Here is a 144,179-nt window from a genome sequence, read left to right on the forward strand (position 1 = left end):
TCTGCTTCATATCCCTCCCTACAAAAGTTTATTGCAAAACCTCTGAGTTATTTTAGTTTCAGATGTTGTGCTTCTTAGAGGATTTCATTGTTAGATCTCACATTCAAAAGGTATTTTTCCTTCAAGCTACTTCATACATTGTGTATTTTTAGAGATAGATATGGCCACTAGTGAATTTTTCCTGCAACCACCCTGAACAATATTTTGTAATGCAACCTATAAAAAGTAGCCAGTCACATACAGCAGTACAAAGCTACACTGTTTAGTGCAATTACATCTGGTCCGATAGCAGCAACTCTGATTCTCACCATGTATCACAATTACAGAAGTGGAAAAGTGACGGAGATACCTCATGTGCACATGACTAACAGGCTTTAGGATATGTGAAGAGAGACAGAGGGAATTTCATGCATGTTCTGTAATCTACAAAGAAGAAAAATCAAGTTCCAAGTTCAAAATTTATAAGTACTTTGCCAACTAAAAGACAAATAGTGGTCATTAAAATAAGCAACTATAAGGTTCTCTTCTGTATGTCAATAACCTATGTTTAAAATGAACGTCATAGAGAATAGATTCTTACACTCAATTGTGACTGAAGTAACTGAAGTATTCACACCAAAGCACTTACTTGAAATTACATTTTAGGTAAGTGAGATTAAAGTCTCAGTCTAGGCTCATACAATTGGGTTTGCATTTTCGTTTGTTTTGCATTCAGGAAAGTTGGGAAAGACAGGAAAGTTGGCTTTCAGTCAATCTAACCTTCAAGAGTCCTTCACTATCACTACAAAAAATGCCTTCTCTGTGGTTGACATGTAATAGTATGTAAGAGTTTGCAGATACAACTGTTGTTTTACTAGCATAAGTTTGATTTTGACCGGAGATAAAGCAGGGAAGCATAACTAAAGAATACTGGCAGCTAAATAGACAGCCTGCTACAGAAATTGATGATGTGCTTCAATTCTTACTTCTTTCATTAAGTAAAAATACACTTTCCTCCAAGAAATCAAGCTGCCAACACTGAGATTCTAAACACAACTTGGTTTTGGGCAATGGGCAGTTACTTCCAGAAATTTAGAGGCATTTGCACGTTAAAAATAACAGCTCTGCTCTTAGCTCTGCCAGTGCAAAGTTACAGGCTTTAAGCATGTATGCCTGGGAACAGCAGCACTTAGCTGGAGTTTAGAATCTGTTCTGTTCTAGTGCTTTTTGCAGCCACTGAGGATTTGAATTGCCCTGTGACCACCCCTATCTACTAAACATCTAAGGAGGCAAAAAGGCAGATAGGATGACTCCTGTTTGCCTTGATGTGCTGGTGAATAAATAAAACATAAACAATAATATTTGTGTCTCTTGGAGATATTGTAAGGTACTTTTAAATAGGGGGGAGAAATGTATATGACTGGAATTATTATTTGCTTCCAAAATAATAATAAAAAAAAAAAAAAAAAAAAAAACATGAGTCATACTAGATAATGCTCTGAAAACAACAATCAAGCTCTCCATTATTGTCAAAATTATTAGTATTAAATAAATAAATAAATAAATAAATAAATAAATAAAATAGGAAATGAAATCTCATTACCTTTCCAAAGAGTGTGTAAAGCATCCGACAGTGGATATTTTAGTTTGTAAGACACTGATCAGGAGCTGTCATTGGTGTCGCTTCTGATACGGCTGTTCATCTGAAGAGGTTTTTATTCACTCTCGTTCCAAGAGACCTTTTACTGTTCTGGCATCAGCCCTGACTTGGTTCTCCTTTCAATGCCATAACTTGTTCAGCAAGTGCTACTTCTTATTCATAGCTCTGCTCAGTAATGGGGTTGGACAAACTAAACTTCAAAGTCCTTGTCTGGGTCTTCAAGATTCTGGCATTTAAATGGCTAAATGCTGGATTTTTTTTGTCATTGTCTATAATTTTTCACTGAGTTGGTGTGGTAGTTTTATCCGTATGGGCAGCTGAGCTCCACCACAACCACTCTCTCACTCCTCAAAGGAGAAAAGGGAGAAAATATGACAGAGCAGGTTCAAGGGTTGAGAGAATGACAGGAAATCACTCACCCATTACTGGCACAGGCAAAACAGACTCAGCATAGGGAGACTAATGTAATTTATTGCTTATCACTGGCAGACTAGAACAATAAGAAAATAAAAGCAACCTAAAAACACCTTCCTCCCACCCTTCTTCTTCCATCTCCTCCCCCCAGGTGGTGCAGGGGAACGGGGAATGGGGGCTTCAGTCCCAACGCTTGGTCTCACGGTCACTCTCTGCCCCTGCTCCCCGTGGGGTCTGTCCCAGGGGATGCCGTCCTTCCTGAATGGAGCCTGGGGGGCCTGCCCACAAGCAGCAGCTCTTCAAGAACTGCTCCCACATGGCCCTATACCACGGGGTTCATTTCCCAGGAGCAAACTGCTCCAGCACGGGTCCCCCACGGGTGGGTGGCAGCTCCCCCCAGGCCCCTAGGGGGAGTCTGGGGGGGGACCCCCACACTCCTGCGTGGGCTCCTCTCCACGAGCTGCAGGTCCGGCCCAGGGCCTGCTTCTGCGGGGGCTCTCCATGGGCCTCAGCCTCCTCCAGGCTACATCCACCTGCTCCACCGGGGGCTCCTCCACGGGCTGCAGCATGGAGATCTGCTCCATGTGGGACCCATGGGCTGCAGGGGGACAGCCTGCTCCAGCAGGGGCCTCTCCACAGGCGAACTGCTGCTGTATGCCTGGAGCACTTCCTGACCTCCTTCTGCACTGACGTGGGGTGCTGCAGGGCTGATTCTCACTCCTCTCTTCCAGCTGTTTTTGCACAGCAGGTGGTGTGTTGTTTTTGGTTTTTTTTTTTTTTTCCCCTTTCTTCAATTTGCTCTGCCAGGGGTACAACCAGTGTCACTTCCTGACTCAGCTCTGGCCAGCAGCAGGCCCCTTTGGATTTGGCTGGAGCTGGCTCTGACCTGCCGTGGGGCAGCTGCTGGGCTCTGCTCACAGAGGCCACCCCTGCAGCCCCTTCAGCCCGCTGCTATGCAGCCCTTGTCAAATTGTCAAATAAACTTTTTTTTTTTTTTTCCTAGTATCTCATTCGTTGATAGAAATTACTTTTGTTTGTCTTGTGAAACTTAGTGCACATATACTTATTCATGATTTCACATCACATTTTGTAAAATTATAGAAATGGGCAGCCTTAGATCCATATTGATAAGCAAGGTAATTATGAGGCACAGTTTTGTCAAGTCCAGATTTTTTCAAATATTGCACTACTTACTCATTCAGACTGTGGAAGAGGATGTTTTGCATGTTGCCTAGGGCATCCTACAGACTGACTGTGTGATGTAACCCATCTGTGAGCCAGCAGCTCCAAGTTCTCTAGCTTTGCCTAATTATTCAGTTTATATCATTGTGAACAGACTATTTCTGTGGAGGTGAGAGAGAAAAACAGCTTTCAGGCTAGGGTTTCTGTTGGTTTCATAGGGAGTTGTGTGACTAAACACTAAATGAAATTCTGAGGTGCAGTGCTCGTTTCCCAACAAACTCCTTTTGAAATTTCAGCTTTGGAATTCAAAGCTTCTGTGCTGATTTTAAAAGCTCATTTGCATTTCTGAAAGAGAAAATTATGAACTTTTTTACTTCCAAATTAATACTTTGCATTTTCTGGCCACTCATCGTGATTTTCTCTATACAGGCTTATACTCTCATTGGAATATTGGTATTTGACAGAAGCTCCACATTTCTAACCAGACCGCTGCCTGGAAAGTTTTTGTTTTGTGTGGGGAAGTTGACTGTGCCTACAATGCTGAGAAAACAACAACAACAACAACAAAGTGCCAGATGAAAAATGAATCTGATGGTTTACTCTGAGCTTTGGGCTAAGAAGCTCATTTGTAACCATACACAACTGAGGTACCTGAAAGCCAGCTCAGATGAGGTGTACACAGATTACAGGATTAGAGACTTTCTTCTTTGACACATCAGGGGCAAAACATTGACAACAGAGGCATCTATGCATACTCTAAATTGTAATCCAAGAACTTTCTCAAATGATGCTGTCTTGTTATAGTCTATTGTTCAGTAATGAAAACAAAGAACAGACAAACTTAGAACTGGAAACCTATGTCTGTTACATGCTTTTACTATAATTTGTCATCTGTTTTAAGAAACAACATTTCTACATCATCATCATTAAAATGACTTTTCAAAAATCTTAAATAATTAGAGTAATATGAATTGTAGAACTGGGTGGATGGGAAGTTCTCTGTGCTCTGCCTTTTGCCTTAGAATCATGATATTGTCCTGTCTGCAAGAGTGACAAAGGAGAGGTCATTGTGAATCTACCCAGGTACTGGAAAATGTGTCCTTTGCTTTCTTAGTTTGCATTTGGCTGTAGTATGCCCTCTTGCTGGTGGTAGACCTAAATTTGTAGAAAAAAGCTTTTCTGGCATGCTTTAATAAGCCATATAAAAAGTATTTTCCATGTTCTTGCATTCCCCTGGATTGAATGCATTTCTCAGATTATTATCACACATTTATTTAACTATTGAGGAGAGTGAGTATAAGGGGGAATGGCGGTATTGATTTTATTCTAAGAGGGAGAAGAAATGGATGCTTTTCTTTATGGAATGAAAGTGTACCGTTTCATAGAGAAAAACAACAACAAAAAAAGATTAGATTTATTTTTGTTACTTATTTATCTTCTGAAATTTTGAAACTTCTGAGGAAAATGTCAGTTTATCAAATTCAATTATGCAACCTTTATACTTACTAATACACTCTTCTACTTCACATTTGCTTTCTATATTTAAAAAAGAGCCTTTTCTGCAGTAACTAGCGTTGACAGAGATAATTGAGAAAGCAGTTTGCTTTCTTCCTACCTGCACAATTTATTTATTTATTTACTTTACTTTCTAAACTAGATCCTCACTCCAAGATGGAACACCTCAATCACAGGAATATTAAACTGGTAACAAGGATTTCCTGCATGATCAAGTGCTTAGGAGTGTTTTAAGTCTAGTCTATACTGTTCATTACAATCCCTACACCAGGTTGGTTTTAATAGTTCATTTTAGTATGTTTTAATGGCCATAATAAACAATAAGAAGAAGTCTTACAAGATCCTGTTTTAGTTTTTAAGGACTTTACATAGTTATTTTACTCTGTGATTTTCATAGGTTTTTTAGTCAAATTATCTCACAGCAGGATTTTCCTATAATAGCCTCTGTTCTTCATTTAAAATTGTGTATTAACTTTGTACACCTTGAAGTATAGAATCTATGAAGTGGATGGCATTGTGTGAAGCACAATGGCATGATTAATTATGACACTGGGTGGCATGCACTGGAAAGGTTTGGAAAGGTTTGAGGATTTGCATATTTTATGTTTTGTGTTTCAAATGTGATTGCACTTTGTGAAAGGACTCAATCTAGGATGTCTGCATGTTGCTGATTCTCCAAAATGAACATTTTTCCAGTATAATGTCAGTCACCAGAAAAGGTTTTAATTTGCCTTCCTTTGTTTAGCTTTGTTTCCAGAAAAGAGTTTTTAATTAATTCATATTGTTATACATATATGTAGTATAGGAGTTGGCACATGGAGTTTTACTTCTGGCTTCAGAAAGGACCGTTGCTGTCAACAGAGATGTAATATCATATGTGGTGTAAATTTTGTCTATGTAAATTGTTTAAAATAGCTTCTTGAACAAAGATTGCTGCAGATGTTCCCATTTTTGACTTCAAGAAAAAAAAAACCTTCATATTGTACTCTTCATATACTGCTACTTGTTCTAAGTATATTTGGAGTAGCATACTTGAGCATGTTACTTCATAAGTATGTCCTACTGAAGTGAGTCAAAATTTTGCCATTGACTTGAAATGTGGAGAGGACATCATTCACTCTGGCTTGTGGTGTTGGTTTTTGTTTGTTTGTTTCTTTTGTTTTTCTTTGTTTTTATTTGTTTGTTTGTTTGCTTAACATGAGCTTCCCTGATAGGAGAAAATCCTTCAAATAATCATTTGTATATATATATTAGTGATCATCTTCATGCCACCAGAAAATGTCATGAGCATTGAAAAATATCATTTTTCTTACTTCACCTATTCCTCCCTCTGAAAAAGGTAGGAAATGTGGGCCTTTACAAAAGATCATAGAATCACAAAACTGTTTGGGTTAGAAGGTACCTTAAAGACAGTGTAGTTCCAACCCCCCTGCCATGGGCAGGGACACCTCCCACTAGATCAGGCTGCTCAAAGCCACCTGGCCTTGAATACCTCCAGGGATGGGGCATCCACATCTTCTCTGGGCAACGTGTGCCAGTGCCTCACCACCCTCTGAGTGAGGAATCCCTTCCTTAATTTCTTCCTTCACAGAATCGTAGAATGGTTTGAGTTGGAAGAAACCCTTAAGGATCATCTAAGTTCAAGCCCCCATTGAGAATGTTGTAACTCGGATGAGAAGGTTATAAAAAGACTATACCATGACAAGCTAAGGACAGAATGTCTGGAACCACAAAAGGATATCTTTGTGTAACTTCTAGTTGTTTTGGTTCCCTCAGCATCTGTAATTCTGTACTAGATGCTGTAGGTGGAGAGTCAGGGAAGTCAACTTGCTGAGCAAGGAACCTTTGCTTAACCAAAAAGAAATGTTGATAAGGAGGGCCTAAGGTAACACCTCCCTTCTCAGCAGGTTAAGTTTACAGCTCTAGGGTGCCAGGAACCTGTGTAATATATCAGAATTTACAGCTGGATGCATTTTATGTTCTATTGGGTTTACACTCAGTTAAGACATTTTTATTTGAATCCTTTCAGGTTGGACCTACAGTGAAAATATGTGGGTGTATGTTTAGTTTGATGCTCCCAGAGAAGTGTAGCCATAAAACAGCCATCAGACTGCTCAACTCCATGAAGACAGAATCAGTTCTAGATCCAGCACAAAAAGTACAAATTTAATCACACAGAAAACAAAACTAAGCACTGCTATAAGTATGCACATGTAAAGGATTAATGGTGACTGGAGATTTACAGGCTTGGTTGTTGATGCCTTCTGCTTTAGTTCTCTCAGCATCTCTGTCTTTTTGTAGATCTGTGTCTCAGAAGTAATAATAATTGAATGAATGTTTACATGTCAGATTTTCAAAGTGTGAGTTAGTTCTTTTTCCAGTGGCACATGTTCAGAAATACTTTCTGAAGTCAGAAGGCTGTCCTTAATGTATTCCCCTGCAACAAAATAGCAGGTAAGATATGTTAAGACATCATTAGGTCTTTCACACTCATTTAAGTGTTTATCGTAAAAGAAATGTTGCTAAACAATCTTCATAAGAATATGCTGGATTCTTGCAACTTTTTATGAAGCAGATAGTTAATAATTTGGTAATTAGTTCTGTAATTGCTAGGCAATGAATACTTAAAATATTAAGTGCAAGCTATTTAGCCATGTTTCAGGTATGCCAAAAGCTTACTAAACCACAACAATCACATTCTATACTGTAAAATTAACATTGTGAGCACACATCTCACGAACACCCATGTAGAGCAGCCTGTGGAAGAAATCAACATGAAATGCAGCTGAAAGGACAGGAAGTAAATCAGGGCTTATAATGCCTCCTTACAGGGTGCACTGCTACTGCGATCTGCTCTGCAGGAAGCTGCAGAGGGAGGGAGGAGTGTCTGGCAGAGTGTTTACATGGGTGGTACAAGCAGAAACTGCATCAACAAAGCCCTGTGGCTGGGAGGTACAGAGCAGAATTGCAGGCTGTGACCAAGTTCAACCTGATGGTGTGTATGTAGTTATCTTCTTTCTCTCTCTTGTTGCTGCAGCATTGAAGCATAATAGGAGTTCATAAATATATTGGGATTGTGCTTACCTTATACTCTTTGAAGTTAGTATTTTGGCAAAATCACACCCATGAACGTGCTGCTTTTGATCCACTTTTGATCTCTCAGCTTCCTGGGAGGGTGTCTAGTGATGAGGTCTGAAATTTGCTATGTTTTCTTACAAGCCCTTACAGTCAAATGAGGGGATTCATATTTGTAGCAGCATTTGTCAGGGTATTTCACAAGCAAAGAACTTAAACTTCTGACTTTACAGAATGGTACTTACTTTTAATTTCAGGCTTCAAATAATGTGTTCTGAAGAACAATACAGAAAAAAAATAATTAATTTTTTATTGAGTATCTGGAAATGCTCTTTTACAATGAACAGAGATTATGAAAGTCATCAACTCGGGCACCAATATGTATCTTTTCTCATCACAAAGGCCTACCCTCCTGTCATCTGATAATTCTTCCAAAGGCAGAGACAAATGCAAACCCAAAACTCTATTCAATGCTCTCCTCAGGCAATCAGATTAGAATATTATTTGTATGAAACATCCTTTATATGATTTGACAATAGGAACATCATCAATGATGTGCCAAAACATCATCAATGAAAATCCTTTTAAGGAAAGTTTAGCATAGGGTTTGTATTTTTTTTCTCCTTCATTAGCTCCTTTCATAAACATAACAATTGAGAAAGGCAAATGCAAGATTTCCTAAGAAATCCTTTTTTGGACATTTAAAAAAAAATGTGAAGATCAAATCATATCATATTATAATTATAATATCTGGACAGACAAAAACTGCCTGATTATCTTCTGCTCCCAAATAACACTTTTTAAATTGTATTGGAGACAATTTTTGTCCTGGAGGTAGAGAGAACAATTGATGTTCTCTCTAATGATCTGTTTTGTGTAATCTGTCCTGTTTTCAACAAGACTCAAATAACTGCTACTTTTGACTCCATTTGTACTGGGTCTGGCTGGAATGTTAACTTTCCCTGCAGCAGCCCATACAGTGCTGTACTCTGCACTTGTAGCTGGAACAGCAGTGTTATCACACCAGTGTTGTGTCTACTGCTGAGCAGTGCTGGCACAGCATCAGGCCTCTCTCTAACCCTCCTAGGGGGTGGGCAAAAAGTGAGAAGAGAAACATCACTAGGGCAGCTGACCTAAACCAACCAAAGGGATATTCCATACCATGTGATGTCACACTCAGCAATAAAAGGTGGAAACAGGAAGAAGAGGGGAGGGGTGGGCTCTCATTGTGAAAACGTCGGTCCTCCTCTCGAACACCATCTACGTGCGTTGAGGTGCTGCTTCAAGGATCAAATGACCACAAATGGTCAATCATTGCTCATTTGTGGGAAGTAGAGAGTAATTTCTTTCCTCTGCACTTCCACATAGCCTTCATTTGTTTTATTTGTTTGTTTTCCTCCCTTTTTTTTATTTTCCCTTTCCCCCTCCCTTTTTCCCTTTCCCTTTTATTTCCACTTAGTTAAATTGTTTAGTTCATAATAATCTTTCTTTAATTATTATTATTATTTCACTTTAATTAAATTGTCCTTATCTCAACCCGTGAATTGTTCTTTGCTTTACTTCTCCCCCTCCTCATCTAAGGCGGGGGAATGAAAGAGTGGTTGTGGTGTTCAGCTGCCCAGCACAGTAAAACCACCACACCATTGCAAATTGAATTTTTATTACTAATTAATCATTAGTTTTATTAATTTATCTAGGAGAAAAGAAGATGTATATAACAGCTTCACTCTAAAAGAAGGAAGCAAAGTAATCTAGAACTTCTGTAACAATCTAGAACCTTGCTTAAAATAATGTTCTAGACTTGATTCAGAAACATCACTTTCCCGTGCCTTTTCACCATTTAAATATTTTTTTTTTGCTTCGAATAAGTCTTTTAAAAGGACAAAATGTAACACAGCAATTCATTCATTTAAACCACTCTCTTGATTTCTTAGAAATAGAAAAGGGTTCTGATTCTCATTTTCCTGCATCTGCAGTTACTGAGTTCTCATCTTAAACTCAGTTCAAAGAGTGGTTGCCATTTATGCAGATAAGAATATCCAGAATTACAGTACTAAATGTTAAAGAAGAGCTTTGAGAAGGATGTAAATCATCATGCTTTAGGGCTTTAAACTGCATGAAACCTTGTCCTTGAAAGCAAATTGTCATAGCTGCCTAACACGGAGTTACTTCTAACACAAATGCCCTTAGCTGCAGGCTGACTGAGAGGTCATCAGCCTAACAGGTAGTAAGTGTACTTTTTATCATTTTAAACTCAACTCTTTGTGGACTTTCTCTCAATTATTCATGAGCTTGAGATCCTAAATATTTGCAGATAGGATGTTAGCAGTGTTTCTGTTGTGAGCTTCTATAATTCTGGTTACTGAAACTGGATCCAAGACTGGAACTTAACTTTAAAAACATGCATACCTAATCATAAACAATGACAAACATTTTCCTTTGTCAGTGAATCGTGTTATTGTCACATACGCGTATATGTATGCTGTGATATACTTAGCTCCTAATAATGGTTGCTGAAATAGTTATTCAGCTTTTCTAGAAATCAGCAGAGCTTAAAATCAGCATCATCATTCTCATGTTCTTCACTGAACATGTGGGCAATCACATCGCAATATTCAGGCATTATTGTGGTCATTCATATTCAGGTTTTTCCATGTTTGGAGTGCACTGTATTGTGTTGCCAGAATCAAGGACAGATTTTTGGAGGTGAAAACAAAAGATAAAGAGCTAAGGGGATGTTGTACTGCACCTCTGTAATTGTTTGATATTTTATTACTGGTAGTATTATGTGGCTTCCACTAGTCACGTAACATGTTTTTATTTCTGAACCATTGAGCCTCAGTTACACTTCCAGTATTTCTCAACATAGTTAAAAGAAAGATCCGGGAGTTAGTCTATGGCAAGGGATCCCATTGTCCCTGTGGATCATTTTCCAAGATCAAGACCAATCTTTACAGTCAGGAAATACAAACTTTCTCTATATGTTGCAGTTTTATGAAGTGATAAACAAACAACAGTGACCTGAGCGTTTGGAGCATCCTACATGAAATGTGTCAAGATCCTCTTACAGCTTTGGTGTTACCTGATATTTCAAGGTCCCAGTTTCTGTCCTGGTTGCTCTGAGAAAGGGAGAGGCCATTCAGGGTCATTTCCATTTCATGAAATTACTGTTCTGATCAGGGTCTACACACCTTTTGACCAGTCTCATCCAAGGCCAACTAACAGCAGCATCTAATACAGTCAGGCTCCAGTTCACAAGCGTTAAATCACTGCATGAGTCAGCCTGTAATTTAGGATAAATATTACCCTCCCATGTGTTTCATTATATAGTGTTTCATGTAACATGCCTCCCACTTTGAAGTCAATAGTTTGGTGCCCTGTTTACCATTAAATTTTAGGAGAAGCCCTTCTCTCAGCCTTTCTTTCATGGAAGGATCATATCAATGGTTTTGGTTATTTGTTTTGTTTTCTTTAAAGAAAAATAAACCTTTCACATCTGGAGGAAAGTGGAACCATTTTGAAGAGCTAAATGATACTGTAAAATCTTGCTCAGTTTGTAAACTTTATCTCAATTCAAAAGAGATAGGAAACAATAGCTCAAAAAGGCATAGAAATATGTATTATAGGCAGTGTTTTCATTTTTTATTAATCCTAGCCCTTCCATTTCATTTTTAATAAATGATATCTAAAATTATACTATATTTAATTATATTCTTAAACTTCAAGCTAATGAAAATCTAACTCATATGATTGTATCAAATTAGCCCTGAGGACTGAGATGCTATTTGGCAATTTGCACAGCACTGCCTATATTAAGTGCTGATTGATTTAATATATATGAATATGCATTATGAACTGAATAAAATAACTGAAAATGTATAATATATGAGCAATTTATCCTTATAGATCATATATAATAAAGTATATGCATGCATGCATATATGGAAAGGTATGTGCACTTTAAATTATTTGAGCTAGTCTGGAATTCTATCTTTTATCATTTCTGCCATCTTTTTGTTCCAGTTGTGATAGTTTCATCTTTCTGTAGTATGTCTGTGAGATTTTTGTCACAGAACATCTTGATGCTACCAGGATGACCACATTCTGCAAAGATATGTATGTGCATGACTTGGCTCACTCAAATAAAATCCGTATCAATGAAATATATGCTGTATTATGTGCACAAATACTACCCAATGTTGTTGATGAATATTATTATTGTAATTATTACATGAAGTCAGACTATATGACCATGGAAATCCCTTTTAAATTTATAAGCAATAACGTGCTAATAACTAAGTTGGTGTTATTTTGTCTTCTGATTTTGTTTGTCACAGGCTTTTCTAGTTTATTTAATCTGTTTGTTGCCCTGAATTTTATCACTTAGCTAACACAATTTTAACAAGAGTAATAGGGTAAGAAAATGGTGAGTTTAGAATATGGTTGAAGTATTTCAGAGTTATTTAAATAGCAAGCGTTAGCCAGAGTTTAGTAAGGAGTGTCCAAGGAGGTCAAAGACTGAGGAAGACCTGAAGAATTAAAGTCTACTGAGCATAACTTGAGTCTTCAGGCAGGTATCAGGGCCGATTCTGCAACACTTGGTTTGTGTGCCACAAGAGCAGAGTAAGGTTGTGAAGAATAATCAGCAGGGATCTGTCAGGCATAAATCACATCAAGCAAATCTAGCTTCTTCCTTTGGTTGTGAGGTTAGCAGAACAGGGAAGTGGGAAGAAGTATTTATGATTTACAAAACTGATTGAAACGTCATAGATTTGAATAACCTCTCCTCTTCTCAGTCCAGTTCTATGCAGCAGTTTCATTAACAGGTTGGATGGCATGATGAGGAACATGTATATTATTCTGCACTAACAAGCTGAGAGGCCTCTTGGAGGACAGGAACAGACTATAAAAATTTCTCAGGAAGAATGGAGAAATTGCATAAAATCAAGAAAATGAAATGAAATACATGACTACTGTTAGGAAGGAGAGCCAGCTGCGTACGAAATAAAGAATCACAGGACAAGCAGAAGTCAAGATTGAATGGTTAAAAATATGATGGTGTAGAGAGCATAGCCAACGTGTTAGCAGGATTGTTTCTATGTGGCTTAGATGAGGTATATTATTTATTTCTGTAGATTTGGAAAGAAAATGCAGTATTTTCTTTGGAAAGAAAATACTCTGTAATTCACAGTAATACTAAGAACTAGAAACCTTGGTTAGAGTACAATGTCCATGTTTGAGCATTACTCTTGAGGGAAAGCTGTTTCCTTAGTCTAGGGAAAAAAAAAAAAAAAAAAAAAAAAAAAAAAGAACAGTAGGGAAATGTGGCTGCAATAGTTGTCTCACAGTATGTTTAAAAAAAAAAAAAAGGGTGGGAGGAATAGCTTCTTTTCTACTTCAAAGGTGACAATAACATTTTTTGTGCCCATTGGAGTTATGGCAAGGAATAATGAAGAAAAAAAAAAGTTAAAATATCTGACTATAATCATAATGAAGTATTGCACAAGGCTGTGATGTCCTTCAGTTGAAATTATATTAGACAAACATCTTGGGGGTGGTCAAAATATAATTATTCCTGTCTCAGGGAATAGGTAAGGCTTCTTGACAGCCCTTCCTGCCCTGTATTTCTGTGATTCTATCACAAGTGTTTAAAAGTCTAACATGATTATATTACTGCATATCTGAACCTTGCAATATGTTGACTAAAAATAGCTCTATATCCTTCTGCATTAGAATTTGTAAGCACAGCTTTCCTAGCCTGCAGCAATGTAGACCAAAGCATTCTTCACAAGCAACAATATTCAATGACTCTGTATAGCACACAAAGATGCATTAAAACAAATATAGTGTATCATTGTCTGTCCAGAGAAGACAACTAAAGAAAAAGGAAATGCCCAAGGCAAGATATCCCTTCTTCAATCCCACTCTGTCCAAAAAAAGACCAAAGAGGAGAAACTGCCTCTTGCACATAAATATATTTGAAACTTTTCTAAATGGAATCTTTATGCAGAGACCCGAAATGAAAGCAGAGACATGAAAAGGCTTTTCCAAGAGCAATCTCCTGAAAGTCACAGCACAAGAAGTCACTGAATCTGAGTTTTGGCCCCTACTGTTTTCTTGAGGTCTTAAAATTCATGACTTCTTTGTAGTGAAAAGTGGGAGGAGAGATTTTTGCACCGGACTCCCTTTTCATCAGCCCGAACTGTAATCTGTGATTGTAATGCTTCAATTAGATTTCAAAATATGATATGAGCTGTCCACTGGCTTACAGCCTGAGATAAATCAATATCTTCATTTAATAGCATAGCTTAGTTAGGAGAGAACCTCATATTATAGAGGACATAAAATCAATCTGGGGAGAATCTTATATAGACACAAACTCTCTGTGTAGAACAGAAACACTTCTAACGCTGCTTTTTTTTTCTTAGTGTTTGTCTCAAAAGTGCTGAAACCGGACAATAGCCATTAAGTAAATTTTACAAAGCATTTTAGGCACCCAGCAAAACACAAACCAAGACCACCGTCTAAAACAGGATGACAATATTCTATGAAGTCCTTATTCACATGGAAGTGAAATTCAACTCCTAACCAACATGAACCCTGCTTTAAGTTTAAAACCATTCAGAAAAACAGTTAAGTGGAGCCAAAGGATACTCATAATATTCTGCTACCACCTACACCTTTATTCGAGAGGGTGTCCAGAATGAGTTGCTCATTAAAATGTACAGGAGTGCCCATGTGTTAAACAAGCCAGATATTCTTGTACATCATCAATCACTCAGTGTATGTGATATTTGCCTCCACTTTAATTACTGACAAACATTTGAGTGTAAACAGAAGTTTCTACTCTTATTTTGTAATGTTTCTTAACATCACAGTGGCATTAGTTTTAAAATAACACAGATTTACTCACAAGCTTCTCCTGCTTTCTCTGAATTATGACAGCTGCTGTTCTGACTCTGTAGTTAATGTAGCTTTAAGAAACATTCCCTTAGATTTTTTTTTCCCTTTAAGTAATAACTCATGATAGCCAAATGGCATTGCCATTCCCTTTAGAAATTTATGTTCCTACTGAAAGAAGAGAATCAGCTATCCCAGTATTCAGGATAATTTCATTCCTTTAGGAAATTTTGGTTGCCCACTAAGATTGGATATTTGGAATGAACCTATTGGAGAACTTTTATCAGTTATTGTGGTGTAATTGCCTGAAGTAACTAGGAAAATAAAACTTAAAGAAAATGTACAGCATTGAAGAGGCTTTCAGAGTAGGGCATAGCTGCATTACCTGAGTGTTCCCTGGGCTTCCAACCTTAGATGCTATCGCGCTGGGGAAACCTGGTATGCTAGCTCTAAGGAACAGTACGGAGCATAGAGTGGAGTGGAGACACCACGGCTAGGATCTGTAACCAGGTGGGGACTCTATTGTTCTTGTGCACACCGAGACCGATAAGCTGCACTTTTTGCTACCCTGAGCCTAGGACCTGTCATGTTTTTACAAATGCTGTACCCTAGTGTACTTTTTGCTCATTATAATATCATTATAATACCGAAACACACCTCCATCCCAATAGCTACCCACCTCCAAGGTGTGACCACCCCTCACCGAGCATGCGCTCTGAATTTCTTGGAGCCTATTACTTTAAACGGAGATGGGAGAACTTTTCACCAATAATAACTTAAGATATGCTTGACTAGAGTCACTCAAGCTCCACATAAAAGATAGAAAATAATATAAATGGGCCTAAGAGAGAGGGGATGTCAGGGAAGATACCACTGTCAGGGGAGATACCATCCCGAGGGAATACAACATCCTGAGGACCTCCTGACTCCTGGGACCAGTCGACAGGCTGAGCCTTTCTTCTCCTCCCCCCATTGGAACGCCTTGGGTGAAATTTGAACACTCGGTTATAAATCTTTCTAGAGTCTTTGATCCTTTTAACGCATTAATTTCTAGGCTGCGCACCTGTAACACCTGTGTATTTCATGCATGCTAGCTTGCTTTTGCAGACAGTCACTATCACTGGCAATCCAAAGAACCTGTGTACCTGTTGCTGTAATAAACCACACTTGATTGCATTGTTACAGCTCTCATTAAGTGCGACTAGGGTAAGGGCTATTGGTGAATCTGTGACTGTGATAGTTCAGTGTTCTGAATCCAACCAGACCCCTAACGGTTAACGTGTTATTGGTGAATATCTGCCTGAACCCCAGACGGTTAATGCGTTATTGGTGAATCCAACTGGACCCCAGATGCTTAATGCGTTATTGGTTCAGTACCCTGAATCCGACTGGGCCCATAACGGTTAATCAGCTACACCCCTTAACGCGACAGTTATTCGAAGTGTTGAAGAGAAAACACAATTAAACAATTGAGTCCTTAATTAAACCAAACATATATACAATTTATATAGTATAAAAAGTTAAATATGCTATAGCAGGTAGTTGGAGTATTTGAAATTCAGTAGTGCTGCCATAAATTAAGACTAGTACAGTGAACTGAGAACCAGGACACTAATCTAAAGAAGCAAGAGCTCTAGTTTTGGATGTTTTTTTTGTTTCTTTTTTTTTTATTTTGCTTTGGGTTTTGTTTGTTTTCATTGTTTTTTTTTTTTTTTTTTTTTTTTTTTTTTTTGTGTGTGTGTATGTGTGTGTGTGTGTGAGGTTTTTTTTGTTTGTTTTTTTGGGGGGGGTCCATAAAAAAAGGCAAGCAGTATTATTATGCACCACATGAAGTTTGGCTAATCAAAGATGAAGTATGGTGTAGTATTTAAAATTCAAGTAGCATTTAACAAGCATAAGAAAGCACGCAATCCTTTAGCATTTCCTGTGTTCCATGCTCAATGTAGAAAATGTCAATTGCCACTTGGAGTGGAATAAGTTTGAAACATCCAAACATTCACATTTATTTTAGCTGTAGATAAGTTAGTGGTGAAGGATGGTGTTCTGGAATACAAACAAGACTGAATCTTCTGGACAAAGTGTCCACGAATGTCTCCAAATTCCTTCTTTTTATTTGTAAGATACTCTTTCACATGCAGTTTAGATGGCTGATGTCACTGAGCAGCCGCTCTGGTCATCTTCAAATGAATGGGGTTGCTGGGAGAGGTGCCCGAGGACTGAGAAAAGCAAATGTCACTCTCCCTGCAGGATGGAGAACCCAACAAATTGCAGGCTGGCCAGCCTCACCTCAGTCCCTGGGAAGGTGATGGAACAGCTGAGCCATACTTTGTTTAACACATCATCTATTTCACCTCAAGTATGAGTAAGGGCTCTGAGAACTTCTGGCAGATCAAATGTCATTTGGTGCAAAAGGCAGTGTCTTTAGTTTCTGTGAGAAACATCAGTTTGTGCAGATCTCTTCCTTTATTGTAGCATACCTTCAAAATATCGATAAGATTATCGATAATGACTCTTGTTATTTCTGACTATCTAGAATAGCATGCTAACCTTTCTCTTAAGCACAGTGTGACATACTGTGGATGGGAAACAGAGATGTCCTTTCTCTTGCTCTTTCCATTTTTAGAGGCAAAATGAAATGCTCTTTCTGTGGTATATCTCTAGAGTCAACGATATGCACCAGACTGCCTTTCTTCCCCCTGCCCTTCCCTCCAAAGCCTGTAAAGAATTAGCCGCCTGCATGTTGTAGCGAACACAGCATGGAAAGCTGCCCACCTCCCCAGCTTTGCCTGCTATAGGTGAGCAGCCGCAGTGAAGGCACCTGTTGGAGCTGCCAGAGCTACCTGTGCTAAATTCCTCCCAGACCACACACCTATGTGGGAAACACAGCCCTCTCCATGTTGACATTTGCCAATCTCATTAGCTAATTAAATTAGAGGTATCACAATTACACCTCTATGTGTTACAGTTCTACCCTTGGGCATCTCAGTAGAACAATTTTCAGTAATTGCTCAGGCACTTAGAAGCCTCATCTATGTTGACTTGCCATGAACCTTCAGTACCTAAGGGTCTCGGTTGCTGTTGAATCACGAGTTTAGTCAGATTTTATAGTAGGGAGGAGGAGACTGGGAATGGAGTGTGTGTCAGCTGTTTAATCCAGTCCTCTTGCTACAAACAACTGTGATGACATTCTGAATTATCCATTATGGTAAACAATAGATTTGTGGAAATCCAGAAGAACTTAGAAGCATCCAGAACCAGGAGAGAACTAGATTGCACCAGTGAACAACTGCAGTTCCTAAATAGACAGGCTCAAAGGTTTGAAACATTTCTTTCCCCTAAGGCAGTAATTTTTAAAGGAGGAAAATCAAACTCTGAGAGCGGAAGAAAAACAAGGACTCGACATGATGCCAGTGACAGAGGAAAGTCACAAATAAAAGGAGCGATAACAGAATCACAGAATCATGTAGGTTGGAAGAGACCTCCAAGACCACCGAGTCCAACCTCTGACCTAACGCTAACAAGTCCTCCACTAAACCATATCCCTAAGCTCTGCATCTAAACATCTTTTAAAAACCTCCAGGGGTGGTGACTCAACCACTTCCCTGGGCAGCCCATTCCAATGCCTAACAATCCCTTCAGTAAAGAAGTTCTTCCTAATATCCAACCTAAACTTCCCCTGTTGCAACTTTAGCCCATTCCCCCTCGTCCTGTCACCAGGCATGTGGGAGAACAGACCAACCCCCACGTCACTACAGCCTCCTTTAAGGTAAGGTACCTGCAGAGTGCGATAAGGTCACCCCTGAGCCTTCTCTTCTACAGGCTGAACAATCCCAGCTCCCTCAACCGCTCCTCATAACCCCTCACCAGCTTCGTTGCCCTTCTCTGGACTCTCTCGAGCACCTCAATGTCCTTCTTGTAGTGAGGGGCCCAAAAATGAACACAGTACTTGAGGTGCGGCCTCACCAGAGCCGAGTACAGGGGGACAATCACTTCCCTAGACCTGCTGGCCACACTGCTTCTGATACAAGCCAGGATGCTGTTGGCCTTCTTGGCCACCTGAGCACACTGCTGGCTCATATTCAGCCAACTATCAACCAATACTCCCAGGTCCTTCTCTGCCAGGCAGCTTTCCAACCACTCATCTCCCAGCCTGTAACTCTGCTTGGGGTTGTTGTGCCCCAGGTGCAGAACCCAGCACTTGGCCTTGTTAAACTTCATGCAGTTGGCCTCAGCCCATCGGTGCAGCCTATCCAGATCCTCCTGCAAAGCCTTCCTACCCTTGAGCAGATCGACACACGCACCTAACTTGGTGTTGTCTGCAAACTTACTGAGGGTGCACTTGATCCCCTCATCCAGATCATCAATAAAGATATTAAAGAGAACTGGCCCCAGTACTGAGCCCTAGGGGACTCCACTAGTGACCAACCTCCAACTGGATTTGACACCATTCATGACTCTTTGGGCCCAGCTATCCAGCCAGTTTTTAACCCAATTAAGCATGCACCAGTCCAAGCCAAGAGCAGACAGTTCCTTGAGGAGAATGTTGTGGGAAATGGTGTCAAAAGCCTTACTGAAGTCAAGGTAGACCACATCCACAGCCTTTCCTTCATCCACCCAGCGTGTCACTTTGTCATATAAGGAGGCAAAAGGAAGCAGAGAAAATGATGATGAAGGCTACCAGGTTGTTACAGTTGCTGTTGCTGCATTACCTCCACTTGCCAAATTCACTACATGTGCATGTGGCACTGGGGCACCATTAGGCCTGCATTTATATTCTCAGTGCATGCACACCAATATGTGCATGTGTGTTTTCGGGACTCGAAGCAGGATGGCGGAAATGGGAATGGTAGCAAGGAAAGAGGGAAAGAGAGAATGAGAGATTAGCTGGTGCCTGAGTAAATGCTGCACTGTCCGTAGCGGGATCCAGTTCCCTTGTTTACAAGGAGGAAATGGCTTGATCTTCTCAGAAACACTCCCCGGCAGATTTGCTTGTTGATAAGACATTATAGGCTTTTACTACCAGATACGAGATCTTCCTTGAGAGGCTGCTGATCAGGGTAACAAAAATACTGTTGTTCAGAGCTAGCTGTCAAAATGATAGAATTACATGGGAAAAAATAATAAGAATTACTGGGTTTACTTTAACAAATTCTAAATCCCTCAATCAAGACGCAAGCAAATTAAAAAAAAAAAAAGTCACTGTGAATAAAACCATGTGACATGGAATCACAAGTAATTAAAAAATGTGCATCAGTGAAGGGTAAAATAGAAACCTGTCTTAGATTAAGAGACAGAAGGAAAATTGAGTGAGGAACAGTTCCCTTATCTCTATACAATGTTTAGATTTAAGACTTTCACTCAGAATCTCCAATAATTCTGATTTTTGTGGCAATTGGTGAAATTAATGGTGAATTACACGGTGTGAAGACCCCACTGTAGCAGTAGCATCCCAGCTCCTTGGTCACAGATCTTACGCTGGCAGTTACAAGCATTTAAACTTGTTTGTTCTTTCACTGCAAATACCTTATCATCCACACCCCGTGTTATTGTATAGCCTTTCCCATTCCCGTACCTCAGCTTTAGTGATGTTTTAGTACCTGTTTTAGTGATGGTTACCTTGGGATTTTTTAAACTGTAGCCAGTTTGAAGTTCTAATATATACCAGGCAGACACAGAATACCATCTGGTCATGCCAAAATGACTTGAAAGGAAGCACAGAAATACACATTCAAGTTGGCCATCTGTCCTCATGTCTGTAACATTGTAGAGGGAGGTATTGGCACGTCTAAGCCAGTAGCTGAGGTTTTGTTATTTTTCTCAAAGGGCAGAGAAGTACTGTCTGGCATAGACCTGTGGTCATAGAAGTCCTTGGAGTTTTTGAGGCCTGATTGCATGACGTAAAAGGGGAAGAACCCCAACTAATGCTGGAGTCATTGCCTTCTCACTTAGGTCGAGGAAGTAACACAACATTTACAGCATTAATAGTTCAAAGAAATGAAGATGCTGGAAGGGAAAGATAAAGTCCAATAATACTGCCTCTTTTTTTTTTTTTTTTTTTAAGGATGGTGACTTTCTGTGAACCCACTGGAAATAATAAAATTAAAAGAATTCATAGTTAGCTGCTCACTTTGGATCTTTGGTGCTCACACAGCACACTAAGCACTAAAAAGAAGTGATTAGGAGTTTGACAGATTAACCCCTCCATTTCTTCTAAAAAATTCTTTCTTGTCTTGCGGATGGGACTATATGAATTGCCCAGAGACAAATGGATGAATTCTTCACTAAAAAGATAATGTTAGTAATTATATCATTAAGGCTGATACACTGTTGCTAAACCTTAAGTCCTTTGTTATTTGGAAGTACAGTTCTGTTGATTGATTACTCTAAGTTAAGGGTGAAAAGGCTGGTTTTATAAACTCCTTAAAAAAAAAAAAAAAAAAAAAAAAAAGTTAGTCCATAGGAAGGGAAAAGAAATTTTGTCATTCTGTTGTGATTTTTTAAGGCAAATGCATGAATATACCATATGATATATTAAATAAGCATGCTTAAGTCTTGTCTGCTATCGGAACTCCAGCCAGAGCTCCTCAGATGATTTCAAGATTTCCAGCAGTCAGCATGTAGGTCGGTAAGTAGTCTGATCACACATCCCACAACAAGATCGGTTTAGTTCATGTGGAAGTTTGTTCTAATCAGAGATGTTAAGACAGCAACCAAGTTTTGTTCATGAACAGTTTCTGGAAGTTAATGCTTCAGAACTAATGACCTTTCCTCTGAGATCGAACTCCTTGCATCCTGCTATGCTTGCATAGCTACAGACATGTCTCTCACTGCTCTGGGACTTGTGTATGCAACCTTTCTATGCAAGATTGCCTTACACTTAGTATTTCTCAATCATGTGGTACATAGTTTGGCCAGACTTAGTGCTTCCATTCCCATAAAGGTCTGGATATGTCCACACACTCAGGAGAAGGAATGATACAGGAAATAAAGCTGTACCTAACACACCTTTTTTATTGTTTCTCTGCTTCTACTTTAATCCACAAATACCCATCATGCAAATTCTCCTCTACGGTAAGGGAGCCAGAGGTGGTGTACTGAAAAAATGATTAACACTATATTCTCTATATTTCCTAGCTTTTTTATTTGGTTGCATACCAAATAAAAGTATACTACACTACTAGTAAAAGTGCTAACCTCGTGGTCTATTACTTACAAAGCACAGTGTGCAGGTGGCTCTGATCACTAGGCTAGAGGATTAGGCTCCCTCTTACATGTGTCTGATGGATCCACAGTTGTCCAGAGGCCCTATAGCCACAAGACCAGTGACCCCAAATCCACTGACAGTGAAGGGTCAGCCAAGAACTTTCCACCCCCACCCTGCTGAGAGTGGCACAGAAAGCCAATATGCTGTCTCCTGCATAATGCTCTAGCCAGGAGATGCAGAAGGTGAACCCATTTCATTCCTTGTCTTTCTGGATATTTTATTTTAGCCAATGGAAGTGCCTTAAACTCCTGCCCTGAACTCTAAATTATGGTGCTCTCTTGTTTAGCAGGGAGAAAATGTGGTGCACACTTTTGTGATGGAAGCTGTGGGAATAGGAAAGGGGATGCCACATTTGAATGAGAGCTTTTTTGTTTTTTGTATTTTATCCAAAGATCCAGAAGGTAGAAAATACATGATAAGATAGAGGATTCTGAACACTGTACTTTTAGCAATCAGGCCCCTGTCCTTTTTGCCTTTAGGAAAGCAAACCTTGGGAAATATGAAGTGCAGATCACAGCAGTTGTTCTCAGTGTGCTGCTTGGTATGCAGCAAACCCAGTAAGCAAGACCCTAAGCAGCAGTCTTTGGAATCTATTACATTTGCTCCACAAAGTCACTCTAAACCTATTTAATCCCTTTCATCACTGCTTTTGACATCCGCATATAATGCACTGAGAAGACAACTGGAGAAGGAGATTTATAAGGCAACTCTCTCAATTGATTCTTGGAAGGCCGCTTTTTGCATGTTAGGAAGGTCAATGTTTCATTTTATTTTATTTTTTATTTCACCATCTTCCATTTTCGCCTGTGCTGGATACACACTACTACTGAGCTGGCAATACTGCTTGTTTTTATTAGCTAACCAAAAATGAAGTGATGATTATCAGTGCAACCTTCCCAGGGATTACCTTGCCCAGAAACGTAGTCCCTCTTCTCCAAGTGGAACACGGAAATGCTGGCAGCAGAAAAATGGTGAGGGACTGTGCTTTTGTCTTTATTCAAAGGCTTTTTGAAGCAGGCATTTAATAGCAGATTGGTCTTTTTTTTCAAAGTTCTTTTGAGGGCACAAAGGGCACAGAAATTGTGGCAGAAGTCCTGAATGCAGCAGAAGGAGCAGCTTGTTTCACACACTAGCGCTGGCATTAGGAAATAGGTATTGGCAGGGTGACTGAGTGAGAGACTCTGAACTGGAAAGTAAATCTTTCTTTTCCCATGTTTTATGTTCTTTTTCTTAAAAGGCCAGTGCTAAGGGAAGGGAGACAGAGAACATTGCAAACTTGCTCTGGAATTTTTAAAAGCATTCAGTATTGATCTAGCACACTGAAGTTACTAAAGACCCCACCTGAAGTCCAAGAGGAAAGAGTTAACCCAGTGTTCTGTGCTTTAGAAGGTCCCACCACAAGAGAATGCACTCTCATCAAATAAGCAAGATTGTAAAGCCATCAAAATCCCAGTGTTAGTGGTGATTTGACCCCCGATTAAGATATGAGCTGAATTTGCAAGATCATTAGCACATCAGACTACAAGCACAGGGTCAAGCAGCATCAGAGGTGTGTCCCTTCCTGACGTTATACTGACACTGCTGGGACATGTCACTGTGCCATGCCACAGTCCCACTGCTTTGCTCGCTAGACAGAGTGAAGCTGGTAGTGATGCTGGTAAAGAATGGTGTGCTTTCCCCTCAAGACGTCACAATTCAGGGGTCAAAAGTACAGCAAACTAATAGCCTAAAAATGTAACTAGACAGATAAACAAAATTAACCTAAACCACAAAGGACCTTGAAAAAAGGGTTTCTGGAGAGAAATACAATTGTACTGGGCACCTATTAGCAAGTAAATAGTGCTTGTGTAATAGTTTATGTAATAGTTCGAGCCACTTAGGCTCATTTCCCTGTTTTAATTGTGTTTTGTTGTGAAAAACAGTATTTTATCAGGTTAATAATAATTAAAAATGGTGAACTTGTTGTAAAACTATTGTAATTCAAAGATAAGTGATATTTGGGCTTCTTCAGCTGCTGTCACATGCTAACCTGGAGAGTAAGGAGTTCAGTGGGTAGACTGCTAAATTAGCCAGTAATTCCCAGTTGCCTTTTCTTTTACTCACCTCCTGACTTTTAATATAAATGCTTCATATTTCAAAAATGGAAGGATCTGGAAAAGGCCAATAATATCTCTGTCTTGGGCTTTGTGGCCATATAATTAAATACATTTCTGAAATATGGCATAATGTGTAAAAACTTTAAAAACTTGCCTAATTAGTGTTCTATGGAATTCTTTCTCAAAAGAGAGCTATTAGTATTTTGGAGGTTTCTGACTACAACAAATGAAATGCCATCTACCAAAAGAATCATGGGAATACTGTTGTCTTCAGTGCATCCCTTCTGGTTATTGTGAAGAAAACAGAGTGAATATGTGAATATTCAAAGAAAACAATGAAATGAGAACTGGTGTTGTCATTGTTGTATTGTTTATATGGTGGTCCCAGTGGTGGGCTCTGTATAGGCCTGGGAACCCACTGCATTAAGTAACAGAGAGACTTGGTGTTTCCAGGTGGAGTTGAGTTCACAACAGAGAGAAGTTACGTGACCTCGTCAAGGCAATCAGTCATGATATTTGCATTTCTTCCTTTCAGCTATATTCATCTTTTTTTTTTTATTATTTTTTCTTTGTATCATAGATAAGAATGGAGAGAGGGAGAGAAATGCAGAGGAGAATGAAAGCTGAGAATTGTGAAAAATGAAGGATGTGAAAGAGAGTTACTGTTGCAGCAAAGCAGAGGCTCTAAGTAGGGAAGGCAGGGAGCAGTGTAAGTGCTGTGCCCTGAATGGTGTTTGAAGAAAAGAGTTTGAAGGAGATGAAGTGATTGTGTCAGCTCTGCTAGCAAGCCCAGGGGGCAATACCCACTGGGATGGTCCAGAAGATCTGTTACAGCTCTGAGATCCAAGAAGCAAAGAGTAAGAGAGAAGATGGAATTTTAAGCAGCTGAGAAAATCAAAAAAGAAGAAAATACAGTAAAGGTCTGGTAGATGCTTTGTTAGTTCTGGTGCTGTTTTGTACTTTTTTACCCCAGTTTTCATTTAGGAAGGACCCTGTTCTGTTTGTCCTGGCTCATCAGGTGTAGAAGGGAGGTGATGGGAATTGTGCTTTCAGAGGAACATTCCCTCCAGGGGAATGAAATCTGAAAGCACATGTGATTCCCAACTGATCTCTGTTAGTTTTGTTTATGCGGTTATTACAGATAGTAAACTAACACAATTGTGTCTTTTGTTGACCAGCTTCTCTTCTTTGGAACACCCTCAGTGTAACATTTTTACCACAGAAGCTTCTTTTAATTAAAATTTTTAAAAGCACTTCCTTCTTTGAATCCCACTAATGAAAGAGAATCAAAGATGTTAGCAATGCAGGGAATGATAACAAATTATAAAGATAAATACAGAAATGTATAGCTTCCATTTCCCAAAGTCCTCTAAAATGAACGAATGAATGACATTAAGCTTAAAAAAACCCACACCACTCCATCCTACAAAGTTTTCTGCGTGGATAACGGAGTGAGTGCTTCCTTTGAACAGCCACAGTGGTGCTGCATACTGGAGAGCCATGCTTTCTCCACTTGTAATCACTGTAGTATTAGGATGTTGTATAGTAAATGGACTTGTGTACCTCACACTGAACGCTAAAATAATTATTGAATTGTCACTCATTCAGTGATAGGAATCTCTTAGGTACTGTGCCCACCACTGAAAATGCTGAGACTCAGAATCGTCTTTTCCTGCTCAGACTCCTGAGTGGTTCTTCAATCTTCTTTAACTGGAAGACAGTGCAACACAGTGAGGTATGCATGGTGGAGCTCAAGAAGTGTTTTTTGTTGTTGTTTGGTTGGGTTTTGTATGTGTTTTGATGGTCTTCCATGAAGAGAACTTGATTTATTCACTAGCATTTGCATTTGTGGTTAATAGCTGAAAAATCTACTTTAGAGTTTTGGTTTGTAATCAGACCAAATGGATATTCATATATATACTTATATAAAAGATACTTAAGTTCAGAGAAATACTGGCTCATATACACTCATACGGTTGAAGGAGTTCAATCTTAGGCAAAAAGAAAAGAAAAAGAAAAAAAAAGCAGAATAGCTTCTATTTGGTTTCAACGGTGTCATGATTTTCCCTCAACAACAACAATATAATAAAATAAACCAACATAGATAAAGATATAAACACAAACATTGCAAGGCATCTAAGCCAAAATAATTTGAGCTATGTTTTATACATGAATATATAAATGCAACCAGTTCACCTAGTTTAATCATTCCCTTTTTGCTTCCAGGAAAAATAAATTTGTAGTGTACAGTAAGTCAAGGATCTGGTAGGGAACATAATGTGCAGTTCATAAAGCTGAACAAACATACAGGGAGCACAGCTACAGCTGTAAAATGCAATGCTAGATCCAACTTTTCCTTGAAGATGACATTTTAACAAATTATAAGCTATTTCAGAGGATGTGCTGTTAAATTAAGTATATATTTCCATGTGATTCCACCTGTACAAAAAATAAATAAATAAAATGGACTGTGCTTAAGAAGTTGTCACACTTTATTATTATCAGGCTACTTTTCTAGTCTGCTCAGCTGACATGATGACACCACTCAGTCACATACATAAAAATAAGCAGCACTTTAAAACAAAGCACTAAGGAGTTAAGGCTGCAAAGTCAAACCCTCAAAGGTTATGCACAGAATCACAATTTTGAACCTAATTTGGAACTTATCCATCCCTCATTTCTATCTCTTTATATCAATATATACATGTTATTTTCTTTATGGTCCTTCTTTTAGGCAGACTGCAGGATAGGCAATGATCACTTTTTGAGTGGCAATTCAGTAATTTTTTTAGTGTTCAGTGTCAGGTACACAGGTCTATTTACTATACAACATCCTAATACTACACTGATTACAGATTTATTACTATTCTGATGGGCTACTCATGGAGCTGCTCATTATCATAGCATCTGAGTGTTTCACAAATGTTAACGGGTTTATCTTCACAACTCCTTATGAGCAGTGGTATTATAGACTCCTCTGAAAATTGCCTTGCTGGTCTTTAATTATTTTCACTGAATATTTGCAAATGGCAGCTTCAGACACTATAATTCATTCAGACCTGGGCAAATATGTGTTGAGTATCAGTAAGCACCACCCTAATTCATGACCATAATCTTTGACAGTAATCTGTCAGTAATCAATGATATGCAGTCCATGTTTCAAAAGTATGATGGATGGAAAGCTCATCAACTAAGCAATTATAAGTTTGTTTGTTTGCTTTTAGTTGTTAAACTTAGGTATTTTCTCTGGCTTTGATCTTGGAAAAAGCTACGCCATTTTTAAAAAAACTCTAAAATAGTTTTTCCCGTGACCTGTAGCCCAATCTGTTTAAATCCTGCAAAATGTTAAACAATTGATAATGGGATTTCAGAAAGCGTGCCAGAGAAAACCAACCATAAATGATACAGCTTATAAACATCATGCAGCTCAATAGCTTCAATTTGTTATACCCTAGTTGTTAAAATAAATCATGATATATTAATATGATGCAGAGTGTATTGAAGCACTGTTAATACATTATAAATTAATTATATATTACTTCTAATAAATATTTTTAAGCCAATTGCCCAGCATTAAATTAGAGATTTTAATTAGTTTGAGTTTCTCTAGACTGTTGGCAGGAGCCTGTTCTTTTTCCACCAGCCTTCCCATCGCTCTCATTGGAAGTGCTGACATCTGGTCTCCAAAGGTTACTTCATTTCTGTCTGCACTGCAAGTAGGTCATCTCATCACCGCTGTACAGTAAGGGAAGCATAGAAAAGACAAGAATTGAAAGCAGCAAAGAAACTGAAAAAAGTCTGTTTAGATTCATAGAACTGACATAGTCTGTTAATGGGAAATCCAAAAGTGTTTAGAAGTACCAGTTATAACCCAGTCCTAGAGAGCTACACGCACCACAGAAAGAGTGAAATCTGTGCAAGAGCAATGTAGGAAATTATGTATGAAGGATGAGGTTTCCATGCTGATGAATCCTTTCCTTTCTCATATATGAAGTAGATCAGGGATTTTAAAAGATACAAATCATTGGTATTCTATGTGGATGAACAGCAAGCACAAAACTTAAAGGTTTTTAAAGGATTCCATGATAATGGGTTTTAACCATCTTATGTATATGTTTTTATGTGCAGTCAGTGATGTTAAATGTAATTCCCTTTAGATGTTACCCTGGAGGTGCTGAAACGGCTGTGAAAATCCTAGACACCAGTTAGCAAAACTAATGTGTATAGAAGATAACAGATCGTGGCTTTATATGATGGCAGTCAGCTAGTTGCAGCTTTTTGCATTGTAAAGCTCTCTGCATATCCCTCCCTTCTGAGCATGTTCTATTTTCTTTCTGTTTACATGAGTTTTGCTTTTATGGGCTAATACAATATTCTTATTTTCAGTAGCTGTCCTGAACTACCAAACTAATAATTGTGTCTCCTCTAAATGCATGTTGTTTTTTTTTTTTTTGTGAATGCTGAAGACCACTATGGGCAGAGATTAAATGCAGTTTTTGATAAGCTTGCAATAGTTTTATGGGGTCTTAGTTGGGGATGCAGAGGTGAGAAGTTTTATGAATATGTTGGAGCAAAAATGATTGCATTTCTCATCAGTGCTTGAAAGGGTTTGAGGTATGTCAGGAAATGAAGTCTGAGGGTAGTTCACTTGAAAGCTATAAGAAGGAATAATTTTTAAGAGCTGTAGGGATTCCTCTGCCAGAGCTCCAGCTGAAGGGAAGGACAACAGGCATGAAGCTTTCCCTGTTGCTGCATTACCAGGTATTTGTAATGCAATTACGGAAGTAATGGTAACTAGCTCACACAGAGCTCCAGGTCACTGTTAGTTTAACAGGGTAGTAGAAGTGTCATAGATAGGGACCAGAAATTATATTTATTTGTAGTGACTGAGAAGAAAATCCATACTTGTAAAGTTTCCTGGAGTACAGGAAAGTACACTGACCTTAATGTCAGTGCCATCTGATGTGCAGGTGCTGTTGCTAATTTGGCATTCTGTTTATTGAGTTTTCATCAAGCCGTGACACTAAGAAAGTTCTCTTAATCTCTGCTGTTCCTGGGCTTTATTGTGAGGTTTGTGCAAAATATTTCCATTGCAGTATTTTAAATTATTCTTCTTTATTTTTTTCTCCTGATTTTATTACCAACCACAGTCAAACAAAAAGAGGCTTTTTCTCAGGTTTTTTAAAAAAAACAAACAAAAACAACACAACAGCAGTTGAAATTGATATAAATCTTCTCTAGCTCCTTTTCTTGATTCGATATTTTGTTTTTCTGAACATTATGGCATTCAGGTGTAAGAATCTGCCAGTTTTAATCACTAAACAAGGCCAGTTCTCATTCATTGTTGTAATTCAGATATTTCTTATTGACACTTAAATAACACTTGTGTCACAGCAAGATTTTAAAATGACAAATTAATTTAAAAATGTAGTTATTAAAAAAGATCCTTAGGTTACTAAGTTGTGATCTTGACAACTTTCTATAAGCCAATGAGGCATACCCGTATCAAAATGCCCTCTGTGAGACTGTGATGTCTCAGCTTTGCCAGTCTTGTTTCTGCTTGTGGCACCCTGATGCTTTCTACATAGAATGCTTTCTATTTTGAGGAATATCTAGTGAATAGCAGAGCTCCAAATCCCAGTGAACAGGTGCCCACCCTGCCAGCATTGCTTTTGGCAGCTGAATATTTGAGAAATAGATGGATAATGAGGCTATGAGGGAGAAAACCGAGCACAAGGAGGGGACTTAGAGGAACAGCTTATCTAAGGAAATTGACAGGACTGATTATGGATCTACTGAGATATTTTCAAATCTTGAATTAATAGATGTCATTCCCATTTTATTCCCCAGAATGAATTCTCTGAATATGCCAGAAATTCCAGCTGTCTCCAGCTAGCTGCCAACATGTCCAGCCTGACCCCTGACTGCTCTAATAACCCAGTGACAATTCACAATACAATATCTGCAGCCCACTGACATTGTGGAAGCAAAGCAAGATTCCTTGTGCTGACTATCAAATTAAGGGATATCACACAAAATATGTAGCAGTTGTTTCAGAAGGGAAGTTAAAGAAAGTGTTTTAAATGGGAGGACAGAGACATACACATGCTGATGGGAAGAAATACAAAATAAATCAGAATTTCTGTCCAGTCTTCAGATATTTTTCCAAAAATCCACTGTGCTATGATGTAAACTATTGAGTCTGTTTGGATCGAGCATGTTTGTTCTAGCCAGGTTCTGCTCTTTACTTGAGAAAAGAAACACACTGATTATTTGGGACTGTTTCTTTGTCTACATACACGTATATACTCCACTTCTATTATGAGTCACTTCTCTCTCTCTTCCTTCCCATTAATATGCCTTCTTTCAGAGCTGGTTATAATCTCTTCCTGTATAGTTTCCACAGTGCTTTGAAGGCCCTTATTCTGGCTGGTGCCGTTCAGAGCTAATGCAGTTGCTAGTAAATTATAATTACCAAGTAGCTGAATTACTTCAGTTTGCTGTTGTTTTCAGGTCTAAATACAAAACTTGTATAGACTTACAACTAGAATAAGCCAAACAGATTTTCAGATTCTTCTGTGAAGTAGATTTTCTATTACTAATGGCAGTTGCTGTCTTAATAATAGCAATACTGCAACATCAGCTTTTGTGCCTGGCCATTTCAGAAAACACTTTTCTTATCTTTTTAGGTATATGGCAGTTTTCACCCCCTACATCTTCAAAATATTTGCAGACATGAGTTACGAAACTTCACAATGCCCACAGAGGTAAGCAAGTTTTTCTGTTTTAACGGTTATTTCTCCCATGATTGAAGCAGCTGATGTCCGTAATTGTATTGTGTTTCATCTTAGCTCTTCTGCTTTTTTCTCAGTGTATCATTTACTTCCCACTCAGTGTGCAATTGGCAACGTGTTTTTTTTTTTTTTTTTTTTTTTTTTTTCCAGAGCTTGTACCGCATTAGGTCTGTGATGTATAAAAATACAGACAGCCCTGGTAATCTTTAGTTTATAATTTCTGTAAGTGAGTTAACAGTTTCAACATTTGATTTCATTTGAGATTTGCAAAACTTTGCTGACAGAAAATAGATAATAATTATTCAAACCAGTTTAGTGCAGAAATCCTGCTAAATGGGTCCCTAGTGAATATATCTCAAATGGCATATTTTCAGATTTTTAATATTTTCTCATTGTCACTTAGCCCATCCTAACATCTGAAAACTTTCCTCTCTGGTCTGTACTGAGAACTTCCTGCTTTAAAAATGCTATTTAAAAATTAGTGATTTATGTAAACTCCAGCCTTATTTTTATGCAAAATGAGTCCATACCAGTTCAAATAAGTAAATGATTTAAAAAAAGTGACATTTAAGTTTTTGCATTTTTCAGACTTGGGCTTCAAAGTTGTTTCTCAGTTTTAGCACAAAAGCAATTTGGAAATTTACAATGTTGTGTATTCCTATTTCAGTCTTGTGCTGAGAAAGGAAATAGAAAGTGGAGCAGAGAATTAAGAAGGAGATCTTTTTAAAATATTCAGTACTTATCACTAGAAGTCTTTCCATGAATAAGCATGGTTTATATGCATTATTTTATCTCACAGTATTTAATGGAAGTATCCTTTATCTCTGTCTTAATGAATCACTTTGATTAAGCAAGGCTAACTGTGTTGAACCTAAAATGCTTGTCTAGAGCCTGAAGATGTTGTTCCTAGTTCACCTAATACAGTACTCTGCAACATAAAATCCTCTCAATTTCCCACAAAAGTTCCCATTCTAGAGTCTTGTAGCCTAATACTTCTCTCTCATTAATTGGGCATAATTTACCTTTGCCACCATTACTAGTTTTGACATACATGTATATTCATGCAATCTTTTCATCTGTTCCATCGTTTTTCCAAAATACTAAAAATCTTTGGAAACATTTTCAGTTGATAATCTGGTTAGCTTTCCACACTTTACACAGCAGTTGCTTTTACTGGCAAAGAAAGAAATAGCACTTTCCTAAAAACATGAAAAAATAATGCAGTAAGAATTGTGCAGTTTGTTTACTGGCTTTTGAATTGATTGAATTTTTCTACTCCATTCTAAATGCTATCTTGCTAACTCAACATCTCACTGATAATTGCTTTATCACTTTTTCATCATTACAAATCAGCAAACATTGTTAGGATGTCTGTTCAGCATTGGTTCTGCTGATGACCACAATCAGCTCATAATCCGATAAAGCGCTCACTGTAATTTACAGGTGGAAGGAAAGCATTACTTTGAGATGCCCACCTGAATATTAGCAGCAGCATAGATGTGAAGTACCATGGTTTGCAATCAAACCAAAATTCTTTTTGAATCCTTGTCTTTCCTAAAGCCCTTCCTGGTTCTTTTTTTTTTCTTTTCTCTTCTTTCTTTTTCTTTTTCTTTCTTTCTTTCTTTCTTTCTTTCTTTCTTTCTTTCTTTCTTTCTTTCTTTCTTTCTTTCTTTCTGCCTGTCTGTCTTTCTGCCTGTCTGTCTGTCTTTTTTTCCCCCTCTAAACTGCCCATATTTAGCAGGATTCTTCAATGCTTTGTTTGGTCTGTGTGATACTGTCCAAAATCAATCATGTAAAATTAAGTCTATTGTTTTAAACAATATACATCAAGGACCACTTAGTGCTAGAAATGGTCTGAGAAAATAAAAAGTCAGTTTCTGGAACAAATATTTCAGTTTTCTGAAGAACAATAGTTCAGTTTTACTGCTCCAGACTATAGCTGCACAGATTTTTGAGGCAATGAATGCACCAGTTCCTCCCAGCTTGGCAATTATACGTTTGCAACTTTGGTAGCTACGGTCTTTGCTGTCAAGAGTTCAGGCTGTGTCCCAAAGATACAAGAGACAGGTCATCTCAGGAACCTGGCACTTCAGAGGACTATGCTGCAGCAGAATAGGAAGTATAAAACCTGTAATCTTGCTGTGCAACAAAATGCTGGTTTTAGGCTTGTCCTCAAGAAGATGAGTCTTCAAGACATTATATAACTCTGCACCTCCCTAACAGTCTGCAGCTTCTTTACAGACTCACCAAGATTGTAAGAGGCTCTATTAGTTTTTGTTTCACCTGTGAGGGAAGAGCACTGCCATCTATTAAACAGAGCCTTAGAAATCAAGAAGTAGTTACCAACCTCTATTACTAAAGAGCAAAAGAGCACTTTTAAAAAGCAAATATTGCAATCAGTTCTGTGTTTAAACCATTTCACATGTACGATCTCCTTGGCCTGGTTTAAAAAAAATCAGAACAGGGAGGGACAGTGCGAAGGAACCACTCTATACACCTTTTTGTTTTTTTCCCCTACTCTTAAACTGTTGAATTTATATGTACATTTTCTCATCTTCCATAATATATTTGTTGCACTAGGGTTATATAAACATCTCTCTATTTATGTGTGGATTGTGCATATTTATCATATCATTAAAATTATTATGACTTTACAGACCTATCAATACACCAGGTGCCAAAGCAAACCTAATCTTTCATAAAACCTATCAAAGTATACCAAACACCCAGTATTAAAAGATCTTTGTGTTCAACATCACATACATCCAACAAATTAATGTCACATACATAACACAAAGTTTTATCACCTTGTACCCAGGTCCAAGAAAACCTCTTATTTTTTTCTATTTATATGGCAAATAATTTTATTTCTGTTACAACAGTCTGGCACAGTCTTTCACGAGCCAAAGTTGTTCCTACTTATGACGCCATGATTACCAAAGATATCCCAACAGTCAGGAATAACAGATTTCAAGAGCAATACTGATCATATTATAGTTGTAGCTTTTAAATCTGTTTCTCTAAAGATTTCAACATGTATTTGTAACCGATAAGCACACTAATAATGCTTTTTGAGCTTTTACTTCTTTTTAGGGGGGTGTTGAGAGAGAAGTGCAAATCCATTTTTAAAACGCTGTGAAAATCAGAAATGGACTTCTAGAAACAGTAGAGAATAAAAGTGAAGAAAATCAATATTTTTATCATGGAGTTTATGACCTGGAAAGGTCATTCAAAACAGAACCTGTCATAACTATAGGACTAGCAAGTGCCTAATTTAAATATAACTTATTTTTCAGTCCTCTTTGTATAAGTAGGTTTACTAAGTGTATATTATTTACTAAGTTGTGGCCATTTTTGATAGCTTTATCATTGTTCCTTTTTCTTTGACTATTTGACTATAGAGTATGACTATATAGGCTATTTGACTGTAGAGTATGTTCTGTTTTGAATGTTTAAGCAGTGACTAGAACACTGTCTAAATGACAAAGAGGAGTGGTTAGTTCTGAAAATTGGAGTTAGTTCTTTCTGGCTTTATTTTTAACTAGTGCCAGTAACTTGTTTTGTCACAATATCTATTCAGGCATTTAATGGAAATAACCATCAGAAATCTATCAGGTTTATTTCACTTCCTTGCTTTTCTTGCACTTCTTTCTTCTAACATTCTAACCTGCTCCCTTGTCCAGTTTGGTAATGCACCAAACTACCTTCCTGACACTCAGCTGCATTTCTCGACCAACAACCACTGCACAAGCAATGAACAGCTCACAGACTCTCTAGGCACGTGTAAGGAGTCTGAATGCAACCTGGATAGATCAGGTGTATGCAACGGGAACATTCCAATATCATGCTAGAATTGCTATCTATGTAAAGCACGTACAGTTCAAGCACTGTCTCAGGGTTACCATAATTCATATTTCCCTAAGCTTGTGTGTATATATATTACCAAGAGAAATTTGGATTGAGTGTATATGTACAGAATCACAGAATCACAGAATCACAGAATTTTCTAGGTTGGAAGAGACCTCAAGGTCATCGAGTCCAACCTCCAACCTAACGCTAACAGCCCTCCACTAAACCATATCCCTAAGCTCTACATCTAAACGTCTTTTGAAGACTTCCAAGGATGGTGACTCCACCACTTCCCTGGGCAGCCTGTTCCAGTGCCTCACAACCCTTTCAGTGAAGAAGTTCTTCCTAACATCTAGCCTAAAACTCCCCTGGCTCAACTTAAACCCATTCCCCCTCGTCCTGTCACCAGGCACGTGGGAGAACAGGCCAACCCCCACCTCGCTACAGCCTCCCTTGAGGTACCTAAAAAGAGCGATAAGGTCGCCCCTGAGCCTCCTCTTCTCCAGGCTGAACAAGCCCAGCTCCCTCAGCTGCTCCTCGTAGGACTTGTTCTCCAGGCCCCTCACCAGCTTCGTCGCCCTTCTCTGCACCCGCTCAAGCACCTCGATGTCCTTCTTGTAGCGAGGGGCCCAAAACTGAACACAGTACTCGAGGTGCGGCCTCACCAGAGCTGAGTACAGGGGGACGATCACCTCCCTAGCCCTGCTGGTCACGCTGTTCCTAATACAAGCCAGGATGCCGTTGGCCTTCTTGGCCACCTGAGCACACTGCTGGCTCATATTCAGCCGACTGTCCACCATCACTCCCAGGTCCTTCTCTGCCTGGCAGCTTTCCAACCATTCCTCTCCCAGCCTGTAGCTCTGCTTGGGGTTATTGCGCCCCAGGTGCAGGACCCGGCACTTGGCCTTGTTAAACTTCATGCAGTTGACCTCAGCCCATCGGTCCAGCCTATCCAGATCCTCCTGCAGAGCTTTCCTACCCTCGAGCAGATCGACACACGCACCTAACTTGGTGTCATCTGCAAACTTGCTGAGGGTGCACTCGATGCCCTCGTCCAGATCATCGATGAAGATATTAAAGAGGACCGGCCCCAGCACCGAGCCCTGGGGGACGCCACTAGTGACTGGCCTCCAACTGGACTTGGCTCCATTCACCACGACTCTTTGGGCCCGGCTATCCAGCCAGTTTCTAACCCAATGAAGCGTGCGCCAGTCCAAGCCAAGAGCAGCCAGTTTCTTGAGGAGAATGCTGTGGGAGACGGTGTCAAAAGCCTTGCTGAAGTCAAGGTAGACCACATCCACAGCCTTTCCCTCATCCACCCAGCGCGTCACTCTGTCATAGAAGGAGATCAGGTTCGTCAGGCATGACCTGCCTTTCATAAAGCCATGCTGACTGGGCCTGATCGCCTGCTTCCCCTTCAAGTGCTGCATGATGACTCTCAGGAGGATCTGCTCCATGAGCTTTCCTGGCACTGAGGTCAAACTGACAGGCCTGTAGTTTCCTGGGTCTGCCCTCCGGCCCTTCTTGTAGATGGGCGTCACGTTTGCTAGCCGCCAGTCGATTGGGACCTCCCCCGATAGCCAGGACTGTTGATAAATGATGGACAGTGGCTTGGCCAGCTCCTCTGCCAGTTCCCTCAGTACCCTTGGGTGGATCCCATCTGGCCCCATCGACTCGTGCACATCTAATTCAGTCGCCATCTCTGAGTTTGTCAGAGAGGCTCTCCTATTTGGTCTTTCTCTCTTTATGAAACTGGAACATAACCTAATATCTTTGGGCCACGTTCTGGCATCTTTTAAAGGTATTTCAGGATAAAGCCTTACTTCACCATAATGAACCATGGATTTTTAATTTCATGATGCATTTTGGATGAGTTAAAAAAGCACAAATATTTTGCCTTTTGAATTAGTTGTTGGCACTAATGTTCTAATTTTTGGCCTGCTCTTGTTAGTTCTCTTAGTTTAGTATGATTACTAATTTTAATATTACTATTTTGTTAATATTAACAGTAATAATATGAACAAAATTGCAACATCATTATTACTGCTTACTGTTGATAAATCCAAACCAGTTATGAATTGTACTGGTGTAAGGAGGATCAAAATTACATCCTGTGTCTTTCTGCTTTTATAATTCAACCCCAAATTACAGCCCTACATTTTTATGTGACTGTTTTGATTTACTGAAGAGAATAAACTTAGATCATTATGTTTGATCTAAGATATTACTTAAAATTAAACAGATTTTTGTCCACTTCCCTCCCATGGATTTTCAGTGATATGCACCAGTGAAATTCTTTCACAGCCAGACCAACAATAAATAAAGCTGGATAGAACATACTCGTAACTGTAGAATACAGTAAGAGAAAGAGTAAGGTGACCTAGGAACTCTTTGTCATCTCTCACTTTTATGATTCCTTGGGGGGAAAAAAAAACCCTTTTGAGCTAAGTGTATTAGTTCTGGCAAAATTACTATACAAGATTCCCATGGGACACTTGCATAACTGACCATTAAGAAAAAACTGGCACAGTCAGGAGAATACAGTAGATACATTTTCTGTTTTCATTATCTTTGTCCCAAGTGTAGGACAGAGTTATATAATAGCTGGTGGAATCTGTCCCGCATTGTAGTGCACTGATCAGTGACTGAAGATTTTTCCAAGAAAAAAAGACTGCATTGAAATTAACTCATTCTGCAGACAGTTTCAAAACTCTGCATAAACAGAAAGCAGCTGAAGGCCCATCTACAGTAATGTTAAACTTGTAAATGTTTCATAATACATGAAAGTGTCAATTAGCCGCTTCATGACTTGTTATAAAAGCATTAGATGAAAGGTATAAAAGCTAGTTTAGGCTCTGGCATTTATTCATGTTGCAGTGATTCTTTACCATGCTACTGCATTAGAAGTTAGGAGGTTTCACCTCCAAAAATGTATGCTTAGGTTGAATTATTGGTAAGATTATTGGTACTGATACATGTCACAACTAGTACAGTTATTCTCAGGGGAAAAAAAAAATAATTAAGATTCAGTACTAGAAGCCAATAAGAAGATTATGTTTATTGCCAGTGCAAACTCCTCCTGTAATTGATGATGAGATTCTGTCTTGGTGGTGTCAGTCTGTAGGAAGATTGAACAAAGTCCTGACCAAACTTATGTCACTGGAATTGAAAACATCTAGAGTTTTACTAATTGGGTATGACCTGACACTGACCTGACTGCTCACTGAAGTCAGTGGAAAGACTTTGATTAATTATAGTAAGTGCTGGAGCAGGAGGTCCTTGGCATGTTTTTTTGAAGCCCTAGGTATTCTGATCCCTCCTTCTCCCTCAGGATCCTCACAGGAATTGTTCAGCCCTGTGGATAATTGAGTTCCTTTCCAGAAAGGCCTTTCGGTGGCAGCGATTTTGATAGGTCACTTAAGAAATAATTTAAAATCTACTTGAAAAGTATGGAATGATATGTTCAAATGTATGCCACCAGGCAATGCAGTTAAAGGGACTGAAATACAGGTTGCTGGTGTACCTCCCCTGTCTGCCAGACCATTCTGTGTATCACCTTTGATTATTTTTTCTATACCTTGTTAACAGTTGACCTATATTATTATACAGAGAAGCTCGTGAAATAAATAAAAGTTCCGCCAACTCTGCTCTGTATATTCCCCAAAATGAGCTCTGAAATAATCCTTCAAGCAAGGCAAAATCAAAAAAACTTATATTGAAATATTTCATTATTTCATTTTCTATCATGATGTCATATAATACTGTATCCCAAATTGTTAGATTTCAGTTGCAGATATCAGTACACTCACAACCAAGTCATTCCCATAACAGACTGCAACTAAAATAGTTTCTCTTGATTTTCCTCTGTTCTGATGGATAAGTGCAATAGGAATAAAAATACAATGTGAGACCATAGGCCCAGAGCTTTTCTGAAACTATTTTAAAAGTATTCTATTTAGATTACAGAAGACTCCTTAACAAGAAGGTTTACTGTTTGCTTAAAAAATAAAATAGGCTACAATGAGAAACATCTATAAGCAATGATAAATATTCATTAAGCTGGAAGTTGGTGTAGCCAAACTGTATTGATTTTTGGTGCTGTGGATTGCATGCTATATCCATCTGTTTAACTGTGACACTCAGAGCAGTGTTAAAAGCCCTATGATTTTTCTCTGCTTAGGCACAGAGAAGCTCTGACATCAGGCATTTCCAAAACAGAAAATTCATGTCAGAAGGTCGGTAAGACAACATTCATGTAAAACTGGCATTTGCAGACCACTGTGGTCTTTCTTCCATCCTGATTAGCATTCAAAGAGCCTGATTATTACTCTGTGTAACAGCAGATTCTACACAACACAAGGAGCTGATGTAGCAAATGATATGTGCAGCTCAGCTGTGTTTCCCTGTGTTCACAGGAAAATGCATACAAGCCTTCATTTGTCCCCCTCTAGCTGCAGTAGGTTCAGGTTCACACTTGGAAGAACACTACACCACCGTATCCTTCTTGTATGCTGCTGCATGACACGCCACACTTAGCTGCAGCGTCTGTGCTGCAGTCAGCGACTTGACAGAGGGTATGCTCGTGGCTGATGCAATAGCCAAAAGCTTTTTGGAAGCATCTGTTAAGAAAATACTGGAGACAGAAAGTTTTGTCTTTCAGGGAGCTCTTTGTGGTCAAACTTGGTTTTCAAATTACTTGTCTACTGCTTCCAATTCAGTTGTAGCTCTGCACTACATCCTCTGAGACCTCCAGCCAAGTTCACATAAAGGGCATTTGGGCACTGTTTAAAACTTAACTCAGAACCAATGAGAGGCATTACTTTTCAGTAAATATTTTTAACTCAACATCAAAATGTTCCTATTGTCAAAGGTACTTTTTTCTTCTTTAGGAGAATTAATCTATTTATATGCTTAGAATTATTTTCTTAATGCTTTGTAAAATCTTATATTAAATACAGTCCTAGATTTGTAGGCATAACTATCCTTTTGGAAGCATTGATATTTGAAATGTTTAAGTGGAGTAGAAAAATAAAAAGCATAAATATAGATTTGTTTTTAAATGTTAAAATGTTTTGTTTCCAAAATATGTGCTGGGATCTCCGAAGTTGATACAAGCTTTTGGCTTTGACTCTGAAAACTGAAGTGTTTATAAAATTCCATGATTTGCAATTAACACTCTTGGATGTTAGTGATAAACTTTTGGTGCCTTTAACATCAATACCTACAGTTCGTATTTAAGAACATTCTAATTCAGAACATATTTATTCATGCTGATACAAGATTTATTTGTAGCATTAGTTTTTGTGTCATTAATGTATCATTAGACTATATTGCAAAAAATGTATTTCCCTATACAATATTTAGCCAAATGTGACATGAAAGTTAAATCATACTTGTATGTCAGCAAAGCCAGTATAATTTAATGTGCGAATAGCTGTGCTAATAAGTGCTTATATGGTACAGTGATTGATGTACATATTATGAATGAACATATATACCATGCTTTGTTTGTCAAGAAGTATAGCTTTTTTATTATTATTATTTTACATTATACTGACAGGCTGATAATAAAGTTTGATGTTTGATTTGTGTTATTACAATATAACTTGCGTGAGAAAGGACATGAATTTTTCTAGAATTTAACCGAGAAATATGATGATTAAATGCAGCAGGTGATTATTATGATAAGTAGTAAAGCCAACACTGAAGGCTACATCCAGTAGCAGCTTGGCACAGGAACAAACTTGAAAATATTGCTGAGGTTTCCAAGTACAATTTAGTTTGACCTTTAATTAAGCACTGATCTCCATAAGGTAACTAAATTACCGTATCCCTAGGGTGGTCACTTAAGATAAGGTGGCATTGTTTGAGTAAGATATTTGCTCTATGGGGGTTTTAGAGAATTATGCGAAGAATAACTCTTACTTCCTTTCTTCCTTTTCATCAGCTGCCAAGCCATAACTTTCTTGAAGTAATTACACTTCTTTTCTGTGATACCCAGCCGTGCATGTGTATTTTACTTGTCTGCAAAAGCCTTGTTGTGCTTTTGCTGAATTGAACTCAATTAAAGCTAATAGTAAATGGTTATGTGGAACGTCTCAGGAAGCTGAGAGATAGCACAACCCTTACATGTCCCACGTGTCCATTTGTCATTCTCTTACTTGTACTCCCCTCTTCTCCTTTATGTCTCTTCACCCTTTTTTTAATGTCACTAATTCCTAAAATTACTCAGAGAGTGAACCCTTTTTTTTTGCATTTGTCAGCTCCACTTACTGTTTTTGTCCAGTATACAAGGAAGTTTCTCCTGAGTTCCCTTAGTGAATAGCCATGTTGTATATCCTGTCCATAACACCTTGTTTCAGGACAAGCCATCTTAGCCAGATAACTACTTAGGATGTGTACGAAGAGATTTAAGTGAACTGATGACTAACTTGTTTTCTTGAATGCATTTTGTTTGCTGGATTTTCGGGTTTTCCTTACATTAACAATTTAAGCAGCGACAGGAAACATTCTTAAGGACTGGGTCTCATTCACTTCTGCTGTTAAATTTACCAAAAAAAATCTCAGCCTGGTTTTGACCTGTGCTGACTAACACCCTCCCAAGTAATTTCCAGGTATGGTTTGGGCATGCATCAGTAATTTTTACTTGTTTGGACCTCTTTGGTATGATGGACTATTTAGCCAAACGAAAACAAGCACTTCCATGCTAATTGGCCTCCATGGCTGAAATCTGTCCTGGGAATGTGTAACTACTACATACCATAGTTTCTGTTGCGCTCAGCAAGTCCAGCAGCAGAAAGTATGGAAACCAGATCACTTTTCAGTAAGTGGGATGGTATGGCCAGTCTAAGAGAGAAACCGGGGCAAGTAATAAGAGCATCAGGGAAATGCATCAAGGAAAATGATGTCAGGATTCCATCTGTAGGAACAACGACAGACAAAAGGTGTATTTGCCTATACTGTCAGCAGATGTTAATGAGAAAATACCCATGAAGGCTTTACACTGTTTTTTCAATGCTGAGTGCAAGCTAGTAAACGGGAAGGATTTAGGCTTAAAAGTTAGGATTTAAACCTAGGCTGGAGTTTTCTCATGCTGCCATGTGTTTCTGGTTTGGGCTGGGGGTTTCTTTTCATCTCAGCAAGCAAAAGGACCAGGCTTGTCTCTACTTGCACTGCACTGTGTGTATTGTTAAGTATGTCTGTGAACAAAATTTGCAGAAATGCCAAAGGGAGAGGTGGAAAAGCATTGATGTAGTGTTACAGTGATGGGACTCATCAATCTGAGGCAGGAACCTTTAGGAAAGATGAGTCTCTGGTAGACATCAGCTGTTTAACTGAGACTTTGACCCTGCTATTTCCACAAATGAAAACTTTGCAGGCACTCTCCTGACCATAAGGATGTTGGTGAAGGGCTCAGAAAGAGTGGAAGGAGCGGGGTGGCAAGTGCTGTTGATTGTTGGTTGGCCTCAAGTGCTTAACAGGAGCAGGCCGTCAAGGGAAGCTACGTGGCTTCCCTTGCAAGCCTCCTGCAAGGCTGCTGTACAATGTCATGGGCAGAAAATGAGAAGCAGGGAGTCACTTACTGAATTAGCAAATCTATGTTTTAATTTTATGTTTTAATTTTCCTTCCTCTCTTGGAGAAAACTGAGTTCCAGTCAATGAACACCAAGCTCCTTCCATAAAATAAAAACAGAGGGAGAGGTTTCTCCTGAAATTGCGCTATTTGTAGTGCAACATCTGCTTTCAGTTAAATGCAAAATTTAGCTTGGAAACATCCTGCTTGAGATGAACACCGAACTCATTCATGTAATAAATTGATGCCAAAAACCATCTAAAAAGACCTCAATCAATAATTGGCTTGACAAGATTTCTCCTCCAGAATATTCAAGATCTATTAGGGACCATTGCTTCTTTTCAGGGCATCAACTGTTGAGTCCTCTGGAGCTCAGACACTACCCAGTGGTGTTGGCAGACCAGACATGCCTTTGATTCAATGACCGAGGAGGTGTGTGTGCCTGATTGACAGCTGCATGCTGATTAGGCTCGTGTTGGCCATCTCTGGGCACCAAAGGTAATCAGCATGCAGTGGGCTGCACAGCGCTCACAGCCTTGTGCAGCCTAACTTCCCTAGTCTGAATGTGGAAATGGTTGTGCTAACAAAGAATTAAAACAAATGCATCACGGAAGGGCTTAAAACAGCTATGTGAACACAGGCTTTTAGAAGACTAAAGTAATACTTTGGATGTTATTCTGACTGAGAAATAATGAGCTTTTTAAGTGCAGACGAATTAAATTTTGCATTTAGAGTCCAGATTTTCACAATATTTATCTAATATTTATCTTTTTCTTTGAATTTGCAAATGGTGTAATTTATCTTGTGAAAGGGCTTTCCCAATATTCCAACAGGCATAAGTTTTGTTCTATCTTTTTCCATAGGGGCAAACTTTACCTACAGAATGTGTCAGAAAGATGCCTGCTCTGTGCAGGGTTACCTGTTTACACTCAAGCTGTCAGTCACAACTAAGTCCCTGCCCTGCCTCCCCCCAGCGCTTGGCATTTTGTTCTTATTTCCATTAGGATTCAAAGTATTGCCTACTTTGGATTTTTCTTGTCTGTAGGGCTTTCAGGAAGCAAGAATAAAATGGGTCTTCATGAACTGTATTTTTATCTGGATAAAATGAACTGGCATTAGTGTTCTCTAAGATTTTTTTCTTTTTTTTTTTTCAGACATGTTTATACAAATTGTATGACCAGTGCAATGTAATCTGTAAGGCTAGTTGAGATGGTAATTACTTTTGGAGGGTTATACCACCCCACCCCACCCAAAAAAAAAATTGACTCCCAAGGTACCAAGCTCAAAAAGCCTGCAGAAACACTTCCTAGCCAGTGTTCATCAACAATGATACCAGTGTAGGTACTGCTTTACGCAGTTATGCTTCATTACTTTGTTTTTGTCTGAATTAGTTCATGATATTAACACATGCAGTTGAGAGATTCAAAATTTAGCAATTTTGAAATAGGGGAGTTTTTTCAAACAATGATGGAGATGAATAAGAGCCCTGACTGGAATTCTGTGGAGAAAATACACTGAAATACATGGGATCTGGGGTTTGTTGATAAAATACATCTGAATACTGAAAGAAATTTTTTTTTTTTTTTTTTAGTTTTCTAAAGACAGGAGAGTAGTAAGAGAAGAAAAAAACTTTACTGATTCTCCTCAAAACTGTGGAAGAAGGAAAGTAAACATTCAATTAAGGGGATTCACTACATTTATGTCACGCAGTCTCCTTTACTAAATATTATCCCTTATATTTTGTGCAATTAGCCAACTCAGTTTCCTCAAATAAATGCAACGTTAAGAACAACATGCTCATTATAGATTTCCTGGTAAAGGAAGGATTTTTTTTTTTTTCAGCAGCAGCAGTATATTTTTGTATTGCTGATAGCATTTAATGTTTTTAAAGGCAGTTGTGATTTTAGCTGGTATGTTGTGTTCAGTGAAGGACCATTGGAAAATATTTATGAAGTGGAGCCATGCTGCTCTGCGGGAAATGAGGATCTGTCCATTAGATAACAACCCAGAGGATGGTTTGTGCTGGCCAGAAAGTAGCCACTAGTGTTGTGAGTACAGTGTTGTTGCAGTCATGCAGTTGAGAGTGTTTACTATTTTCTCTCTCTCTCGTTGTGCAGTGTAACATTCCAGATCATTAAAAGTAGCAGGGATAAAAAGTGTTTATTTTGTTTTATGTCAACATTGGCTTATATAGCAAATCAACTGCTGATTTGACAAATTCTTTTGAGCTTGATTGTGTAGCACATTCATTTTTCATGGAACAGTCCCTTGCGGAAATGGCTTCTGATGACACATTGACAAGCTACAGAAAATAAACGTTTTGGTGCCATTTTCTCAGCAGGATTACTCACACTAGCAGAACACTTGCACACATAGTTCATCCAGACACATTTTCTTTTGTAAAACTGAATGTTGGGTTGTATTTATAGAACTGCTCTTAAGCTAGAAAATTACAATCATCTACTTTTCAAATGTGTGTGGGTAGCAGGCTGCAGAATCCAAATAGGAGCTTCATTTCAGTAGAGAGAAAATCAATGACATGTTGAGATTTACAGCAAGCCTTTCCCCTGGGATTCAAATTCTGATAAACAAGCACCCTGAGCTTATGAATTTATCATGCCTCACTTCAAATTATTTTGAAAGACGATTTCAAATTTTACAATTTAGTTCCTAAAGGAAAATAGCAACTCCAGACATTCTCAGAGATATGAGCAAAGGCTAAAAGCACTGCCTACAATGGTTGGATTGCTAGCAGAGAAAGAGCATGGAGGAAATAATAATAATACAGTCAGTCATTTCACTCTGTTTCTTGGAACAGACTGAAAAAAAAAAAAAAGAAAAAAAAAAAAAGGTGATGCTGACAGCCTAGGTGAAGAACTTTTCTATGAAAAAAAAAAGGCCAAACTTTTCAACAGACTGTGTTTGATGGGGTTTTCATCATTATAACAATGAGTCACTTCAAACCATTGCCAAGCCACCTAAGCAGAAATAAATCAACAAAGGTCTGCCTGCTGATTTCTATAGCCTAGGTATGGTCTCAAGGAACTGCTTGGCAGCTTCAGCAGAGATGGGCCTATTTCTGCTTGTTCTGATCCATTTGTAAGAACAGTATCAGAGGAAAAGTTGTTACAGTTATCAGTACAGAATGCAAAGAATTTTGCATGCACTTTTCCCTGCACTTAATATCCTTTTTGGTTCTTTTGTGCTTTGGAAGTATAAAAGCTGAAACAAAGGATTTTAACAGAATTCTGAACCAAAGACTTTGTTTCCTATCAGCTTTCTCTAATGCAATGGATCTATTGCATTCTTGATCCTCACTTGTAGGCAAAAATATGATGGTAATGTTAGCAAAAGTATTCACAAAGAGCACTTCTTGTGAGAAAGGTTTTCTTTTGCATCACATTTGGCTGGTTTGTTGCTTTATTTTTAAATGTGTCTGCATTGTCAACTGCAATTTTTAAGGTAAAATAATTTCCAAACTGTCAGGTTCCTTCTATCTACTCTGTTTAACTAACATGTTAGTACAATGAATCCCAGCACACCTCAAAAATACCTTTGAAGTTTGTAACTTCAGAGCCTACAAGTCACCGTTTTGCTGGTTGTGTAAAAGGCAGACCAGCTCTATGGGGAAGGAGTGGATGGTGCATTTTCCCAGTAACCTACCCAGTGTATTCAGAAGTGAGATGACACACTGTCTAGAATTTTTGCCTTACAAAAATGTTAATTAAAAAATTGTATTAGGCCTGCATTTTTTTCAAATCATATGACCATCAGATGGAAAACATGGTTCTTCATTATGGATCACATAGTTGTTCTGTTTTATCTGGTGTACAGCTTATTAAAGTTGACAAGATCCTACTAAAATTGTTTTAGAAATGCCATCTGAACATAGTTGTTCAAAAATATTAAGATTAAGTGTCATAAGTTAATCTTCTAAATCATAATAATGAGTTTCTTAGAACCCAGGGCAATCTATCAGGTGTAGGCAGGCTGTGGAGAAGAAACTCCTCCTGGTTTATACAATGGGTATGTCTATGCAACATGAAATTACATTAACCTTTCAGGCTTATGCATTGCGTTGCAAATAGAGGTCTAATTAGCTTTCCGCTGGCATCCCTAGGTTTGTTTCAAAATTATTGATTTCCAAACTTTTACCTCTCTTGCCTATCATTGTTTGGGATTTTCATTCTTTTAGCTTGCATTTATTCAAGTCTGAATCTTACTTTCCTGGAGGAACTGTTGTCAGTTTTTTTGTTACTCCAGGAATGTTTATTTATTTATATATATATATTTTAATCCAAACCGGCATTTCAATTGCATTGAAATTTAATATTATGAACAGATTTGTTGGAATGTTTTTTTGTTTGGTTGTTGGTTTTTTTTGTTTGTTTTTGTTTTTAGCTACCTACTCAAAAAATTAAGCAGGACTAGATATGCTGGTGGTTCCAAATACTCTGTCCCATCTTGTTCTCCACCTGATATTCAGCCATGGTCTTTGCTTATGGCCTTTAACCTGTTTTTAATCCAAAAGTATACTAACTTTTTTTTCCCAATTAAAATTGTTACTTTGAAAATTTAAAAGTGTTCCCTGCAACATCCAGTTCTGATTTCATATCAAAGCCAACCATGAAATCTCAAAGTGGTATAAATGCTAAAGCAAAAAATTTTGATTACACAGCCTCTTTTGAAAGCTTTTTACAACATTAAGATGAGATTCAACTGTCCAAATGTAGGCATGTATTGTATCTATATCTGAGCTTGTAATCTACATTCCCTTTATAGTAAATGAAGAGAAATAAGTGGTTTTAGCATGTATTCAATAGGATACAAAAGAGAAATCTTAATTTCTAAAGCAGAATTGTTCTTAATTATGCTTCTCACGTCTTCCCCTCCAGACCCTTCACCACCTTAGTCCTTTGGATGCTCTCTAATAATTTTCTGTCCTTTTTATACTGTGGTGCCCCAAACTGCACACAGTACTCAACCAGAACCCCCATCTCCCTTTCTGTGGGGCTGCTCTCCTGCCTTTCATCCCTCAGTCTGTACCTTTAGCCAGGGTTGCCTCTTCCCATGTGCAGAATCCGGCACTTGCTCTTCTTAAACTTCACACAGTTGGTTATTGCTCTAATTTGTCATGATCTCTCTGCAAGGCATCTCTGCCCCCAAGATCAGAGTCAATGGCTCCTCCTAATTTAGTGTCATCTGCAAACTTACTTAGTATGAATTTGAGTCCTGCATCCAGATCATTTATAAAAAAACACTGAAGAGAACTGACACCAAAATGGAGCCCTGGGGAATCCCACTAGCGACTGGCCACCAGCAGCCCAGTGTACCCCATTTGAGCCCAACCGATCAGCCATTTATTCACCCATCGTATCGTGCGTTAGTCCAGCTGTATGCTGGACATTTTGTCCACAAAAATGGAGTGAGAGACCATATCAAAAGCTTTGCTGAAATCCAAAAAGTATCCCATCTACTCCAAAAAGATCCCATCTACATATCTGCCTTGTTGCCTTGACTTACATTTGTAAAGGTCTGTCAGTTAGAGGAATCTCATATAATGCTTAGTGATACTGGAACAGAGCCATAGTTTCTCTGTGTGTATGAAAGATGAAGATTTACTGGAAACAATCGGGAGTACTGCAAATGCATTTTCACATAATTTTAATTTGCCAAACAACAGGTATTTTTCAATGGCCACAGCTTCTGGACTTCATGTTAATTATTCAGTATTGTTCAGCTTCTCATTAAAACTTGTACATTGTTCCTCTAGGGGAAGAAAAAAAAAAAGTAACATCATTTTTAGAAGTGCTCTCCTCAACTGAATGCATTTTGCTCTGTTTCTTACACCAAACAGAATAAAGAACTGATCAGTGTTTGTTTGTTTGTTTCCCCAACATTATAGTCTCAGTAATTCAGCAAGCCTTTTTTTGCAGAGACATATTGCCTTCCACAGTTAGCTTCTTCAAATATTGAGGAATCTCTAAAAGCATATCAGGGCACTCTGTTCACACCAGGGCAGGGTAACAAATCCAGGTGCCAACACTGGGGATAAGTACCCTTATAGCTCTGCCTAGGAACTGCGTATATCTGGTTTCTTTTGGAACTTTCCTATTTTTAACACTTCTCTCCCTATGTGATTATCTTAAAAAAACAAACAAACAAACAAACAAAAAAAAACAGTAATTGTGTTTTGGTCACATGTTCTGACTGGGTTATGTGCTGAGTTGATATCTCATGCTATTGGAAAAGGCTTGGTTTCAGCCTAATGCAGATAAAAATAGAGCCAAAATGGTGTGTGTGTGTAGATACTTTTCCCTGTAGAATGCAATGCTTGTTTTTCAGCTATATTTATTACATAATCTAAAGAGAATTGATTTTCTCTGCTTTATAACATATTCAAAAATAAAGGTTGCTAGTTTGATACAGAGAATATTAGGTTCATTATATTTGGTATAACATGGAATAGAAAACTGGAATAAAGAGTTTGTCATTAACGTTGAACCCTTATTTCTTTGGCCCACTGTCATAGTGCAAGAGCATCAGTATATAAGGAGAATTTTTTTGGTGGTATTGAACCTTTTCTACATCTCTTTATTACCCTTGTTGCAGCCTTCAGAGAACAGCAGGGAACAGTCTCAAATGGCTTCTGCTGTGCTGCCTGTACTCCTCCAGATGACAGACCGCTGCTATCTGCTTTAATAGCATCAGGTTTGGTCAGAACTTGTGGGAGCCATGATCAGCGCTCTGAGAGGCCCCTTACCTGTGTTGCAACGTGTACATTCAGCAATTTAGAATTTGTCCTGGAGGATTACTGTATCTGAACATCTCCTATGCATACCTAACTGTGAATAGAAAAGAGAATTATACCTTTCCATTTATTAGAAAGTCTGTCGTTGTATTTCATGTGCAATAATAGAGAAGAAAAGCAACAACAAAACAATAAAACCAAGCCACAAGGAAATGAACACTTAGTTATTTTAAGTTCTCTTTCATTGATTTGCAAACAGATGGTAGACAAAAAGGATTAAAGAAACCTATAGCAGATAAACAGGGCTATAGGAGATAACTTTAAAAACCAATTATGATAAACAGACAAAAGAATCTGGAAAAGAACCTGGTGTTTTTACTTTTCACTTGTCCAAAACTGGTGGGGTTCTTCAGGCAATGAGTAGGAAAATGAACCTAGCGATGTCAGAATGTGCTCTATGTGCTCTTGCCCAGTACACGTTGGAGCTGTTGTTAGCTGTAATAATCTCTTGTCCCATTACATCCAGTTATTCGTTCCAAGGCAGGAGAGTAGGTCAGAGCTGTAGGGAGCTATGCAAGCAGCTTGTCCACATAGGAGGTCCTGAACAGCAGGAGACATAAATCAGCTGAGGCTGCCACACAGGACAGCAGAATACAAAAGGCAGCAAAGGCAAACTGCTATTATATCCATGTAAAATTATAAAAAGCCTTGCACTGAGCCTTTGTATTTGTAACTTGTCTGAGAAATATAAAATGTATTTCTTGGTCTGTGTTCTCATTTTCACTATGTTATTTTATCAGGTGCTCCTTCTGTTCATCCTTGATGAGCAATTTTGGAACATACTCCCTCAAAACCAGTAACATTTGAACTCTTTTTATTATCTCATTGCTAATATTTGCTGGAGTCATTACACTGTCCTTAAGTCTGGTGATTCCATTAGTATCTTTTATTTATTAGTATCTTTTATTTGCAGAAAACCCTGTGCTCAAAGAGCAAGAAGCATTCTTTGTCCCCTTTTTCTCATTTGTGATGGACATAAATGTCCTTGTCTTTAGCTTGCAAGGTGAAGGGGAACATACAATTAATGAATACCAGCCCCTGCTTAAACTGATTCAAACAAGAGAACAAAACTCTGCTTGCCTCAAAGCATAGATTGACCACATCTCTGAGCCCATCTATGCCTCACTTTTGCCAAGGGGCAGCATTATATGCTTTTTGTTGTCCCCAGACCCAGCAATTACTGTCCACTTGCTCTGGGGACTCCCTTTATGTGGGCTTTGCCACTTAACACATCCCTTTGTGAGCCTCTTTAACTCACTAACCTGGAAGGGATCTGACAAACACCAAATAAGGTGCAAGGAGAAGTAGTTGGGCTGTAAGGAAGAGGATAGGATCATATATCATGGGACCAAGGAGCAAAAGAAAGGGAGGCAAAATGGCAGAGGAAGAAGTGGAGTGGAAGTACGTTTTTGGCTGAAGCTTCCCTGTAGTGTCAAATTTCCCCGCTCTTTCCTGTTTGGCGGGGGGGGGGGGGGGTGGGGGGGTGGGGGGGGTGGAAGTGGGGAGAGGAGTGTATATAACACAGGGTTATTGTCTCAGTGAATCTGTTACGCCAAGTCAGTTTAGGGTTCAGTGGAATAAAATGACTTAAGAGCAAATATATACATATATTTAAAATAAATAACCCTTATAGAATTGCTGACCTGAACAATTTGAAGCCAGACTTTCAGTATTTAAGTACTGGTTACGTTTACTACAGTGTCTGCCATGTCCCTTTATTGCTCACACAGGTGAGGTAACAAACTTCAGTTGAAAGGAAAATATCATGCCTGTGCACAAACGGCATCCTGTGCATCCTGTTCTTTTTATACAAGCCTGTCAGAATAATTTGATTACTGAGCCATTTGATTGCATGGAGCTGTTAACAAAGGATGGTTTTGAGCAAAGGAACTTGACTTTTTTGAGAAATAAGAGAGGCACCATTTCCTGTCATAGTGTATATGCCCTTGATTTTTTTTATGCTCTTAGTCAGAAGTATGAATTTATGAAGATAAATCCTCAGCCAGTGTAAATGCACATGACTCCAGTGAGCTCAGATAAAGCTGACTTGGGATATTTTATCCTTGGGTAGAGCTGTGTGGTGTGCCTGAGCCAATTGCATTGTTCCCTACTACTGAAAGGAGTATTTCTGCTCCTGGCCCACAGGCCTTGTGCTGGCTGTGGTGCTTGTTGCACTCTGCTGAATCACTTGAGCTGGCTAACCCAGAAAAAAAAATATCTCAGCTGTAGAGTGGAACTGTAGCCTGGGCTGGAAGTGTATCCTTCATAAGTTCATGGTGTTAGTGTGAAATAGTTCACACAACTGAGGAAGGAAAAAAAATATTAATTAGGGAAAAAAAAAAAAAAAAGCACCAGTGTTGCTCACAATCTAAAACCAATCCATTGCACAGTCAGAGATGTGGAACCATTACAGAAGTGAATGTCAGATTATTATAGTCTGTTTTAGTTCTATAACATTAAGTCAAAAGCCCTTAAAAGATGTAGTTACTTTTATATTTTATTATAAATTTGGGAATGTATTTTCCCAAAAGATTTCTGTTCATGATGAGTTCTGGAGAATAAATAATCTAATTTAATGTGTAAGTATTCTTGAACAGTCAGTTCCTTTAATATCAAGGGTCTGTATGCTTTTAGAATGAAGACTTCTGATAAGAAGATCTAAACTGAAAAGAGTTCACTCAATATCTTTGTCTTATTTAGTAAGGATTAAAGATTTTTCCATTTACACAAGGTAGAACTGCATAATGAGAGCTGATATAGCCAACAGAAAGGAATCTCATTCCTGCTATGTTGTGCTATAGAATAAAGTTTGAAATTCATGGAGATACTATTAGTTTGATTCAATCCTATTTCCTTCTCTAATTAAAGAGACATATTAGGTGTGGAAACTGAGAACTGGCATCTGTTGAGTAATTTTTAATTACTGTTTATAATCATTACTTGAATCAATTATTGTTGCTATGTTAATCAGGCCAAATTAAAAAAAAAAAAAAAAAAAGTAATAACGATGGAAATTAAGAGAATTTGAGCCCATGTAAAACTTAGAAGTCCCTAAAATTTTTGGATATCCCAATATCTTGCTGTGAATGTGATTTAAAAAGTCTTTCACTACATATAGGCAAACCCTACAGAAAGGTGATTTTTTTCTCTAACTTCCCAATTTGTTCTGAACAAAAAGAACACAAATTAGAAGTTTCCTTCAAGGAAATCATTTAATAAGTAATTCCCTCTTGTGCAAGATATTTTATAAGACTTGTAGGGCTTTCGGCTTAACAGCTAAGCTGTACAGAAAGTTTTCTATAGTCAGTTTATAGTTTTAACCACGTGACTTGTTATGTAAAATAACATTACTTGATGGAAAAAAAAATATTTCTTAATAACTAGAGAATGTGTAATAAATGTTATTCTCTCTCTTTTTAAGAACTGAGAACACAAAGTGAAAGATCAGCTGCTGTGGACAGCAGAGTTAGAATGCATGGCACTTCAAGGATGGACATTCAGGTTAGTTTTACAATATTTGCTTAATCTGTTTCATTAAAACAGTTCTGTAATTCTCTGATACCCCTAGCACAAATCTAGGAACTACAGTTGATGATACAGAATAATAAATGTAATTATTATGGATAAATGCTACAACATTGAGAGCATAAATCATCCATTGTGCAGGGCTTTTTCACCTACTGATAATCAGACTTCAAAAAAATCAATATGTACATTCTGGAGAAAAAATTTAGGTTTTGCAACAAAGTATAGCAGGCCATATTTCTTCCTATAAAGAAAGTATCAGAAGGGGCAGTGCAGTGTCTTTCAATTCATTAATATTCTCTCTCTGGCTGTTGTAACCACTATGTTAGTGTCAGTCATTCTGTGGAATAAAGGCTTTGATATTACTTTTATTTACCTCTCAGAGTGGAAATTGAATCGCTATCTACAAAAACATCCTGTCCTAAACGGTGTGGGTATGGAAACGTGTGCACTCATGTGATTTGAAGCTGCACATAGTCAGTTTTTAAGTGCATTAATTTACATTTAATTGTGGAAGTGTGAAGTAGGTATCATCTTTTCCTGCCAAACCCTCAGTTAATCCTGGTATGGTACTCTTTCTGTGATAAAAATGATATTACTGTTCAGACCATCTCAAAATGTATTCATTGTAGACTCTACAGCAGATAATTCGAGAAAAGAAGTTCACATAGTTCAGTAGTCTCTGCCATACCTGTGAAAAGTTTAATTCATGAACACTTCAATGACTACTAAGGCTCAGAGGGGTAGTGGATGAGTTTTTACATTGTTAATTATGCAAGTTAGTATCAAACAAACTTTCTTTGGACTCCACTTGCTCATAAAAGACCCAAGTTATCCAATTTAACTGCTAAAAAGCCACTATAAACAGTGGAAGCTTTCAGCATCAGTCTCGTGGCCTATTAGCAAAATGAACAGAATGAAGATGAAAAAGTATTTACTGTCTTGCAGTCAGATTCATGCTGCCACTAACCAGCTTTTTTCCTGGAGAGTAAATATTACAACATTTCTAGAAATGCAAGTAGAACCATGTGTTCATACATTTATAACTCGAATTACTAAGGTAAGTTAGTTCTGCCATGCCGAGGATTTTCAGGCTTTGGCCTCAGAGTCAGAGTTACTTTGGTTAATCTTGCAGTTCGTTGTCCCTGGTGCTAATGGTCTATGGTTCAAGAAACTGTTCTGCCATGAAGAGTGACCTCGTTGTCTCTAGGCTATGCACTGGGTTCTGTACCTCCACAGGAAAAAAAATGGGTGGGGGTAAAGCACTGAAATAAGCTGAAAAAGTTTGAGAATTGCTGCAATAAGCACTTCCAACGTTTTCCATCTCTCCACCATCTTTGGAGGCTATTACTTACACATAAAACAGCATCATTCCTCCCTTGCTGCTATTTCATGCCTTTGAGAAGTGTGTTTTGTGCTTGGAGCTCTTAACACAACAGAGTGTGGCAATGAGCACCAGGTGGAGATTCTGCAAGAAAAATTATGTTGAGTTGGCACCTGCAATTTTTTTTCTGTGTAAATTCAGTGAAATAACCACTTTAAGTGGAGAAATCAATCATTAATGAGCTACATTAAACATTAAAAATGTCAGGTAAGTACTGGACATATACATTTTAACTCTCTTGCTTATCTGTTTTATTGTTTCAGTAATGTGTATGATTTTATATATGAGGAGTTTAATGGTGTAGGCAGTCTTGATTTCATGACAGTATAAGAAGCTGTTTTTATTGCATTTAATGACTTTATAAATTAGCTGATTAAATTGTTAAGTAGCCTATATAAAGTAGCCTATTCTAATCTGAAATTTAATTGAATGTGTATCATTTGTCCTTCATATCTTTCATATAAGAACTTAATGCTATTTGGTACCTTTTTTTTTTTTTTTTTTTCAAGCAAAATGAGTGTAATTAAGTAGTTCTCAATTAGCTGAATAATGTTTTCAGTTTCGTTTTGCTTTAATTCCTCACAGAATTGTCTTTGTTGTCTGTTAATGAAGTTGCTCCCAAAATGTTATCATCAGATTGGAAAGCCCATTTTAATTGTGCATGCTTTTAATGTAGACATAGAAAAGGAAAATATCCACTGAGTCAATATAACATTATGTATAAAAACTGGCATCTCTGCTAAATACAGAAGGTATTATGAGTTAACAATGGTGTCCACTGTGGATAGCATCAGATATGATTTTTAACTGATGTTAGAAAATGGAAGAGTCACAAGTGAAAATAGCTTGAAGCCAAACGTGTTCTTGAAACCAAGTTCTATTTTGTTCAAATCACTTTCTTCTATGAAAATTCCGAAGAAATTTTCTGTAAGCATATGCAGAAGATGGCTGTACCAAAGGACATGCAAAGCCTGTCTAATCTGAATGGTTATTGTCACAGTGGAGTTGGTTGGCCTATAAGAAAATCCATATTTTGTGTTTTGTAGTACTGTTGTGACACCTTTATCTTTGAAATTTACATTACTGTATTTGCTGAACCAAAACAACAGTTCATTTCCCCTACTTCTGTTGTAATCACATCAGCAATTTCTGCATTCTTAGGCCTTTGTCTTCCATTTAGGTGTAAGTTTACAGGCTGTGGCTTAGGCAGACACAGATCTTCAGATCCAAAAAGCTGCCCCATGGTGAGTCCTGTTATTTAAGATAGTTGGTATTTTCTGCCCCAATTCTGGTATCCTCACTGCAAACTCTATTCAAACTTGTTTATTTCTTGCCTTTAATTCTCACTTCAGCAGTTGGCATTACTTTCAATTAAATTCGCCTGGCTCAGCATCCTGGCCAATGTTCAAATGTGTGCTTTTATTTGGGTGGGTAATGTGCCTATCCATCATAGAAATCTTGGTTAGGTGACCCATTGGATGATTGTCCACCATGAGGGTTTCCATTTAATGAGCTTGTCACAGTATGATGAGGGAGGACCAAGGTGTAGCTTGAGCCCCACAGTATTCTAAAAATGTTGATGCCTCTCAGGCAGGTGCACATCTCAGACTCTCAGCAGCATGGCTTGCCCACTTCCAGACCAAACTAAGTGGGATGTCAGAGGAGGGTGCAGGTAAAGGCCTGGAAGTCCAGCAGCTTTGTTATAAAAACTGTCCTTAGGGGGAAATTGTCTGGTTTGAAACAGATATAAGATTACTGCTTTGGAACTGTACTTTATAGTACTTTATAGTCTCGGAGAACTTCACAGCACCATCTGCATTTGGACAAATAAAAATAGCTGTGAGCTCTGATTTGAACTGATTTTTCAAGTGGCTAGTGGCCAGCTTATACTTTTAATGCTCTTACATATGCTAATGCTTGTATGCTGGAAAAGTATCTACAGAAGATACCCTAAGATGACAGAAATCCTTAAGGAACATTTCGGTTTTAAGTTTCTTATTGGCAACAGGATTTAAATGTTATTTACATAAGGAATGTATTTCTTAAAAGAAGAGATTAAAAATGTATGTAGGTAAAAAGTACTAGCATGAAATCTTGTGTATGAAATAAATAAAAATATATCCATCTCTTCTTGAATTACATAAAACATTACTAATAATTTTAATTAACTACTTAGTTAACCACTTCTTGTTGGAAGGTGCTCTTGGAATACAAACTGTTACAGCTTTTTGTTTTGAATATTTCATACAATCAAGGCTAATTACTTTAAAAGGTATATTTCATTACAAGAAACAACCCTGCAATTTGTCAGTATAGATTCTTTTCTCTGCAAATAGTTAATGGAAGAGCTCCTACTTCAGCAAAGTGCATCAGTGCTGAAAGATTCATTGTAAGTGTCTAACTTAGCAATACAGTTGCAGTTCTCCTGAAAGAGAGTTAAAGAAATTTAAAATAATGCTTCTCCAAAGTTCTGATGAAAGAATGAACAGACCTCCCACAGAGAGTTGGCAAGTTTCTCAATATCCTTGTAAATGAGAGAGCTCCTTCATTAAAAAACACATAAGCTTGCCAAGTAGATGAGTTGAGGCATTACTTTGCCAACAATTTTTTGTTTTATGTAAGTTAAGCAAGAAATAGATGAATATTAACTCTTTATTTTCTGAATTTATTTCTCTCATTTCTTCGCTTTTTAAGGCCATAACTTGCAAAGCGTAGTTCACTAAATGGAGATGTGTGAAAACATTGGCTGGAAATGGTGCTCACTGGAGTACATGTCATATGTTTGTGCAGAGGAGGGCTTTAGTCCTGCTAAATGTAACAGGAAATGTGCAGGTTTAGGCCAAAAATAGCACTCTACATGTTAATGTTTATGACATTTTAATTTCTGTTGTATATTTTTAGTCACTGCTTGGCCAGTACTACAGTTCGTCTACATAACATCCCTCTTCCTCCAAAGCAGATATAAACCTATATTAATGGATCAATTTCCATGGTTATTCTAAAGCCAGTGAAATTGTTGAATGTAATTGCCTTTAAATTCTGAACATAAGAATGATTTTACATGAAAAGGACATTGCAATGTGTTTATGTATAATTAACAAAATAGAAAAACTAGGGACATAGGAGTACATTTAATTTAAGGGATGAAGACAGAGAAATGCAAAATGAGATATGAGATTCTTACTAACAAACATACTAATCTCAGTAACTTTGGGGTAACTTTTGAAGATAAGAGAATTTTTTACATGGTTTTAAGTGAAGGTATACATCTGTGACACAATTTCAGGAAATACTTTGACATAAAACATTTTTGAGTTAAATTTTCAAATGGTGATATTAACCTTAGAATGAGCTTCAAGGAGCTTTGTAGCTTCTAATGTACCTCTCACACTTTCATGAAACTGAGAGGAGCTAGCTCATGGAGAAGAGTGATTACAGTAAGGGTCAGAAATGAGTTTCTCTTTTCTCACAGGGGATTATTATTAAAAAGTTGTTGAAATCTTAATTATGCCTGGATTTCTAAGTAACAGTGGTAGCCAAAAGTCTGAGTAAAGGCATAAAGAATAAATAGGTAATCAAAGATAAATTCTTTGCCTTGAGCTAGATTTTCTGAAAGAATCCCATGCTTTACTGTGTGAACTTTAGCTTTTCCTTCTCCTCTTCAAAAATTTCATTTATCATTAAAGCTGCCTAATGGGCTAGCATGAAAGAGTTGCTTGTCCAGGCCAACAAGTTTTCCATATTTAAATCTTTTTATCTTTGTGTTCTGTCTTATCAGTGCTTGTTATGTGTGATTTTATACAGATTACAGTAATTGTAGAAAAATACTCAACCAGTTCTCCTACAAACTGGAGGTATAAGGTCTCAAAAACATCTACTTCTGATATATTTCTCAGCAGGATCTATTTCAGCATTATGAATTATCTCAAGAAACCAAAGCTTTTTGCATACCAGTCCAGACAATAATATTTGATGAATGTTCCGATAAAAGAACAGTTGAGAGCTAAATCTGGTAAAGCAAAATCTGCAGCTGTGAAAAACAAAAGTTGTGGCACATTAAGCAGGATGATATCTCAGAGCTTTCAGTTAGAAAAATAACTTGATCTGTGACAAATACAGAACAAAGTAAAGAATCAGACTAAGCCTAAGAACACAAAAGCGGTTGGGATGCCAAAGGGTGCACAGGGTGATAATTCATTTTTGGATTGCTTGATTTAAAAGATAATTCATTTTCTTATCAGAAACTTTTCTTTATGTAATGAAAAATCTCACCATTTTCAAAGCAGAAGAAATAGGAAATAGAAGCAGGTGTTGTTTAGTCTGGCATATAACAGATATGGAAGAGATATTTTGACTGATGGGAAAGCAAAGCAAGCATTTATCCAAGAAGAGATTTAGTTCCTTATCTAGAATTCAGACCTCCAGTCACATGTGAAGAGTTCATTTTGATCTCTTCATTAAAAAGAAAAAAGAAAGAGATACAGTGGAAGAATAAAATAAGTAATAAAGAGGAAAAATTGGGGTCTTTCGTGTGCGTTTAAGCTCAGATGGAGATGAACCAACCCAGACTTAGATCTCAATTCTTGTCCTGTAAAAAGGCAAAAAGCTGCTGGAAGGAACTCCAAACACTGTTTATTAAACTAGTTTGTTTTTGTTTTTGTTTTCTATTTATTTTTTCAGCAGAAAGGTATTATTGATGATAGCTACTAAAACACCAAAGGCAATACTGGTACTAGCCACATTTTCTTTGAAAACCAAAGGTGGGATTTTTGTTTGTTTGATTGATTTTTCAGACTCTAGTAGAACTCTATCAGAAGGAATTTTTCTGCAAAATTTATCCTTTGTGTTTTTCTTCAGTCAGATGTCAGTGGTGTTTTCATTTGTTCTTTATCCATGTAATAGGTTATTTAGTGGTTAAGTATTTCCTTGCTACGCTTTTCCCATATAGAAATTCAGTATATCACACAGTAGCAGAGGTTTGATTGCAACTATTTTCTTAATTTTTGAAACAACAAAAAGGAGATTTTTGAAAGAACAAATGAACTTTTCATCTAGTGGTAATATTAGTTGTTGTATCAATAAAACATTTCCTTTTACCCCAGTCCTCCAAAAAAAAGAATCGATTAGAATTTGACTTTTAGTCACTTGGAAGTCACTTTGTCTTCAAAAAACCAACTTTCTCATCACCTAAATTCTAATCCCTATTTCTTCTTTTGCATTTGGAAACTGAATATTTTAAAGTCAAGAGTAAGGAATAGCAAGTATTATTTATATCCAGTAGTTTCTATGCTGCCAAGATATCCAGTTGGTGTAGCTGGATTTTGTCTTTAGAACATCCTGAAATACAAGTCCTTTGCCTCATACATGTTCAGTACAGAAGAGTTCTGGCTCCTGAAGCCTGTTTCTAGTCGTGCTCCCATCATGAGTACTGGTAAAATCTCACAGAAGCTCATGTGCCATTCCCTCCATCTCCTGCTGGCAAGATGTGGTCACTAGAGTGCATTTCATTATGCATAAAACGTTTAGTAAATGATATAATCAGTTAGAAAATATGTGCATGTTGGCATTGTTACACAGTGATTATATGTGTGTGTGCATGTAAATACACAGATATATGTGCCAAAAAGGCCAACGGCATCCTGGTCAGCATCAGCAGTAGCATGGCCACCAGGGCTGGGAAGTGATTGTCACCTTATAAGCAGCGCTGGTGAGACTGCACCTTGAATATTGTGTTCAGTTTTGGGCACCTCACTACTAGGATATTGAGATGCTTGAGATGCAGAGATGAGCAATGGAGCTGGTGAAGGGACTGGAAAACAGGAGTTATGAGGAGCAACTGGAGGAACTGGGGCTTTTCAGCCTGGAGAAGAGGAGGCTGAAGGGAGACCCCATCACCCTCTAAATCTGCCTGAAAGGAGGATGCAGCAAGGAAGGTGTCCATCTCTTCTCATCTCATCTCATCTCATCTCATCTCATCTCATCTCATCTCATCTCATCTCATCTCATCTCATCTCATCTCATCTCATCTCATCTCATCATCTCTTCATGTGAGGAAATGATCTCAAGTTGCCCCAGGTGAGATTTAGATGGGACATTAAGAAGAATTTCTTCTTGCTGAGGGTGGTATCTATCATATGTGCTATCTAAATATTAAGTACAGGAAGTCCAGTCTGTATTACCTCTATGAAAGTGCATCCTTCTAGTGAATTCTCCCAAAGCTTCCTAATTTATTTGCCTCATCTGTCTCAGGTTATATTAATGCCATGCTAGTACTTAAAATCTAGCTTGTCAGTTCAGAATCCAAATGTATGTCTTTAATGCTAACTCAAGTCCATGTAACATTCCCAAGCTAGCTATAAATCAGCTGGCTCAGCCAATGATAGAAATGCTGCCACTGCAGTGGAGGACTCACTGTGGTCTGAAAATTCTTCCAGCATCTTAGGGAAATAGCACAGCAGATAACCCATGGATTTTGGTTATGTGGTGCTCTAATTAAAAGTTAATTCAGTATGACCTCAGCATATGCTCCCTAATATTCAGATATAAGAGGAGAAATAGGAATGTGAAAATAACATTTTCTTTGTATCTCATCAAATTGCAAATAACCATTATCTTAGGGATTATGTGGCAGACAAGCATTATGATGGAAGTAAAACAGAAAATGATAGTAAACTCTACCTTGTGTACCATACTATTTTGTCAGATATTTAAAGAGAAGAAATAAATTGTGCCAAAATATCAGAGTTCAATATATGCTTTTTAATGGCCTCAATACAATGTTAGAAATGCATTCACATATCATCTGATTTGATCTATGTGGGCAATGTTTATTCATTAGTAGTGGTCTGTATGCAAAACATAGTAGAGATATTTTTGCTTAAGGAATACATTGCCCCATAAATGCCTATGTAAGCATCTCATCCACTGCTTCCTAGTGGATAGTATTGTATCTGGACTAAGTCTAATTTCATGTCATCTTCTCCTCAAAAGAAAACTGACAGTCACTTTGCTTCCTAGTCCATTTGGAAAGCTGGAGAGCTTTTCACAGCTCTCCAGCTGGGAGACTTTTTGGCAATGTAGCAGACCATCATAGGTACAGGAAGACTAGCAAAATGACAAGAAGGCTAACAAAACCAGGAAGAAACCCATTTCGGGGTCCAGGATTTTTTTCTGTTTCTGTGCCAAATAAATCACTCACTTTCGGAGACAAATCCAGTTTCTTTGTATCTGATACATTTACATTAATGTGGGCCTTCTCCAAAGCAAAATATTGAAAAATTTTCATTATGGAATATATGTTAATTTATGAATTGCCCAAGAAATCTTATTTTAATATGGATGTTTAGAATTTGGAAAACTTAGATTGTTCTTTAGTGAACATATTTTTCTGTAACAGAGATCATTTTAAATATGTTTTCCATTTCAACATGGGTAAAAAAATAATCAGTCTTCATATCACAGCAAAGTTAAAGATAATATTCAGGCAGGCTTTGATGAGAAACATCAAAAAGGAAAATATTTCCATTATGCTTTTAAATATGTGCAAAACCTTTAAGAGAAATGCATTGTTTATTTTAGTTATGCTAGTTGGAAGAGAAATATATACAAATTTGCATGGAATTATCAAGAAATTCCATGTAGGTTAGTGTTACATGATCATTAGAAGAAGGACTCCTAGCTTTACCGAAAATGTTTGAGATGATTATTAGCTCTCAGGAATGAGATCTTGGAATTATAGTAACTGGTTCTGTGAACATACCCACTCAATTCATAAAAATCATCAAAAAATTGAATGTTGGGAGTTACAGAGGAAGACAAAAAAAAAGAGAAAGCAAAGTAGAGGACATAACTACATAAATCCAGGCTGTACCTGCATCTTGAACTTCACATGCAGTTCTAGGCTCTTTATTTCAAAGAAATAAATTAAGGTTGGAAAATACTCAGAGATCGATTGCAGATATGATCAAACATATGGAACAGCTTTTAATCCACATGAATAAGTACCTCATGCTCTTCAGCCTGGAAAAGAGACTGAGGGAAGACCGTGAGTAGCACAGAGAGGGTGAAAAGGAAATGAGCACCCATCATTTCTTCCCATACAAGAACTTAAAGAACAGACCACAAATGAAACCATTAGTAAGGTGGTTCCTTACAGGCCAATTAATGAAGGTTTGTTTTCAAAACACAACAAATTTATGAAAGACAAGTGTATGCAAATCTGTCAAGCACAAATGCAAATAAAGTCCAGGATGTAATTTGCTTGTCTGGAAACAATCCAAAGAAGTATCCCTTCATGCCAGCCACTTAATGCTCTTCCCCAAGCATTCATTGTTACTACTGCTGAAGACGTTAGGTCTAGTTAGTATCACTATTCTTTCTCTTTTTCAGTGAAAAGCACTGTAGAACATGTTAAGGAGAAGACTAACAGGAAATACACTTTTCTAGATACAGAATTTATAAACCTGGTTATCACTTTTTTAGTTACCCTTGTTTAAATGAAAAAAAAAAAAAAAAAGGCAAAAATGAGTCCACAGCTGGTTGTCATATCCTCTGCATCTTAACTATTTTACATCAAATTTCACAGAATGTGAAGACATTTCAGTGGTGTAAGAGTTCTGATGGCCAGAGAGGTGGGGTTTCCTTCTCATGTCTATTAAGATGTGTGACCCGTTTCTTAACCCACCCTTGTAGACTTCCCCTGGTAAACCAGATTTAATTCACCCACTTGCCATTTGTAGGCACTTTGCAGTTCATGTCAGTCTGTTATCCATCCCTGCTACTATATTTTGACATATATCTCTTAAGGTTTTGATGTATGTTTTGGTCTGGCTGCGTATTTGTTAAAAGGTGACCTTTTGATTTGATTGTTTGGCTGACTTCAGTGTTAATAAGCTGAAGGATGAGATGTCTAATGAGTCCTGTGTATAGAAATAATGATAGATGACTTATTTGGAATTCTACAGACACAGCATGGCCAGGCATGCTGAGGAGTCCCTGGAAATGAACCCATCTTGTAGTGTGAAGCTTTATTGATTACACAGAGATAAGGCACGTTTTAATCATTTTTACACCACTGTACTGCCTAAGGTACTAAAATCCATTAAACAAGGCTTATAAACTTTGTTTTATACTGGATCCTAAATTGTTTCTTGATGTACAGTCAACAACAACTCTGTAAGATCAATCACAGTTAGCAAGACATATTAAAATCAACTTGTTTAATTTTAATTGCTCATATTCCTGACCCTCTGTGAGGCAGCTGTTCATAAAGCTAAATTGCTTTTCTCCCATACAGTTTTATTTCACTTCATGGTAGATCTTTTTTCTTTTACAATAACCAGCATTTTTCTTTTCTCTCTCCCTCCTTCTGGCCCACACTTCTCATTTATCTTTAGATAATTTTCTCTCTTTTTGTCTTTCATCCTCATTAACAGAAGCTGCAGCCTTGCCAATGAGTCAGCTTTTATAAAGTAGGTGGATCTTTTGAATTACTAGTTGATGCAAAGTTACAAGCCTTGAGCTCTTTTCAGGAGTCTCCATTAACCTATGCTACATGAATGATTATGCTGATGGACTCCCAATCAGGTCATAAGAAATGTTGTCTGTATTAATGGCTGTATTGTGAAGAGGTACCTTCATTTTAAACTTATATTTTCTGTTTATCTTCATGCATTTTAATGTCCAGTGCTCTGTTTTTTTCCTAGGGGGAGGTCAGTAAAACTATTTAGTAATTTCCTTCCCGCTTTTGCATCCTTTCTTCTGTAATCTTGTGTTTTGAGGATGAAAGATCCCAGTTCAGTTTGTGCCAATTTATTTCTTTCCTACAGAGTCTGGAGTTAATAGTAGGCTAGTGGATTTAATATCAGGAAAGAGTAACAAACGCTTGTGTGAGTCTGAATCTCACACAAAATATATATTACTGTTATCTTAATCTTATTTCAGTAGAATGAGTTTATAAATACCTACTTACTGCCCAGCATGGACACAAGGAGATACTGCTCTATTCTGAAGAGCATTGTGTGTTTTCAAATTTCCAGTTGGTTTGGAGGTATTTCTACATCCTCCCAGAAACATCTAAAGACCAAAGCATGTTGTAGAGACAGATGTGTGGGAACACAAACCAGAGGTAGAAATGAAACAATAAAGTTTGTTTAAAATACACAAATATGAAGGAAACAGTATGTGTCCAGTGCAGTGAGGCTATTTATGATAAATACTTTTAGTCTGATAATATGCAACGAAGAATAAAAGGACTGTTTTTCATTTTATTGAGTTACGTCATCACCCCGAGTTGAAACAAAACAGATGGATGCAAAAGACAGGTGAGCATAAACAGAATATTGAGTCTTTGAGGAAAATGGCAGTGGTTCTAGCACATGAGCTCCATAAGTACTGAATTTGTTAAAAGCGTCACAGCAATGGCGTATTAAGGCAGTAAGTGGAGGAGATGAGGATGATTTGGACACATCATCTGTGTCTATCTTGATGTAAAGGAAGTAAGTGGCATGGAAGATGCTTGTCTTTGAAAATTTAACGCTATGAAATAGTAGAAGAAGTATTTCTTAGGAAAAAAAAAAACAACCAACTAGGCAGTATTTAAAAGCATGTAATATTAGCAAGCACAGTTACAGGATTACAAAACACCAAGGGACTCTATATTTTACAGATTTTACTAAAACTGTTGTCTTAGCAATAGCATTACACCCTTCAGATTTTAGGGCAGTCTGTGAATTTTATCATAATTTCATTTCTGTTAAATAAAGAAGTTTTTTTGTTTGTTTGTTTGTTTGTTTGTTTTTCATATAGATGGTTCCCATAATTTCACAATTTTAGTTCAGATGTGACTTGCCTGTTTCTACTTTATTTCTCATTTTTCTTGTACATTCCTTATTCTGTACTTCCTTTGCTGCAGATTTTAAAATGCAAACTGACATCCTGCAGTAGGTACAGGGGGCAGAGAGACAGCATACACTGCTGTCTTGCTGTGGAATTGGAAAGCTTAACAAAGCAGGGAGCTCTGCAGAATACACTTTGCATTTGTTTTCTTGGCTAAATACCATGATTTGCACTGATTTTGTTTTGGGGGAGGGGGGGGGGGAGGGAAGGGGGAGGTTTCTAAGCCAGTAAGACACTCTGGAAATAGGAAAAATGTTCTATAAATACAGCTCACTTGCAGATCTCTATAGAGAGATTCCAGAGACCACAGTTCACTGAGCTTCAGATATTTATATACAGCCCATCCTTTGCAACTGGCTTGGCTTCTCTATAAAGTTCCTCTATCAAGAGTTGTATGAAAGGAAACACAGCTCAAAGTCCTGTCCTGCAGCCTCACGTCTCTGAAAGATTGGTATAACCACATTTCTTAGGTATTTTTATGACATTTTTTTAGGGATACATGTCACTTAGAAATGCGGAGTGTTTAGTTTATCTTCTCTTCAATTGGTATGTCTGCTGAACATTTTCTTCAGCTCATGCATGCCTTCAAATAACATTTGCAAAATTCATCAAGAAGTTACAGGAGAATATACTGTTTGCAGAGATTGTTCTGTGAGGGTCCGTCAGGTTTAGGATGCAATCCTACATTGATCTTAAATATCTTGAATTTGTTAGGATGTTTTTGGAATAAACAGCTATCTTAGCACAACTTTGTTCTTAATTATCCAGAAGGCAAAATTTTAAACCAGAGGTCTGCTGAGGTGAACTTATCCTCTAAACAAAGCACAAGTTATCTTGTTTTAGAAAGGTCTGACAAGTTACCAGTTTTATTCAAGTAGATCTCTCCACAGAATTGCCAGATAGTAAAACAAACAGATGATTTATCTGTTTTCCTGTCAGTAGTCCCAATTCAGGAAAAGATGTTTTGCTGCAAGGAGGAGGCAAGATTTGCTTCTATGTGCATATAATCCGGGAGAATCGTTATTATGAATAATGGGCCATCAGAACTGGAAGAGCCCCATGGCTCATATATATCAACCAGCTACCATGGTGATGGACATAGTGTAAAAATCTCACTAAAATAGAACTCTAGGATATTCTCCATAGTTTTTATTATCAGTCCCAGGCAAGCGCTCCCAGAAATGAAAATCCTCTAGGCAATGTTAAGTGTAACTCAACCTTGACTTGCAGGAATTCGTCTTCAGACTGGAAAAGTTGTTTGTCTCCATGTCCAATTAATTCTTGGCTTTCATTTGAAACTGCCAGCAAATTTGCCAGCCCAGTTTTGATGGGTTTTATTTGTGTGATATAAATCCTTGTTGGCTGAGTATTAGTCTCATATATATTGGAAGGCATTTTTTTTTATTCACCAGCAACTTGTATCAAAATGCACACAAGACCTGAAAAGGAAAGAATCTGTCTCACCTTATGAAGCACAGAGCTAATCACTCTCTCTGAATAGCTTTCATCCTATCATGCCCTGTACAAGCAGCAGATAAACCAATGAAACACTGATTATTCATGGAAAACAAAATATATATATTATCTTCTTCCTGCTGAAAAATCCTGCTATCAAATAAGTTTCCTGAATTCTTCTGACTTGCTTTATATGAGGAAAAGAAATCATTTTCTATACTTGCAAGATCTCTCAGTTTGTTCTCTGTCTGAGAAACAGACTTGTAATGTCTTTGTAATGCTTTGTAATGCTTTGTAAAGCTTGTAATGTCTTTTATTAAACACTTAAGAAACACTGCAAAATGTTTGAGAGTTATTGCAAGTTCCCTTTGCAAATTCTGCTTGGATCCATTCCAAAATTTGGAAATGACCTGTGGGGTTTTTGCTACTTTTAATGTTATACTCCAATACAGATGTCCCACTTATAATCTTCTCTTACCACAGAGGCTGACAGCAACACTGTCATTTCCCCTGGACAGTGTGTGGGCATCAATCCTAGCTAAAATGTTTTGCCCTTGTCTGAAACTCATGCTCAGTTCCCAACTGCCCAATGACATTGTCAAGCATATAATAATGAGGATTCTAGTGAGCTGGAACCTCCTATTTCAGTTGGGGCTTTGTTGATCATCTACAGTTGCCTCAGGGATTTGCTTTGACAAAGTGTCTGAGAAAGGTTATATATGTCCAGCAAGAAGGTTATATATGTCCAGTGACTCAAGCTGTTGCCTTTTCTTAAGAGATATTAATTTTAAAAGATGGATGTATTTTGTGACCTACACTACTTAAAACCACTGTTATGTTCTGGCAGTGTGCTTACTCTGACAGCCAATCTTCAAGCTAAAGCACAGAGCAGTGTGCATTCTGACTTGGTATATAACTTGCTGCGATGTGTCGGTGTCAACTAGGAGAAACACGACTGTTTATGCTGTGGAGTAAATCAGGAGCAAAGCCATGAAAGTCTGTTGAAATCAATACTAATCTGAATTTATGTTCTTCATGTTTAAGGATGTATATGTGTAAAAAATTTGTTTGATGCTTTGTTTACTGGCAAAATAGTCTCCATTAACAGCTTGTCTACCTACCTGATTGCTTCTAAATCATGTTTTATCAAAAAAACTGTAGAATAGAAAGTCTACATCAGAACAGTGTGAACTGCAGAAAAAAATAATGCTGCCTTCATGCACTTTCTTGAACTTAATTTATTATTTCTGTATTCTGTTGTCATTTAATGTGCCTAAGTGAAAGTGAATGTGGAAGAAACAGAAATATAGTTTAGTATATAGTGAAGCTGAAATGTATGTGCATGATGCTAGATCCCATAGGCTTCTGAAGAGTGAAGGTGTGCAAGCACAGCTAGATGACTTTTCTTGCAAATATACATGTACAAGTATCTGAACTGTAACATAATATAATGTGTTATTTTCCCACAGTGCATAAGATGCCTTATAATTATAAACTCATTTGTAGTTTAAGTCTGAACTAAAATCAGCAGTTGTAGCATGAAAGTGAAGAAAAATTTCAATTAAACCTTTTTAAATCTTTTACTGGCAGGAAAAAGAAAAAAAAAATAAGATAAACAACTTAAATATTAAAATTCAGGTTTGGTTTTAGTTCTAAACTGGTAACTTAAAATGTTACCAGAAGATATGGAGTCTTCCAGGCAGATAGAAGAGCTGAATTTCTGAGAGAAAAGGATCTGGGAGCTAGTGTTCACAAAGAACGAAGGCAGGCAGTTATCAAGAAGGCAGTGGTCGTATTGGGGTTTATACAGTAGACAGTACCCCTCACAAAACACATCCACTAATCCCTTTGCTGTACTCAGCATGCAGAGGAGTACCTGTGCAAAGGCACTGAACTGCAAGAAAGACCTGTGCAAACTGAAAGGAATCCACAGGAGACCAAAAGAATGTTTAGAGATCATCAAAGACTTCTGAGGAAGGATTTTTGGAGCTGCTTAACATAGAAAAGAGAAGTTAAAGGAGTGATACATAAAAACTAGCTTCAGCGTGGCAAAGAACTCATTGTCCGTGTCCATGGGTAGGAAAAAGAAACAATAAACTTAAAATGCAGCAAGATACACCATAAATATCAGGAAAACATTCCTAATGGTAAAGTTAATTAAGCACTGGAACAAGGATGAGTTCAAACAAAAACAGAATAGGCAATTGTATAAGCAGCAGCAAAATCACAAAAACAGCAGACCTATTCCTTCAAGCAATTTCTTTTTGGTGGCCAGACCAGTTAAACTCTGCCAGAATAAGAAGCCTGTAACTGAGGAATGCATGGCCTCTCTTTGTGACTTTCACTTCTCTACCCCTTGATTCACAGCTAGGAGGCTGTCTAGGCAGTGGGACAGTGGTGTGGAAGTCTGGAGCTTTTCTCCAGCTTCCTGCTCCTGGCTTGCAGCTCCTTGCTCTTTTTCAGTGGAATCAGTCATGCTGCAATGGCCTCTGAACTGCCATCACAGAACTGAGTAAACCAATTTGGAGAGGATTTTTTGTCACATCCTCAAAAGTCTCAGCAAAAATAAAGCTAAAATTAGAGGGTGATGCGTGAGCAAGTTCTAATAAGAGCTGATAAACTCAGGGGTTTTCTGAGCCTCCATCACTAAGAATGAATTTGACAGTCGTTTTTGAGCTGTCGCTGATCATGTTCTGGGGCAGAGATGTGGCTTACATGGCCTCTTAACGTCCCTTCTGTTACTTCTTTTCTCATCTGTTTCTGTAGTGAGAACTCTTTTAGAAAGAGACTGATGACAAATACAACTTCTGTTGGGGACTTCTTGTTGGTGAAATGGCACTATAAAAACATATGGAGACAGAAGGTGATTAGCTAATTTAGAATATTATTTTTAGGATATTCAGTACCCCTCTCAATATGTTCTTGTAAAGAGTTAACAGAGGTAAAACTTTATAATCTTCTTATAAATTCTGCTAGAATTTTTCTATGTTAAATATATGTGGAGTACATAAGGAATGCCATTACAGTTCTGAGGAGGTGAGACTGTCACTACATCCTTAGGTTACCCTTCAAATGAATTTTCCCATCACTTCATTGATCTCTCATAGGCTTCCTGAAAGACAGGACAGTCTTCCCCCAAGGTAGGTTTTCATGGCCAAATTATGTGTTAGCATAATTGTAGTGAAATTGATAGAACCACACTGGAGAATTTGTGGTTACAGCGATTGCAGGAGTATATCAGATAGCTGGCTGTTTACTGACATGTTCCCAAGTAGTTGAGATTAGGCTAAGATTTGTTTTACACAGTGAGCTGTATGGGTAGTGAAGAACTGAAACAGAAAATTACTGAAATTAATTGATTTTCAAAATACAGTTCTTTCCCAATTAAAATTATTCTGAGGCATTCAAATGCTATAATTTAAAGCTGTAATAGCAATCCAACAAGTCCTCACTTGCAGTGTTTTTTTAGGTATAATACCAATTTTGAGTCAAGCAAGCTGTAAAACAAATATGCCTTTTTATTATAAATTATGTAAGCTTCACACTTATATATATAGATATAACTTATTTATATATGTGTGAAGTTAAATAATTATATAAAATATAATTATTTATATAATTGATATAATTGATATATAGTATATATAATATAATAATAATTATATATATATTTATTACACTTGATTTTAGTTTGGATTTCAAGTGTGTTCCAAACAGGAAACAGGAAGCCATTTTTCATATCAGTGAAACAATAGATAAAAATTCCCACTCTGGTGTAATCAACTGAAACTTTGCTATGGGCTGTGATGAAACCTAATGTACCTAGGACTGAGATTTCACTAGAGAACAATAGAAGGACAGTCAAAATGTACTACTTTCATAAGCTTACTCTGGGCTACTAATCTGATCACTTTAGTTCCAGAGTGTTTTGTACAGTCCACAGAGATGTGAGAAACCAGTATTTCAAATGAAGAATTTTAATGTTTGTAACATGAGGATTATATCTTAAAACAAAGCCATTACACAGCAGCAATATCAATAACACGAATGTGCTGGTAAAGTGAGGGGGAAATTTAACCCAGGCTCTTTTACCCTCTGTAGCCCTTTTGCTTTTGTTCACATAGGATCATTCCACTCCTTTTTTAAGACTCACATTTACTCACTCATTAGTCTGATCAGTAGCCTTGCTGTTTTGCAACCTTGCCTCTGATTTGGTGCTAAAATTTATATAGGTTTATTTTTGTGAAATGGAATTTGTAAAAGGGCTGTGATCGTTTGTAATGAGAATTTAAGAGAGAAAATACATGTATGACACACTCAAGAAATTGCTTACATAAAGCAACATACAGTAACAGTTACTGTCAGTTGAAGGAAATGTAAATATCTTTTTTGGTATTTATTTTACTTCCTATTCAGGTTTGTCCAATTTACTTTATCATTATAAACAATATTTGCCTATGACAGAAGAATTCTTGTCCAAGAAGTCTTGTACCCTGGCTTTTGCCTGTGGGCTCTATTAATAGAGTAACTTCAGTATCATTATGTCTACTCAGTGCTTTGACTTTGCCAGAAAATATTGATCTGTAGCATGATCTGTCCAAGGGCAACAGCATCATTAATTGCTAAGTGATCTGCAAAACAATTAGAGATCTCCTGGCTGTTGTACAAATAGATGAATGGAGCTGTCTACCTAATCAGATACGGTTGTATCTATCTATGGACCCAATTGTGTTGTTCAGAAATGTCTTCAACATCTGTCACTTTCCCACTTCTCACAGTAACATATGCCGTGGTCTGCTCAGCGGGGCTCCTGCTCAGAAGCCTTGGGGGGACATGGGAGGAGCATGCAGTTTCATAAGAAGATTTTTATCCTGTATTTACATTCTTGGATTTGCTTTTTAAGAGACAAGCAGGATTAATCTAAAGTTTATAAGCACACAAGAAGCTGTAATTTACATTTGCATTAACAGCATGAAGGCAGAACAAATATATTAAAAATTAACTCAGAGCCTGGATGCAGTGAATTTAGTGCTTAAGGAAATGAATGGAATTGATGATTTTCTAGGCTGTGTTCTTCAGCACCCAAAGCAGTGAGAGTCTGTCCTTAAATTGGGTCTCTGAGGACTAAATGATAACAGGAAGACCGTGTATTTATCAGTGTCATATTTCTGTGTGAAGGAAACCAATTAGGAAGGAAATACCTAATTAGTAGTCAGTGTCCTTAAAGTTAGATAGCACAAATGGTGCATCAGTAGACTCTGCTGAAAATGATTGTATTGAAATCCAGGTGATTACTGGAAAAAAAAAAAAAAAAAAAAAAAACCAGACAGCTGCTGTCAAATATATTCTCTCAGGTAAGTAACAGGGAACTGAATTTGTGATGCTACAGAGTGACTCAGGTAAGATGTGTTCATATTGACACACTAATGTTTTCCTGAATATTGCTACTGTATGTTTCCAGAGACTTTGAAGGGTTTCATTGTTGAAGTTTAGATGCTAAAGTTTGGATTTCTTCACATTCTTTGTTTACATGTGCCAGTGTTTTAAAGATTATTATTTTTTTTTTAATCTGAGTTTTTTTTTTTTAATCTGAGGTGTCATAGCAAAATGCCTGTAACAGTTACTGTATCATTCTAGCTAGAATTTCAAGTTGCATTTGGTTTGAATGATTTAGATTCTAAAATGACATTGCCCTCTGTCGCATTAAGGGGTGTAGCTGATTAACCATTATGGGTGCAGTTGGATTCAGGGTACTGAACTGTCACAATCACAGATTCACCAATAACGCATTAACCTGTAGGGGTCTGGTTGGATTCAGAGCACTGAACTACCCCGGTCACGGATTCACCAATAACATGTAACCACCCTTACTCTAGTCGTGTTCAATGAGAACTATCATGGCTAGGAACAATGCACAATTTATTACAGCAATAGGTACACAGGTTCTTTGGATTGCCAGCGATAGTTACTGTTGGCAAAGCAAGCTAGCATGCATGAAATACACAGGTGTTACAGGTGTTACAGGTTGTACAGCCTAGAAATTAATGCGTTAAAAGGACTTCAAAGGACGTCAAAGACTCTAGAAAGATTTATAACCAAGTGTTCAAATCTCACCCAAAGGTGTCCCAATGGTAGGGAAGAGAGGCTCAGCCCATCGACTGATCCTGGGAGTCAGGAGGTCCTCAGGATGTTGTATTGCCTTGGGTATCTCCCCTGACAGTGGTATCTTCCCTGACATCCCCTCTCTCTTAGGCCCATTTATATTATTTTCTATCTTTTATGTGGAACTTGAATGACTCTAGTCAAGCATATCTTAGTTATGATTGGTGAAAAGTTTTCCCATCTCAGTGAGGGGTGGTCGCACCTTGGAGGCAGGTAGCTATTGGGATGAAGGTGTGTTTTGGTATTATAATGATATTATAATGAGCAAAAGTACACTAGAGTACAGCATTTGTCAAAACATTACAGGTCATTGGCTCAGGGTAGCAAAAAGTGTGGCTTATCAGTCTTGGTGTGCACAAGAACAATAGAGTCCCCACCTGTCACAGAGCCTAGCCGTGGTGTTTCCACTCCGCTCTACGCTCCATATTGTTCCTTAGGGCTAGCACACCAGGTTCCCCCAGCGTGATAGCATCTAAGGTTGGCAGCCTAGGGAACGCTCGGGTAATGCAGCTATGCCCTACCCCGAAAGCCTCTTCAATGCTGTACATTTTCTTTAAAATGTGAATGTTAGTTTTATTTTCCTAGTTACTTTAGGCAATTGCACCACACCCTCTGTAAAGTACTGGTAATGTTCTTCTGCTTTGCATGAAAGGAATGACAAATATACCCAGCTGGTACCTTCCAGTGTTCTTATTGCAATATCTGTCTCTCTTTTAGTCAGTATAGTTTTACAGAAAACCTGTTCCTTTTAGTATTGGTCTTGCTATATACAGTACAAGAACCAGAAGATGAGCACAGGCAGGACAGCATAGAAAGAGGGATATAAGTGCATAGGCTACATTTTCATAGGTAATTTAGCTCCTGCCTCTTTTAAAGAGTAGTTAATCTTCATAAAGTAGCAGCAGATCCACTGGCTATCCTTCCAGTCTCTCATCTCAATAGGAAAAGGGATGAGGGGGTCGTTGCAGAGAGTGATTGAGTGAAATCCCCATTACCCTGTGTCTCTGGGGTGAGCACTGGGAAAGAGCCAAGGGGATGTATCTGGTAGGATGGAAGAGCTGGGAAAAGGCGATCCTTTTAAAACGATAAGAATGATTGTGTTCCTCTAGAAAGCAGTTCCTAAAAAAAAAAAAAAAAAGTGTACTTTTTTATAAAAACCAGCTTGTTGTTCCTATTCTTATTTTGTCCCTAAGCATCAGTAATCTACACATGGATACAAACTATCCTGTTTTTACAGAAATGATCTCTATTTCAGTGGAATGGTTTTGTGATGCTTTCACTGACATCACATCAGGGGTTAGGTGGTGCAATAGAGTAATAAACTAGCTTTCCACCTTCTGCAGTCAGGAGTTCAGATACACTGTAGATCACATGTTAAAAAAGAGTCTGGTGGTCCTGTCCCTATTGCTCTGTTTTATAGCCCAAGAAGGAAGAAAAACATGAAAAACACTTAATTCTTGGCAACCTCCCAATTTAATTTTCATCCATATATTCTGCTGCCTTTCATTCAAATAAAAGCAAGCACAAATCATAATACAGGTCATAAGAAAGGTAACAAGAAATCTGAAGCAATAGCCGAAACAGTGATGATCAAATTTGCTAGCAGCACAGCAGTGCAAAGGGTAGATGTTTATAGCAGAGGAGATTTGGTCTTTATTCCTACATGATTTTAGTTTCCACAGTTACTGGGATGCTTAGGATCAGAGAAGCCTCCCACAACTCAGCTATGCTTTTCCTAGCACTGCTCTCGTGTTACTGGCAATTGGATTTTGGAGCTGTGACAGTGCTGGTTCACTCACATAAACAAAAAGCTTTATTGGGAAAGTGGCATTATACTGACTTAGTTTATTTAGTTATAGATAATGTAAGAATTTTCTGGAGTGTAAGATGTAAGAATGGAGGATTTGAGTGTATAGATATTTTATACAATGAAAATAATTTCCTCTTTTCCTGAAGAGAATGGTTGGATTTTTTTTTCTGAACAACAAATAAACAAAACAAAACAAACAAATAAACAAACAAAAACCCTCTCAAATACTTATAGTCAGAATCTTTTGTCTAATAACCATAATATTATTATTAAGATAGACTATTATAGTGATGCATAGGGATGCTCTGTCAGTCAGGGTGTGTATCCAGCCTGCATCTCAATGATCCAATCCAGAGTAACATTTGCTCTTCAGATCCCAACCCAGAAACCCAAGAGGGTATCTGCAATGCTGTACATGGTCACATCTTGGTTGAGAAAATCAGCCTTTCCAGAAGAACAGAAGACTGCATGTTTTCAGTAAACATTCTTCTTTTTTTTTTTTTTTTTTTTCCCCACACAAAAGAGCCCCCATGCTCTTCCCAGGCCATGTTCCTCTCAGCAAACAAGTTGAAGGTCACAGCCTTTGAGCTTTCCTATGAACTTTGCAGTGACTTGTGTGAACCTGGTACAGATCACAGAATCACAGAATTTCTAGGTTGGAAGAGACCTCAAGATCATCGAGTCCAACCTCTGACCTAACGCTAACAGTCCCCACTAAACCATATCCCTAAGCTCTACATCTAAACGTCTTTTAAAGACTTCCAGGGATGGTGACTCCACCACTTCCCTGGGCAGCCTGTTCCAGTGTCTAACAACCCTTTCGGTAAAGAAGTTCTTCCCAACATCTAACCTAAACTTCCCCTGTTGCAACTTTAGCCCATTCCCCCTCGTCCTGTCACCAGGCATGTGGGAGAACAGGCCAACCCCCACCTCACTACAGCCTCCTTTAAGGTATCTGTAAAGAGCAATAAGGTCGCCCCTGAGCCTCCTCTTCTCCAGGCCGAACAAGCCCAGCTCCCTCAGCCACTCCTCGTAAGACTTGTTCTCCAGGTCCCTCACCAGCTTCTTCGCCCTTCTCTGGACCCGCTCAAGCACCTCGATGTCCTTCTTGTAGCGAGGGGCCCAAAACTGAACACAGTACTCGAGGTGCAGCCTCACCAGAGCTGAAAATGTAAAAAGATGTAAGATGTAAAATGCTAGATTCTGCCACCCTTATTGATACCAGTAGTCTTTTTTTAATTAAGCCCATGGTAGTCCACTGGGCTGTCTGTAGAGTAAGGTGATATTTATTCAGAAGCTGGGAAATTAAAACTCAGTGGTGTATCATACAGTCATACATTTAAATTGGCCACTAAGCGCAGCCTCAGATGACCTGTGGCCATTTACAGTTGTGTGCAGCAATATTTAGTGAACAAAATGAATTGTACTGCATGTGTGTTACTAGCCCATCAATCTGAAAGAAAAGCAGAATTACCTAAAAAGCTAAAGTCTTTTGTATCTGTGGATAGATGTAGGCTGAAAGAAGGACACCGGAAGAGAAGAACAAGAGTTTCAAATTCCAATTAGAGTTTTGATTTTAAAAATAACTACTGACCTCAAGTACATAAGTCAAAATATGCATGTAGTTGTTTGTTTGTTTGTTTGTTTCCAGGATGGCTCCTTTTAATTGAGCTGCATGTTCTGCTTGCAGCAGAAACTGAAGCATTTAACACACAAAAAGTTCTTTCCCATCCCTTACTCTTTTCACCAGCTCCCTGCTCTGAGTAAATTTTTTGATCATACAGTGTCATCCTCTTCATTTCTATTTGCTAAACAGAATTGATAAAAACTAAAAGTCTATTTTTTCTCAAAGAAAAGGTTAACTGTTTCACTGCTTTCACCTTAAACATTTACTTTAGCAGTCAAACATGCAAATAGCAAGCAGTTCCCTGTGATTTTTTCATTACCTAATCACCAGCTGTTCCATGTCTACCTGCTGCTAAAACTAGGGGCATTCATCACAAAGATGTCTGTAATTCACTCGTACATTATCTGTACAATATCAGTACATTAGCATTGAAAAATGCTGATAATTTAACGACAATATGAACTATATCACCTTTGGTATAAAATAAATGTAAAAATAATGTTGGCTACTACCACCATTACTCATTTCTGTGTTAAACGCTACAACACCTTCATTCAGATTGCTGAAGATTTTCTGATTTGCCTTACTGGAGTAGAGCACATGCCCAAGATAAAGTTTTCGTTCAAGTTGTGAAGATTACAGCAGGGTCCACACCATGGTGAAGGCTGACGTTGTCTTCTGGTGCACTTTGGCCAGGGCACTCTGTGTTGGAGAAACTATCTCAGAATATTAAGTGCTTTCTCCATGGTTCTTACCTTTGCTGTATATTTTCCTGCAGAAAGGTTACAATACTGTTACGGATAAAAGGCCTAAAGGAAAATCAGTATTTTGAATTTTAAGAGAGGAAGCAAATTAAGTCAGCCAACGTAAATTCTTTGAAAAAATCCCCAACTTTTGCATCTCTCTTACACAGACTTCTTAAAAATAATTTGAAAAATATATACTGGCAAAGAATCTCAAGAGTTCATATAAATTGCTTTTGAGACTTTGCAAATCTTTCCTAAGATCAACGAAGTGCCATATTTTTGTGTCTTTTTTCAAACTTTGCAATTTCTGAGGTCCAAACACAATCTCATAAAATTTAGGCTACTATGTTTTACTCTGCTTATACTGCAGCCCTTGGATGCCATATTCTAAATTACTTAAAAAAAATAAATTTCTTGTAACAATCTTTTCAGTTCAAGCTCTATCAAAATATCCATTTCTCTAATACCACACACAATATTCATGCATTTATTCTTCTGTTTACAAATAAATGCCAGCTGCCATGAATAGCAAAGTGTAATGATAGTCTGTTTTAGCTTTGCATTGTCCTGTCCTGTACTTATTTACTCAGGAAAATCTTAGCTGATAGAGAGTGCTTATAAACTCTCATCTGAGAAAGATTCACAGTATTTTTTGTAGTCTTTACTTCAGAACAGAATGTGTGTCCTATACAGAAGTTTACCCAAGCCAGGTAGCTAAAAGCCAATCAAGTACTTCAAACTGATAATTTTGGTTCCCCACACTCATCCACTTTATCCAAGAAGTCTCCTGAAATTTGACAGTTGAGCATTTGCTTTTAGATTTCTCTTACTTCTCGGACCTGTTGTGTGAAAAAAAATACTTCCACTTTTTCTTCTAAGCATATTTAATCTGCTAGTACATATGTAGAAAGAAAAGACAGTGTATTTTAGCATCCATGCTGATTGCAACATCATGCTTTTGGCAAAAAGTGAGCTATTTCCAAGACCCAGTATATGCAGTGAACACATCCATATGTTGCAGAGGAATTGGGGGCTGAATTGTGCAGACTTGTAAATTCTTCTACCATTTGCTGAGAGTAAATCCAGGGTGGGTCCACAGGATTGTTCTACATTTATTCTTTGTGCAACAAAATATCTGGAGCACATTAGGCATCATGGAAAGGCAGATTTGCACTTAGAAATGTGAGAGTATTAAAATTTTGCACACAGATATGATTTCAAAACAGACTCAGCTACTTTGCTAAGAGGAAAACGGTTTCTGGAAGTTCTGTATCATGGAATAGCACTAGCATATTTATAGTTAGCATTTCCAGAAATAAGACATTCAGCAGCATCTTCACAGGCAGGTAAGAAAAGCCTATTCCTGTTTACAAGAGTCTGGTAATGAACCATGAAGGATAGTGCTTTGAGGCCATCTGTCAAGTAGCTCACTTTTTTTTGGCAATTGAAAGTGATTTAATATGTCTTAGGAAGAGAAGTTGAACCATGTGCTATAAGTCTTACCCTAGTGACTTGCTGTACAGAATTGGGACACAGAAATTTTGTGAGGACAGTGAGGAAAGACACTCTGTGTGCATCCAAAAAGTGCAAATGGAGTCCCTGCCTTGTATGGTACTGATTTAATTTCCTAATACAAATCTTTGCTAGCAAAGAACTTAAACAAAGGTTAATTTCTTTATGGCTTTTGCTGCCTCCCATGAACAGATGTTCATTCTCTACTACTCACAATCTGTAATATGCAGGTTTTTAGAAGTGAGTTTCACCCAGATTCATTTCACTTTGTGAAAAAGTTTTCTTTTCCCCCTTTTCCAGTAATAACCCCTCTCTTGATGATAACTATATTAATCATGATCCAAATGTGAATACATTTGTGAATTTGATTTCCTTTTCTATTACAGAATCACAGAATTTCTAGGTTGGAAGAGACCTCAAGATCATCGAGTCCAACCTCTGACCTAACGCTAACAGTCCCCACTAAACCATATCCCTAAGCTACCATATAATGCATTTTCATTCTTTTTGGCTCGAGCTTCTCTCTCTCCTTGCACAGCTCTAGAGAATATAATTGTGACAGGGGAAAATATGTCCCTGCCTGGGAGACATAGTTATATCAGCCATCCCAGGAAAGAAAGGATGATTTAGCTGCCAGTAAAGATGTCAGACAAGTCCAATGAAATGCAGGATTGTTAGCAAGGGAGCTGGTTGTCATACCTAACCATCAACAGAGACAAGTAACCATGAGCCATCTCCGTTACACAGAGGTTACATAACATGAGAAAAATAACTATCTCCAAATTGTTTATCTCATTCTAAATAAATTATGTAAATGTTTAGATAGAAAGCAGTGATCTAGAAGGATAACTGAGATTGTTTTAGTTGCTTAATTTGAGAGAAAAACAAAAAACAAAAAGAAATGAAGAGTAAAAAGAGCAATATGTAAGTGGTATCAGAGGAGACCCAATATGGGATAAGATTCTTTGAAGCTTTCATTATTGCTATTTTATTTTTTTCTCCACAGTACAGTCTATCCTGTACCTGGCTTTTCTGCTAATTTAGATGACCATAACAGTGTAACTAGGTTTTCAGAGGGAAACCTAAGCATGCTTATTCCCATAGTGACAAGCACTGTGAACAATCCTTATAAGATGCAGAAATGGAAATAATGACTATTTCTGTTTTATTCCTGAAAGTATTTATAGTGTAGACCTTTATTCTGTTTCTGCAGTGCAAAAAAGCCTTTGTAAAGAAGAATCTCAATGCTCTCTCACTTTTTGGAGAGCAGAAATTGGCTGGTGGCAGGTTAATGCTGTTATTCTTTCCATTTTTACTAAAGTTCAGGAGCTTCTTGAAGACAGGTGTGAATTTCCATGTTTAAAAAAGGGAACAGAAATGTGTAGCAAGGACAGCTTCCAGTTCTGGTGCGACTTCATAATATCCTGCAAAATCATGGGCAACATCTACAATTTACCTGTGGCACCTGCTGGAGAAAAGACTTGTGCTGTAGAGGTGACTGCTATAGCCCAAATCTTACACTGAAGAAGTTGTTCAAGACTTTACCAAAACAGCACTGCTGGTAGTTCCATCTAGATTTTGAACTAAATAGTAAGATCACAGAATCACAGAATTTCTAGGTTGGAAGAGACCTCAAGATCATCGAGTCCAACCTCTGACCTAACGCTAACAGTCCCCACTAAACCATATCCCTAAGCTCTACATCTAAACGTCTTTTAAAGACTTCCAGGGATGGTGACTCCACCACTTCCCTGGGCAGCCTGTTCCAGTGTCTAACAACCCTTTCGGTAAAGAAGTTCTTCCTAACATCCAACCTAAAACTCCCCTGGCGCAACTTAAGCCCATTCCCCCTCGTCCTGTCACCAGGCATGTGGGAGAACAGACCAACCCCCACCTCTCTACAGCCTCCTTTAAGGTACCTATAGAGAGCAATAAGGTCGCCCCTGAGCCTCCTCTTCTCCAGGCTGAACAAGCCCAGCTCCCTCAGCCGCTCCTCGTAGGACTTGTTCTGCAGGCCCCTCACCAGCTTCTTCGCCTTTCCCTGGACCCGCTCAAGCACCTCGATGTCCTTGTAGCGAGGGGCCCAAAAGTGAACACAGTAAAGATGTACCAGTGGATAACAGAGTATTAGAAGACAGTGAACTTGCTCCCATTCCTCTTTTTTTTTTTTTTAATAAATGAATGTGAGCATGGCATTAGTAGATTTTAAGTTCAGCGTAAACTATTATTGTACCCTTCTCATTGAGAAGGGTACAATGTCAGCCATGCTGACATTTTGTGGGCTTTCATCCGTTTCCCAGTTTTTGAGCTCGTCACTGGGATAAACCTGCTGGAACCTGTTAAGCCCCTCTCCTTAAAAATGTAGACAATGCTTTGTTACCTAACAAGATTAGGGTGAAAAATAAACATCTAACAAAGGCTGTGGGTATTGTACACACTACAAGAAGTCAGTGCCATCAAAGTAGCTGACTTACGAAATCAGTCTACTGATTCAGTGATTACAGTAAATCTGGATGGATTGTCAAGTTTTTCCTTCAAAACTACATTTATAATATGGGTGTCCACTGCACTGTGTTATTTAGAAGCACATTACTTAACCTCCGGCTGATAATTTTATTGATGTTACCCTTTCCACCATTCCTCCATGGGATGCATCCCCTCCCATTTAATCCTTGATATTTGGATCATGTCAGTTAACCAGGGCACGTGTAATTAGCATGTATGTAAGGGTAAATATGCACAGGTAACTAATTGTTTACAAGTCTGGAATGCATGTGGCTCCTAGCTCTTCTTTTCCTTATATAGTTGGTGCTGCAAAAGAAAAAACTTCTTGCTTTTTTACGTAAGTCAAAAAAAGAACAATTTAAACCCTCTAAAACATGTTTCCTCCATCTAAAAAGCAGATGAACAGTTTAAAACTAACTTAAAGAAATTAAATCTAAGACAACTTGTATGACAAAGTTTCAGCCAAAAATACTTTTTGCAGCCAAACTATCAAATCCTCTGAAAGAGTGTTTATAATGGAATTGCTGATGCAACCCTTATTATAGGGATATGAATAGCTATAATGAAGGCTTCAGTTGATGCTCTGGCAAGCCTACTGCTAAAAATTATTCTGAATTTATCTGGCATTCAGAAAATGCTTGAAGTGTCCAAAATGTTTACACCATCATTATCATTTTGACAATATCTCTTTTATCCCAAAGGAAGTCAGTGATGAACAAATTCAAGCAATGTGTGAGACATGCATATTTAGCATCTGTTATGCATGCTCTTGGCAGAATTGTTTCATATGAGAACAGTGGGGCCAAGGGCTCAACCACCAGCTTAGAAGCAGTTGTGTTGAATCAAATATTGTTGCCTATTGTGTAGTTTTAAAGCATATTAGGGAAATGCATTATGTTTTGTGTTTTTTTTATTTATTTTTTTTTTATTTTACTTTTTTTTCCTGATGATTTGCTTTTGGTTTATGACCAAGAGACTCCTGGATCTGAGCAAAAATGTTAAATACAGAGTGATAGTATTTTGGAGTTCCATGGCTTTTCTTTGGTTCTTTCACAACACCCCTTTGCACAGTTTTGAAATGCCATTCACACTTGCATTTTCTGAGAAGTCATAGAAAGCATTGTTAATCCTGGGCTAATTATACATACAGCATTTTCCTGGAAGTCCGGGTTTTCGGTTCCTGAAGCAGTTCAAGGTAGGTATCTGATAACAGGAATTCTTGGTGGGTTTTTGGGGCATCATAGCATAGGATGCATGTGCGCAATTGCATCCCATAGTAATTTCATCTATTTTATTGGTTTTCTTTTTTCTATTAGCGTATATCTAGACAATAAAAGTACTTCTTGTGCTTCTGCTGGTTTGGCTACATGCAAGATTGCACTGATTAATCAAGTTTGGGTGCTAAACCGATTTTATTAAACAGGGAGCCATCAAGTGAATTAAACCTATCCTGTAGTGACATACCTTAAGTTGAGAAGGATTTGACTTACTTATTAAATCAATATAAATCAGATTTTAAATTATTTAAGTGGATGCACCAGTATTTGCACCAGTGTAATAAAATAAATTTTAAAACACAGTTTAAATAAGTTCAATATAATGTAATTCAGGCTTCTGGCTGTATTTTCAAGGATTTCAATGCTGATAGAAGTAAAAACAGAATACCTGTACAGAAAACAAACAAACAAACAAACATTAAATTTCTTAAGAGAGAAGTATTTTTTAAGAAACAGGAGTTTTCCCTCATAGAATTTTCATACAGCAAATGCTAGAATTTCTACTGAAAACATCCTGTCATTTTAAAAATATGAAAAGAAAAAAGGTAGAATAGCATCATTTTGAAAGTAGTTTGAAATGAAATATAAATGGTTTTCTTGAGTGTCAGGGCAAATACTGTTGTGTGTATCAACACCACTGAAAAATAAAATTCTGTAAAGGTTGTGAATTTTTCTCCTGCCACTTTTTGTCTAAAAAAATACTATGGAAAAGGAAGTTGAGAATGAAACAAAAAGTATCACCTCAGTTGGAAGGCTTTAAACTGGATTTGATTTTAGGAGTTTTGCTACCAACTAGATATGCTGATACACTGGTTTTAACAAAAAACTCTGCCTCAGTCACACTCTGTAGCCATGCAGCAGGTACACTAGACCAGGAAGAGTGAGTCTCTTGAATATCTTCTGCTCTTCATTGGATTCAAAGCAGAAGATTTTTTGCATAAAATCATTCTGAATGAGATGGAAAGGTATTTGAAATTTGTCTTGCATAATCCCTACGTGTAAGGAAAGATTTTGATACATCTTCACACCATCGTGAATTTAAAAAACCTAGTTTGTCAATCAGGAAAAAACAATGTTTTCCTGAAAGTGATTGAAAAGTTTGGCTCCTAATGAGAAATGAAAGTATATTCTGAAGTGAGGGAAGTTGCTGTGAAATAGAGTCCCTCTTTGTTCCTGCCTTCTGGTCCACAACTCTTATTTAGCTTGCATGTTCTCTCCATTTTATTCAACAATTGCCTGATCTACCATGTTACTAATTCAATTTTCATTCTTATGGCCATTTTATCTCCTTCCCTTTGCAGGCAGTCAGATGTCTTTACTCTGAAGTTTATGATTATACATAACAAAAGTGGAAATTACTAGCTGCCTTCTGTAATCCTAGTCTTTTATTTGGTCTTTAGGTCTTTTTCTTTAGGTTGCTTAGAGAAGGAATCTCTTGTATTGAACAACAATAATAAATAAATAAATAAATTGGCTCTTAATGATGGTACTTGGCACAGGTGCAGCTCATTGCAGGTTTAACTGATAGTGGGTCCTTTCTCGGTGTGAGATTTAATTTTCTTTTAGATAGCTAGCTGTGCTTGGTACAGTACATATAAACCATCTTGTCAGCAGTTGGTTGCACACTGAGATGGGAAAGTGCCCCATGGGAAGCAAGAAGAAAACCACTTCTTAGCATCATATCAACTATAGGACTCTGTGCGGTGCTGTCAAGGCTGAGCTCATATATTATGGATATTGAGCTACAGAATACGTCACCATTTGAAGCAAAGAATGTGAGGTATATTGGGAGAATGAAAGAGGCAATACTAAGCACTGTCACATTAGTAAGCCACCACTGGATTAATCAAAATACTTATGACACAATAAAATACCTGATGATACCTGACAGCTTCAGTTTGCTTTCCATATGCATATATAAATGTATATATGTGTATTTGGGGGTGATTAACTACAGTACTGTGATTTCCATGAAATTCAGTGGAGAGCAGAAAAATTAGATAACTCAGATTCTTCTCAATTCTTCAGATTAGATTCTTCTCAATTTTTTTTTCCAGTCTTCGTGTTATTGCCTTTGCAGTTCAGAGAGCAAAGTACTGCTACAGCTTTGGGTTCACTCCCTTCCTAATTGATGAAACTGATTTTCTTGTACTCTGTTGTGCTTTTTTGGCCAAGACAATTGGGACCTGGGCTGTGGGCAGAATATAGCCTGTTCAGAGCCTTTTCTTATAAAAAACACACAAGGATATATTTCATGTGTGACAGTGTAATGCTCTTAGAAGCTTGAAATAAAACAAAAACAAACAACAAAAAAAATAGAGTAACAAGAAGAAAACAAAAGGAATTGCACTGAGGTTATTACATAGAACAAATGCTCAGTTTGTAGTCCTGAGGTACTCAGCATCTCAGAATTATGTACTTTGAAACTGCTTGAACAACTCGAAAATCACATACACATTTTTTTCAACGTATCACAAGGTGATAGATCAATAATTACCCTAATTGGTCCAAACTTTTCCAGCTAGCTGTTTGGAACAAAAGGTCAATTTGGGCCCTTTAAACAGAACTCACAGAAGCTATATGCTTTATTTCCCAGTGCACAAAAGTTGTGATTTTCTCTTTTTTATTAACTAGTCTTATCTGGTCCTAAAAAATCTTGTCTTTTGGAAACAGCCTAAAACCCCAAACGTTTCCAGACACATCAGAAAGTGCAGTAGCTTGTTCAACAATAGGTGTGCTTTACATTAACAAATGGTAGATAAAATTTTACAACTTTTTGTTTATAGTAATTGGGGGATCTACATATTTTTGTACTTTTTGAAGCTAGCTAAAAGAAAATAAATTTCACTTTTTGGAGGGGACACCTCCTCCAAAGAAAATTATAAGAATGACCACCAAATACGTCATAGACTTCCATTATTCAGTCCTTTCCAGATTAAATTTAAACTTGTCCTGGCAGCGAAAGAAATCTTCCACTCTGTGCTAATATATATGTAAACCATAGAAATGCTCCTTCTGCTGGTAGATTCTTCAGTCCATAAACCTGATCAGGTAATCTACACACAATCCTATGAAACTGCCAGCTGGCACCCAAATAGAAGAGTGAATTTGCTAGGTAATGAACGGAAGGTCAGCACAGCACATCTTTGATCAGACATTATTATTATTACAGAACAGATAGAAGTATAAAAATGCAAGCAGAGCAAGAGGTGTCAAAAGCAAAGAAACAATTGATTCAGGCTTCCTATACTGCAGGGCACAATAAGTAATGAAACTCTTGGATTTGTTGGCCAAAGACACACAGGAGAGAGTGCTGAGAAGGCCCAGCTAGCCAGTGGGTTTTCCGATTTTCTCATCCTAGCAGCTGGGCAGTAGGGCCCCAGGGAGTGGGAGATACTGCTTGGGGCAGCTGAGCATGTCCAGGTGGGAAATCTCAAACACAGGAAAGGCCTGACAAGCAGCTTGTTGCTGAGTCACAAACTGTGAGATTTCTTAAAGAAGTAGGGGGCCTGCATGAAGTGTGGAGCAAACACAGAGATCAAACTTCAGAAATGATGGTAAGAACAAGACCTTCCTAAACCCAAGCTGAATACATCATGTGGGTGCTTGAGCTCGGAAGCCACAAAAAGTTATGGGCTAGAAGAGAGCCTGGGAGGTCTGGCATTTTTATTTTTTTTTATAGTTAGAAATGTTCACATCTTCTAAAATAAGATTTCAGTTTCCCAATGAAGTATATTCTTAGAGACTGTGAGCTTTTGGTGGCTCTGGCATGTTTAAAAGGGAAGCAGACCTATTTCAAAAACAGCATTTCTGTTACAAGACTTACAAAAGTTATATTGTCTGCTCTAGATACTCTCTATACATAGCAGCGAATTTAGCAGTTTAATGGAAGTGATGATTTAATTAATAAATCATAAATATTCATTTTGACAACTTCTGCAAGTCAGTTAAGGACCATGGCTGTTTTAGGCTTTTTTTCTTTTTTTTTTTTTCTTTTTTTTCCCAAGGCTTATTTTCAACTGCTCAGTCGTTAACTAATTTCTGAGTACCTGGTTTTTAAGACTACTGCTTGTATTGTGTATATCATTCTGTGCTGTAAATTCAGAGTAATTCCAAAGAGAATGTTCTTCAACAGGACAACTAGAAGGAAAAGACAGGCAATATTTCTTCTGTATGTTTTGGTGGTGGTGTTTTTTTGGTTGTTTAAATGTATTTAATAATGTTAAAAAGAAACCAAACATATGAATTTGAATCAGGTTAGCATGAATGTTCCCTTTGAAAGAGATCTGAAAATAATGTTCAAAAATTGTTTTTAAAATGTTAAAAATGTTTCAGTTTTATAACTTGAGGAAAAAAATAAAAGTTTTGGTTGACAAGAGAAATCTTCTTTGTTTTTTGTTGTTTTGTTTCCCATGAGTAAATGAAAAACACTTTTTTTCAACTGACCTGAAATGATCCCTGGAAGTCTTCAAAAGACGTTTAGATGTAGAGCTTAGGGATATGGTTTAGTGGAGGGCTGTTAGCGTTAGGTTGGAGGTTGGACTCAATGACCTTGAGGTCTCTTCCAACCTAGGAAATTCTGTGATCTTTCTTTTAGTGGTGGAAGGTGCAGTTATTTACATGATTCAGCCCCTCATTCAGCTGAGGTGAGAAAGATTGCAATTTCTGACAAACAATAGCTGAGTCAACTCTAAAATCCAAGTTAGCCTTCTGTTGTTTTTCTAGATAGTATACATTGACAGCAACAACACTTGGGCTCAGTGGAAACTGGAAGTCTTGTGAGTGCCTATCAATATTGTTTAATCTGTGACATGTTTTCTGTATTGGTATCCTGATCAGCTTTTCACAGCAGAGGGGAGGGAGCACGGAGTAGGCATGGGTAGGGGTGGGGGGGAGGTGGAGGAGGGAAGAAAAGCTTTTTGTATGTTTCTATGCCTGAACTGGAAAGACAGAAAGACAGTGCTGGCAAGAATAAATTGGTGTAGGATCTCATGATTTGAAACTCTGGAGTAATCACGTAGTAGGGTCAACCCAGAAATATCTATTGAACATTGAATCCACATAACCCATACCCTTCAGAGTGCAAAACCGCAACATTTCATAACTAACTTAATTAATTAATCATTTTAATTATTTGTTCATTGTAGATGCACTTTGATTTGCTGTCCCATGAGCTGAATTTCTTGCATTTGAGAAAAATCCTTGTCCCATGAGATGATTTTCTTGCATTTGAGAAAAATCCTTTGCTAGAATCCATTTCACATTACATTGTGTAATTGTCTTATTAAATCAGCAGTACTTATTTCTACAATAGTTTTTCTACAGACTGACTTGATTTTAAAAGTTTTCAAAATTATTGTTTTTTTCAAAAAGTGTAGCAAAAAGACTTTTCAAGGATGTGATATTTCACTAATATACCTCCTATCATATGATTCCGAGTGGTGGAATTACACAGGTTTAATTCACAGCAAAACTGAGCCTTCAGACATGAGTCTAACTTGAGGAATAATATATGCATTCAACCAGCAAAAGCTGTAAATCATTATATCATCTGAAATGTGTTTTAGTCACATAAAGTATTTTATTTAAACGATTCTAATACCTGTGATAGACAGAAGCAGAGAGGATGGCCTCATATATTAACGATTCAATTATTCTTTATGCTGTCACTCATTACCTAACCTTCTACTATGGAGGGGGAGGTTAAATGGCACTGCTGAAACAGTATCTTCTCCCTTGTTAATAATAATGCTTGCATAATTCTGTTCTGAATAATGGATTAACAATTTTCACCACCAGCAGGGAGGCCAGTGGGCAACTGTAATTTATAAAGCAGGTTAGTAAAACTATATTTAGGGAGTAATAAAAACAGCTGAAATGAAGCTTGAGCTGGACTGAGATGCCTTATTAGGCAAAGGATGTCGACAGGCAGTAGCAGAACTTGATCTTCACTGTGGACCTGAAGCTTTGAGATTATAGGCTTTATTAAAAATAAATAAATTTGACATTTGATTTATCTAAAGAGTTGTGCAAGGACAAAGAAATAATAATATAATACTGCTTTTTATTTTCCTTTATAGCAGTATCCATCTTTGAAAGGAGTATTAACAGCATGCCGAGGGAGAGAGGGCATCAAGAGCCTTGCAGGAACAGCTTCACAAGGGAAGAGAAGCCAATAATGCAAAGTATGATTGCTATGGAAGTAAAATTTTGAATTCATTTATGCACACGTCCACACATATTATGGTATAGTTGCAGAGGGTATCACTTCTTTCAAAAATTCCATACCTAAGTTATTGCCTGCCTGTCAGGGGAAACTGTCTCAAAAATTGATTATCATTACAGAGTTGAGTACGGAGCCAATTCTACTGACTCCCTTACAACTGCCCATTACCCTGAACTTGGTAAACAAAAAACTTGTATATATCCTCACAAGGTGCTGCTAGGATAATAGGCGCTTCAGAGAATTTATTGGAAGAACAAGGTTTCTGGGAAATGTACTGCTTTCTGATGGAGTAAGGCAGACTGGGAAATAAGAATAGATCTAAAGCTTTAATGTGTCTAAGTGGAAGAAACATGGCTGTGCACTTTATGTTAGATATGGCTGAGACACCAGCTTGCTTTTATTTCTTTGCATGGTCATTAATGCAAATACTGATGTATCATGAGGGAGTGTAGCTGTATTTTGCTGGATTTTGAGTCTTGATGAAGTAAAATGTATAACCTGGGGCAAGAAAGTTGTTTCTCTGTTTTTTTGTTTGTTTGTTTGTTTTTGTCACTGAATTCCACATATAACAGATCCTATAGGAGGCAGTGATTCTCCTAAAACATGAAAATTTTGAAATGATAACAAATGCTATCTGAAATTACTGCTACAGAGTCTGAAGAAAAATGTTTTCTTCTGCGAGATAATTGTAGTAGTAAAGATCATTGTCAATGCTCTATGAGCCCAATAAAACAGGGGAGGGAAAAAAAAAAGGCAGTGTAGTAATAGGACAACTTCAATTACAAAGGATTGTTGGCATTCTTTCCAAAATAAGTGAAGATTGATCTTTGGACGGATGCTGTGAGCTATGTGAAATTGCTTCAGCTAAATATATGCTAATTGGCATTTGAATTAATTTTATTAATCTCCTGCTGAAATAAATAGGTATAAAGACAAGCTGAGAATAAGTCCTCACTTCTCCCCATTAAAAAAAATAATGTTATCATTATAAGATATATGAGAAAGTAACATACAAATATGTATTTATATATATTGCATTATTTGCAATCTATATAGCAATAAACGATGCTTTTCTCAAGCATTTCTGAGGATTGAAATTTACAGAAAATGGTTGAAATTGTACAGTAAAGGCATAGAAAGCAGTTTTGAGTGCCCCTAGTTTCTTCTGCTGTAATTGAAAATCTTCCCAGAAATCCTCTCTTCGGTTAGGTGGGGTGCTGTGATGTCCTAATGAAACAGAAAATTCAGGTAATAGAGGTAATGGAATTTGTGGTCCAGAATGGGCTCCTATCTGCTTTTGGTCACTGAGTTGAGACAAAACTTCACAGTGCCCTAATTTGAAGATGAAATTGCGGCATATAAGGGGGTTATATTCTTCCTTCAGGGTTGTCCATTCAGTGTCAACACCTAAAATTTTAAAGAATATTGGTTTCAATAGCAAGTTTTAAGCTTAGTTTTGAAATACAAACAACAAAATAATTGGAGGTGATACTTGGAAGTATTGCTCTTTGCATCTTGCTGTATGAAAAAGAAATAAATGTAGTTTTGTAGGAGGAAGAAATAAATGTCTGTTTGGAATCTCATCTTCTTCTTATATCCCCTTCTTGTTCCTTACCCTGGCAACAGTCATGTTAATAGTCTGTTTTCTGCTGTGTTAAGGTGTAGGTATTCCAAAATAAGAAAAATATCTTGAGACAGTGATCAGAATAATTAATAGTAAAGTATATTTCAGCTAACACTTGTTAGCAATATCTTGCTGCACTATCTAGATTTTTCAGTTTCTACTTTACTCATAAAATGCAAAGGTTATGTTATATTGAACATTGTATAAAAACTTACACAGCAATCTAACCAAATTCAAGGGTATCTATAAATGTTACTTCATACTGAGGACAAATCTCTGTGTCTTTCGCATGCTTAGTATATTAGAATATTTAGTATCTTGAAAGTGTGAGAAGCTAAATCACTTTTCAATAATACAACATGAAACAAGCAGAACTTGAGAGCATGAGTGTGTGCATGTACATGGACATTGGCTGTAATGAGCTGAGCCTTTGGCTGGCCTAGGGACTGGCAGGCTGATTCCTGTGTGTTTGAGCCTTGTTGATTTATCGCTTTTAGGGACATTACTTTGCTTTGGCTGGTGAAGGCCAACAAACATTATCAAGACAGCAATTCTGATCTTTTCATGCTAAGGTGAAAGAAGTTTCATAACACTATGTTTGTAAGAATAAAGAAGAGGCCTTACACCAAGAACTTCAATGTTTTTGTTGGTCTTTAAAACCCTTGCTTTTAGAAAATTGTTATGTCTTCTGTCATGAGGTTCAGTACTATGTTTTTTTTCTTTTTTTTTCTTTTTTTTTTTGTGTTTTGTTTTGTTTTTTGGTGGGATTTTTTCAATGTCTTGTTTTTCATAGTGAAAAGAAATTGCAACCGCCTGAAGGAAAAAAAAAGAGAGAGAGAAAAAAAACAGTTGGAAATTAGCTTCTAGGGAAACATATATCGGTGTATATATATATATACAATACTTATATATTGTTATATAATATACTGTGGTGTGTGTGTGTATATATAATTTTGCTTGCAGTATATTTAATCTGTGCTTGTGGACTAAGTAGTAATAGGTGTTAGTGAAGTAATAAGTCAAGTAAAGCAAATTCTAGAATATTTCATTGAGTCAGTCACCTGAGAACTGTAATTCCATATTACAAGGATATTCTGTTTTTCTTCACAGTAAATGCAGTTTCTCAACTGTAATGAAGAAATCCCTTACACTACTTCTAAATTTTTTAGCATACGTAAGGCAAGGTTTATTAATTATGTCACAAAATTACCTGTGTGTAACTTCAAAGACAGAATATATTATCAAAAAAATTTTTAAATGTATGTATAAAAAAAGTTTAATGTATGAGCATTCGATATAGTGGTCCATCTCTTATTAACACTATGCTCAGGGGAAAAAAAAAGGAAAAAATGTTTTAGACTATGTATATATTGGCTGTATTTACAGCCAATATTGTGTTTTTATAATAGTAAGCATCAAAACCACTCATCCCCTCATAACAAATGCACTCCTCAGAGTAACTTATTTTTTGTCTATTAAATAGACAAAATTGAGGAATACACACATCATTAAGTAACCTCGATAGGCCTTCTGGCCAGCTTCATGCAAGCATTGGTAATATTCAGACTCCCTCACGTTTGCCTTCACTGATGCCAAGAATAAAAATGTTACAAGTACAACATTGAGTGTAGGATAGTAAAATGTGATTGCTTTTATTTTTTTTCTACCAAAAGAAAATACACGACTTTTTAATCTGATGGACTCAGAACTCCATTCTTTGGTTAAGCCACCCTGTCCTGTTATCTGTCTATCTAGTGGAGAAATTTGAGCTCTAGAGAATAATTTTTGTTTGATAATAACTATGTCTTGGAAAAGTTTACCTCTGCAGGAGGTGAAGTACTAAGACTCTAACCATGCTAGGGATGTTGAGCCCTCCTCTGAATGCTCAGCAAGTGGAAAAGCAGCCCAGCACTTCTCATGTATGACAGGGCATGCAAGTAGTTCATTACAGCATACCACTTGTTCGTTTGTTTGTGTTCAGCCTTATGAAAGTGTGGGTATCGTTTATGAAGGCCCATAATTCCATCCTTTCCTTCTTTGTACAGAATACATGACGTGTCTCTTCTTAGTAGCTGGGATTAGAAATACATGTAGGATCATTTCTGGTGTTTGTGCTTCTTAATGCATCTGTTAAGATGTAGCCATTAACGGAAAAATAATTTTAATTCCAATTTAGTATGTTATTTATTTATTAAGGATGTCAGATTGAGACAGGAGAGTACAGTACAATATCTGGAAAGAAAACTTTGGTAGTTGCATTGGCTTGAGCTTCATTAGGGACCAACTGTTGTTCAACCCTTTCACAAGTTTTATCTTATGTTCTCCCAGTACAAAATATGAATGCTAAATGTGGATCTACAAGAATTGATAATGCTCTGATTTAGTTTCCTTAAGGAATTAACTGTCTTTTACATGTACCTTTCAGATTTGACCCTTTTCTAGGTAGTTCTAATCAGTTCCAGCTGAGTTTCACTAAAATTTAATTTCATATTTGTTCTTTGAATAACCCCACCCAAATCTTCCACTCAGAATGAATGAGTAAAATTACCTGTAGAAGATGGTTACTTAATTATTACTTCTCAAGGTATGGAGACTTTGATATTAGGAACATCAATCAAGATGACTTTGCAAAAGCAGTGTGGAGATTACCAAGCAGCAGTCAGAAAAAAGACCCATTTTGTACAGATATGAACAAGGGAGCCTCCAAAGGAGTTGGCCTCTCTAGGAATATTTTGGGAATTAGTGTACATAGTACTTGCTTGCAGAGCATTGCTTGATGAAGCTTTGTTACTCAGTCACTGCAAATATGCATTTGTTTGTCTACAATGAGTCAGAAATGAGGAGTTTCTCTTCTGTGGTGAAGCCTGCTCCATCAGGATCCACAAAAGTGTACAGAAACCTAGCTTGGTGCTGTGCTGAAGGAGAGGATTACCATCTTGTAGCAGCTTAGCTGGTCATTGTGGGACTGTGGCTGCATTCATAGCTATCATGTCCTGGCAGCCCAAAGCCAGAGGTGGGAGGTCTCGCAGCCAGATGATCTCGGAGAGGAGCTCGTGATGTGCTACATGGGAACCATTACCATGATGGTCTTCTCTGAGGAAGGTAGCTCAGTCCTATCTCACGGGATGCTCCCTGAGTACAGCCCTGACAGGAGAAAGTTCCAGTCGACCTGTTGGTGTGAATAAGGTAAGATGTAAAGAAGTGCTAAAGGGTGTGTTGTCTGTTCCAGAAGTGTCCTCAGGGGTGAGAATTATGAGCATCTGCCACGTCCATGCAGTGGGTGATGTGGGCATTAGTACAGGACAGTATAGACAGCCCCAGAGACAGCAGGGTAACAGTTGGAAAAGTAGATGATACTCACTAACAGCAAGAGTGCAAAAATGTGGCTCATACCAAATTCTCCAGCATAATGAAACAACATATTTGAACACATCAACAGAAATCTAATGGAGATGGAAACAGGAAGCAGTGCAAGTTTTCCGCAAATGCTTTTTGACAATAGTAGCTGGATATGAAGCAATCAAGGTAGTTTCACCCCTGTGAGCACAGTATGCTCCTTGTATAGAACTACACCATTGCCACTTAGGGAATTGGCTTGAAACAAATTTCACAAACAAAAAATGCAATGTGATGAAACCAAACAATTGGAAAAAGTTCAGGAAGAAGAGGGGTAAACCTTTTCCTTAAGAAAAGTAATGAAATCTAATTCTATCAAATAAAAATGACGCAGAATATAGTTCAAAAAGATGATTGGAGAGACAACAATCCTCCTTCTCCTTTTAGTGATGTAAGGCTGTAGATAAAATAGTGCCAAAAAAACCATTTTCTTGATTCCTATTAAAATGTTCCTGCAGCAGGCTTTAGAATCAAGGAAATTATAGAAGCAACAAACTCCAGCTCTGTTGTGCAGCTGTGTCTGCAGACAGGGAAGTCTTTCAACAGTTATGCCATGGACTGCTCTTGAAAGTAACTATAAATTAGCAAGAGAATGATGAAAAGGGTTTGTTATTTTTTTGTTCTCTATTCAGGTTGAAGTAGAATCTGAGGGGTTTAGGCTGTTTCCTCCAAAGAAATAGATGCCATGCTAAATGAAAGTGTGGAGTTACACCTGAGATGCTATGTGTTTTTTATGGTCCATCTGCTTATGCTTCACTCTTGCACTGGATGAACAGCTCGCGTCTGAAGGCACATTCTCAAAGCAATTAGTTACCAGCCATATTTTGATAATTGTGCTGCCCTGCTCATTATAGTTGAACTAGATATATTTGGCAATACAGTGTTCTGTATAACTTTGCTCCCACCTGTGAGTTGTATAACATAGCTGCAGCTGATTTAAAAACCAGGGACTGAAATACCCATGGCTAATGAGTTCCTTGATGTATGAAATCAGCTCTGTGCTGGTCTGGCTTACAGAATGTCTAGGCTGTGCAGACCTTCTGTTGATAAACGAGCAGCATTTCCAGGAATGAGGGCAAACAGGAGATGCTAAGTACTAATAGGCTACAAAAAGCATTGTGCTTAGCAATGAGATTTTTTTCTGTCATTCCAGATAGCAAGCCGTGTTAGTCATGCTAGTGTAATACAGTGTTTGTGACTGCCTTGACACTGTCCGTTTAAATATTCAGGAAGCTGCTTCCACATTTTCACGTGCAAGTACGTCATGCTTGGTTAGCTAGCACTAGTCAATTAAGCAGTGTGTTGTCAACTACAGTTAAAGCAGATGACATGGGGCTACTTCATCACTGAGTGACCTGCAGTATACAAGAAAATGGTATTTATAAACAGCTCTTCAGTGAGAATGTTTTCAGGGTTACATCCTACCACCTGTTCTATGCTGGATCTTCTGGGGCACCTTCAGCATCTTGTGTTCATCTGATTTCAACCAACCAACCAACCTGCATCCAGATACTAAAACTGCCATTTTACTTTCCAGCAGTAAGTCTGCAGTGCTGATGTCACTTGTTTATCTGGCAAACACAAGATCGATAAATTCCCGAGGAACTCAGATATCACACAATGTTGCACTTCCTAGGGAAGATTAGCTGAAATAAAATGTCTGACAGCTCTGTGTCAGCTTTTCACATTACAAAATGAAACATTTTTTCTTTTCCTTCAGAGTCTCTGAAGGAAATGAGAGAGATGTTGAGCTGTCAGTCACTTAAATCTTGGCCATTCATTAAGCTAGAAATATTAGACGAAGTCAGTAATTTTGTCCACCTGGAATAACCTACACTGTTTTCAATTACTTAGGAACATGTCATCCATTCTTGCCAAATTGTTTTGCTTGAAGATCAAGTCTCATCATTAGACCTACCATCTTTACCCCAAAGCCTTCCTGTGTATAGCAGTTCTTAAGCTATTGCCTGCTAAGGGTTCCTTATGCATCTTGATCTGAAAGGGCCAGAAGCTTCCAGAGATTTGTTGCTCTTTGCAGTTCAGATTGCTAAAATATTTCTTGATTAAGATTTTCTGTGTCAACAAGGAAAGGTTGCTATGTGTTTTACTTTTTTTTTTTTTTTTTTTTTTTTTTAACTACTCCATTGCTTATGTGTCCAGAAAAAGGTGTTTCAGGGAACGCAAGCAGAACTGAGGTTTCCTTAGAAGCCGTGAAACAATACAAACTAGCATTTTGCTGGACTTAATCATAAGGTCTTCCCTCTCCTTTGTCACAGATAAAAACATTGATGAAAAACTAAAACTAATAAACATTGAAGATACAAATAGCAGTCTCAATTATATTTTATTTCACATGGATGACCATCCGACTGTAAGGTACACTTTAGGGCACAGCAGACTCTTCCATTCATGAAAGTACATTCCCCTGTAGCACAGCCTTGCTTTACCACTGTGTTGCTTTTTCCTACCAGTTGTTGGCTTGGAGCACTGTGTGCTTTCATTGAAATAGCAGCCCTCCAGTATTTGAAATGGAACAGCGAGTGTGAAGCTGTATGTAACTTCTACCCACAGTGGCAATGAGCCTTCCTTCCTCCACCTGTGTTTTCACAAATATCAAGTTAAGTAAATTATTCCCTTTCACACTCACTTATTCCAGTTTGAACACAGTCCCTGCTAACTGAAAAAAAAATTGAAAAAGTCATCACGTTAAGATGATGTGCTTATCTCATTTTTAATGAAGGTAAAGTAATGACTCTCTTGGTGCTGTGACACAAACAGTGCTCTAAACTTTTAGAGCAAAAGGGGTTTATTTTACTTGTTATGATGTGGAAACTGGTAGATAGTAGACAGCCCTATCTTTTTCCACGGATGTGTGCTAATACTATTTTTATAAACAAAATGGAAGTCCTTTAGAAAATGCAGAGTAAGACAACCAACATTTTCTGTCTCTGGCTATTTTTTTCAGTAAATGTTAATTAAAAATATATATATATATCACATCCTGTTTATTTGATGTGCAAGATCCCGTGCTGTTTTTCCAGTCACTGTTCTCTTTCAGCAATGTGTAGGAGTTGTGTTAGAATAACAGGACACAAGTGAATGATGTATCACCATTTGCATAGTTTAGTCTTAAACCATAGAAGGGGGACCCTTGTTTATGTGCTGTGGTCTCACCTGAAGCCTCCTCCATCATTTGATTTTCAGTGTCATGATCCCTGGTATACTTAAACTTCAATACAGGTTAGAAGAGAACCAGATGCTTATTTGCTGTGCTATACTTGGTTAATTGTTGAGTCTGCAGCATTTTGGCATTGAGTTTTTATAAGGCTATTCATTGCACACCAGCAAAAGTAATTTCAGGATGGGAGCAATAACTGCCATCTGCTTTCACAGGATTTAAATGAAAGGGGAAACAAATGGAAGCAGCAACCTCCTGTACCCCACTAAAGAGACAGTTAACTGGATCCTCTCACTAAAAGCCTGACTGAATCTTTCTTCCTAAGGTGAGAGCAAGTCACTACATCTCCACCTAGCTGAAACAAAATGGGCCAGTGTAATTCAAAACTTAGGATAACAGAGAAGTACTGTTGCAGTATTTTCAAAAGTGAAAAAGAAATAGGAAATACAACAAAAATTCTTATGATTTAGGTTGTTTGGTAGAGCTGGCACATGTTGTATGTAAGAATCATTTAATATTGTCAGATAAAAAGTAATAGTAATGCCACTACAAAGGCAAGCTTGTTCCCATGCTCCTCTTCTTCTTCCTTTTTTTTTTAACCTAAAGAAATTTCTGCATATTTAAACACTGAATAGATCTTTAAATATTTCTGTAATAGGTGATGGAAAAGCAAATTAGAACATGAAGGAACAGTCCACATTTGTTAAAGATGACTTACTAGGAAATCAATTGTGTCATATATTGTAAGAAAAATTAGGCTATTTGCATTTTATCCACTTCTTTTGAAGTTTTCCAAGTAATGTGATTTCAGTGTTTTTCCTGGAGATACTGTTCCTCTGGCTAGAAAATACTATTTTCCTGGAAATAAGCCTAACATCACTTTTTTTCCCCTCATCCTTTATTTGCATTTCATGCTTTCTAAATATCATTAGAACTTCTATACCACCTACTGTTGCTAACTTGCATACTTTGAGGCAAGTCATTTGGCCTCTGTTTCAGCACTCTCCATCTTCTGAGGGGGGACAGTGCTTCCCTGTCTCCTGGCGGTTGCACTTATATGGACTGATGTTCATGAAATCGTTTCAGTGCTTCCAGTCCAGAATTCAAAAAAGAAAAACATTACGAAAAGAGCTGTGCATGCTAAGTGTGTGTTAAAGAAATTGGAAGCAGCCTCTTCTTGTTTCCTATCTTTGTTTTATTTTTCTTAAACATTGATATGTAGAATAGTTGAGCCAGGAAAAACAGGAAAAAAAAGAGCCTGCAGTCCTATTTGACAGAGATGTTTGCTGTTGAATTAAAATGTCACAAACGAAATGAGAATAAAAATATATGTTATGTAGTTATCTGACCTTTCATCTTAGACTGAGTTCTTGAATTCATTCCTGAAGTAGAGACAGCTCATATGTACTTGTGACCTTAGCCAAGTGTCACATGAAAGTACAGACTGTTCCCATTACACCGGGAAAGCTACATTAGTGTAGCTCCTTACTGAAGTTAAACAATAAAACACCTTAACACCCTGTGGCTGTGTGATTCTCTAATTATTCATTTTAGACATTGTGACCTTGCTTTGATAAATAAAGGTGTATAGGGGATACATGCTTTCCCATAGGGAGTCCAATAGGAAAGAGATGTAGATCACAAATGTTACTTATATGGTGTAAATCCAATATTAAGATTCTTACTGTATCAGAGGATCTTTTAATCTATTAATTGCTGTATATTTTCTGTAATATAAATGGTGACCACTTTCAAAGATGGATTCTGCCTACCGTTGTACAAATTCTGAGTGACAGGTTCCCATTTCTAAGGGGACATGGGAGTTAGAGGCTGACATAAAACACTGAAAGAGCTAGCAATGCTTAGCTTTAAGGACGGGGTGTAAAGAAGAGAGGGAAGCGTTAACCATTTTTAAAAGGTACATAAGAGGCTGCTACAAGCAAAAAGTGTATTTCATGTCCATAGGGAATAGAATCAGAACAGATGACCTACAGTTGCGGGAAGAAAGATCTAGGGGAAACCACTGAAGCCTTTCTAGTGGTGCAGATAATGAAGCACTGGAATAGATTGCTTAGGAAGTTTGTGTAGTCTCCTGCAGACATTTGCAAGTATATTAAAGAATGACATTGCAATTGTTATTTATTTGCTAGGACAAGGGGATAGCTGAGATGACTTCTTGAGGTCTCCTCTAATAAAAATTTTCCCTCCGTCTGTTGAACTTCCTAGTATCTTTATTTAGACTCCAGGTATAAAAGAAGAATTCCTCGCTTATATTATTTAGAGCCTCAGGTTTCCCAAGACTAGATATCCATGGTGGTACCTTAACTGACTTGATAGTACGGTCTTATAAATATAGTAAATTATATAGTCTCAGTATGACTTCTTTGACAAAGATAGGGAATGGTGGTGTTTATATTGAGTTCTAACTCTACTTTGTGGTTGTGAATGCAAATCTGAAGTAAAGAGCATGGTGACCATTAATCACATGCAGCTTTTTGTGGTAGAAATTGTTTGAAGTTTAGGTTGCTATAACTTTAAAGTTCTTCTGAATAAATACTATCAACAAAGATCATGGTATCTTTCCAAGATTTCTCAATTCTGCTAACCTGTCAATGTGACGCGACACACACTTATGTCCGTTCTATATTGGGACAAAAAACAATGTGGAAAAACACTACTAATGTTCACTGTTATAAGAGAATGAGAGCAACATATGTCAAGATGTTACATATATTTTGTTTTCATATGTGCATGGCTTATCCCTTTTGATCATAATTGTATTTGCATCTCTGCTAAAATATATGTAAGGAAACCTACATATATTACCTATTTATACATGCAAAAGCATTTAGGAGGAATATGTTTTTCATCATTCATAACTCAAGATAACTCAAAATAGCCAAATCCTTAGTAAGGATAATGATAATTAGGAATGTAGTGCTATATAGCAAGTGCTTGCTCTCTGCTTAGTGGGATGGCTCAGAAGCAGTTGTAAATGGTTTTACAAGACCAGCTTTTTTGGACTCTCAGCTATTGTGACTTTCTTCATCTGTCTTTTTCCCTGCTCATCTTGCTCGTTATATATACCAGAAGTAAAATAGAGAAAATGTGTCTTTCTGTCTTTCCATATATTTCAAGCCAGTTAATCTTGAACTCTAAACCTTTTCTTTTGATCGCTTCCCTCCAAGCTGAGCTTGAACTCCGCAGACTCAGTGCCAATTTTCATCTCTGTTTTCTGTGATTTGCCTCCCACATTTTCAACAAGTGCTGTATCTGTCACCTTTCTATGATGCCCTCAGGTGTGAAACACACTCTCTCCTGTGTACCAAGTGGTCTTCCATTAATTTCAGTTTTCTCTTAGAAACTTTTACAAGAAACTTTCCAACAATGATCCCCTTCAGGAATAAAACTGTAATGTGCATAAATATGTTTTTTTCAATAAATGATTTTCTGCATGCTACAATTCTAGCACTTAGGTTCCATCTTTTATAAGTCCTTTCTGTAAAAACTGGCTTTATACAAGATCAGGTTTTGCTTCACTTATTCACACAAAAGTCCCTAAAATATGAACAGTAATTACTTCAGTTTACAATTTTAAAAAATCGCTTTTTTGCACCTTGATTTACACTGTTCATCAGTCTATTTTATGTGCTCTCCAGGAAGTTTGTAGTTGTGAAATGCAGTTTTCCAAAACTACTCTCCATTTACAGACTACTGGCCACTCAAGATGTGCCTATGAGATCAAAAGAACAAGTTAAAAATATTCCCATTCATCAGACATTAATGCACAAATGACATTCTCATTCACTTTCATTGCTGAATATTTTAAATCTCAGGGATAAATGCTCTTATTCCATTAAAGCTGTGTTCATGATTTGAAAAATACACAAGTCATCTGACTGTAGCAAAGCAAACAGTGAAAGAAAAAGCCTTATTAATAAAGGGCAGGTCAAGTGGGTAGAAAAAGCCACAAGAAGTGAGCTCGCCCCAGTTTAAGGCATTTTCCCTGATGCTGGACAAGATGTAGTCACTTACTTAGGGTCCTCAGATCATGGAAGCCACTTTCAGGTCTGGTGGGTGCCTGTGCCTTTTCAGCAGGTGGTGCCTGTGCTGCTGGAGGTGGTTTTGTCCTCGCCCAGCCTGTGGCCCCTGGTGCCTGCGCTGGTAATGGACAGGGCCAGGTCCTATCTAAAAGACAAAGGCATGACCCTGCTGTGGATTACAGCTAACAAGGTCAATTATTTGGAATACTTGGTATTTTCCCTGAAAAATGAAATTTGTAAAAGCTTTTCAGTACTCAATTCTGAAGTGTTTTAAGTCAGATTATGTTTGGAGAGACACCTTGCATGTGAGCTTTCTACTAGCACAGTGAATTAACAGATTAAATTGATCTTGCTGTTATTATTAGAGACGTAACAAAAATTACAAATCTTTCCTTCCATTATCTTTCTGTGGTTGTGAAAGATACACTGCTTTTAGAAAGGCACAGATAAATTTCTGAAGTCCATCTTCTAATGAATCACCCACCCTGGAAAAAAACCTCTTCCGAAGGCCAAGGAAAAGCTTCAGCTTGCAGGTTTTTTGAGTCGTTTGCCTTGTGTTCGTTCTTTAAGAAATTGGGCTCTAACAAACAGACCTGACTTTGAGAGGAATTCTCAGTTCCTTCAAGCTTGCATCAAGAACAGTGCAGTTTGTAAGCTCTTATTTGTGGGAATTTTGTTTTGTCAATGCAGTGCCTTCTGTGTGATGATTTCCTCTCACTGTAAGAAGTGTGCCTACAACAAGTTAATAGAGAGTTTCCAAAATAAAAGGCTGCAGGAGCAGGCTGAAGGAGGATAGAGAAGATGGATTTCTTTTTGCCAGGCTCCATGCAGCTGAAAATGTTTTTTCTTTTTAGTTTCTTCTATGAAGTCGAGATTTTGAGGTGATGACAGTCTGATTTATTTATGTGAGCTTTTCTGTATAGCTTACCTTTTCCTCCAGTTTACTCTCAGCCATGCAGCCTCTGAAGAATAGGAATGAGGCAGTAAGAAACAACAGGTAGTCAAAGGGTCCTTGCTGATATTATTTATTTAAACACAAAAATCTGTAAGCGCTTTATTGTGATGATCGTTAAGCAGGCTGAGAGCTTTAAAACGTGGGAAGGCAGAATAAGTAGCTGGATGATTACTGACTAACATGATTCTTTAGTTTAGGTATAATAAAATAATTTAGAACCCAGATGAGGTCTTACTACTTTTTATTTCATTATGCCTACCTTTTTTTAACAGTACAGGGAGCTTTCAGCAGCCCAAACTCCTTTGTGGTGCTTCTGTGTTCTTGCTGTAAATGTCTCAGATAAGACCTTAGCCCTGAATTGCTGTGCAACTGCTGTCTTCTAGAGTGGGAACAGTGCTGCTGCCATTCATCTTAGGACAAAACCAAACTTTTATTTTTTTGCCCATCATCATCCTTAGTTTGTTTCATTGAAAAGAGCAATGCAAAGCTTTACTTGACCACTGATACTATCTTTCTAATTTGCTATTTTATTTCTTTGATCTGATTTTGGTAAAATCCACTATCTAGATTACATGTAACCCCAGTAACAAAGATTCATTTGGGGAAAAAATAGTTTATTTTACTACACTGACAGATACCTTGGATATCATGGAAAACAAAACTAGAGCGTAGGCTATTAGGTTTCTTTTATTTTTAAAAAAATTTTTTTTTTATTTATTTATTTTTTCCCCCAGAGGAGACATAGTAGGCTTTAAAAAAGTATTTCTGGAAGCAGAATAAATGGCACAAGTTCATTTCATGTTCAGTGTGGAAAAAGTTTACCGTACTGTTTTGTTGATCCCTGTAGGTTCATTTTGTGGCGAGCAGCTGCCAAAATGTCAGTCAAAGCTTAAGGCAAAGCCTAAAGCAATCCTGATGCATTAAATACAATAACATTAAAAAAAAAAAAAGTTAACCCTTTCAAACCCAGATTCACTGCCCATTGAATTACTAGAAAGACTTCTGTTATATTCAGGGTGTTTTGTTGTACTGGATGTGGCTGGGTTGGGGTTAACTTTCTTCATAGCAGTGTGTGTGGTGCTGTGTTTTATATCTGTGAGTAAAAGGGGGTTGGTAACACCCCAGTGTTTTGGCTAATCATATCCATACCAAATTTTCTAAGATCTGTGAGAGGCCACACAAAATCCTACCACATAAGCATTTTCCCAATAATAATGTAGAAATAATTACTTCCTGTTGGTGGGGTGACTGCACCCACTTTCCCTTTGAAGCGGCAATTGTGATGTAATATTTGAAACAGTATTTCAAGCCATAGATCAAATCCATGGGCCGTTCCCTGCCCTAAAATCAGTGCTTAGCTTTAGGGAAAGAAAACATGCATGATGGATGAGCTCTTCACTTGCTACTTTTGCTACTTTTATTTATTTCGTGACACTGAGCTCATCAAGACCTCATTACCTTGTGTTGCTGGGCCATACAGTCAGTCCCTTTCCTAAGATAACTTAGGTTGCCACAGACAGCTCGGTAGTTGAGATTTGAGGCCATGTCTTTCACACCATAATAATAAGTTCTTGTCTGGTTGCCTTTGTCACACTGTCCCCCAGAAAGAACATGCTGGCTTCAATGTGACACTGCTTGCAATCTGCTGATTATTATCCCCTCCACAAGTCACAAACAGAATCCCCTAATGTCTAGATGTAGTTGAAAAATGGACGGCTGCAGCACATCCAAGTCTGTTGTAAAAATTACTGTCTTCTCAATAAATATTTTCTAGTGTTTCTGTTTTTCAGAAAAAAATAAAGTATCTCTGAAAGTGAGATGAGAATTGGAATTTTATCCCTTTTTCTAGCCAACTCTGCTAATAATTAGCATGCCAGTAGCTTCTCACAAGTTGTGCTGTCACCCATTAGCAGAGTATCAAGGAGCCTTTCTCCCCAGACTGATACATAAAGGCAAAAAGAGTATTTTTCTTACTATTTATTTTTTTAAATGAAGGAGTTTTATCTCTGATTTGGAATTGATTTCAGTCCTTTCAGCTTCAAGGGAGACCAGATTACACATCTGTTAAGGTAGAGATTTATCTGATAAAACATGAATAAGGATCTGCACAGCTAGGTCCCTAATTACCCAGATGATTGCCCTGTCAATTACCAGCTCCCAGGCTTAGATGGCCGCTCTGTCTCTGGTGATCTGGGCTCACAGTGTTTCTTGCTTGTGTGCTCCTTCTTGCTGCAGTCGGAGCAAACACAGAAATCTTCACTTGTGCACCCTGACTGAGAACCTTTGTTGCCCAGGAGGATGAACTCACTGATCCCCTTTAGCTCTCTGCTTGCTGATACATTGACCTTATTTAAAAATTTATTTAATTTCAACCACTGACCCAAACCCTTTTTTGCTCCAATTTATGGGAATTCAAGTTGGTTAGCAAAGAGATATACATCCAATTTCTAAGCAGTTCAATCTTTGAAAAAGATTGGGGGGGGGGGGAGGAAGGTAATTGCACGACGTTGAGATGGAAAGCTTTAATTTAGTAAATCTTTCTGTGGATACTGATAAGGAGGACTGATGTGTTCTACTCATGTTCTGACTTTCTAACATTATCAGCAATAAAAAGCACAGAGGGCCTATTTTAATCATTGAAATTGCAGATGTATGTCAGAATACTCAAGTAAAGGGAGTCTTCTAAGTAGATGCAATATTTATGTCAGTACTTTCAAAGTAAAAAATTTTTTTATGGTTTTATCACTAAAACAATAAAACATCAGGACTATAGCAACACAAATTTCAGCCTTAATTATAACTCAGCTCAATTACAGATACAATGTAAGTTGTATCTCTAGTTTTCTGGCTCTGTGATTAAATTCTCTATGTTGCTGTTAAAAATGTCGAGTGTAATACCTATCTGTCAAGTAGATGAGCTAAAGCAGTGAGAACTTCTGATTTCTCCTCATTTTTTGTATTTGTAACAAACTACTTAACAGTGAACTACTATAGAGTTTTTATGATTGTCAGTTTAATTTCTCAAGCATTAGCTTAGTTCTCCCAGCAGTGAATTAACCCAACATTGGTGTCTGGATTGTTGGCTGACTAATTATTAATCAAGAAGAATTAATAAAATGTACAGATTTGTCTAGTGGCATAAGATGTTTTGTAGTCTGATGCCTGTAATTTTTACCTTAGTGCACATGTGCAGGTTCTTTCCCTTCTAGAGCAGGTCTCCGAAGCACTACAGAGCAGTGGTGAAGATATATGTGATGTGAACAAAGCTGAGTGCACACAAATTATTGTGGGGTTTATTTATTTGCTTCTAAAGATCTGTGGGAGAATTTAAATTCAATCCCATTAGGTATTTGAATCAGGGCTGAAAAATGTCACTGAGCTCATTGGGTTCTCTTATGAACACTCACGTGCAGTAGGAATGAGAAATGAAAAACAACTCAGAAACCTGACGGAGGGGGAGATCAAGTTGTGTGATTCATTGGCAGTTTCCTTCAAATTCTACCATGCATTGCAAAGACTGGGGAAGTAGTATCTCAGGTTCTGTTTTGGGCCATGTCTGATGTTGTATGGCTGTACTAATAAATATTGAATGAATTCAGATTTATGGCTCATGAATAAACTGCTTCTGATGCTTTTCGTTTACAGAGGAACATGATAACCAGTGTCTGGGCAGAATGGGAGTAGAACCAAAGAGAGACAGAACAGATACATTCACATATTGTAAACATGCTGCTGAAAAACCCCAGTGGGGCTGTAGGCACACCTTGTCAAGCAGGACACAAGGTCTTGGCCAGGAAGTGGAGAGAGGCCAAAAATTAACTGAGAGATGAAATTCTGTCAGAAATGTGCAATTCAGAAAACAGCTGGGAAAAGAAAAAAAAAAAAAAAAAAAAGCCAACATTTCAGCAAGAGAACTGAGCCAGTTTTCCCCTTTAATAAGCTTTATAATGAATAGCTCATTGTGAATTTAATGTGTTGCCTGTGTTGAATTGTTGCATGTAGATTTATGTCTTCAGAGTTCATACATGCATTTATGATATTGAAAGCAGTGATAGGGAATTGTTGGATATAGATTTTCAGCTGCTTGAATTTCAGTGAATTATAATAAGAGACAGTATAAAAACACCTAGTTGCTATTAGCATTGTAAGTAAACAGTTGTTTCCATAGGAATTCTAAATCTGGTCTGTAAAACAGAAAACAAATGGACAAAAAGAACAACAAAAACAGAGATGAGTTTGTATTGTCCCATGCTATTAAGACATCCTACAGGTAGCATTAATGTATAGATGAGTTAATTCTTTAACACTAAGCTGTACCACATCTGGAGTAGCAGGAATCTTCTCTACCTTTTGCAGAACTAAGCAGTCTAAGATTATACAGTCTAGAACAGCCAGTGAGCAGTATCTTGGTGCTGAATGTAATTTCAGAAAAAATAACCAAGAGACAAATTTAAACTCTGGGCTGTTTTTATTTTCACTGTATCTACTCTAAACAATTTACAGCATTCAAGCAGGAGGATGGTAATGCACTGGTTTTCCTATGTGTAACTAGTTTGGCAAAGAGACAGCTGATTGGAATTAACAAATTTTTTATTTAGAGAAAAACTCCTGTGTGAACTCCAGTGATCCTGTGCTTGATTACAGACCAATGTAATTAATCTCCCGCAGGAATACTGGCTCTTTCATTCCAGCAGGGCTTTAGGTTGTGCTTGACAGTATCCATGTGCTGACAGAAGTATCACAGATGCACTTACTGATTTTAGAAAACTAAACATGGATTAAATGTGGTAAAATCAAGCCTTCAATGGGTAGGCGTTCAGAGGAGGTAACTCATGGGAGAAATGGTATGAGTATGTCTACAGGTAGGCTCTGCAGTGTCCTCAGATCCTTTCTGTCCAGATCAGGGACCTGTACAAAGTATACCACAGTTCTTTTCTAGCCCGCTTGCCTGAATTATTTTCCAGAGTAAGTCTTGTCACAGAGGACAGCCAGGAAAAGGACTATGTTTGTGTATGCTGAAGTGAAGTCAGGTTACAACCATAGAACGCCTAAGGTTCTGGAAGACTGATGTTTAATTGTATCAAAAATCATAGGGTTGAGAAAGTAATTATCAAATAAAAAGGCTAATAATGAACTATCTCTTCTGCAAGGACATTAGAGAGCTGGAATACCAACCCCATGACTTTTAGCTAGTTACTGTGTTGGGGAAGTTACATTACACTGCTGTATTTCTTCACAGAATCACAGAATCACAGAATTTCTAGGTTGGAAGAGACCTCAAGATCATCGAGTCCAACCTCTAACCTAAAGCTAGCAGTCCCCACTAAACCATATCCCTAAGCTCTACATCTAAACATCTTTTGAAGACTTCCAGGGATGGAGACTCCACCACTTCCCTGGGCAGCCTGTTCCAATGCCTAACAACCCTTTCTGTAAAGAAGTTCTTCCTAACATCTAACCTTCATTTCTGTCTGTTTTCAGAGATAACAATAAGCTCCTCTAGCTCTGTCATGAGAATGCGTGGGCAAACCAGCTGCTCACCAAAAGCTGTACAAAGGTGTTCAGGCTGTAGACCCTATGTCCCAAGCTATGTTATACCCCTGCATGCCTTCACCTGAATGTGCTTTACCTACTTGTTGGTGTGGAGTTTTTGTACCATCCTGCTTCAGCATTTTGTATTACTGTTCAGGCTGGTATGAAAAAGATTTATTTCACTTTGTATTTTTGTTTTGCATTTAAGCTTTTTTCAATGCATTTCCTTCCACAGTCTATAAAACAAAGTTTTAATATGGCTTCTACAGGCATATTGAGTAAATCTGGGGACAACAAATGGTTGATTACCTATTCCAGGATGGGTTTTAACAATTCATGTACCTGATTCTTTTCTCATTTATTCCTTTACATGCTTTTGTGATGGAGTTTGAAGCTGTTTCCTTGACACTGTTTGTGGCCATCCTTTATATTAAATATTGCAGAGAACTTTCTGAGATTTTTTTCCATAACTTTGTTTTCAGAAGTCAGTCTCTGCGATTGCTATGCTTTTGTTTTGAAATTGTTTGTCTTGATTCATGACATAAAGCCTTCTCTCTTGTTTTTCTGTATCTTGATTACTTGTACAGCACCAAAAAGAAATTCATGTACTAACTAAATCCATTGTTCTCCAAGGCTTAGTAAATTTTAATTTATTTTTTTTTTTTGTGAAAGCTTTTCTTTGTTCTGTAATTAGAAAAGAGGTAAAAGCCTTTCTTGTTAGTTGACAGTTATTCTTAGAAAGAATGCTTGCTCTATTTTTCACCAGTCTCTCCAGTTTGTCTATTGCTAAGTTCTGTTACTGATTGGTGAGTATGTGAGTACCAAAGCTGGAACCCTGTGCAGCACTATGCCAGGAGAGTGGAGCAATGGAGCAGTGGTGGGGTGAGCGATGGATAAATAGGTGACTATGGAAATAGTTTCTCCCAGTTCTCACTCAGTATGCATCCAGCATGCACATTCTTTCAGCTCTGCATGCACCATCCAATGTTTAGGGTATTCTTTTGTACTTTTATAGTGCTAATGGTCAGGTAGTCCAGAGGGTTTGCAGTAGGTTTAAGCAGGAGCTTTGGAGTGTCTCCAGTCATTACATGATTCTCTTCCATGACAGAATGCTCCAGTGGGACCTCCAATAAAGCATCTTCTCAGGCACCGTTTCTCAATCTGACGGCTTGCTGCCCCAGTGCCTATGAGAGGTTTATAAAATCTGTTATCTTTCCTTTGGCAGTAATCAATACCACGAGATGTGTGTGTGGAGGTGAGGAGCAACATGTTTAACTTAGCTGTTTTGCTGCCCTTAGGATTTCAAGGGGACATTACTTCCTCATACCTTCAGTTTGCACTGATAATTATAAATGCATTAGTCCTAAAAAAAGATCTAGAAATATAATTAAAATCAAACATAATACTTCCTGGGGCAGAAATTGGCAGTGGTATTTTCTGTTCCCTAGGATATTTCCTAAACAATAAAAATGAGCCCTTTTTTATAGACAGATGGGAAGTTTCCTGTGTAAGACAGAGGAAAATGTGTGGCTGTTCATACCTTTATCTCACCAAGAGGGACCAAAAGAGAAACATTGCTCAAGTAAAGATGTTCAATCAGCCTTTATCTTCTCTGTGGAAGACAGTTTATCTGTCAGGAATAATTTGACACCAGATGACAAAGAGAGCTAATTTTATCAAAAGGGTGAGGAATGAAGATTTGCCTAATTCTGTTATGTTTACAGTAAAAATAATGCCTTTCCTTTGACATAGCCATTTTAGCATTTATGTTGCAAATTACTAGTATGGCAGCATGATTGAAAAAAGACATAAAGATTCTTCATGTATGCAGCCATTTTGATCAAGAGATAAAAATGACCAAGTTGTGGAATAGCAGTATCTGGGTCATTGAATCAATTTTGCACATATTTATGACCATGCAGGGAAATGAAAATGGAAAACAGACAAATAGTCTTTAAGTCCTGTTAACAAATTATACCCATTACTCATGCTCAACTTTTCTTCAGTTTTCGGGACATGAATGCCATAAGCACAGCTCTCAGCTCATAAATAAGTTCTAAAACAAAAATCTGTGGAGGTCTACAGGGAACATTTACCCAACTGCTGTATAAACCTGCAATGCAGGTAAAGATTAAATGTTATGTCTATAGCCTTAAGACTTTGGAGAGTTTTGGCAAGGATGTTGTCATTTTTATGGTCTGACAAAAGCAGAAATGCAATTTGGTCTTTTCCTCATTAGCCCTTCTAAAAAAAATGTAAGTGCTACTAAATTTCAGCAAGGAGCCAAAGTGCCAATCTACTGAATTAATTGAACCTGCTCATGGGAAGCAGAGATGAGTATTTTATTAGAAAATCTGCATGCATAGTAGATAGTGGTTTCGATATCCTTCTGAGTTGCAAAGAAATTCCAGCTGATAGGCGCTCGATAGGTTCCGGTTGCTGCCTGCTCATCCGTTAAAGGAAGGACAAGGCAAATCATCCACTGATAAGATAACGTGTTGCCAGGACCAAGATATTTGAGTTAACATTTACTTATGTACATCCTAGAAATGTCACATATAAAGTATGTTATTGTGTTCCCCTATGTGTTTATTTGTTTGTTGATACAGTGCCTCCACAGGCCCTGTGAACAATGTTCCTGCTATGGACATAAAGCAAAAGCTTGTTGCTGTATTTCTTTCTATGGGTGCACTCTGTTATTCTGCTAGGTGCCCTGCCTGCTACTCTACTGCAGAACTATCATCTTGGACTGTGATTGCGATTTGAGATGTGCAGAGTGTTTCATGAAATGATGTTGGCAATTTCAGTAGCTTTGCTCTGTGGATCATCAATGAAGCAAGTGCTAAACAGCGCTAGGCGGCTCTGTGCCACCTAGGAGGCGGAGGGCTTCTGTTTTGCAAGAGTCCCAAAAACATTCAAGCATAAAGAGTTTTGCTGAACTGTGGAGTCAATTTCTGCCTATTTATAAGATTTCATGGAGAACATGAAGTATTTTTTTTCTCATTTCTAATCTCACTTGTTGAGTAATGCCTTGAGCTCAAGCTGTCTACATTCCCATAAATAGCGGTATTTCAGCTGTGGTAGAGGTGATTGCTGATTGTGAGCAAAGGCAGATACTGCAGTGCTGACCCATACACAGGTGTTCAATTGTCTGTCCTGAGAGGGATCTCAGAAAAAAAAAAAAAAAAAAAAAAAAAAGTTGTTTCCAAATCAATGAATAGAATAGTGCTCTAAAATATTAGGCACATACAAAATAACAGGATCTGATTGTGTTATGCAAGATCAACGTGCCAATTCAAGACCCATGACTTCTACCATGTTCTGAAGGCAACTTGGCTGGAGGGAAATGAGAGTGCAGGGAGTTGTGTTTTCATCCCATTGTACTTCTGTACAATAAACAGAGTCCAGCTAGCAGCTTATAATCTATAACGTATCAGCTATCTATAGATATCTATAACGTATCAGCTCATTGCAGTTTTGTCCACAGGGGAGAAGTCTGTTCATCTGGACCAAGGACACCTTGCTGCCAAAGCAACAGTGTTTTGGGAAGGCTGCATCTAGCACAAAACTGGGTGAGCTGTAGGCTCAACAAAAGCTAGTACTACTTTCTGTGGCATATTCTGAGGTTTGTTAAAGATGCATGTCTTTGCACCTACACTGCTTTTTGATTGTTCAGAGAGGAAATTTTACTTCTATTGCTGACATTTTTAAAGTTCACAGTAGATTTTATATACAATAGCACAGAAACCACTTCCTTCTCTTTCATACGCAGACGTGATTTTGTCCTGGTGGAGCATTTGGAAGGAATCACAGAATCACAGAATTTTCTAGGTTGGAAGAGACCTCAAGGTCATCGAGTCCAACCTCCAACCTAACGCTAACAGCCCTCCACTAAACCATATCCCTAAGCTCTACATCTAAACGTCTTTTGAAGACTTCCAGGGATGGTGACTCCACCACTTCCCTGGGCAGCCTGTTCCAGTGCCTCACAACCCTTTCAGTGAAGAAGTTCTTCCTAACATCTAACCTAAAACTCCCCTGGCTCAACTTAAGCCCATTCCCCCTCGTCCTGTCACCAGGCACGTGGGAGAACAGGCCAACCCCCACCTCGCTACAGCCTCCCTTGAGGTACCTAAAAAGAGCGATAAGGTCACCCCTGAGCCTCCTCTTCTCCAGGCTGAACAAGCCCAGCTCCCTCAGCCGCTCCTCGTAGGACTTGTTCTCCAGGCCCCTCACCAGCTTCGTCGCCTTTCTCTGCACCCGCTCAAGCACCTCGATGTCCTTCTTGTAGCGAGGGGCCCAAAACTGAACACAGTACTCGAGGTGCGGCCTCACCAGAGCTGAGTACAGGGGGGCGATCACCTCCCTAGCCCTGCTGGTCACGCTGTTCCTGATACAAGCCAGGATGCCGTTGGCCTTCTTGGCCACCTGAGCACACTGCTGGCTCATATTCAGCCGACTATCCACCATCACTCCCAGGTCCTTCTCTGCCTGGCAGCTTTCCAACCATTCCTCTCCCAGCCTGTAGCTCTGCTTGGGGTTATTGCGCCCCAGGTGCAGGACCCGGCACTTGGCCTTGTTAAACTTCATGCAGTTGACCTCAGCCCATCGGTGCAGCCTATCCAGATCCTCCTGCAGAGCCTTCCTACCCTCAAGCAGATCGACACACGCACCTAACTTGGTGTCATCTGCGAACTTACTGAGGGTGCACTCGATGCCCTCGTCCAGATCATCGATGAAGATATTAAAGAGGACCGGCCCCAGCACCGAACCCTGGGGAACGCCACTAGTGACTGGCCTCCAACTGGACTTGGCTCCATTCACCACGATTCTTTGGGCCCGGCTATCCAGCCAGTTTCTAACCCAACGAAGCGTGCGCCAGTCCAAGCCAAGAGCAGCCAGTTTCTTGAGGAGAATGCTGTGGGAGACGGTGTCAAAAGCCTTGCTGAAGTCAAGGTAGACCACATCCACAGCCTTTCCCTCATCCACCCAGCGCGTCACTCTGTCATAGAAGGAGATCAGGTTCGTCAGGCATGACCTGCCTTTCATAAAGCCATGCTGACTGGGCCTGATCGCCTGCTTCCCCTGCAAGTGCTGCATGATGGCTCTCAGGAGGATCTGCTCCATGAGCTTTCCTGGCACTGAGGTCAAACTAACAGGCCTGTAGTTTCCCGGGTCTGCCCTCCGGCCCTTCTTGTAGATGGGCGTCACGTTTGCTAGCCGCCAGTCGATTGGGACCTCCCCCGATAGCCAGGACTGTTGATAAATGATGGATAGTGGCTTGGCCAGCTCCTCTGCCAGTTCCCTCAGTACCCTTGGGTGGATCCCATCCGGCCCCATCGACTTGTGCACATCTAAGTGCCGTAGCAGGTCACCAACCAGTTCTTCATGGATAATGAGGGCCACATCCTGCTCCCCATCCCCTTCCACCAGCTCAGGGTACTGAGTATCCAGAGAACAACCGGTATTGCCGCTAAAGACTGAGGCAAAGAAGGCATTGAGCACCTCCGCCTTTTCCTCATCTCTTGTAACTAAGTTTCCCCCCGCATCCAGTAAAGGATGGAGATTCTCCTTAGTCCTCCTTTTTGTGTTGATGTATTTATAGAAACGTTTTTTGTTATCTTTAACGGCAGTAGCCAGATTGAGTTCCAGATGAGCTTTGGCCTTCCTAATTTTGTCCCTGCACAGCCTCGCTACTTCTTTAAAGTCCTCCCTAGTGGCCTGCCCACTTTTCCAAAGCTTATAAACCCTCTTTTTCCTCCTAAGCTCAAGCCACAATTCTCTGTTGAGCCAGGCCGGTCTTCTTCCCCGCCAGCTCGTCTTTGGGCACGTGGGGACAGACCGTTCCTGCGCCATTAAGACTTCCCTCTTGAAGAGCGCCCAGCCTTCCTGGACCCCTCTGCCCTTCAGAACCACCTCCCAAGGGACTCCACCAACTAGTGTCCTGAGCAGCTCAAAGTCAGCCCTTCGAAAGTCCAATACAGCGGTTTTACTGGTCCCCTTCCTGGCCTCGCCAAGAATAGTGAACTCCACCATTGCGTGGTCACTCTGCCCGAGACAGCTCCCGACGATCACGTCCTCCACCAGTCCTTCTCTGTTTGTGAAGAGAAGGTCTAGCGGGGCACCACCCCTGGTAGGTTCACTAACCAGCTGCGTCAGGAAGCTATCTTCCACGCTCTCCAGAAACCTCCTAGACTGCTTTCTCAGGGCTGTGTTGTGCTTCCAGGATATGTCAGGGAAGTTGAAGTCCCCCACGAGTACAAGAGCTGATGATTTTGCAACCTCTGTCAGCTGCCTGTAGAATTCCTCATCCGTCTCCTCATCCTGGTTCGGCGGTCTATAGCAGACCCCGACCAGGACACTAGCCTTGTTGTCCCTGCCGATCCTAACCCAAAGGGACTCGACCTTGTCATTCCCAACTTCGAGTTCTACAACCTCGAAAGACTCTCTAATATAGAGAGCCACACCACCACCCCTTCTATGCTGCCTGTCCCTTCTATAGAGCTTATAGCCATGCTATAAGCTCTATATATATAGGAGGCTGAGGTATAACCCAAAAGGAGAGCCAGAGCCAGGGAGCTGTACCAGGGCGATGAAAATGGAGTGGGTGAGGGCTGACAGAAAGAGTTAAACGTGCTGCTACTGGGGAGGAAGAAGCATAGAGTGGCTGACCACCTTGGGTAAAGAAAGAGTTGCTAGAGGAACTCTGGTACAATTCTGACAGAGGTTTCTGACAGATTAACAGTCTTTTGAGAGCCAAAACCTCTATTTGCTCTTTAAAAGGGCAAAGGACACCTGCAGGGAAGAAGGGGGAGAAAGAGTGGGAGTCCTGCAGTCACTTCCTGAGCTGATCTGTCTGGAAATGAGGTAACACAACCTGGCTCACGCAAGTACCACACACCCTGCAAGAAGCTGCTAGGCTGAAGCACACTCATTCTATTTTGATGCCATTCAGGGGTCAGTTAGGTTACAGTTGTAGGAAGTTAATCAGCTGTGGTACCTGCAGGGCCTCTGCCCAGCGATGGCAATTTCGTTCCTGGGACCTCCCACAGGGACGGCTGGTGACCAGTGAGCTTTGAGGCCTGGGGCTCTGCACAAAGCAGGAGTAGCCACTTTCCCACAGTCTTCGAGGCTGAAGATTTCAGTCTGCCGTTACTGCAAAGAGCAGGGCTTTTTGTAGCATGGGGTTGAAAACTTGAGTACTTCTTTTCATCTCCTGCTACTTTCAGCTTTTCCCTTTTACAGAAATTCTGCAAGCATGAAGCACTGTTCTTGTTTTGTAGAGGCAAGCAATATCTAGCCTAAATGCAGAAGGAAGTTAATAGCATAGTGCCCATTGTTCTGGTTCCTCATCACATCTGAATTCTCATAACTTTGTGGTCATAGATCTCAGATATCTATAGATCATGAATGTTTAAAAAGCTGACCAAATTGAGTGTATTCTACATTTTATTTACATGTAGAACACATGAATCAAGAGTCCTCTTTTCCCTGTTTCTCCTTTGAACTCTTATACATAGCCTGCTTCTTCTGTCTCTGGCTGTAGAAGACAGTCTGCTTCTACTGTCTTCTGCAGTATTTGATCCTGCCATTTCCCACCGCTATCACCAACGCGGACTTTGTGTGAGTTACAGGGGAATTCTTCTCAAAGAACTGGTTTAGGAAAGCAGTTTTATGCATGTTAAAAGATCAATCAGTTCCCTATCTATGAGTCTGTAATCAATATATCCTAAAGCAGTTTTGGTATTCTGCTTTAAGCTTAGTGCAGCAGAAACAATGTGTTTTTTTACAGTCCAAATGCAACACCTAAAGAAAGTGCCCTCACAGGTGACTCTCAGGTACCTCCAAACACAGATCCCAATTACCAGTGCATTTCAATGCTCAAATCATCAGTTAACTTACCTCAAGGGCATGCAGGTGTTTGTGTGTTGGCTTTGTGTGTGTTTGTCGAGAGCTATAACTGAAATAGTGTCTTCACATTGCATGTCATGGAAATGATTTTACTGTGATACGTTAAAGAATCATGTACTAAAGTTAGATACATTAAAGCTATTAGCACTTCCCTCCTTTCTCTTAGAAAATTGTTTATCTTCTGAAAGGCAGGAAACTCTTCATCCTGTTTTCCATGGATTACCTTATGGAACAAATAGCATAAATAATACATGTGATATGAAGCTTTTGGGCTAAAAGGTAACACTTGTGCTTGATTTCTTCCCCCCTTCCCATCTACGTCGTGTTCCACATTTGCATATGAAATTCATCTCCCCCCCTCTTTCCCATGAGCCTTGTTAGTGTCCTGTTGCGCCCTCCCACACAACTTGGCTGATACTAAAAGGCTTTCAATCTGTCTTCAAAAGTGTATTTTAGGAAATATATTTTAGATGGTATTTCTGTTTAGATGAGTTTTTCTTGCTTCCCAATTATTAAAGAAATATAAGATAGAGAAGCTAATGCAGCCTCTGATGCTGCTGGAGTATGTCTTTGCTAGAAATAATAGTCCTAGCACTGAGCTGGTGAACTTGAAGCTTAGAGCCATGATGTGTGTGTGTGTGTACATATGTGTGTTTGTGTTCAGTTCCAAGGAGCAGAGGAAGGGGAAGGGTAAATTAGGACCTTCACAAGTTCCCTATATACACCAGTGTCGTGGTTCCGCTCGAGTGGGCAACCGAGCTCCACCACAGCCGCTCTCTCACTCCCCCTCCTCAAAGAGGAATGGGGAGAAAATATGTGAAAAGGGCTCAAAAGTTGAGATAAGGACGAGAAAATCACGCAATAATTATTGTAACAGGCAAAACAGACTCAGCATAAGGAGATAGTAAGATTTATTGCTCATTACTAACAAGCTAGAGAAGTGAGAAACAAAGGAAAGAAACCAAAAGCACCTTCCCCCCCCCCCATCCACCCTCTTCCATCTCCTCCCCCCGAGCGGCGCAGGGGAACAGGGGAATGGGGGTTATGGTCAGTCTACAGCACTTCTCTGCTGCTCCTTCTCGGTCACTCTCGTCCCCTGTGCTGTGGGATCCCACCCACGGGATGCAGTCCTTGATGAACTGATCTGGTGTGGGCTTCTCACAGGCAGCAGCTCTTCCAGAACTGCTCCAGATACGGGTCTGTACGACGGGGTCCATCCCTCAGGAGAAAACTGCTCCAACCTGGCTCCCCTACGGGCAGCAGCTCCTGCCAGGTCACCTGCTCCTGCGTGGTCTCCTCTCCACGGGCTACAGGTCTGGCCCAGAGTCTGCTCTGGCAGGGATCTTCCACAGGCGGCAGCCTCCGTTGGTGCAGGGCCACCTGCTCCACCATGGTATCCTCCATGGGCTGCAGCGTGGAACCCTGCTCCACCGTGGTACTCCATGGGCTGCAGGGGGACATCCTGCTTCACCATGGTCCTCACCACAGGCCGCAGGGGACTTCTGCTCCGGCACCTGGAGCACCTCTCCCCCTCCGTCTTCACTGACCTTGGCGCCTGCAAGGCTGTTTTGCTCACTCCTCTCACTCTCCCGGCTGCTGTGTGGTGCAGCGTTTTTTTCCCTGTCTTAAATATGCTCTCACAGAGGTGCAAAACAACATCGCTTATTGGCTCAGCTCTGGAAAACAATGGGGCCCTTCCCAAACATGGGGCAGCTTCTAGATCCTTCTCACAGAAACCACCCCTATGGCCCCCTGCTACCAAAACCTTGCCACGTAAACCCACTACAACCACTAAGAAGCGGCTGTTGCTAAGATTTCTGAACCCTCGCTCTGTGCAGTAGCCTTGGACCTTGGCAAAGATTACCTCTGACTTTCCATTCTGACAAGGAGTTAAAAATAGGTCACTAGAGTTTCTTGCTCGCTGTTATTTGTAACGAAGTTATACATACAGCCCAGCTGAAATTGGGGACCAATTTTCCTAAGCGTTATACAGATTCATAAACTGAATGCTTTTTCTCTAAATACAGGTGGTAAATGGTTGTAAAGGCTTTTTTTTTTTTTTTTTTTTTTTTTTATAATTGCCCCAAAAGACACTGCTGGAAGCCACAAATAGAACTTATCATTCTTAGACAAATGCTCTCACCACCAGAACAAGCTGTAATACAAGCATATTTTAGCACTCCAGTACAGTGATGCCAATCTCTGTGATTAGAACTCATATCTTTAAATTTGTGATTGCTGCTGTATTTGACATTTTTCTTCAAGTGTCAGTTTCTGTACTCAAGCAGTTGAATAAGGAGTCTCAAATTCCATATAGAAACAGAAGTTTCAAGCCCTCATGGCTGCAGAATATTGCTTGAAAATGGGACTAATCACCTGTTTTACTAGTTGGTTTTGAGAAGGCAGAAGGTTTGCATTTTTTTTTTCTTTTTTAAAAAGCAGCAAATAACTGTCATCAGATATTATTGAAATTTCCAAACTAATTTATGACTGTATGGTCATTTGTTATGGCTAAACTGGTGGGAAACAAAGGCTGAAAGGAAAAAGCATAAAGCTTTTGCACAGTAGTTGGATGTACTTCTATTAAGAGGCAGGAATGCTGAGATGCACTTAACTTGCATTCCAGCTGCAGTAAGGCATTTTCTAATGGTCTATCACAACCACCATACCATCTGCTTATTCCAGGCTATTTATTCCATCCTTGCCTAACCTCTTTCCTTTCTGCTTTAAAAGCAAGTGCATTTTCTCAATCCTGTTGCCATCTACTAAATTATTTTTGAAATCCCTTTAGAAAAAAATGAATTTGGGCTCCATCTTGTCAAATATTCTTTCAGCAGAGCAGCTGTAGATTTGGAGAGAAGAAAATCTTACCAGACAATTCAAGTGCAGAATTAGTTACAGTGTGGTGACAGTGTGGACAATGGATAAACCACCTTGGAGGCTCCTCTCGGTTAATCTGTGGTTAATCATTAACTTGTACAAGCTGCTTAGGTTTTTGCCTGACTTTGAGCACGAGTTGTTATCGTCTTGATCTATATGGAAATGCCTGCAAGTGAAAATGAGGCTAATGCTTGACTTCCTTCTTGAGGTACTTCCTCTTCAAGCTATCTGTAGTATTTTATAGTTGTGTTTAGGAAGGGTTTTGTTATTGATTTTAGAAAGATGTATGGATTTTATGGTGGCATAAAAGGGTATATCTTTTCAAACCTCATTGAACCCTTCACTGCTAGTGGCGATTCTGCAGTTCATTGCATCAATTTTACATTTTTTGCCTTTAAACATCCTCCTTGATCTTATCTTATAAGGAAGCGTATAAAAATGCACAGTTTACCTGCACAACACTTTGTGATGTGGTTTCACAGCTTCCCTAAGATGTGTCCTCTTTAATCAGAGCAGTACTGATCTCCTCTTCCCGCAGCTCATTATTATTGTCATTTCTGTTACACTGCAGTGAGTGTTGCAAAAACAGAGCAGAGACCAGCCCCATAACTTGTTAATCTTCCTTCATAGGGAAATGCCTGCATTCCTTTAATCATTTTAATCATTCCTCATAGTGTCTTCTGCTCCCCTGCAAACTTCATGTGTGTTTCCATTACTGATGACAAAAAGTGAACAAAAAGTTTTTGCAGAAGTCCATTGTTGATTTACATAACAAAATAACCTAGCCCATTTCATAACCATTCTTAGAGGGTTTGAAAGGAATGGCTGTGGTGTCCTAAGACACCAAAGTGTTTTTGTTAACTCCACTTCAAGAAACTTGCTTTTTGAACCACTGTGGATCAGGGACTGGAGGTTTTCACAGAGCTGTCCCCAGTAGCATTTTTCTCCCTTGCTGGTTTCCCTTGCTGGTTATATATTACTTTGCTTTTACCAACCAGTTCCATCTGCTCTCATGCTTCTCTTTTGCCTGGCTTTCCTGGCTTTTTCCTCTCTTTTGCCTGGCTTTCCTGTGCTCCTCTGTGTCCTGAAAGTCATGTTTGTTTTCTACATGACATAATACCACCACATTTGTGTTGTGCCCATTTTCCAAAAGGTTCTTAACTGTATTGAAAACATGTAGTCTAAAACCAGTATAAAGCCTTATGATTTTCTTCAAACATACACAATTTATGACTGATTTCCATTTTATTTTTCCTCTTCCATGCTGCTCTGAGTGCATTTTATCATTACTGACTTTCACTCAGTAGCACAAGGCTGTGTAGATTTGGGGACTGCTTCTCTTTCTGCCTAATATGGTATGAGTTTCTGCAAATGTAAACTTTTGGGGTCTTAATTTCAGTGACGAAAAAGAGCTAGTGGCCTCTGTGAGAGATCCTTTGTTACCACAGCTGATTCCATTCTTGTCCTGAGAGCCTGATTCCTCTTCTATCTCAGCGTACAGTGTACCATATTCAGGAAGGGGCCTAGGGAGTTAGGTTTTCCCCCAGAAGCTGTTATAACAATACTATTTAAAGGCATTCTGACTGTGTTGATGCATTTAATTTAATGATTTTTTTTTTCCAAATAGTGGAATATACTGTCTGTTCAATGAGCACTGCAAGTAGTTCTTTATTCATAAACAAATTCAGAAGCTGAGTCTGGAGTTAAACACCAGAACCCAGTTGCCTCTTCATTTGGAAGAACTGAAGACCCAGTTTTCCTTGTTTTGTGGCTCAGGGATATTGCTGGTAGACATTTACTGTTTTGTTAACACTGTTCCTCTAGCTTCTAAGTCTCATGATTTTTGCAGGGTAGTCTCCTCACTTTGAGAGGAAGACACCCTTTCAGCAACCTTTGTGCAGGGGACCATGCAGCTGAAACATGGCCTTGCGGGGTGTGCGAGGCAGGCCTGGAGGAAGCTGCGTGTTGCTGGGGCACTGCTAGGTCCAGATGTAGAGATGTAGACAGTCTTGTCTCTCAACTTCTTGTGCCTACAAGTCTGTAATAAAGCACCAGCATGCTGTACAACCTGTGTGTGCTTCGGAAGTATCCCACAAGTAAAGCATAACCTCACATAAGTATGTGTACGCTCGCTTTCTCACTCTCTAATAGTTTTCACTGGGATTCTTGAACAACAGAGCAGATGGAAACCTTATTTAAATTTAGAAACCGTGAATGCCACATGCTGAGCTCATTGAAGCAATTCAAGTTGGTTTCCTTAAATGATTTTTTTTTAATGCTGGATTCTAGTTCAACTGTTTACAATTGCATAAACACTTGACATAAAGCATTTGAAGATACCTGTATTTCTTACCACATAATGCCTCACTTGTATCTAAGTGTGAAAATGTGTCCTAAACAGATCAACTTTTACAGCTAGTTGTCCTAAAGGACATTAACACTCCATTATTTATTAGAGCCATTATAAAAGAAACTCCTGCACCGTCTCTAAAGAGAGAAAATCTGTCATGGTTCCCAGGAAAAAGAAGCAAGGATTATCCTTGGAAGCAGTCAAAGGAGAGAATAGTTTTTACCAACTTGTCAGTGGAGTTGCCATGGGCACCAGCCAGGAGCCTAGGTTTAAATGTCAGATTTCCCTTCCACTACTGTCTTCTCCTTTTCTTTCACTTTATTTTTGCATTCATTCCATTAGTTTCTTTTTATAAGAATTTATCTACCTATATCCTTTCTTCCTAAGGAACAGTTTTGCTTCTTTCTGTGCCTATCCTCAGACATCATGCTGGTCACAGGTAAAGAAATCTGTTTATCACAATTTAAAAGAATTAAGACGGCATGCTCTTGGATGCTCATTTGAAAGTCATTAGCATATTAATATTTTCCCAGCGAAGAATGAAAAAGCAAAGAAAATTGTGTTAAAAGACTGGCACAGTTAAGACAGAAACAGCAGTAACAAAACTGTGTAGAGTCAGCAGCAGCCTCACTTCAGCGTTATTGTGCCTGGTTGCTCTGAGCCATGTGGCACATTTCATTATTTGCTAAAATATTACACAGAGGGGGATGGGTGGAAGGAAAAGAGCAGAAGGAAAAAGCTCACATCTGTGGCAACGTCTCTGCAGGGTGGGGGAAAAAAGGCAAATCCTACCATTTGTGGTAGGTATTCATATGTTGCTGTCTGTCTAAACTGCACATGAATTGAATTAATGTATCCGTTAAATCTAAAATGCTCAGAAGAAGCATTTTAGAAAACACTTTTTTCTATTCTGTTCTTTTTTTTCCCCTTTCCTTAATTCCTCTAAGCTGGAGCAGGACATCTGGGCTGGCTTGTTTTGTGCGCTGGGTTTTGATTTGCCTTGTGTGCCTTCACTGTCAAAACCCCAAAACAAGCCCAGCTGTCTTTAAAAAATTAAAGACAAAAAAAAATCATTTGTGTTTTTGCTTGCTTGCTAGTAGCATTAACATGTAAATGAACAAATCCAGGCTCTAAGGTGACTAACTCAGGAGTGAGCAGGAAGCTCACATCTCTGTTGATGCTATTGTTTGCCTGCCTAGCTGCAGATGCAGTAGGGCAAGAAGAGTACAGCCTTTTGCATAAGTGAAGGAAATATTTGCAAGAAGAAAACATATTTTTTTTAAGAACCAAATAATGTTTTCATCGACTGCGTGCCTTTAACCTCCATTTGGTTGTGGAGTTTGTTCTAGAGAACAAAGATAAAACTGTAGTGCCAGCAGATTTTCTAATTTAGAGCTTGGTTTTAGTCTCAGAGTTTGTTCTCACACTGTGTGCCTAACTATGGCTGTGGAGAGTGTGATAAGTTAGTGCTTATGGTTTTGAAACCACAAGATCTGCCTTCCTATGGTCCTGCCCTTCCTTTAAGAAATGCAGACAATGTTTCTGCGTGAATTATTGACATGCAATTAATGGTGAGTCAACACTGATTTGAAATTTGCGTGTTAATAGAGCTAAAAGGATGCAAATTTTAAGGATGCATATTTTTAATCAAAACCAAAATTCTCACAGTGATTTTGAATGACTTGCTTATTCACTCTCCTGTTTCTATGTTCTTGGCACACAAGCAGTGATGCTGGATGGTGGAAGGCTGCACAATCAGGGAGTTTGGATGATGGTGTCACGAGCAGAGAAATCACTGTTTGGAGGATGAGCCAGAGCCATGAGTCCACTACATGTGGTCTAAAATGCTTCATGCCATGTACAGTTCAAAGGTCTGTTACCTTTAGACCATCCAGCCTCTGGAACAAATACTTAGAAATCCTTCTGCACAAGAGGGAAGAGGATGTGAAAGCTCTGTGCCTACAACAAATCATCTCAAAGATTGGGAGATGGTGTTAGTGGCATTATTGAAGAGCAAGAAATGTCTCATTCGCTAATGGCTGACAGGAGGTAACGCTGATGGAAGCAGTTCCTTTGATTTGGGTTTCATATGGCATGCGGACTGCTCCTGCTTTGCCTTGGACATTAGTCCTTGTCATGGGCTGCTGGTGCTGGCCTTGCACTCTGCCCCAAAGAGCCTCAGCAGCTGGTGAGGGCGCTGGGAGCCGGCACATCCCTCTTCCTCCCAGCTGGGCACTTGCAAGGGTGCTGGTGCCAAAGGATGAAGCCCTCAAAGCAGCTCCTGGCAGCTCAGTTACAAGCAGAAACGTCTGTTCCTTCCTCTAAAACTTTGGCATTTTATATAAGCATGCATCACCACAGTCATTTAAAATCTTAAATGTAAAATTACAGCAACCCACTTCTGGCATCTCTGAGACATCTTTTGAGGAGTAAAGACTCTGGTTTCACTAATGGTTTAGCACTCTGTATTTAGTTATTTACTTTTTCTTTCCTTCCTTTTTTTTTTTTTTTTTTTCCAAAACATGGCATGTTTCTTTCAGACAAATTTAATTTATCCTGCTCGATAGGATAACTGATTGATTCAGGTATTTTGCAGTCTGAAGCTAAAGTAATCTTGATCTTCCAATGTGATATGAATACTCTTGCCTTTTAATTCCAGTTTATTTGAAAAATCTGTTTTCATGTCTTATTTCATTCCCATTGAAGTATGATCTTACTTTGAAATAAAATACATTAAAATACAAATCCAACGAAAATACCTAATGACTTTTTGCCAGAGACTTCCTGTTTCTTTACACATAAATTAAAATCAAACTCTCTATGTTATTTGTGTGTGTCATGCTAGTGAAATCCCTATTAAGTACATTATGCTTGTGCACCAGCCTTTTAACAGAGAGATTCCAGCACTTCTAAGCAAGATATATACAGAGAAATTAAAGTAGATGTTTGGGAGTACATCTTTTAAAATTTTGCAGTACAAACTCCTTTTTTTCTTGTCTGTAAATGAATGTATACTTCCTTGATTATGCATACATGATAAATAATGATGATGGTTGTATAAAATCGGGCATGCTATTATTCCTTTACAGTAAAAAAGTGCAATTCTCTTTTTTTTTCCACACCCCACTAATGTCATCTTGGAACTGCTTAGCTGTGGAGCAAATGACAATGCATGTGTAGCCATACATTAGTTTAGCAACCTTGGCCTTCAGCTATGTGGCAGTGTAAAAAAAAAAAAAAATGGATTACCAGATAGAAATGTAAAGTTGACATATGAACATAGACTAGTATTTGAAACTTACTACCCTGTTATTAGCAGCAGCCAGAATGGAGAATTAATATCTTGGTCCAACAAATGATTTGATAGGTGAAACCACGTGAAAACTAGGGACTTCCCCTGAAGCATCAGTGGAGGTGTATGTCTAATACATAATCAGTCTTTAGCTGTTACAGTGCAGTTCCATTTACATTAGTAGAAGTTGGAAAAGTAACTGCTAAAATTGGTTTAAAATGGCTGTATCAACAAGTCAGCTTTTCAGGGATGTTACATAGCCACTTTCATCTGTTGTTTCCAACAGCTGCCGTTTATCCTGTAGCACCACTGGAGGCCTTACATGGTATTTAGGCTCTGTGAAATGTGTGATTCCTGTTCAGCTTTGATTTATTCTGTGGCGGTGTTAGGAATTTTATCAGGACTTGTCCTTACAGACACGATAATGGGAGGTAAGCATAGGGCTTAATTTATAGTGCAGAGCTTCTCACTTGAGGTGCCTGTCCTGGATAATCTTTGATGTAGTATACACCAAATAGCTTCTTCTGGGAAATGCCAGCTGATACCAAGTGCAGATCAAAAATAGTATAAAACACAGGGTAGCTATTCCACTACGTGACGACTGCCCACAAACTTCCTTGTGTTCCATCAGAGAAAATTCATAAGCAGGTGCTTGGGGAAGAATGAAGACGGTGATTTTTTACAATTGTGTCAGCCCTCACCTATTCGTGGCCCTCAGGACTAGTTCAGGTGGATATGGTTTCTGTGTAGTCGGGAACATTTAAGGATTTACATGCACTTTTTCTTGAAGTTTCCCCTCGAGTCCCATTTAACCTTGAGCATTCACAACATCCATACTGGTCGTATGGGAACTTTCTCTGCATGAAGAAGTTAGGTGCAGAGCCATTCATGCAAAAAGATATATGCTATTAGCTAACTCTGAAAATAGAAAGTAAAATAATGCGGTCAGAAAAAGGGAAGCTATATGAAAATGCAAACCAAAATACTCTGATACAGGTCTGCATGGTAACATCTATGACCCTAAATGGACTTCATCGTGTTGGATTCACAATTTACTGTGTCACTGCACATCAGACAACAGTGTCATCGCACTGTAGTTACAATTTCTGTGCATATGCTGTAGAAATTACTAGGAAATTTAATAGACTGCACATGGCAGCTGTCGTTCTTATGCTGACAGTGTTACACACATGAAAAGAACAGAAATAAGAGCAAAGAAAAGAAAACTAAAGTAATGGGGGGGGACATGGTAGAAAATATGGTTTTATATATACCAATCAATCAAAGTTTAAATATTTCTCTTTTGATGTTGCACACTGTTGTTTGTTTGTTTGGTTTTGTCTCTTTATGAAAGCATTGTTGATAGCAAACCAGGAGGCTATTTTTTTTCTTGTTCACCTACAGAATTTCTGTTCCAAAGCATCATCAGCTTCCCCCTTCACAGTGCAGCCACTCTGTGTTAGAGAGACCAGTCATGAACTCAGATGAGGATTGTAAATCCATCCATTGAAATGGAAATCAGCAAAGATGTTGCACTTTCACCACTCATTTTTTATTTCATTCTTTGTTTTTAATTCCCAGACAAGTATTAGCTTTGAAAAGTTCCACAAAGGATTTTATTCCCTTTCTGTCTTTCCTTTCTTCCATTTTTGTCTGTTCCATTTTACTTTGTGTAAGAAAGATCAAATCCTGTTCCTGGCTGGACCTAGGAGGAGAACTGGTACCCCGAGAGGAGGCTTGCCTGAGGAGTACTGGGGACTCCTGCTGGAGTACTGGGGGGCACTTGCTTTCTCCAACAAATGTATTATAGAAGAGCAAATCATTAATATTCTGTAGAGTGCACTACAAATTGCTCCCGGGTATGGTGCTCTGGTAAGACTGCAGAACGGGAAGTTTTAGCTGAGGTTTTGCTATTTGCCTGTGCCAGACTCGGGTAAGACACAGTTCCCTTCTGCCTTGTCATTCATCTCATCAGGTTATTAATCCTCAGGGGCAGGACTGTTTCTCCTTTTGTGCTTGTCTAGGACTTGGGATAAATTTTTCATGATGGGTCTGTAGAAGCCACTGTAATTCAAATCAACAGTGTTAAGAAGAGTTGTATATGAATGAGTATACTGGATAGGTACACTAATGATGTTGTTTAGCACCTTCTGCCTGTAAATAGGAGAACAAATAGGTTTCACCCCATCCCTCATTCTCCTCCCAGATTTCTAGGCTTCCTTTTGATTTCATCCTTTCAATTACTTTTGATTGCTTCCTTTTGATTAAGTCATAACATACTGTTAACGGACTTCTCTGCGAATAAGTCCAATCCAATTGAATTCATTGCTACAAACATTTGTAGCATATTTCACCTGAGGGTTTCTGGTCTTTGTGGATAAACTGCAATTTGTCAAGGATGAATATATGTTGCTGGTGCAGCACTCACTGGTTTGCAAAACATGCTGCTCTGTGGTATTTTCTGCAGGTGGCTCTGCTAGGGATAAATGTTAAGCCTTAGGATTTCATCTCTTCTAAGGGAGGAAGACGGCTGTATGTATCTACCCTCTTTCTACCATCCAAAGTACTTCATAGTCTAGAAAATAGAAAACAACAAATCACATTTACGTTTAATAATGTACTGTAATAATCAAGTACAGATCTTATTACTAAAAACATCCAATATCTGAAATGGAAGCTTGTTATTAACAGAGGAGGCTGCTCTGAAATTCATTTGTATAATTCCAATTTACAGTAGTTCCTCACAACTGCCAGGTAGTGTATTCTAGAAGAACATTACAGACCTTAACAAAAGATACGGCTTGATTTAACTGGCGTGAGGGGAGAGTGCATACTGGTATCAACAAGAACACTGCATACATAGTTCAGGAATGGATGGTGATAATGGAAGGAGTTAAAGTCCCTTCCTCACATGTTTGTGCCTTTCTGGTTTAATAGAATTTTGAAAAAATATTATTAAAATGTGACATGGGAACATATGAGAGAAACACAGTCAGTCATGTCTGTTGTTTGCAGTAGTGTTTTGTTTAAAAAAATCCCAGAAAACTATAAAAAATAAATCAGTGTCACACCCCAAATGCCTAATCTTCTTCAGTATATTTGGATATTATATGAAACAGAAAATGTTTCATTGCCATATGTGAGGCCCAGCTCAAGGCTGTTCTGCTCCTTTACAACATGCCTATGGCACCACAGCTGGCTTTGGTTCCCTTGAGGCAGCTCATTTGCCTGCAGACACCACAAGGCAGCAGTGGTATTGCCAAGGGCTTTAAGGAACAGCCTGAATTCCCAAATCCCTTCTAATGTATCAGGAGCATCCTTCATGCTTCACCATTGTGTTGTGGCAGTTGGAGGTGGTGAGTTTGTTAGCCCATGTCCGATGGGAATTCATCCTCCTCTACAGGACCAGTCTCATCCAGTCTGGTGCAAAGGAGCCTCCAGAGTCAGGTTCTCAGTCTGTCTGGAGGGCTTTCTGAAAGGTGGGATCTCATTTTCAGCCAGCACTGTGAGATAGCTTAGACAACTTCAGATTAAAAGCTGCAAAAGAAAAAAGGCAAAGAAAGCTTTGATGAAAATTAAAGTTCTGTCTCTAAGAGTAGCAGAAACAGTATCAGAGCAAAATCCTCAGGATATCATTCCATATATATTGCAATTGCTCAGTAATTATTTATCATCTGAAAATACGAAAATAAATCAAAATGGCTATTTTACTGTTTATAAATTTCTTTCCAAGTGGTTTGTACTTTAAAGTTGTCTGTTTATTCACTTTTAGAAGTTTGGTTGTGCTTCACTGAAGAAAATACTTTTTTCTCTTAACCATTCTCAGGAGATAAGTTAATTCTTTCAGCCCAGGTATCAGTCACTTTGTTTGAAGAATGATGGATACCTGCCTACAATAACTGTCCTTTGGTGACTTGATGCACAATAACATTTTCACAATGAATTGCCCTTTATTGTAATGTTGTCCTAAAAACATTGGGGATTTCTTCATCTTCTAGAAGTTGTTGTGGTGGCTGTCTTAGGTTGGAGGAATTTACCTCCACTGAATTAAGAAAGTTTCTCCACCTTCAAGACCAAAGTAACAAAAAGGAACTCCCAGCATCTCTGGTTCCAGTAAAGAAAAAATGCAAACAGAAGCAAAGATGTTTCCACTTACAGAGCAAATGTTCCTAAGACATGATTAGAAATGTTCAAGTTTTCAATAATATATATATAACATACTCCTGTTATCTGCAGCATATTGATAGCAAACCTTAAACAGCAGATGCTCCGTGGGACTTTTTTACTGAAGTCCAATCAATACAGGAGAGAGAACTTCTAATGAGACATAATGTAGTTGTGAGACAAGGCATCACAGGCAATTTTCTGAAAGAAAGAGTGAGATTTAATCACTTTGGGCTACTTCTGCAGCTAGTGCTGAGGCATGTTAGCTTCTCTATCAGGGAGAGAGATGCTTGTCAAGATTGTAAGCAAGCTGAATTGCTGCCAACCATTTACTCACAGACAACAGATGATTCTCATAGACCATTTGTTTTATTTCTGCACATTTCATCTTGTGCTTTGCTGTCTTTCTAAAATCCAAGACCTTTTATGTTACAACAACAGGGCATTAACAGTTATTGTCATTAAAATGCTCTATGCACAAGCAAAGCCCCCTCTCTGCCACAGTAGTCATCAGAGCTCAGTTTGGTTGTTAGCTCTGTCAGTTCCAAAAGTTCCAACTCCAACAGGTTTAATTACCTCTGGGAAGTAATTTTACTATTTTTGATTGATAAAAGTAATTTTTCAGCTACTTGGAGTGGACAGTCTTGTGTTGCATTTGGGAATTGCTCCTCCCTGAAAGAATTCTGAGGGGAACAAGATGTTTACTGGCATTAGAAGGGGATGGACACAGCTTCCTAACTACTAGGCATGGAAAGATGAGGGAGATGAAATTTGTGTTATCTCAAGAGTCATATTTTCTGCAGCTCACATGAAATGCTAACTGCAATTAGCATTCTTGTTGCCAATCTCAGCTGACATTTTGCTTCAGCAATGTAAAGGAAAAGTCGTACCCTGCAGATAAGCAGCTAGGCAATTACTCGGGTAATTACTAGACACCAATTCCTTATCCAAAGGCAAGACATGGGCTGTCTAATGGTTCATTCTGCCAGCCACTGTGCTGTGTAATGGCTGTTACTCCTCAACAACATCTATCCAGTTTTCCTCATGCCATCCTCCCCTGTTGAGATTATTTGGAGCTTGCATTCTCCTTCTTGATTTCTAGGTTATTTGTAATGATTGAAACTCAGGGCAGATTCGGCAGAAGGACTATAGGAGATAAGGAAAGTAGAGACAGATGGGTAACAGTGACTTTGACCCAATTGCCTTGTCTGAACTAGATGGAAAATTATATCCCTGTCCCATCACTCTCCACGTACCAAATACATATATCTATATGTACAGTATTCCTATAATTAGTTCAGCTGCATCATTTCTGTGGCTTAGGGCTACATAATCCTTTGAAGCAAGCCTGACTGTCACCACTTTTTCTCCTCCAGTACCTCCAGACAACCAACTTCCCCAGCTTAGACCATTGCCACTGGCTAACAGCACTGACTAAAAGGCCCACGAGAGCCCATTGCCACAGACTTTACACTGTGCCATGCATCATCTGCTGTTGGCAGATGTCCTACCTCAGTGGCTGGGAAGCAGTCCTCTACTCTAGTCCAGGATGGTGCAGCAAGAAGTCATGAACAAATTCTGGTTTTATTTGTAATTTCTGGTGAAGGAAGGGGGAGAGTAATAAATTGCACCTGGAAAAAAAATAAAGCTTTATTGCAGGACATAATTCAGGACAATGACCTAACTGTAGCAGTAGCTATTGGAATCTCTTTCCAGGATAAACATCACAGATACCAATATATTCCTAAAAGCCAGTTCAGGTTTTTTGTTTTGTTTTATTTTGTTTTGAAACTGAGAGCAAGACTGTAATCCAAGTGAGTATCATCCTATAAACCACTTAGTCTTCTCTAGGGCTTTGTCACACAGGAGATTGAAAATTTCCTTAAAAAATAGGCTGCTATGGCAGTGAATAGGGAATGGCACTAGTTTCAGTGGAGGACCAGTGGAAAGAGGAGAGTGTAGTCAAAAGGATTATTGGCCTCAAGATAAAAAGGGATGGTGGGAGGGCTAGGGACCCTGTTTGCCAGAAAACAAGAGATATGTGGTGAGTTTCACGAGAAACTCAGTTCAGCTATCAGAAATTTGTTCTTAGAAACATAAAGGTGAAATAAGAATGCAGAGGCAGTAACCAAATGTGGAAACCAAACTTGTCAAAATTACATGGAAATTAGCATTGGTAGCAAGGGGACTGTCTGTTATTTTACCTGACGTAGTTGCAGTCAGCTTTTGAATTTTGGTTTGCTTCCTTGTCCAAGAAATCCCTCTCTTGATTTCCATGAGATTTTGATCAGGCTATCAAACTGTCAGGGTAGCCTTAATATGTAGAAGTAATGCTTTGTGATTGACTTTTTTTTTTTTTTTTTTTTTTTAACAAATAAAGGCACATGCCATTATAACATTTCACAATGAAGAGACCATTTTCTCTGTTGTATTTAATACAATTCTAGCACAATATAAATTAAAATGTGAGCAAGATGCTTGTTTAATATATCAAAAGCAAATTAAGTCTGGATTTGAAAGGGTGTTAAAGCTATTCCTTTCATAAAATAGAATTAGTGCTAATTTGCTTATGATGTTTAAACTGAAATGAATTTATTGTTGAAATATAAACCAATAGTGTAAATCCAAGCCTAACACAATTAACAAAATGAAGAAAATTCATAAGGTTCACATTAATATTACTGTTATGCTTGCAAGCTGCAGAACAAATCATCATAGCAATATTGAAATTGTTAGAGCTATGATGATTGATAACCCCTGAACCTTATGACTGTGGGAGAGACCAGGAACAGGAAAATAAAGAAATACACAAATACAGAAGATTTTTAGTAAACTCACACATGTAAATTTTGACAGTTGTTTACGGTGAGTCGTTAGTAATATGAACACATGATCTGAAGTCCAGTACTGGATATAAATACGGAATTGCACTGCAGAGATATCTTATTTGGGGGTTACAAATTCTCTCTTTGTGTGTTTACATCCTTTTCTGTCTGCTCTTTATCCTATGTACTAAATGAGTTTAGTAAGCCAAATGTGCACACAACTGGCAAATATAATATATAAACATTTGTCTAAATTGCTGAAAACCAATTATGAATTTGGAAATATGACTATTTGCTCAAGATGCTAATTCAGTGGTAATGTAAAAACACCATACCAACCATCAGAACTAAATGATCAAATACAAACTGAAAGCATCAGATAGCGAGGCCTAAACGAAAGCCTGATTTAGAAAATGTTGAAATTTGATAATTAGGTCACTCTTTAGGGCAGCTAATTCTGAACTTAATCATAAATTTTAAGAATCTGGTTTTGGAGAGGTTTGATCTCTCAGCCTCAGTTTTTCTTTTTGTTAAGTGGAAGTAGTGATATTTTCTTTTCTTACAGAGATGGTAAGAGGACTTCTTTTTTTTTTTTTCCTTTGAGTATGGAAAGTCCTATAAAAGTGTTATCTAGAAATTTCAGACAGCTCTACTGTTATCCTATTACCCACTCATAGAGGAAAGTAATGGATAATTGGGTTCCTACTTACCTTCATTAGATAAGAGATTTCTCACTTAACTCTATCAATAGAAAGATTAAGAGTCCTTGGTACTGCAGAAGAATAAGGTTGTATAGAACAGAAGTGAATAATAGTGAGTATAAAACCATGGCTGTAAACCAATAAATCTGTTGCAATAAAGAAGCTTCAGATTATGAAATACCCTCTCTAAACTTTATGGTCGTGCTTCCAATTCAATACATAGAGACACATTATTCCGTATCATGTAAAGCAGAATAAAGTGGCCCATTAATTGCATCAGAAGCTTACAAGTTGACTTCAGGTTTTCACATCTGTCATATGAAGACAGACTACAAGACTCTCCCAGGAGTTACAGCAGAGCCTGTGCAGAGGAGCCCATCTTGACTTCCACCATCTCTTCTGGGTAACACTTATTTATCATACCTATGCATTTTTTTCTTCTTACAGCATTTAGATGTTTATTGGGTGTACAAAATACTTCTTCTACCTTAGAATTCTATTTCAGTAGAATCAATTCTCTATTTGTGACTAGTAAAACCTTTTTTAGAAGTTTGGTTAAAGGAGAATGATAGAAATTAAGTTTTCAGCCTAACGTGTATGTGCCAAGTTCATAACCTTGTACACAAAGTGAGACGCCATTAACTTCTGCTTGTCATAGCCAGTGGCACAACGGAACAGGCTTTCCCATTGGAAAATATCTGATGTTGCTAGCAGCTGGTACTAGACCTAATATGTTTTCTGAAGCCCCAAAGGTGGTTTATTCTCTGCTTCTATGAAGGCAGAGTTTTGATACAGGGTAGCAGTTGGTTCAGAGACTCTTTTTGCTTTCTTTATCCTCTTTTATCCAGAAAGCACTTTGAAAAGTACTTAGCCAGCTTTCTGGCAAAGTTAGTGATTCCTAACCATGCCTTTTCTATAGAAAGCCGTATCTGAAAGAGTCTAAGACTGTTTTTCCAAGAGTCACACAATATTTCTGAACTATTCTCTTTATTTATCTGTACTGACCTTACAAAAGTAATCCATCCTTATGACTACAGAGCTTAATTACTGTAATGCTGCTTTTGTTTTGCTTTTTTTTTTTTTTTTTTTTTTCTGCCTCATACAGCTTTAGAGTATCATGTATCAGCACTCTTATTCCTTGGAATAAACGAATGTAACCAGTTACCATAGGGTGCTGTTTGTCTACAAAGCAGCAGGTAGACTTTAACTTGCTCTGTTATTTTTAAAGTCTGTAACAGGGAGACAATATCATATTATAAGGCCACCTTTCTGTGTCACCCATCTGAACACTCTGTTTTGATACTGTCCATATTTCTCAGGTTTCCACTGTTCTTTCTGTAGCACCCAGTTTTCTGTTGCTGCACACGTAGAAAAAGTGCTCTTCTTCTGGGTATTTCTTGTCTATCTTGAGATCCCAAGAGGGAAACATTTCTCCCAGTATACTACTTAAGGAGCATGGTATTTGGATAGTGCTGAGGTTGATATTATCTGTGTCTACATAAATAGTTTATTTATTTATTTGTTCATTTTTCCTGACATACATGAAGATACCATACAGTCAACAGTCCAGGTATTTTAAAGCCAGTGCTGGGCAACTGATACCTCAAATACAAGGTATTCATGAAGGTGGTCGTGTCATAATCCATGATCATGCAAGTTAGTGAGGACTTCGTGATGACCTAGTTTCAGTTAGGATAGAGTTAATTTTCCTCCTAGTAGCTGGTAGGGTGCTATGTTTTGGCTTAGGATGAGAAGAGTGCTGATAAAACCCTGATGTTTCAATTGTTGCAGAGCAGTGCTTACACCAAGCCAAGGACTTTTCACCTTCTTGCTCTGTCCTGCCAGCGGCAGTCTGGGAGTGCAGCAAGAGCTGGGAGGGGACAGACCCAGGACAGCTGACCCAAACTGGCCAAAGGGGTATTCCATGCCATCTGGGGTCATGCTAAACAATATATAGGGGTGGCTAGCTGGGGGGGGGACAACTGCTCAAGGATAGGCTGGGCATCGGTCAGCGGGTGGTGAGCAATTGCATTGTGCATCACTTGTTTTGTACACATTATTAGTAGTAGTACTATTATTGTTGTTGTTGTTGTTATTATTTTTCTGTCTTAATAAACTGTCTTTATCTCAACTCACAGGCTTCACTTTCCTGTTTCCCCCATCCCAGAGAGGGAGGGGGAGGGTGAGTGAACGGCCATGTGGTGTTTAGCTGCTGGCCAACTTAAACCACAACACTTTCATCCTTCCTTTGACCAAGCATACATGCTGTCCTTACATCTCATGTCAAACAACAGGCATGCTGCCCAGGTGTAAATGCTCCAACATTCGATTTGCTGGAGAGTAGGTAAGATACAGACCCACAGCCTCCTCCCTGTATCCCCATGTTGTGTCCATTGCCTGGCAAAAGATACACTCTTTCCTCAGGCCCCCGATAAGCATCTCCACACAGTCCCAGCTGTACCTCTGCTAAGACCTTATTTATTCCTTCCTCCTTTTAGGGTGTTTACTTTGCAGCAACTTCACTGCATTGTTTATAAATTTAAAAATAAACCCTGTCAGTCTCTGAAGTATGGATTGACTATGTTTTTCATGGCATACTCACATACCTTTAAATAACTGGGACATTGTATTGATGATGACAAATGAAAGCATTTACATAAAGAACAGCTTGCCCAACATTATAATTTTCTTCTTCAATAAAGAGAAAAATAATGCCTGTGGATTCTCCTTGCACAAATTGTAATGATTATTCTGTGCTATTATTTGATATGAATATTTGCAATAAGAACATAGGAAAAGCACTGTTTGTAATCATCTCATAATGGAAAAAAAATTCACATGGGTCAGGCAATGTCAGGAAGGCTGGGATTATATTGGTATGCAGCAAAGGTCACCAAGGTACAAAATACATAATTATGGTGTGGCCTGTTTCATATCCATGGTTAAGGAAAAGTAGTCCAAATGCAAAATCTTGGTCCTTTTTTATTTTTCTGATGTTATTGTAAATGTGTTTTCCTGCAATATTTGTACGTCAGTCTTCAAAGTAGGAATTGTTGAGGAAATAACAGTGTGCTTACAGTGAAAGGATTGTGATAGCAACCATGAGGAAGTATATTAGACAGTGAAGGGAAAGCACTGTAAACCCAGTTTCTGATTTGTAGCAATTTAATGATTTTCAAAGAAAAGAAAAAAAAAAACTTTGAAAAGTGTATGATGGTCCCTGAGGGAGGTTTCCTTCACTACAGTTCCCTAACATAGATTATAAAACAGAAAGTGTGGTTCAAAATAGTGAACAGTTTCAATGGCATCTGTCAACAAAAAGCAATGACAAAATGAAAGGGAGGAACATGAACAACATCAGCTAGTGTTATTACATGCAGAGAACAAGAGAATACACCCGCCTTAGGCTTCCCATTACCATAAAGACACATGGGCCTGAGCCTCACTAGGGAGAAATGATCATATTTTATGTACCAGGTACAAGCATGGACTAGTTCACATTTCCCAGACTTCACATATTGAATTATACTGTTTTTCAGCTGTAATCTTTTCAAATTTATGAACCAGACATGATGGGGAAAGAGACTGTTAATAAAATTTGCAGGTGATACTGAGGTGAGAGATTACGTCTATGGGAATAGAGACGTAATAGAACAAAAAAGTGCCTAGTGAGAAATATATATGTGCTGGAAATGCAAAATGAGAATCAAGCTGGAAAAAATGCAGGCAGATGTCTCCTGAGGAAAATAATCCTGAGAGCACACATTCAATGAGCAAGAGAAAATTGGGAAATAGTAATGATTAAAGAGACCCTGAGGTGAAGCTAGTCAACAAATTAGACAGTAGTAACAATATGATATGGATAAACAACGGGGCAGTTTGGGGATACATCCTGTCCCAGAGATGGTCATTTCCTGCTTGGAGGAGTGGTGCAAACCCTTGGATAAGAAATAAACTGACATTTTACCTCTGTGGTGTGGGGAAGCCCTTATTCTAAGATGCTGCATGGGTAAGATGCTGCATGGTTGGTAGAGTCCCTTGGGAGGTGGTTCTGAAGGGCAGAGGAGTCCAGGAAGGCTGGGCGCTCTTCAAGAGGGAAATCTTAATGGCGCAGGAATGGTCTGTCCCCACGTGCCCAAAGATGAGCTGGCGGGGAAGAAGACCAGCCTGGCTCAACAGAGAATTGTGGCTTGAGCTTAGGAGAAAAAAGAGGGTTTATAATCTTTGGAAAAGTGGGCAGGCCACTAGGGAGGACTATAAGGATGTTGTGAGGCTGTGCAGGGACAAAATTAGGAAGGCCAAAGCTCATCTGGAACTCAATCTGGCTACTGCCGTTAAAGATAACAAAAAATGTTTTTATAAATACATCAACACAAAAAGGAGGACTAAGGAGAATCTCCATCCTTTACTGGATGCGGGGGGAAACTTAGTTACAAGAGATGAGGAAAAAGCGGAGGTGCTTAATGCCTTCTTCGCCTCAGTCTTTAGCGGCAATACCAGTTGTTCTCTGGATACCCAGTACCCTGAGCTGGTGGAAGGGGATGGGGAGCAGGATGTGGCCCTCACTATCCATGAAGAACTGTTTGGTGACCTGGTATGGCACTTGGATGTGCACAAGTCGATGGGGCCGGATGGGATCCACCCAAGGGTACTGAGGGAACTGGCAGAGGAGCTGGCCAAGCCACTTACCATCATTTATCAGCAGTCCTGGCTATTGGGGGAGGTCCCAGTAGACTGGCAGCTAGCAAACGTGACACCCATCTACAAGAAGGGCCGGAGGGCAGACCCAGGAAACTACAGGCCTGTCAGTTTGACCTCAGTGCCAGGGAAGCTCATGGAGCAGATTCTCTTGAGAGTCATCACGCAGCACTTGCAGGGCAAGCAGGCGATCAGGCCCAGTCAGCATGGGTTTATGAAAGGCAGGTCCTGCTTGACGAACTTGATCTCCTTCTATGACAAAGTGATGCACTTGGTGGATGAGTGAAAGGCTGTGGATGTGGTCTACCTTGACTTCAGCAAGGCTTTTGACACCGTTTCCCACAGCATTCTCCTCAAGAAACTGGCTGCTCATGGTTTGGACTGGCGTTCATTTCTTTGGGTTAAAAATGGCTGGATAGCCGAGCCCAGAGTCGTGGTGAATGGAGTCAAATCCAGTTGGAGGCCAGTCACTATTGACGTTCCCCAGGGCTTGGTGCTGGGGCCGGTCCTCTTTAATATCTTCATGAATGATCTGGATGAGGGCATCGAGTGCACCCTCAGTAAGTTTGCAGATGACACCAAGTTAGGTGCGTGTGTCGATCTGCTTGAGGGTAGGAAGGCTCTGCAGGAGGATCTGGATAGGCTGCACCGATGGGCTGAGGTCAGCTGTATGAAGTTCAACAAGGCCAAGTGCCGGGTCCTCCACCTGGGATGGAATAACCCCAAGCAGAGCTACAGGCTGGGAGAGGAATGGTTGGAGAGCTGCCAGGCAGAGAAGGACCTGGGAGTGATGGTTGATAGTCGGCTGAATATGAGCCAGCAGTGTGCTCAGGTGGCCAAGAAGGCCAACAGCATCCTGGCTTGCATAAGAAACAGTGTGACCAGCAGGGCTAGGGAGGTGATCGTCCCCCTGTACTCAGCTCTGGTGAGGCCGCACCTCGAGTACTGTGTTCAGTTTTGGGCCCCTCGCTACAAGAAGGACATCGAGGTGCTTGAGCAGGTCCAGAGAAGGGCGACGAAGCTGGTGAGGGGCCTGGAGAACAAGTCCTACGAGGAGCGGCTGAGGGAGCTGGGCTTGTTCAGCCTGGAAAAAAAGGAGGCTCAGGGGTGACCTTATTGCTCTCTACAGGTACTTCAAAGGAGGCTGTAGCGAGGTGGGGGTTGGTCTGTTCTCCCACATGCCTGGTGACAGGACGAGGGGGAATGGGCTTAAGTTGCGCCAGGGGGGGTTTAGGTTAGATGTTAGGAAGAACTTCTTTACCGAAAGGGTTGTTAGACATTGGAACAGGCTGCCCAGGGAAGTGGTGGAGTCACCATCCCTGGAAGTCTTTAAAAGACGTTTAGATGTAGAGCTTAGGGATATGGTTTAGTGGGGACTGTTAGCATTAGGTCAGAGGTTGGACTCGATGATCTTGAGGTCTCTTCCAACCTAGAAAATTCTGTGATTCTGTGATTCTGTAAGATTCACTCCTGCTGATTGATGAAAACGGAGATTAATTTCTTGTGATGGGAAACACAACAGCAACTTTCCTAATTATTATTTTCAATCAAATCATTGTGATTTTCTTGTGAGAATAGAAATAATTAAGAAAAATAGAGGTCTGAACCACTACATTGCTTTTAAATGTATTCAGTTCATACTTTAGTCCTGGAGAAGAGCAATCATTTCTCTTTGTATTCTGATGGAAAACTTCCTCCTTCCTCCCCACTTCACAATTTTTTAGAAAAGAATTTTTAGCATGATAATCTAGAAGTCATCTCAATAGTAAAAAATTGCAATCACCAGTATTATCATTTAAGACCAAGGCTGACATGCTCTGATTCAGTATAAAGAGATGAATGCACAAATGCCAGAATGATCCCTTTACACTAATAAACTCCCTGGTTCCAATAGGAAAAAAAAATACAAATTGAGTTAAAAAAAAAAAAAAAAAAAAAAAAAAAACAACTCAAATGTCATCCCAGTACTTTATTTTCAGCCCTTCTTGTAGCTCTGAAACGTGTCCTAAGCCAAAGCCTGTTAAAATGCATTAGTTCAGGGAAGTTCTTGAGTATGCACTTAATTTTAATGAAGCACAGAAGCATGTTGGGCTGAGCTGTGATAATCCCTTGAATGGAGGGCTCGTTCATGTAGTGATCCCCTGTAGTTTCAGGGGTAAGGACCTCCTCAAGAAGCAACCAGGTAAAAGCAGATGCTAACAACCTGCTCAAATAATAACCTGCAACCCCTCCAATACCCCAAATATATTTTCTTTCCTCAAGAAATATGTGCTTAGACATTGGCAATCTCTTTCAAGTGAAGTAAATAGGAATTTTGTCCATGACTAGCTTTTTCTTAAGTTTACAAACTGCAGGAAAAAATAGGATGTAAACACTGAATTTTTGCTTGCTCCTTTACTTTGGGCTGCCGGAGCCCAAATTATGCTACGGAGCCTGTTCCACAAAGCTTGGCAGAAATGTTAGTAGTCGAGAGGCTCAAGATAAGTACTCGGACTTTCAAGAGCTGTATTTACTTATCTCTAACTTTTCCTCAATTCTTATTTTGCAGTGAAGAGCTGTATGCATCTCTAATTTACACTTCTTTTTTCCTTTCACAGAAAAAATGAAAAGAGACCCCAATCCACATTTTGATCCCATTACCTCAATATAAATCTCCACCAAAATAAGCAGAGTCACTTTGGAAGAATATTTTTCTACTGCCTTTGTCTCATTTTGGATTTATCCTTCCGTGCCATTTCTGTCACTCATCACAGCACATTTCTTGTGATGCGGGTCCTCAGTAGGAGAACAACAGCTTCCCATAGAGCCTGAATGAGCAACATGACATTCGGTGTTTTTTTAATTAGCTAATACAGTTCATTGAAGAACTGTGAGCCACAGCTGATAAGTGAAAGTAAAATACAACCCTTGCTCTTTTAATCCTTCTTACTTATTTTACATAAGAAGGGAGTCTTTGTAAGTTCCATACTGGAAGCTAATTATGCAAGAGGAATAAAATTCAGTTCCTTGTTTTCATGTTACTGTTGTTGGAGACATAGCCCATATAGGGATCTCAACTATAAAGAAGCCTTAATATAAAAGAAAGAAACGACAGGATCAGGGACAAGCTTAATTGGCTTTTTCAGATGTTTAAAACATGAGGCCCGCATATTCATGTATGTAATGTACATGAGATGAGTTTCTGATAAAGAACTAAATGAAGGATCCTATAATGGTATACAGAATATGTGTGAATTTCCAGGGTTTGGTTCGGGGCTAAGACATTATGTTAGGGTAAATAATCCACAGGAGCTAATAAGACCAGCTGTACAAGGAGCACAACACATCTGCAGTAGTGGTGGTGAGTTTTGCTCTGGTCTAACAAATCCGGAAAAATCTCATTATGTAGAGAGAAAAAAAAAAATGTTATCTGGGATTCAGGAAGACCCCCAGAAAGACTTACCCTTGGGTTGCGGAACACAGAGCCTAGATTTCTTTCCATAGGATGCATCATCTGTCAGGCAGGTGAAGTCTGTCTGTCCTCTGGTCTGCTTAAAGGCAGTAACGCGTGGTCAAATGCTGCTCTCATTTACACTAGTGTCCATCACATCCTGCAGTTACTGAGAGCTTTTGCATGGGTTTTGTACCGAGAGGGCTTGGGGGGCATCCTTCAGCCTTCCATTCCCTGCCAGCGGGCACAGGAGAGGCAGATGGTAGTGGAATGTGGTCCCTCGTGAAGTCACTTGTCTGGTACCCAGCCCAGCGGCTTCCTCAGTGTCACTACAGAATCCAGCTTGAACCACATTTCTTCCTGTTTTCTTGCCGGTTTTTATATCCTGAATAGAGTCCTGGAGCTTCACAGAACCCTAATCTTTTTGAGGACGCTGTTTTTCATCTACCCTGAAAAAGGGTTATTTACAATTGCAGAATAGCCTCAATTAAAGCCACAGCAGTTCTAACAAACATTAATTCTACTTTCCAGTGCTTACAATTCATTTTTTGTGGGCTTCTGAATCAAGTTGCCTTAGCATAACATTATCTGAGCAGCGGGGAATTTGACATTTGCTCACTGACACTCAAAGATTACGATCAGCTTCAGTGGATTTTAGATGATCCCTGCTATAGAAAAGAGTCAGAAATGTAACAAAGGTGGTTCAAATTGTAATCAAGTAATTGATTCTCTAAAAACATGCCTTCCTATCTGTATAAATTTGCACTGAGCTCAGCAGATTGTTTAACCAGAAAATGAAATTCTGAAGCTCTGAAAATAAAATACGAAAAATGTTCTTCATTTCATATTTATATCATCAGATTACATTTACTGTCTCTTTAAAACAATGAAGAATTGAAAATATAATAGCAAAGTCAGTTGGGTGTGTTGTGGTTTAAGCTGGCCAGCAGCTAAACACCACATGGCCGTTCACTCATCCTCCCCCTCCCTCTCTGGGATGGGGGAACACAGGAAAGTGAAGCCTGTGAATTGAGATAAAGACAGTTTATTAAGACAGGATAATAATAATAATAATAATAATAATAATAATAATAATAATAATAATAATAATAATAATAATAATAATATGTACAAACAACTGATGCACAATGCAATTGCTCACCACACGCTGACCGATGCCCAGCCTATGCCCAAGCAGTCCGGCCTCCCCCACCCTGGCTAGTCACCCCTATATATTGTTCAGCATGACCCCAGATGGCATGGAATACCCCTTTGGCCAGTTTGGGTCAGCTGTCCTGGGTCTGTCCCCTCCCAGCTCTTGCTGCACTCCCAGACTGCCGCTGGCAGGACAGAGCAAGAAGGTGAAAAGTCCTTGGCTTGGTGTAAGCACTGCTCTGCAACAATTGAAACATCAGGGTTTTATCAGCACTCTTCTCATCCTAAGCCAAAACATAGCACCCTACCAGCTACTAGGAGGAAAATTAACTCTGTCCTAACTGAAACCAGGACAGGGTGATAAAAAATAAGAATTGTTTTGGGTCAATTCACAAGTTTGTTGTTTGTTTAGCTGCTAGAAAATATCCCAAATCATTATTTATTCTTATGTGACTCTGACTGCAGTTTGGGTACAGGCCTGTACCATTTGTGAAAATAGGACCGTTTGCTATATGAAGCCCCTGTTTTTTGAACCAGACATTCAGTCTGTTATTCCTCAGGAAAGTTCTGTTAGAATCAGGAGTACTTTTTTTGAATAAGTTTACTTGCTGCGTAGCTGTTTAATGGACCACATTTGCAAGGTTTTTTTTTGATTAATGGGAAAAAAAAAAATTCTTAAACCAAGCTGTTTTCTGGGTGCTTCCTGAGTAATACCTGAAGTGTCAAATTAAAGCTAGCAATACTAGGAAAGGTCAAAAACACATTTCCAGAGCCCTGGTCTGAAAACTGTTACAAATTCTCTACAGCAGGCTTTTATTGCACATTAGTTTTAATAGGATATTATTGGTTTGTGAATACCCTTTTCCCAGCTGCCTACAAAGTATTTTTATTGCGTAGCACTTTTAATATGATTTTACTGCTTTATAAATACACTTTTCACCATTCTTTCCTTGAAACCATGGATATACCAATATGCTTGCACATTACTGTTACATCTTTCTTAAAATCAAGGTTAAAACAATCACAGTAGGGCTTTGCAGAATGAATGATAATTGAAAATGCATCTAGCAGGATGCTCTTGATATTCCATAAATAAACAATGCAGAATCTTTATTCATTATTTATCACTTGTTCTTTGTGACATTTCTTTAGAAGATGTATCAGAGTAAAGCCAAAATATATGTCAGGCCAGATGCATACATTTACCTGTGTCCTTTTCTCCCACCTTGATTCGGAATCTCATGCTCTATTTTGGTTCTGTCTGTACACTGAACCAAGTGGTCCAGCACCATCAGCCATGGACTTGTTTCAACTTGCAGCATGTTGCTTTATGGTTATCCCACTTGTCCACTCCTCTTCAGTCCATGTTAGGTTCTGTGCTCACTGTTAAACAGCTATCTTGTTCTCCATCCAGCTCTTCTGGGTCTCACTCAGCAGCCCTTCTGCCTCCACGAGCACATGAGGATTGAAGAGTTTTATGCAGATCTGACTCATGTCTACTTTTGTAACCAGCTGAATTCTTGGCTAACACTGTTTTGTTTGCTTGCTTTTCTCCAGTAGGGATGAAGGTAAAAATTAAGCCATTAATTTTCTTTGCAGCTCAAAACACAGGGGCCTAGTTCAGAGGAGTATAAGTAAATGCATTTTTGTCTATCTCCATGTTGTTAACCAAAGAGACTATTGGACTTACAGTCAGTTTTGATTTATCTGAATTCAAAAAACAAAACTGTCAATCTTTTGTTAAATTAAAAGTGTAACTAATCATGTCTCTCCATACCTATTTTATTAAGTTGCTTTTACTGCCTATAGATTCTGATTCCTTTGTACTCTATAGCCTCCTTCTCTCCCCGATTTTGATTTGTTTTGATTTTTGAACATTGCTACATCCAACTTTTCCTTATCTAGCTAGTCACTCTTAAGTTAAACTTCAAGTCTTCTGTCTTCCTTTGCTGATAAGTCTTCTATACATCTTTGAGGGAGTCATTCTGATGGCTTATCTGAACAGCTGTATGCTGTAACCCATTTTTGCTTGCAGCTGCAGCTCAGATGTCCTGATCGCCAAAAGGCAATTCACCTGACTCAGTTTTCACCAGACTGTGTTTTTATATGGATTCACTGTATTTGCAGAGTGTACCATGCAGAGTTTTTAAAATATTGGCACAGGATTTTGGTACCTTTATATTCTATCTACGCACTGATATTACAGCATGTATTAAAAATTAGTATCAATAAAAATTGACAAGACAAAATTTTAGAATTATGAATAAAATAGTCTAGATCTGAATAAAATGCATTTATTCCTCTTGGTTGTGGTGTAGAATCCTCTTAGCTACTGATGGACTGGAAAGCACCTGTTCTCAGATGATATGGGTGCACCATCCTGTTTTTTTCAACGTTCAAAAGAATATTTAAGATGTACTTCCATCTGTTCTGCATTTCTAGTAACAGCAGTACATATCTTCCCTCTGGTCACTGTACATTTTAATCTTTGTTCTTTAACAACCCATGTGAAAATTCTATACTTTTTAGCCTGTATTTTTTTTTTGGCATCTGTCTATTCCTCGGATATTCCGTGCTTAGAACTAGGTTTTATTTTTATTGTCAGCTGTATTTCTGAAGCAGAAGTTTCCTGCAATCCTCTCCATTTATAGCACAGTTTTGATTTTAAATACATTTTATTCATATTTTTCTTTATAAATTTTCTTCCCAACCCATTTCTCTCACGTTTTCTGCCAGCTTGGAAAAAATAACCCCTTTGAAATACATGTAGGGAAATAATTCCAATAGGTTGGTATTATTCTCAATATTATTCTCAAACTGAACCTGGAAGGGTCATTCTGACTGCTCCTCAAATGACTACCAGTGTTTTTAGTCCAATGATCTATTTTTCCTCATGCATCATCAAGTTACAACAGACTTAGCCCATGTGCCTTGTGGAGCCTTTTAGACAAGTAAGACCCTTACTGAAGTCGGTGGAAAAATGCCTGACAATTTGAATGAGGCCTGAGTGTAGGACTACTCTTTTTGGCATACCAGTCCATCCAAAACAAGCCATCAGAACAGATTTTTTTTTTTTTTCATATTCTTTTTTTTCTTCATCGGATTTGATTGGGGGTATAGCTTTGCAATTCTGTGAGGAGTAATGTCTTGTTGTCCTTTGCTCTCTCGTACATAGCAAAGCATGCTGGTTTAATTCAATAAGATTCTATGTACTTTTCTTCTGATCTGTGAAGAAACTAATTTAATTCCAAATTAACTGCTCTCAAAAGTACTTCTTTTTTTTTTTTTTTTCCATTTTAACACCTTGCAAGGCTACAAGTAACTGTAGTCCAATTTTAATGAGCACAGTTGAAGGAAATACCATAGATAAATGTCAGTGCATGTCAGAGTTAGGATTTCAGTGATGAAAAGATTGTTTCTTCCATTGATTTGTATATTTTCACCCTATGTAAATGCTTGTTTATTCAAATTTATTTTTATTAGGTCTAATAAGATGTATAGCTTCATGCAAGTGAAGTTCTTGTGATGGTAAGTCTTATTTGCAGGATATCTGAACGGCATTTGAATGATTATGCAGTACCTCTAATGCATAGTGTAAATTAAAGTACAACACAGCATGTTCATCCTGATGCTTCAGAAAGAGTGTTTCTTATTTCTGTGGGTGAACATACTACCAGTGACTAGAGCAGGTGACCACAAGCCCAGATCTTGTGCAGAAGGTGTAAATTCTTTTTCCCTATACTGTGTACACTGTGTGGACCTATACAGAATCCAGTGACTGGCTATTACAAACCACTATTATTATATT

At 38.5% G+C, this 144,179-nt stretch overlaps 2 long non-coding RNA genes across 3 annotated transcripts; one reads left to right on the forward strand and one right to left on the reverse strand.

The window, feature by feature from the left end:
* The first annotated feature begins 7,642 nt into the window (after window positions 1-7,642).
* LOC311436114 lies at window positions 7,643-89,820 on the forward strand. Of its 2 annotated transcripts, XR_014692606.1 has the most exons (5): window positions 7,643-7,745; window positions 30,775-30,852; window positions 52,534-52,659; window positions 86,737-86,789; window positions 88,092-89,820. It is a non-coding gene; the product is annotated as an uncharacterized lncRNA (long non-coding RNA). The 2 variants fall into 2 exon arrangements; XR_014692607.1 differs by lacking the exon at window positions 86,737-86,789 and having other exon boundaries at window positions 7,656-7,749; window positions 52,534-52,613.
* A 36,175-nt stretch (window positions 89,821-125,995) lies between these two features.
* On the reverse strand, window positions 125,996-140,607 carry LOC311436115. Its single transcript, XR_014692608.1, has 5 exons — window positions 140,485-140,607; window positions 139,229-140,238; window positions 129,074-129,193; window positions 127,651-127,763; window positions 125,996-126,935 (listed from the first exon to the last, which is right to left on the reverse strand). It is a non-coding gene; the product is annotated as an uncharacterized lncRNA (long non-coding RNA).
* Between the last annotated feature and the right edge of the window lie 3,572 nt (window positions 140,608-144,179).

This window comes from Aythya ferina, assembly GCF_964211825.1.
Source record: "Aythya ferina genome assembly, chromosome: 4".
Classification (NCBI taxonomy): domain Eukaryota; kingdom Metazoa; phylum Chordata; class Aves; order Anseriformes; family Anatidae; genus Aythya; species Aythya ferina.